Source organism: Crinia signifera, chromosome 4 (genome assembly GCF_055691185.1).
Source record: "Crinia signifera chromosome 4, ASM5569118v1, whole genome shotgun sequence".
NCBI lineage: Eukaryota > Metazoa > Chordata > Amphibia > Anura > Myobatrachidae > Crinia > Crinia signifera.
This window is the reverse complement of record NC_139220.1, coordinates 271115457-271237352: the sequence shown is the minus strand read 5'-3', so window position 1 is coordinate 271237352 and position 121896 is coordinate 271115457. Positions and strand designations below refer to the sequence as shown.

The window sequence follows — 121896 nt, the reverse complement described above, 5'->3', positions numbered from 1 at the left end:
TACACGTTGCAGACATGCCATAGCTATTTCTATTTCATGCCATCATCATACACTTACTGGCATTCATATGATATGTCATATAGGATTACGCAGCCTCTGTAGCACAATGCTTTTTTTTTTTTTTTTTTTTTTAGAAATGTTTTACAAAATGCCCACAACTTCCTCAAATGCGAGCAAAGCAGCTGTCAGACTGAATCTCATTATTCTTTGTGTTTCTTGTTTGAGCAAACCATAAACCTATTTGGATGGACTTTATGTGAGCTCAGTGCCCCACCAGCAAATACCCAACAAGCTGAAGCCCCTTGGAAGCCATGTATGCAGGCGGCTTTCAGTGCATCGTGCAGGGTTTTACCTGCTGAGTGGGGCAGGAAGAGGAAGACGTGGGTCTATTAACTTGCAGCCCCTGGCTTCACATGGAGAGAGAGACAGACAGCTTTGGTGCCATGTCATTGAAACTACCAAAAAACTGGGAATTCACCCTGAAACCTGACTTTTCAAGAATAGGTAATTTATTATGCCATCTGTTTGTATTGTATGTATATACATGTGCCATATACTGTACCAGAACATGCATGCATTTATCACTGCTCCTCACAGTACCGTAGCTATAAATGGAAATTCTCAGTGCTCCCGTCAGTGCACATTACAGAAAAGCACCAACTAGTTATTTGTATATTTTTGGTTTTTACAAACACTCTGAATTAAGGGTTCCAGAAAAGAGATCATAGACTGTTATTATAATACGTATGTATAGAATAAAAAAAAGTAGACTTCTATGTTGTAGCGCACAGATAGAAATGTATACATTTATTTTCTTCGAAGAGAATAAAATCTGTCTAGATAATGTACTGTATATTATTATATAATGCACTATTAGGCTTTTGTATCGCGTATTGTTCGTCACCACTGGAAATAGCTGAAAGTCACTTCTATTATGTTAACTATTGTATATACAGTATTGATATCAGAATCAGAATTAACTTTATTGGCCATGTATAGTTGCGCATACTAAGAATTTGACTTAGATTGCTGTGCAACAGCCAGTTAGGTACAGTTGAACAGTGACAGATATGCGAACACATACAGGTATACACTAGAAGTACCCTGGGGGACATAGATACAGGGAACACATACCCACCGAGCTCCACAGCACCCAGGCAGCTATCAGCTGCACCACTGGTCATTACAGCAGCCAGGTAGGTAACAGTATGAGCAAAGACAGCACAGGATCACACAGGAGACATGGGGGTTACATATGGCTGAGTGCACAGTTCCTAGGCAGCCATTTGTGGCGCCATCTTGAAGGGCTCAACAGGCCATCTTCCTGTTGGGAGAGCCAGCGTGGGTGGCAGGGGCGGGGGGAGAGCGAGGATGGGGGTTCAGAGGATGGGGGTCCAGAGCTGGTACGGACTGCTGGCGGGGATCCTACCGGCCTCTGGGTGTAATGTCTGGTACAGGTGTTCTCATGGCAAAGGTAAGTTGAAGCCACATGATGTTCCTGAGTTATGTGGTTTTAATGCAGTCGTTTAGAAGTATTGTTGGTGTGTTGATTGCCTTCTGGTTTCCTCCGGTTTGATGCGGGTTTAAAGCTGCTATTAATTTAAAGCTGACGCTTTATAACTAGACCTTTCAGATACTAGACCCCTAACGTCCCAAAGGTCTGACGTCCCAAGCTATAGTAAATATATCAGCCTATGTAAACATGTGTCCATCCTGAATTAAATGCCCCTTCCAAAACACCTCCATTTTGCTGATAAGCAAAAGGTGCTTATCAGACCTAGGTCAGTAACACTATCCCAGTATTTCTAAGTTCTTGACATAGCACAGATAAAACCACAATAACAGCTTTTTACAGTTTTACTGCGATATTCTGCAGTACAATTAACCAATTTTAAATCAATGCAAGCAGCTGCGATATTCTGCAGTACAATTACCTGTTGATGAAATGAGAGAGGAGTCAATTTACAATCGATATTCAATGAAGTTATAACTAATAGAACACCGTTATAACGCTAATTTAAAGCTGACCCTTTATAACTAGACCCTTCAGATACTAGACTCCTAATGTCCAGGGGTGCTGAGGGGGGGAGGAGCAGGTACAATTTACTGGGGCCCTGGTCTGGACACAAAGGTTTTTTTTTTATTTGGTGGCAAGTCTGCCGGGTCTCAGTGCGCCAGAGTCAGCTGTTCAGCGGCGGCATTGGGAGTGCGGATGTGGGCTGATGTGGGGGCAGCAGCATCACAGAGGTCATTTTGAGCGTTGTTCCGCTCTCCGACTCCAGGGCCTGCTGAAAGCTAGCCACGTGACTTCGGAGTTTACCGTGGCTCGACGAAAGGAGGATACTTAGGGTAGGTAGACCCTGGGTGCCGGGAGGAGCTGGGTCAGAGAGAAGCCATCTCCCGCGGGAGTACCACCCACTCTCCACATCCCAGCCGCCATCAGCAGCACCAGGTGCCGGTGCCGTGTCTCCAGCCTAGCAGTCCCAGACCTGGTTCCCCATCCATGTCCAGGTCACTGTGTTCCAAGGTGGGTGGCTGTGCCTGCTGCCTCCCTGCAGGCTGCTGGGGCTGAGATCCAATTCTGGAAGTCCGCATGTAACCCCTGGCAGGGCATGTAGTGTAACTCCATGGCAACGAGCGTGTTAACCCCTAGAAAAGCATGTAACCCATGGCAGAGCATGTTAACCCCTGGCAGAGAATGTAAACCCCTGGCAGAGCAGGTTAATCCCATGGCAACGAGTATGTTAACCCCCTAGTATGCAATGAGCATTACGGTGTGTGGCATAACGTGTAATGAGCATTATGGCATGTGGTATAATATGTAATGGGTGTGTAATAGGCATTACAGTGCAAAATTTTGTACGTGTTTCCACCTTGGAAGCAGTAGCGTAACAACTAAGAAATCTAGCAATCTAGTCAGATTGGTTAGAAAAGGGGTGGAAATCGGCCCATGTATGCCCCTATAGGCTTTGTGTGTGTGGAGGGGGGGGGGGATGTCAGGATCCTCAAAACGTCACTGTTTTGTGACTTTTTTGTTTGTTTTGTTTTGAATCCCAAAGATCCTGTACCCAACCTAATAAAATTGGTACTTTAGCCGGGTGCCCGGCAACGCTACGCTGACAACGTAGCTTTGGCTACGTTGTCAGTGTAGCAATTGCCGGGCACCCGGCTAATAGGTGCGGCCGGGCGGAGGGGGGAGATGGCAGCCGCCCTACTGTAACTTACGGGAAGGGCGGTCGTCCACGGCGGTGTGGGGTAAAGGGCTGCACGGCGGGTGCTGGCGTCGCTGCGGGGAAGGGCGTAATGGCGGCGGAGGGGGATAATCCCGGTAGCCGCTGGGGGAGCATCACATGGTTTCCCTGCTCCCCCAGCGGCACTACGCTAATAGCGTAGTAAGCACCAAGTGTCATGGCGGCCGCGATGTGGGGATCCGAGTCCCGGAGGCGCCGGGGACATCCGAATGGTAAGTATAATGACACACACACACAACACCCACTAACAGGATCATATGGCCACTATCCACGTCATACCCACAGTGTCCACGTGGGCATGGAGTTAACTTTAGAAAGTGTGGCGAGTGCAGCGAGCCACCGAGCCCGAAGCGTGGCGAGCGCACGCTTCGGGATCGGTGGCTCACTGCGCTCTCCACACTTTCGAAAATTAACTCCACGCCCACATGGACACTGGGGTTATGACGTGGATAGTGGCCATATGATCCTATGGGGTGAATTTATGAAGCTTGGAGAAGTGTTATCTATCCCCATAAAGAACGTTAAGTGCAAGGTGATAATGGTTCAGCCAATCAGCTCTTACCTGTCAATTTACATATTGTAGCTGATTGGCTGAACCATTATCACCTTGCTCATAACGTTCTTTATGGGGATAGATAACACTTCTCCAAGCTTCATAAATTCACCCCAGTATGTATTAGCAGGGCTCCAGTTATGTAATTTGCGTAAGTTACGTAGCCAGCAGAGTGGTGTATTGGTATTCTCAATACACCACTACGCAAACTACGTAACGGGCGCCCAAATAACATATAAGTACCATAAAATTTTTATTATTTTAATGTTTAGAAAGCAAAGAGGACATGAATATTTATTCTATTATATTCTTATTCATTTTTATTTTTGTATGACTTTGTCTTCTTCTTATATTTCTTTCTGGGGACTCGTGGGAATGTTTTTGTGACTTGCAAATAAAAATTCCCATTATGAAAGTGAAAGATTCCTCATGGTATAAAAATAGAGTCCTGAAACCGTTTTCAAGGCCCTGAAGATCTCACGCAAGGTATCTGCTGTGCGGCGTATGGTGCAGTTCCTTTTTTTCTTTACATGTATTTGTGACCTCAGACAAAACAGGATGGGGACTCATTGTGTAAAATGTACAACTTTCATGTACTTGCTGCAAGTTTGGAACCAGATGAACTGAAATGTTTTTATTTCATTACATCACTTTTCAAGTCAGAAAGTAGTTAAATGAAACTGTGGCCTGGGAGGGGGAGGAACTACGACTGTCTGCAAATCCAGAGCAAGGAAGACGGTTTGCATCATTAAAGCAACACCATTTCCTGTCACATTGGTGCTCTACTTGTCAATTCTGTATCTGATCCCTCTGGGTACTGGCTGTGTACAAACCTATGCAACCATACTGTATATAGAATATTTTTTATCTATCTATCTATCTATCTATCTATCTATCTATCTATCTATCTATCTATCTATCTATTGATACGGAGGATGTTTATCAAACATGGGGCCAGATGCACTAAGCTTCAAAAAGTGATTAAATGGAGAGTGATAATCAACCAGCCAATCAGCTCCTACCTGTCATATTTTAAACCCAGCCTGTGACATGCCAGGTAGGAGCTGATTAGCTGGCTATCACTCTCCACTTAAAGCTTAGTGCATCTGGCCCATGGCCTGTAAGGGATGGGAGCTGATTGGTTGGTACTTAAACTCTTCACTTTATCTCTCTCCAAGCTTTGGTAAATCTATGGCGTTTAACTACAATGTACTGTCTGTGTAATGACTACTGAACAATAATATTTTAATATTGTGTAGTAACTGTATGTACCTATTATTTGCAGTATAGTGACAGGTCATTTCATATTCATCTCAAATTTGAATGCAAACATACTGGGGTGTATTCAGTGCTGCCTGCTTGCTGTCACAGCTTGCAGGGTCAGTGTTCAACTGACCCCCCTGCACACGCAGTTTCCTCCGTCGCTAGGTTTTTGCAGCGACAGGGAAAGGGCATATGCGGCCGTTAAAACAGCGAAGCTCGCGGCTTAATGCAGCTGGTTCCCTGACAGTGACGATTTCCCCGGCGCGTTGAATAGGGTGAGCGGCCCCCGCGGGGGTTAAACGGCGAGGATCACTTGTTTTCGGCGATCCGCACCATTTAACCCCCTCGCCGGCCGCATTGAATACACCCCACTGTATGCTGCATAAATAAGACTAGCTGTATGTATATCCATATATCAAAAGCAAAAAAGATGAATCTGTTCAGGAGCCAGCACAACCACAATGAGATATTGAGAATCAGGTCCTATCACTAGCTCCCAAACATTTTTTGAATTACGGCACCCTGAGGTATCAGAATTATTGGTACTTGTGTATTATAACGGCGCCCATTACGCTCTAAGCTTACAGGGCTATTCTCTGCACTAAAATCGCATCACATCGGAACGCACGGCGTGTATGGTGCCGAGCAATCTGATGCGATGAGATGTCCATATTAAGTGCACGAGTGCTTATACAATGAAATATCGCATGGGATCGCACGGCACCATACAGTGGGTGCGATCCGATGCGATGCAATATTTCATTGTAGAAGCATCCATGCTATGAGATGTGATGGGTGCTTCATTTTGAAAGCACCCATGCCTTTTTTTCGCATCACCGCTACTATCCACGCCACCCCGAAGCATGGTGGTAGAATGCGCCCTCTGACCTTTTCATACCTGCACTATCCACGTCGCGTGGAGTTGATATTATAAAGTGTGCCGAGCGCAGCGAGCCCGAAGCGTGGCGAGCAGACGCGGAATGCATGTAAAGTATTCTGCGTCCCCGTGCGGGGCTCGCTGCGCTCGCCACACTATATAAGATCAACTCCACACCGCCGTGGATAGTGGGGGTATGAAAAGGTCGGAGGACGCGTTCTGCCGACGCTCGCCACGCTTCGGGGTGCCGTGGATAGTGGGGGTGTTTTAGGAACACATTCACACCTGCAATCTCATACATCTGACACGGTAATGACGACATGTGTTAACGAATAACTGTAATTTACTTAAATAATTATAATGAAAAAGCTTAATGAATTAATCACATTAATGACAATAAATAATGCTAATAATAACAATCAATCAACTTACAACATTAATTACTAAAAATCATGAAAGCAAACATATTCAAAAACAGTCAATCTGCTTTAGGGATGCGTTGAAATGGGTTATCACCACCCAAAGTCTTTCGCCACATAAACTCCTGCAAATATGACTGGAGCTGGTGGCGTGCTGTTCCTCTTTGGCGCTTATTGCACCATTTGCATGCACCCCAAAGTCTCTCCACATTCTGGGTATGAACCCCTGTGGCCGGGTCAATGAAATTAAACCTATGATTTACTTGCGAATGTTGATAACCAGCCAGTTCCAGCTGTTCAGTGCTGTATACCCCCCAGCAGTCCGTATAAATAGTGGTGCCTGGCTCAATATTGTCAGTTATAGCCGTCATCAAAGTGGTGGCATCACGTCTGGGCACCATGGTGAAGAAACACTGTCCAGTTTGGAGAGAAATTCCCCCCAAAATCCACTGCTGTGGTAACGTACGGCCGACATTGCTCTTACACGATGAGCCCTGGACCGCCGATACGCTGCTGTGGCTGCGCCATGAGGTCCATGGTGCAAGCCTCCCGCATCCATCTGTTATACAGGACCGCTGTCTTCTTTGATCTCTCCAGCTGTCGCTCACAGTAGTCGATGGATGTGAGCTTCTGGGCCCACGAATATATGAAGCGCACCAAGGTGACAAAGGGTAAGCGGCACCCTGGAAACCAGTGGGCCACTCTGAGGCTCACCTTGAGACGGCACGCTTTCACATGGCACGCCACATACACTCCTTCACTGACAGCCGCATAGCATGCCCATTAGCGCAATTCTGCGACAGCGGAAGCAGATTATGCTGCTGGAAGAGGTGGATAGCCTCCTTCGTCTGAGGAAAGCTGAACATGTTGATAGATACAGCTATTTCCGATACTTGCGATACTTCACCAGCAGTTCTGAGGGATGCTTCCATTTCTGTCAGAAAATCACCTCAGAATGATTCTGAGAGGATCTGACAGGGGGCGGGAATGACAGGGAGCGGGAGCGGTACTCAAATCGCATCGCATGCATCAGATGCCACTATAACGTGACATGCAATGCGATTTCAGTACGGTACCGTACGTAAGGAAACTGGGCGCCGTGATAATACACAAGTACCGAATTTTTTTTCACTGCACCTGAAGGTCAAAGGTTTCTCACTGAGAGAAAATCAGGAAAAAATATATTAAATGAAGTACAATGTGTTTATACCGTCCATATACTACCCACGACACACAATTCGGGAACCACTGGATATATATTCCTTACATAATTAAATTCTCAACATTACTTTTTGTCTAATTTTGTCAGAGCAAATGAAAAATGAGGACGATACCACAAAGAGACCGATTCAATGGTGTGCAGTGGCTGCAATGTGACAATACACAGTGGCACAACATAACTAGCCACAAGCAATTGCATTCTCCCAACACACATAGATGCTCAGTAAAAAGGGGAGCGCATATGGCAGCTGCCATTCCTTCCAGAGGCCATCTCAACAGTCTTCTATTAGGTTGGTATTTAGAAAATGTATGATGAATTGGCCAAACTTATTTGCCCTTCTGTTCGCCTCTGGTTTCCAGGTAGTCTATCATCAATTGTCATTTCCACACAGTTCATTTGAAGGACAGAATAAATGATTTTCTCCTTTATGACACTTCCTATAAGACAAATACATGTGTCAGGCGCCAGTGGAGGTCTCGCTGTGCCCCTGCTCTCTTGTCCGTTCCGGCGCTGCGGGAGCAGGGACAGCAGCGTCTCTGGCGATCATCAGGCTGCGCTGGGCGGAAGTGTCGGGACGTTGCTAGGCAACGACCCAAACTTCCTCTGCTCAGGGTACAGCAGCACGGGAAAGCGTCGGGGACGTTGCTAAGCAACGCCCACAAGCTTCTATTGTGATTACGGGCCGCACAGCTGCTGGCAATTTCGTCACCCACGCCTGTAGGCGGGGTGACTGCTTTTCAAGGGGCTTTCTCCACGACGATGGCGCCGGTTATAGTTCTGTTTGCAGCCCAGTCTCAGAGTGTTCCCGGTTCCTGGTTCGCATCCACGCTACCAGTGTGTCTGTAAGACTGTGTTTCCAGCATACAGCATCATCGTGCCAGTATTTCCGTGCCTGGTCAGGAGTCCTGCCTGTCAGCGCTGCTGATCTCTGACTTTCCTCTGTGGACATCATCTCACAGATAAGTCAGGGGTTCTCCTGCAGTTACCCTGTATTGCTGTTACATTTATTCATATTCCACTATTGTGTATTGTTACACCAGTATTGCTTATCACATCCTTGTGTATTGTTACACCGATATACTGTAGCTTATTACATCCCTGGGTATTGTTACATCTGTACTGCCCAAGGTACCGTCACCCCCTGGGGCCACGCTTGGCTAACCTGTCAGTTAGGGGATCAGTGGCCCGCTATTATCCTTGTTAGTTAGTCTGTCCTCTTGCTCCTGGTCTGTCTCCACGGATACGTTGTCCCACCATAAGACCTGCCTGTAACGGAGTCTGGGCGGACCTAATTCGCCCTTACAGCCGGGACAGGTACCGTACAGGTGAAGCCTAGCTCTGCACGTATCCGTGGACGCTAGGCCAGGGCAATAGAGTTAGGGAGCGGGTCCACTGATTCCTTCCTAACAACATGCAGTTGAGCAATTCAGCTCATTCTTCATTACTGTTAGTGTTTAATGGTTAGAAACTTTTATTGCTCAACCACAAATGTGTCAACAACATAAAAAGATCTATCATCAGTGGCATTCAGTGCTTTTGTTTTTAATGGGGTTGTTGCTTTACTATAGCTCTGGGAAAAGCTATTAGTGCACCAGATGATACAGTGCATCAGCCTGAGCTGCAGTCAATTGTAGCTGATACATAGATTAATGTAAGCTTAAGCAACAGATACCTGATTAATTTTTCACCTGAGCAAGTGCTCCCATAGTGAAGCAGTTCTCCTCCAGCTACTAAAGCACTTAAGCTGGGTACACACTGAGTGATATCTTGTTAATGATATGCATGATAACTATATTGTTAACATTACATCGTGAACATCAGCCAATGTGTTTACACTCAATATCCAGTGGCGTAACTAGCGTAAGGCAGCCCCCGCCACTGCTTGGGGGAGCGGGGGCTGTGTGGGCGCCGGCACACGCCCGGCGCACTGAGTTACAAAGACTCTCAAAGATGTTTCATCTTCCGCGCCTCTTCTCAGAATGATTCCATTGGCCGCTAGGCGGCCAATAGAATCATCCGGAGGAAAGGCACGGAAGATGAAAATCTCTGCGCCTCTCCAGTCCGAGAGCGGGTACCACAACAGCCGGGAGCAGCGCGTCTGCCGGAGAGGATGCCGATGTCGTCGCCGGGGACCAGGTGAGTAGGATTTCCTTCCTCAGGTACCCTTGTGGACTTCTTCGGATCCTGGACCCCGGAGACATCATTATGTGTGTATTAAACTTTTATTTTTCAGGGTGTCAGTGTGTTTTATTTAACTATTTTTTGAACTGTAAAACTACAAGTGCCAGCGGGCCCTTTAATGGCCCGCATGCTGGGACTTGTGGTTCTCCAAGTCCCAGCATGCGGGGTAGGCTTGCTGGGACTCATAGTTCTACAGTAGAAAACAATAGTTTTACTTCTATTTTTTACACTTTACATCAGCCCGATGCCCACTGCCCAGGGGCATCGGGGACAGCCCCAGACTTTCAGCATGGGCTGGTAAGTCCTGGAGGGGGGGACCCCTTCATTGGGGGAGTCCCCACTTCCCCAGGACCCCTGCCTATGCTGACCAGCCAGGGGGATAATGCTTTGGCCGCGGGACCTTATATAATAAGTGTCCCCCGGCTGTGGCATTACCCTGCTGGCTGGTTGGGTCCGGTGCTGGTTTCATTAAATCAAGGGGACCCCTATTTGTCGGGGACCCTGATTTTATGTCACCAGCACCGGCTCAATGAGCCCGGGGCTGGTTATGCTCTGGCGGGGGACCCCGTGCTGGTTTTTTTTATTTTAATTTGCGATTTCCTGCAAACGTGCGATTTTCAGACATGAAAATCGCACATTTTCAGGACTAAACACATCGCACCAACTCGCACCTATTCGCACTATTTGGCCCGTTTTTCTCATTATCTCATTAAATATGCGAAAAACGGGCCAATCTTGCGATTTTAAAAAGGGCGAAGTGGTGTGATAAAAAAAACGCGCATTTATCACAAACCATAGAATGTCACCCGAGATGTCTCCCTCTAGTGTTTGAAATTGGGATTTTTATCTTATTGCAACTTCTACAGCTACCCATTATACATACATACACGCTCAGACTAAGGGCCTGATTCAGACCTGATCACACGCCTATGAAGACACACAGTATTCAATTATCGATTGCGTCTGCATGGGGCCCATAGTACGCATGCGTGAGGCCGTGGGGCGATGAAATCCTGTAACTATTTCCATTTGCACACCGTTCGCAAGGTGATTGACGTAAGCAGGCGTCTGGGCGGTAGAAAGCGGACATTTAATGGGAGCGCTAAGAAAAACACAAGAAAGACCTGCCTTGGAATACGATAGGAGTGTCCGGGAATCGAGAGGCGTGGCCGAGCACTTTAAGTGTCTGTAATGTCAGCTTCAGGCTGGATATGCCTTTTACCATTGCACCGGTGAGTAAGTCCACGGCTACGCGCCACATGAGATAACTTGTGACCAGAGTAAAAATCATTACATGGCGAGGCTGGTACAATGGGTTTTGGACATATTCGCACGGCTGCAAATAGATGTGTAGCCATGCACATGCTTTCACACAATGAGCACATTCATTTGTAAGCTGGGATTTCACTCTAGCAAGGTGGCAAATTAACTGAATGGTGGCTGTGCGATTTGGCGCCTGTGTGATCCGGGTTGAATCGCCCCCTAAATTAGCCCAACCACCCAAATACACAGACCATACCACTTTTCTGACTAATTTACACCCACAACCTCTTCCCACATTCTTGGTGCCTGCACATTGGGTCAGTACCACCAAAATCATGACTATTGGAGGTGTAATAAAGCCCTATTTTAATGCAACGGTTTAAAATATTTTTCTGTCACACCTGCTGGTGACCAACTGCATCTACAATTTCTATAAAAGCCTACACATTCTTATTAATATTGCGTCATTGTTTAGTTCATGATAACAATGAGTTGTAATGTGTTTTTTAAACTCTGGCATCTACTGAATCAGCCACTTTTGTGGTGCTAGGGGATTTTTTGGGACTGTCCCACATCTCACCCGGGGTCGGCAGTGTCACATGCTGCTGTGCTAAGTTAGCAGAGCAATGGTAAATAGTGCATCTATTCAGCAGACAAATGGAACAGGGGGCCTTGCGATCACATCATTTCACAAAGCCACACCCCCTTTCCCTGAGATCACGCCCCTTTCAGGAATGGGTCAAGATGCCACAATGTTGGGAGGTATGCCTTTGGGAATGTATTATACTTTTGCTTCACATACATATATAGTTTAGAACTGGCACTCCTTGTAAAGGGTTAAATGACCTGTGTGCCCTTGCAGTAATAAAATACTCAACAGGTATGGAGGTCCTTTTGTAGCTCCAAAGCAGGCACTTCAGGAATTTGGAAACGTGAGAAATGTATTATACAACGTTTCGGGGGTCCACAGCCCCCATCGTCAGGTATACAGTGAGCAAACAGTGAAAAGCAAAAAGGTATTACCTTATAAAGTGTATGTAGGAGAGAGACCACCTTTGCCGGCAAGCTCCGTGCCATGCTGTGTCCCCCAGGCCGGAAGTGTTGCCGTGACGCATGTCCGGGATCCAGCGTTCGCTGGCAACTTCTGTTGCCAGGCAACTGACTCAGGGCCAGATGCACTAAGCTTCAAAAGTGATAAAATGGAGAGTGATAAACAGCCAGCCAATCAGCTCCTACCTGCCATGTCACAGACTGTGTTTGAAAAATGTAAGGCAGGAGTTGATTGGTTGGTTGTTTGTCACTCTCCATTTTATCACTTTTGAAGCTTAGTGCATCTGTCCCTCAGTGTGCAGTGTGCAGCGCAACCTCCGTCTCTAGGAGACCAGCTTGGCAACCAGCATCTGGGAGATGACTGGGGCTGTGGACCATTGAAACGTTGTATAATAAATTCCTCACGTTTCCAAATTCCTGAAGTGTTGTGTTTTGGAGCTACAAAAGGACCTCCTTACTTGCTGAGTATATGTATGTATGTATGTATGTATGTATGTATGTGTGTGTGTATATATATATTGTGGATTGGACCTGATTTAAAGACTGTGGTGGACTTAATTGCGCTGGGTATCTCTTTCTCTCTCTCTCTCTCTCTCTCTCTCTCTATATATATATATATATATATATATATATATATATATATATATATATATATATATATATATATATAGGTTGTAAACACTGCTAGTGCATGCATGATAATCTACCAGAACATGCTCCCTTGAGAAGGTGGTGGGCCCACAGGCAGTGGGGTCCCCCAGGGGTTTCCTCTGTGCCCCTGTTGGTTAGTCCAACCCTCTTACGGTGTACTTATATATCACTTAAGCTCAGCAAGGGCATGGTGACTGCTTTGCAAGCTATGTATATATGTACATAAGACCATAGCTCCCAACTTCTGTCAGTGGCTAATAGGAGCAAAAGCATGTGCCAAAGGTGTGCCCAATGAAATGAGTGGTCATGTCCGCATAACGAGGGTGTGTGGCCATACTTGATGCCTTTCTAGCAAGACCCCACCCCCATTTTCGCTCTATGAGCTGCTGGCATGCTCCCCTCTCTCCTGGTGTATAGACTCAGGCAGTGAGGGACGCTCCCCAAACTGGCCCCCACCAAGAGACAATTTGTACGATAAGAGACAACCTCTCAGACTTTAAAGGTTATCAAAAAAGTAATGGCAAATTCTATTAAAATAGTTAGTACATAATATAAAAATGCACGGAATACAGCAGTTTATTTTCAATTGGCTTTAAATATTATATTGTCCAGATACTGGCCCTCATTCATTATATACATACATCTGCCGTCTCGGCCTGAGGCGATTACGTCACCAAAGAGCGGGACAGTTGGGAGGTATGTAAGTGCTGTGCTCGGCACACTATGTTAATTCCTCTTGTGCCCACTTGGATTGTGAAGTACAGTAAGAACAAGTTGGTTTAAAACAAATAATCATGAAAAACTCATGTCAACCTTTTCCAGTGTCGGCCATTAGCATATCGACCCTTTTTTAATGTCGACATAGACCACATTGACCACTTTTATGTGTTGAACTATTGCCCGTCGACCAATAGTGGTCAACCTATTGATTGTCCACCTAATCACTGTTGACCCATTGCTTTGATTGTTTGTACATACTTACCTACCCTCCCGGAATGGCCAGGAGGGTCCTGGTAATCGGAAGGCTGGGCAAGCCTCCTGCATTTAGTGGGGCCTTCACATCAGCCCCCTTATATCATTTAGTACCACACCCTCCCGGAAGAGCCGCACATCCAGGCATTTAACAGAAATGGGTGGGGCTTAATGACTGAAAGCCCCACCCCCGGAAAAGCCGCATAGAGTCTCTTCTCCAGGCTTATCCTAGATAGGAGACACTTAAAGTAGGCAAGCGTGTGCTTGTGCAGCATTCTAACATTCAGCACTTATGTCAGGGTTGCCGACCCTCCCAGAATTTGCGGGAGTCTCCCGAAAATCGGGTCCTTCCTCCCGGCCCCCGGAAGGGTGGGCAACCCTCCCGGAATCAGGGGGACCCCCACTGAGCCCCCCGATCGCGGCATTTATATGCCGCAATCCTCGGGTCTCAGGGGAGGGGGCGGAGCTAAAACGGCACAATCGTGTCATTTTAGCCCCGCCCCCTCCATGGTTATCATGTATTTGGCTATTTGCCATAATGGGGGCGGGGCTTAACGATGTCACAGTTAAGCCCCGCCCCCAAAACTCATAATGCAAGATTCCTCTCCGGGCTTCTCCCGGAGAGGATTTTTTGAAAGTCGGCAACCCTGTCTTATGTGTGTTATTATACAGTGTGATAGTTGCAGTCTGCATCCACAATATCTGTTGTTTTGCAATAATCAGCGATTAAGACGCTTTATCAAGTGAGTAGTTCTGAGCTAATAAGGATCCAATCTCTTTTTGTCATGTGCCACTGTGGACAGATCACAGGATGATGAAACTTCATGGGTAAAACTGTTTCCTGTCACTATGGTTGATAAGGCAGAGTTGTTCGTTAAGAAAGTAACCACAATAAAATGTGTTCACAAATTTCAGATGAAAAGAGTCACTTCTATAGATCAGTGTTCACTAATCAAAAAGTTTCTTGTTTTCTTATACCCCTTTTACACCAAAATCCCGGATCTGATCCGGGATTTGGAACATGGTTCCAATCCAGGTCGGATCCGGGATTTTTCCGATTTACACTGATGTGCCGACCCCCAGCCTCTGTGCACTGCTAGCCCCCCCCCCCCCCCACGAGGCATCCATTCACCTCCTCCCTGACTCCGCTGCTGTCTACACAGTGCAGCAGACAGCAGAGGAGGCTGTGTGCGCCCCCCCACCCAACTTCAATACTGTCCGCAGGATTCTGCAATCAGGAGATTGCTGTAAACGGGGGACCGGTTCGGATGACCCAGGATAACCATTTATACTGCCCCTCACCTGGGTCCTCCCCGTGTTCCACCCTGGTCAGGCCCAGGGTAGGATTCGCAGGGAAATGGACAGTGTTTTTTTTTTTTTAAGCTACCACTGAAAACCTGTGTTTTTGCCTCGGTGTAAAAGGGGCATAAGTGACAAAACTTCTCCCAGATCAGTTGTACTAATGCAAAATGTACATTAAGTTGCTGATTCCCACCTATTCGGCCAGGTCCAAATTCAGACACTGCTGGATGATCTGGCCACTGCGCATGCCCATTGTCTGTAATGTGCAGGGCCTGGCTGTGAGCGCCTTTGGCCAATTTCTTCTTTGGCAAGGCGCTCGCAGCCTGATTGACAGGCGGGGGTGTGCTGTGGTGGACCCCTGCCCATAGAAACACTGGGAGGCCCCAGCCGAACGCAAGAGTTCCTTTGCCTGTTTGGGGTGGGAGCATGACATTAATGCCCCGGTTTTGCATCGAATCTAGCAGCCACCGCGTGACCCTTTTTCCCACTGTATTCTGTGTGCCGGGCCCATGCTGCCAGCAGACTCTGTGCACTAGGCCTATTCCTCCGGATTACTGTGGGCACCCTTCTACCATGTCATGGTCAAAACTGCAGTAGGGTGAGAACCACTATTTCTCTCAGATTTCAGGGCCCTTACATCATTTGTATGCACTCTTGTCTCTGCACTACTATGCTGACACCGACCCCTCATGCACTGTGCCCTACAGTGCTTATTATCACTGGCCACTCTGTACCCAGCACTACATCTCTTAAGATTCTAACTCTAAAGGCACTCCAAAGGGAATGGGATAATTGGATAGACAGCAACTAGGTCTACAAGCATTAGGTCGACACCACTAGGTCGACATGACATGCAGTACGGTCTACATGGGTTAGGTTGACAGGGTCATAATGTCGACAAAAGCATTAGGTTGACATGGGGACGGTCGACAGTCAAAAGGTCGACATGGGTTTTTTTGTGGGTTTTTTTGTCCCGAATGTCGACACAGTCTGTCGGCACATGTTGGTTCCAAAAAAAGGTGAAAACCCCCCATGTCGACCTTTTGACTGTCGACCTTCCCCATGTTGACCTAATGACCCTATAGACCTAACCCATGTCGACCTCCAGTCATGTCGACCTTCCTGCAGGTTGACCTTCAGTCATGTCGACCTTCATGCATGTCGACCTAGTGGTGTCGACCTAATGCTTGTAGACCTAGTGACCGTATCCCTTCCAAAGCTGGCGCCTCAGTCGTTGCACATTCAGTAGTACGACACATGGCATATACCTGTAGCAGCATTTGCTTAAAGTCACAGACATGCAACTGGGAAAAGGCACAGACATGGAGGATGCCTCTGCATCAGCCCCTACATGATTGTAACAGCTGGTGGCAGTTTGTGACAGCTTAGTAACAGGGCAGGTACAACTTAGGCAATTGCAGTGCTTAGGGCAGTGATTTTCAACCTTTTTACCTTGCGGCACACTAAATAAGATTTGAAAATTGTCATGGCACACCATGAGATCCCCACAGGAAAAAGACAAAATTATTGGCCCCCACATAAAAATAACAATCACACTGGTCCCCACAGGTAACAAAAATAAAATATATTGGCCCTTTACATGAAAAAAAAGACCAGTAAATAACAGTTGAACTGGTGGTGGCTGTAAACTGGTTTGGGCATCTCTAGAGGGCACACTTGAGAACACCTCAAGGCACACTAGTGTGCCACGGCACAGTGGTTGAAAAACACCTGGCTTAGGGGGTGATTCGGGTTGGTTTGCAAAAGCAAACTCCTACATTACATTTGGGTGAGTTATTTTGTTTCTGTGCAGTGTAAATACTGGCTGCTTTATTTATACACTGCAGCTTAGATTTCAGTAGTTTGAACATACCCCACCCAAATGTAACTCTTTCTGCATGTTACATCTGCCCCACCTGCAGTGCACATGTTTTTTTCTCTGATAAAGAAGGCGTTTGCTTTGCAAACCAACCTGAATGAGTCCCTTAGTGAGAACTGAGAACAAAGAGGTTGGAACAGTCTGACCATGGGAGCTTACAATATAAGACAGTGATGGCTAACCTTGACACTCCAGCTGTTCTAGAACTACATATCCCAGCATGCCCTGCTAAAGATTTGCTATTTGGCCTTGCTAAAACTTGCAGGGCATCCTGGGTTATGTAGTTCAACAACAGCTGGAGTGTTAAGGTTAGCCATCACTGATATAGGAGATAAATAGTCTTGCAAAGTCTATGCAAGGCATTTTCTAAAACCCATGAAATGGGGTTTAATCCATATACTGTATGTGTGCACACAGTGGAGAAGTGCAGAGATACCACGTTCTCACTGCAGGCAAATTCCCGGGTCTATCATGTCAACCCGGGAATTTGCCTTTTAACACAGGATTTTTTTGCAGTGTGAACGGGTCGCATACCCGGATCTCATACACGGGTAAAACTCTTATTTTTACCCGTGTTTGAGATCCGGGTATGCAGACACGAGTTGACCCGTTCACACTGCAGAAAAACCAGTGTTAAAAGGCAAATTACCAGGTAGAACTTCTTCACCCGGTATTTTGCCTTGCAGTGAGAACGGCGGTCCGTCCCTGCAGTCCCCGGAATTTTAATGCCGGGGAAAAGCCGTGTATTTCTCTCTGGCAGTGAGAACACAATGTAATTGCACTTGTGCAAAAGTGACTCACTGGGCGGTATTCAATGAGGCTGATTTGCCAGGTTTTTATGGCGATTTTGTGCTGTAAGGCGAATTTTTGACTAAAACGGTGAATCACCCTATTCAATGACCAGATGGCGAATACATTTCAAGGTTTTTTTCGCTATGATTTACCGAGTAGCAATCGCTATCTTTTTATGGTGAAGTGGAATGTGAACTTTTAAAATAAAGTGTTTTGTTTTTTACATTTGGTGTCAAAAAATCAGAAATTTTATTCTGAGGAGGGGCATGCTATTTTTATTCATGTGCTGTAAGCACATGAATATATATTTAATTTAAATTTTTTTTTTTTACACAGACCAGCCAGCAGGGGAGCCGAGCCGCTCATTAGATATTCATATATTCACTGCACCCGATCATTACATATGCATAATCGGGTGTAGTGAATATACCCGGTCCCCTGCTGGCACCCCCGGGGGGCAGCCTGTGCTGCCTGGCTCCCGGGGAGCCCACCTCCCCCCCCCACAAACGTTCTGGGGCAGGCAGGGAGACTTCCATCTCCCTGCCTGCCGCCGTCCTTAGGCTCCCTGCAGCATTGCCGCAGGAGTTAAAATTCGCCGGTCAGGGGCAGCAAGCCCCTGACTCGTTGAATACTGGAGCCGGCGAGGCTCCGGAACGCGGCGAGTAGTGGCGAATGTGCAGCGAATCCTAAACAGGATTCTCTGCACATCACCAAAATGCTCATTGAATACTGCCCACTGTGGGGTAGATGTGGGGTTGAACATGCAAATTCCTTAATTGTTTGTGCAATGTTTTGCCAATATGCCCAGTTGAACGCATGCCTACCCCTATCCGTATGCACAGTTCCATAGCTGTCAACTTAATGAGATATGAACACGTAAAGATATGTATGAAAACAGGTGTAATAATGAGAATGCCGAAAATTTCATCAGCACACCCTCTTTGAAATTACCACCATCATAATAACCCAGTTATGTCCCTTCAGTAGTAAGTGTAGATGTGTTTTTTTTTTTTTGCAAAATCTCCCTTAGTTGTGAAGACTTGACTGTAGAGCGTGCACATAATAAGTATTGATTCCACTTTCTAGAAAACCTTTAATAATTATTATTTCCCACCTCATTTTAAGATATTCAACAACAGAACAAAACTATTAATAAGTCCTCATGCTGCCTGATGCAAAACAGTAACTAGGCTAAATGTAGAACGGTAAATGGTTAGGAAGATATCAGGAGCAACTGAACAGTTTGTCTGTTGTCCTGCGGTTTCCTTGGGCCCCAATGATCTGGCTTTAAATCAACAATTTGCTCTATAACTTCCCAGTCATGGACTATTATAAAGTATAGTTTCCTCCCCTCCTGCATTCTGCAGGAGAATCCCTGAAATAGCAGTAATCTCCCTCTCTCCCTCATTAGTCTAGCAATCTCCCTCATTTCACCTAATCCACATTACACTGTTACATTTTTGGGAAAAAAAGGAATGAGAAACAGATACATTTACATTGAGTCATCAGCACCATTTTCCAGCACTTTAGCAAGTATAGTAGCTCTTACTAACTGCTTTAGGGCTCATCTACATTTCGATATTTCATTTTAAAAGATTACTCTCCGATGTAGCTGTACACACCCATGCTTCCATGTGCCACATTCACAATCTCCAGTGGCGGTTTTTACTTATGGGCTGCAGGGCTGCAGACCCCCCCCCCCCCCCCCCCCGCCCCCAGGTAAAATCTGCTACTGTAATGAAGCCTGCTGCATGGCAGCCCATAAAATCCAGGGTCTGCACATGCAGGGCCGGCGCTATCACTAGGCAGCTTTAGGCAGCTGCCTAGGGCGATGGCCGCTGGAGGGCGCCTTTTTTCATCCCAACATTTAAATGCTTTAGATTTACTTGTGGCAACAGGTCCCTTGTGGTTTCCAGGGGTGGGGGATTGGGGACAAGCGCCCCAGCAGTCATCCAGCAGCCGCTCAGCCCTCACCAGCGGTAGCGCTATCAGATCTATGGAGCCGCCGGCAGCAGCAGCGCTTCCCTGTAGCAGAACAATCAGAAAGTGCCCCTCCAGTCATCCTGCAGCCGCCCGGCCCTCACCAGCGGTAGCTCTGTCAGCGCTGTCAGCGCTATGGAGCCGCCGGCAGAAGCAGTAGCACTTCCCTGTAGCAGAACAATCAGGAAGTGCCCCTGCAGTCATCCAGCAGCCGCCCGGCCCTCACCAGCAGTAGCGCTGACTGCGCTTCCCTGCTAGCATCAGAATCAGGAAGCAGCGCTGCCACTTCCCCACCAGTAGAAGCAGTGGCAACCTGGCAGATGGCATCGGGAGAAGATGTCAGCAGCGGGGTGCAGTAACCCCCCTCCCTCAGTGGTAAGGCTACCTAAGTTGTAGGTATCACGATGTATCCTTGCTGTGTGTGTGTGTGTGTGTGTGGGGGGGATATATGTATAAATAGAGTGATGCAGTGTATGTATGCATGTATCACTAATACATACACTCAAACAGTATGAGAGAGGCATTAAAAGTATGTGGGCAGTGTATAAAAGTATGTGGGCAGTGTATAAAAGTATGTGGGCAGTGTATAAAAGTATGTGGCCAGTGTATGTATTGATGTATGTACTGTAAATATGTGTGTATATATGGAGGTAGTGTATGTATGAGTGAGGGAGAGTGGATGAGGCGCGGGGGAGCGTGGGGAGGTTGGCAGAAGTTTTGCCTAGGGTGCCAAGAGACCTTGCACCGGCCCTGTGCACATGCGCTGTACCTACGGCAGTACTGTCCATGTGCTGGTCCCTATATTGTACAGGCTCTGGGGCTGTGATTTCATTTCTAGGGCGGTTGCCGAAGCAGTCCATAGAAGCTGGCTACATGCACAGTAAAGAGGTTGGTACTGGGCATGCGCCAGTCCCGGTGCCTGTCATCATTGTACAAGCACTGGGAACAATGGAACGGAACCAGGAAGAGCAGCAGTGGCAGGGGGGAGCCGGAATTGCAGCCAGCAGCAGCCCCCCTCCTACCATAAGGTAGGAGCCACCACTGACAATCTCTATTCACAATATCTCCATATATGGAATTAGAGATGCCCAGCATGACACACCCCCTCAATAGGGCAGAGCCGTGCAAAATTCTACTACCAACTGTAATCTCCCTGAACTAGTTTTCAAAAGTTGGCAAGTATGTTATAAAGGGTGAGGCAAAAAAAAAAAACCTAAAAAAAAAATTAAAGATCATGTTAAAAGTTATTAAACATTTTAGCACATTATCTAAAAGTGCATGGAATACAATTTATTTTACTTTCATTTTGAATATGATATTGTCCAGATGGCGGCCTTCACCTGTGACCCAAATTTGTAGTTGATTTTGTAGAAGTTTTTCGTCAATCTCTGGGTCGTTTCCGACTTTACCGTTGCAATTTTTTGCTGAAGCTTGCTACGATAACAAGTACAATTCTCATTAAAGGGGCGAAAACAATCATCTTCATAAAAGGCCTCTACACAGGCAGCGCGGCAATCCGACAGCTGAGTTCTACTAACAATAGAATGCAGGTGGCAGCTGTGGAACCTCTAATATGCCACCTCCAAACTTTCAGTCAGGGGCTGGAAAGTGGGTATTGGTGGCAGTGTGTGGTTTTGATGTGTGTGTGGGGGGGTATTAGTAGATTGAAGTTTTGTCTTGGGTACCAAGAATCCTTACCAGGGCCGAATTAAGGTCTGTGGGGCCCCGGGACAACAAACTTGTGGGGGCCCCTATCAATAAATGATAACACTTTCTAAATAATTTAAACAGCAGTTTTCTATAAATGATAAAACTGGATTGATGTGAACTCATGGAAACTCACGTAAAGCTAGTTTGTTATTGAACTGACGTCCATGTCCTGGCTGACTCCTAGACTAGGAGCTTGGAGCCCTAGTAGTGGGAGTCCCGGGCCTGGCAGCAGTTACTCACCGCATCCGATTTATGTTTTTGCTGGTGGGTGCTCAAGCCTGTTGAAATGCTCAGCAAGCAAATACAGTGGCCCGGCATTGGGACTCTGGAGTTACGGGCACGTGGGTGCTCATTAATTCCTGTGGGTGCTCGGGCCCTTGAGCACCCACAGAATCAGCACCTATGGCGCAGCGCCGCTGAGGAAGGACAGATCTGACCCGGAGAGTCTTGCAAGATATCCCAGGACTGTCCTGGGATATCTCGCGGGGTTGCGCTGGCCACCGGCGCGTACCTGCTGCACAAAAGCTGCAGCTTCAATTGGGAGGATGAACACGGACTGGACTGGAGTGGATGGACTGGAGTGTGGGGGCCCCTGATGTGTGGCGGCCCTGATACGACCGCCCCTGTTGCCCCGTGGTGGATCAGGCCCTGAGCCTTACACCAACCCTGGATGGCAGTGCCCAGTGAATATATAACTCAATAAATCAAAACAATCTGCACCCTGGGATTGTAGTTCAGTACCCACTCAGGGACACCACCCCAACACACAATACAGCATGTGACTGGTCCAGAAATAAGCACTGTCCCTTGATATATATATGTCCTCTTTAAGCTCTGATGTCCTTATTACTGGAATCAGCGTTCCTCTCAGGAAGATAAGAGAAGAGAATGTGGTTATTCAGCATTGGATTACACTTCTAGAACACGAATGAAGACCCACTGCAAACGCCTGATATCAGTATTGGTGTTTTAGGTGGTCACAACTCTCCAATCACATCCAGCCCAGATCAGATACAGATTTGTTTCCGGTATAGACTCACCTGCGAACAGGTATAGATGTTCGTCAAAAGGTTTCTTTATTCAACTGGACCAGGCACATCAACCACCATGTCTTCTTATAGGTAGAACGGTAAAGATTCAAGCAACCAATTGGATATATTCTCACAAAAGATATTTTAGATTCCAATAAAAAAGTACCAAACAGAATTTATTCCAGAAACAAATAAAACATTTCTTTAAAACCAGACACCATGAGGAGCCATATAACTCGGAAATTACTCTCTCTGACTGTGGTCCCACGAATATACCTTTTTCACCATCTTTAAGAACATCACTTGTCCTGGTCATTCGAATTCAGAAGGTTTTAATTTTTTTATGGGTCTGCACAGTTGATGAGGGTAATTTTTGGAAACTATTTTTAAAGAAACTTTGTTTTAACTTGTTTTTTAAATAAATTACATGGAAATTTCTGGTGAATTACAACATAATTATAATTAGCAGATGTACATATGTGCCATATATAATATTCTAGAACTGAGTTCTCATATTACTTATATATTATAAAAAATATTACAGATACAGAGGCGGAACTACCATTGGTGCAGCAGGTGCATTGCACTGGGGCCCCCAGAGGACTAAGGGGCCCACTGCTGCCACCCACTGCTGTGTGGAATATTGTGTACTTGAGTTGGAATGGAGAAGGGGGGACTAAATTATATTTTTGCACCTGGGCCAACCAGTGGCGTAACTTGAAATTTTGCTCCCCCAAGCCCAAAAAAGTATCTGCCCCCCACAAACATTAACATATACATAATCTTCCCTACTTGCTCGTTGCCAGGGGTTACATGCAGTTACATGCTTGTTACCAGGGGTTACATGCAGTGCACCCAGCATCCTCCCTCATACAACGATACCCCATCCTTGCACCCAGCCTAACACACCCATACCCCAGCACTTCACCCTTTCTCATACACCCATACCCCCGCCCTGCCTCACACACCCATAGCCCAGCCCTACCCTGGTCACCTGTTTTCTCTCTGCTCTGGTACTGTAGCAGCTCTGAGTAGGAGCAGGAGGTGTGCGCTGACAGAAGGTGGGCTGCAGGCCAGGAGTGCAGAGCACTGAGCAGCAGCAGCAGCTATGATGAGATGCTCTGATAGGACAGAGGAAGTCTGGAGGCTGACCCTGCACTCGGAGGAGATGCTGTCAGCATGTCACTGGTGAGAAATGTGTGTACGCTGGTTGTAATTCGTGCAGGCTGTGCTGGGTCATCTCTGCCCTCTCAGTTTGCCATAATCCAAAGAGGCTGGTTGTAAATTGTAACTCAAGGAGGTGGACTATGTCCTATAGTCATACTTGCCTACCCTAATGGAATCTGCAAGAGGCTCCCAATGTTCGGTAGTCCCCCACAGCCCTGGAAGAGTAGGCATCTCTCCCGCATCCTACCCACTTTCTAATGAAGCGGCCAGGATTGTGTGATAACTAATGACATTTACAGGTGGAGTGGGAAGGGGGCATGGCTAAATGACCTAAATGATGTAATCTAGCCCTGCCCCTCACCACAGACCCATGAATCATGGGTGTATACCAGTGTTGGGTGTGGGTCCTAATGACAAGATAGTTCAGTCCGCCCCCTCCCCATTTCAGTCATGAAAGTCAGTCACAAATTGCTCAAAGGTCAAAAGAGCCTTGTGATTTAAAAAGATACACAAACACACACACACACACACACACACACACACACACACACACACACACTGAAAATAAACACACAACATTATGGTGGTGATTCAACTTTGATCGGACCGGGCCGTATTTGCGCATGTGCAGACCCCAGGAGTAGACAGCTTCTGGCCCAGAGTTCACCCCCCCCCCGCCAGAGGGAGTGGACTCTGGGCCAGAGCATGTGGACACCCAGCGTTTTATGGGCATCCCCATAAAAACACTTGGGGTGAAATGTAATAGGATGAGAGATTCAGAAAGTGAAAGATTTGGTAAGAAATCTCCAGCTTTTTTTAAAGCGGCAATCCTTTACACTGCAAAACCAGTTTGATTTTGAAGCGTAAATGATTGCCGCTTTAAAAAAACTGGAGGTTTCTTACCAAATCTTTCACTTTCTGAATCTCTCATCCTATTACATTTCACCCCAGGTATTCCTCTGGGCCTGCAAATGGGCTGATGCCTGCTTGGTGTATGGCGTTAGTGCCCGCCACCTATTCGGACATCTCCGAATGAAAGAAAAGATTAATGTAATGCCAGCACTAGGCATGGAATGGGTTAAACATCCCATGCTGTGTGTGTGACCCTTGGGGAGCATGTGACTCGGGGATCCAATAAGGTGCTTGGGAATGGCAGAGTTAGCTGAATATTGGGTCAGGAAAGGGAGGAGTCTTCCTCTCTTTCCTGCTGAAATTTTCCCGCCCTCCCTTCCCTGTGATAATTGGTTTTAAATGGGGGGGGGGGGGGGGGGTTTCGGGGTGTTTTAATCGCGTTGGCTGATAGGCGGGAAAGAACAGCTGGTCAATAGTTTCTTAGCCTTCATTACCCGTTTATGCAACGTATATAGATTGTTTTCGGTGCGCTCGCCTATTCATTGACTTAGGCCTTTCGCTCGATCACCCGCTCGGGGCAGCAAGACCACCTGGCTGGGTGGTAGTCAATGTAGTAGGTCGAGTGGATACCGCTTGGTAGGGTAGTTTGATGACGTATGCTGAGTTTGGGGGTGGAGTTTAGTTTAGTAGCCGTTCTTTCTTGGCCACCATTTATTTAAATTAGTTTAATCAAATCAAAAACTAGCTTAAATATTCAAATAATAAATCAGCTAACAATTTCTGCCAAACCTATGTCTCCGAGTCTTTATTTCAGGTTTTATGTTAAGATAAGTTAAGTTAAGGTTTAACATGCTAGAGGTACACACACACAGGGGCGGATTGGGAATTAAAACCAGCCCGGGAAATATCTTGAAGCAGCCCTAATGCGGGCATGTGTTGTTGCGCGCCGGAGGCGCACCCGATTTTTTTGGGGGCGTGACCTATCAATATGGGGGTGTGGTCTATTTCAACTAGGCCATGCCCAATTTTGCCACTGAGTTAAAAAAAAAAACTAAAGTTCACATTATGCAACGGAATGACAAGACACAGGGTGAGAGTGGGTAGGTGCAGGGTGAGAGGGGTTGGTAATGAAGGGTGAGAAGGGGGTGACGAGGGGTGAGAGTAGAGTGGCAGGGTGGAAGAGTATGCAGGGAGGGAGGGGGAGGGAGTGTGAGGGGGGCATGGTGGCACAGGCAGCAGGGTAGGAGGGGGAATGCAGAGTGGCAGAGGATGCAGAGAGGGAAGTCAATAAGTGGTGGAGGATGCAGGGAGGGGAGACAGTGATGCCCATTACACATATGCCACACACCGTGATGCCCATTATACATTTGCCACACACCTTGATGCCATTATACATATGCCGCATACTGTGATGCCCAATATACATCTGCCACACACCGTGATGCTCCATTATACATCTGCCACACACCGTGATGCCCATTATACATATGCCACACACCGTGATGCTCCATTATACATATGCCACACACCGTGATGCCCATTATACATATGCCGCACACCGTGATGCCCATTATACATATGCCGCACACCGTGATGCCCATTATACATATGCCGCACACCATATGCCCATTATACATATGCCGCACACCCTGATGCCATTATATATACCGCACACCATGATGCCTATTATACGTATGCCGCATACCGTGATGCCCATTATACATATGCCGCACACCGTGATGCTCCATTATACATATGCCGCACACTGTGATGCCCATTATATGCAACACACCGTGATGCCCATTATACATATGCCACACACCGTGATGCCCATTACAGATATACTGCACACTGAGATGTCCATTACATATTATGGCAAATAAGCGCCACTTTCCGACATGCTCATTGCAAGGTTTAATGCTTGTTGCCAAGGAGGTTTACATGCTCCTAGCCATGGGGAAGCAGTCTGACAGCCGGGCAGCCCACCACTTCTGCCCGCTGTCAGACTGCTTCCCCATGGCTAGGAGCATGTAAACCTCCTTGGCAACAAGCATTAAACCTTGGAATGAGCATGTCGATAAGCGGCGCTCCACTAGACAATGTGTTTACCCAGCGACATTGTGGGAGCGAGCAAGGAGTTGGCATCGGCAAAATGCATACACACTTGCTGTTGCCAGTAGCAACGAATCACATTAATCAGCATGGCTCTCACTATCGATGTTGCGAGTATGTGCCCGATGTCTTGGTCCAGATCGGATGACATATCGCCTAGTATGTACCCATTATAAGACCACTATATACTTTTCTCCTGAGATGCCCACTTGTCAGTATTCAAGTTTTAGGTTCCCCATTGCTAAGGGTTAAAGGGCAGGTAGTACAGAGTTATGTGAAGATTGCAGCTAATGCTGCTTTCCCACTGCCTGACTTGTAATGACTCGGTATTTGTAAATGGGACTTTAAACGGCTCTGAGCCATAAAGACTGCATGATCCGGCGAGCTGGCAAGTACCAGGGGAAGGGGGGGGGGGGGGGGGTGCAGGACGGACAGGTACGGGGGGTTGTAACTGGTGTGGGGGTCCTAAATACCGTTTCAGACCCGTTCCCACTGCCAAAAAAACGGGTCTGAAACGTGTAGGACTCTGCTTTTTAAACGTGTTGAAATACCGGTTATCTTTTTTTTTTTTTAAACAATTTTATTGAGCAGTTGTGACATTAACAGTAACAGTCCAGCTGTCATGTATAAACGGCAGTTTAACTTGTATCACATTCTGCTCATTTTTATATTTTTATCACAAACAATATAGTTGTAATGAATAATTCAATAAAACATACACAAAAACTGTAAAATCATTCTAGTGTGAGTCATTCAATTATTAATTTGCGTGTGTCTCTTGGTTCCAACCATTATCTTATCAGCTCATTACAACTTCTTAACTTATCTTCTAAGTAAACTCCCTCATCCCCCCCCCCTTTCCCCTCTCCTCCCCGCAGAAAGTATTCCAGTGAAATCTTCTACAATGTCCTCAGCAAGTACCATGTGGTGCCTTCAAATAGTTTGAAAACATGCGATTTTGTAGCCTGGTCCAATGAGTCTATATAGACTCCCCATTTTCTATAAAAGCGTTGCACTCCATGCTCAATGTCCGGTAACGTGGCACGTCTATCAAAATACATCAGATTCGTTAGTTCCAATCTAACAGATGATAGCATTGTTGCCCTAGGCGATGTCCATGTTCACAGCACCACCTTTTTTGCCACCGTCACCGTCATTGTCAGAAATTGATACAAGACCGTCTTTCTACCCTCTAAGTTCCAATTACCGAAATTCGCTACCAGCATAGCCATCGGATCTTTTACCAAGTTCGGACCGCACACTTTATTGATTAGCCCCATGACCTTGTCCCAAAACCTACGTATCTTGTTGCACTCCCACATACTGTGGAAGAAGGTGGACTGTGAACCCCTGCATTTCAAGCAGAGGCCCAACTCCCCCGGAACAAAATGCTTCCGCTGTGCCTGGGACATGTAAGCTCTATGCAGTGTTTTTAAATGTACCTCCTGCAGCATAGCTGATTGTAAAATTTTCATGGACTTTTCTAGGTGTTTGGTTAAAATTTCCTGTGAGGTCACCGAGGGTACATCAGTTTTCCATTTGATCGCAACCCCTTCCCATTTAGTTTCAGGGTCCGATGGCAACAATTTCGGATATAGGTACCTAATACGGTAAGGGCCGGTGGAACTCAATACAAAGATGGTATGTAAAGGATCTTGAGCACCCTCTGCCACCATAGGTGGGGGCATGGTCTGTATGTAGTGCCTAATTTGTAAATACATAAAGAAGTCTTTATTTTCAATGGAGTACTTAGTGACCAGGTCCTGGAAGGACATTTACTGTCCCCCAGGGTCAAACACATCTCGGATGGCCTTGATACCCTTATTAGCCCACCCCAAGTACGTGGAATTGATTGTCCCTGGGAGGAAACTAGGGTTGCCCCAGAAAGTAGCATATCTTGAAACCTCGCTTCTACGGCCCAATCTTTTATTGATAGCCCGCCAGACCAGGTATGTGTCTGCAAACATTATGTTCTGCATTGCCATAGGAGGCAAGGATGTCCTTGGGACATGCAGCAGTGCTGCTGTCGACAGCTGTGGGAACATCTCTGAATCTAATTTCTTGTGAGTGTATTGATCTATGCCCCTAAACCAGTCAATTATATACCTCATAAACACTGAGTGGGTGAAGGCCGCCAGATGAGGCACCCCCAATCCCCCTTCAGCTTTCCTGAAAAACAGTTTATCTCTAGAGATTTTGGGCTTCTTGTCTGCCCACAGGAACTTGAAAAAAGCTGAAGTCACCCTCCTCATATCTGATACAGAGAGTCTAATAGGGACCATCTGCATGCAGTAAGATCGCTTGGGAAATATGATAGACTGCAAAACAGCCGCCCTCCCCATTAGTGATAATGGAAGAGATTTCCATGTCTCCAGCTGTTTAAAAATCCCCGCAATTATTGGGTCAAAATTTTTCTTATATAACTGGGATAGTTTACTGGGTATATTTATCCCTAAATATTTAATTTGTTGGGTGTTCATTTTAAATTGGGAGAGGGCAGTTAGAGAGGTTACATTCGTGGTGTCCGTGGGAACTACAAGGACCTCAGATTTATGTAGATTAACCCTATACCCTGCGAACGAGCCAAACTCATGTAGCAGCGTTAATATGGTCGGGACCAACACGGACAGATCCGAGGCAAACAATAACATATCGTCTGCGAATAAGCATATTTTCTGCTCCGAAGAGCCCACCTTAATTCCTTTAAACAGTGGGTGTGTGCGGATGGCTATCGCCAGGGGCTCCAATGCCAGTGCAAATAGCAAAGGTGACATTGGACACCCCTGCCTAGTTCCCTTCTGGATATTTAAATGGGATGACATATAGCCATTGCAGGCTACTTGGGTCTTTGGTACATGGTAAAGTGTATTAAGTAGTCAAACGAATTCCTCTGGGAATCCGAATCTCGACAGGGACTCATATAGGTGGCTCCAGGTGACAAGATCGAACGCCTTTTCAGCGTCCATGGCCATCACTACATGATCCTTTGAGCCGCCCCCTCTCTGCAGGTGTTGAATTACTGCAATTACCCTCCTCACATCTTGGTGAGCAACTTATAATCGCTGTTAAGGAGCGATATTGGGCAGTATGACCCCGGATCCTCCGCGTCACGCCCCGGCTTAGGTAGCACTTTGACCACCGCTGAATTAAAGTATAAGGGCAAGGGAGAACCCTCCATGATGGCATTAAAGGCCTTAGCTAAAGGTCCACTAATCTTGTCTACCAATATTTTATAAAACTCGCCTGAAAACCCGTCCGGCCCTGGGGCTTTCAATGGCTTCAGTTTCTTAATCGTTTGGGACACCTCCTCCGCTGATATGGGGCTCATCAAACTATTCCTATTTCCTTCTGAGATTTGTGGCACTTCGATCGTATCCCAAAACTTGGACTGTAAGTTAGTATCAATAGGACCCTGGGTATATAATTTCTCATAGAACTGTCTAAAAATCTCCAGCACCTCTGCTCCCCCTGTTTTCCTATCTCCCTCCGGTGTTTTTAGGGCCGCCACCACCGCAGATGGCCTCGACCCTCTGATTAAATTGGACAGTAACCGTCCATTTTTGTTCCCATGTCTATAGAACTGGAAGGAGGTGTTGGATATATGTCTGGTGGTCTGTACTTCCATTATAGAGTCAAAGTTGGTCTTGGCCTGTAAATATGCTGTTTTAGTCATGTCATTGGAGTTTTGTTTGTATGCAGCGTAGAATACCGTCAAGGCCTCCTGAGCTGATATGATATTGGAACGGTCTTTTTTGTATTTGCTGACAAACGCCATCACCTCCCCTCTCATGACTGTCTTGGCCGTCTGCCAGTATAGTAAAGGGTCTTCTATGTGTTCTTGATTGGTATGTGAATAATCTGCCCACTTTGCTTCTAATGCCTGTCTAAACTTGTTAGAGCTGGATAAATACGAGGGAAATCTCCACTGTCTATGTGATCCGATATCAATGCCCGTCTCCATCAAACACCAGATTAACGAATGATCAGATATACACCCAGCATTGATGCCCGCGTCAAGCAGCCTAAGAAACATGCTGGACGAAGGCATCAGATAGTCAATTCGCGACAGCGTCCCATGTGCCGCTGACAAACATGTATAATCTCTGTCCGTCGGGTGAAGCACCCTCCAGTAATCCAACAATTGCAACTGATCAGTAATATACTTTATATCTATAGCATGTTTAGGCGTCCGCCGTGCAGTAGCTGTGGACCTATCCATCGATGGGAGCGTCACCATGTTAAAATCCCCCCCTACCACAAGCTGGGCATCTGCATGTGGGTACAATTTGGTTAACAATCTACTAAAGAATTTTTTTGAGTAAACATTTGGGGCATACACGTTGCAGAAAACAATAGATTCCTGAAGCACAGAGATCTCGGTAATCACAAAACGACCGGATGGGTCCGTATATATTTGTGAGCACTTAGGGGCCAGGGCTGATCTAACCAGTAAAGCTACGCCTCGTGCTTTATATGAATAGGAAGCGGACGCCGCCACCGTGAACCCCATCACCCCCAGCTTAGTATGCTCGCTCTCTGTGAGGTGAGTTTCCTGTAGCATAGCCACATCAGCTTTCTGTTGTCTTAAGTACAGTAATATTTTTTTACGCTTAATGGGGGAATTAATCCCTCCCACATTCCAAGAGCATATTTTCAATTGAGACATTTCACCATATTTCTAATCCATACCATAGAGCTTCCCGGAAATTTCTGCAAAGAGAACAAATTGCCTCCCCCTCCCCTTATCCACCACCCCCCTCCCCCCCCGTCTCCCCAACCTAGGGGAAATATCCCCAAACATCCCAACATGAAAATAAACTTTCAACAATGAATGACGGCCAGGATGCCCCACACGTGAGGCTTTCCCTGCTCCGTCGCAACTCAGTGGCAGCATCAGACTTCCTTCTAACAGTTCCCAAACTGGGATATATAGAGTAATGTAAACCCTCCCGAGCTGCATAAGTGGGTCGGCACCCCTAATAGACAAAATGTAACACATATATGATTGTCAATATTATCTAACCACCGCCATGTTTCCTGTATAGATTAGGCGGTTTGTTCACTCGGATATTTTACATACCATTTCCCTCTGCAACTAGTCAATACGTCGATTGACCCCAATCCCTCCCCTCCCGTTCCCCATCCCGAATACTTACATAAGAATAGCAATCTCCTTAGTCTCCGTCTTATCACTCAGCACTCCTAAATTAAGCAGTTAACCCCAATGTCCCATTCAGGAGTCCTCTCATGCATAAATGCACAATTTTTGTTAGGGTGTCCATCACTAATGCTGTGTGCCAACATATGCTCCCTCCTCAATGTCCCAAGCACATGCAGACAGGCAAAAAGGATATACAAGCAACAGGAGAAAGAAAAAGTTTTTTCGCATATAGAGCGTAGGGTATTTAAATCTGTGGAGGAGGTGGGGTGGGGTTCCCCATCCTTAAGTAGGCCCTGGCATCTTCTGCTGTAGCAAAATCCTTAAAGGTGTCCCCCTCAAAGATCCTCAATCTGGCCGGGTATAACAGTGCAAATTTGCGGCTGTCTGCAATGAGTTGTGAACATATCCCGGTAAATTCTTTCCTTGCCCTGGTCACCTCGGCCGAATAGTCCTGGAATAAGTGCAGTTTGTGGCCCTCCCACTGCAACGATTTCTGTTTGCGCGACGCCGACCACATGGCTTCCTTGTGGAGGTAATTCAAACATTTAAAATAGTAACTCTTGGCCTCACATTAGGGCTTTCCTTTTCAGGCCCCAATCTGTGTGCCCTTTCCACTACCATATCTGCGCACTCGGCTTCAACTCCCAAGATGGCCGGCAGGGTGTTCCTGATAAAATTATGCAGTTTTGGGCCCCTAACTGTCTCGGGGAGTCCTACATGTCTCAAATTGCATCTTCTGGATCTATTTTCAAGATCATCAACTTTGTTAGTCAGTGTGTAGACAGTTTTCTGTAGGTCGGCATTATGTGCTTTCAGATTTTGCACGTCATGGAAAACTGCCCCAATCTGTGATTTATTACGAGACACTCGTTTAGAGATCTGTGACATATGTTCCTTTAACTCACACAACTTTAACTGTGTGCTGAAAAGTCTCTGCATGCTCCTTGAACATCAGGGCAATGGTAGCTTTAATAGCTTTCAGCATATCCTGGTAAGCCCCAGTATCAGTGTCCCCTGCCCTATTGTCCTCCCCTTGTAGGAAGCATGTGGGGGTACCTGAATAAGAAGCCTGGGGGGATGCTGGGCTGTGAAGTGGCGTCTGGGTTTCCTCTGTGGCCGGGTGTAGGGCGCTGTGTGCTGTCTGGGACACCGTTTTCAGTTTGGTCACGCTGGGAGAGGAGGGCGCGGCCGCCATCTTTGATATGCGCTGTGCTGCCGGGGTGTTCTGGTGTCTGCTCTTGCAGTACGGCATAGGAGAAAAATATCTCTCCATACACCACCGCAGGCTGTCTGGGTTCTACGCCCGCCGGCTGGCTGCTTTGCTGTCGCGTAGCGGTGGTCTAGGGGTGCCGCCCGACTCACTGCTCACGGAGCTCTGCTTCCCCGCGTCCTGCTCACATCAGGCCGGAACCGGAAGAAATACCGGTTATCTTTAACCGGTAAATCAACTCTGGCGCTTTCCCACTGCAGCCTTAAACGGTAAATATTGGGGGAAAAATGACAATTTACCGTTTAAGACCTGCAGTGGGAAAGGTGTATAAGTGTCACAGCTGGGGTCAGAAAACAGGGGGGAGCCAAACTGTAGGTGCATCAGTGAGAGGAGATATATATACACACACACACACACATATTATATATGTGTGTGTGTGTATATATATATATATATACATACACACACACACACACACACACACACACACATATTATATGTGTGTGTGTATATATATATATATATATATATATATATATATATATATATATATATTATATATATACACATATATTTTTTCACTTTTGCCAGCCACACATTATTTAAAGTACCTCAGTGACCTCAGATCGTGGCACCCGCCTTGTTCTGCTGCCAGTGCCGCTCATCCTGTTGTTGATCCCCAGCACGCAAAATACTCCTGCGCTGCTGCTGGGGATCACCTCCGACGGACTCACACACTCAAGAGCCGCGGGAGGAGCTGCGTAAGGCCGCGCAAGCGCAGCAGCCCTCCTGCTGCCATTTTGACTTCTGTCAATGATACGGCCGGCCGCAGCCATGTTTACTGTGGGCAAAGTGCTGCGGCCGCGGCCGCTAACCGCTGAGATCGCGGTCAGTCGGTCCGCGGCCCTCCCAGTGGACAAGGCGGCCTCTTCATGTCATTTACGGGTCGGCCCACCGGGAAATGGCCCGGTTTCCCAGCAGGGAGAAGTCCCTCTGGGAGGCGGGCGTGACTTAACTGCTCGTTAGGCAGTGAATATACGCTGCCTATCGAATGGGTCTGAATCAGATCCTATGTACTATAAAACATATAAATTGAAATAATATCCTGTGCATGTCTAATTCTTTATATTCTGTTTGGAGTCATTTCTACATTTTCAACTATGTTTGTCATTCTTAACAAATGTATGTATCAAGATTAGTTTTTTTTTCTCCAGAAAAAATAAGTTTATATAATTTATACTGTTACAGTACATGGCTATAGTAAGTCTCAGTATATAGTTATACGTAGATTTATTTTTAATCTGCCCTTCTGCTCTATAACACACTCCTACGCACCAGAGGAAGTATATTTTGAAAGCTTTTTTTTGGCCACTTCCTTCTGCAGCCAGAAGCCAGATGTTATATAGACCCAAGTGTAACCAGTGCAAATACTTCCAGTGCGCTGCAAAATGGTGACAGGAGACTCACATCGTCTGATGTTTTTGTGTTTACCATACATTTGGAAGGATCTATAATATCTTTGGATCACCCACATTTTACTCTCCTCTTCTGCAGTCCGTTCGGTCAGCACAATGAGTGACCACTCTTTGTCATCTGGGCGGCTGCACAACTCCATGGAGAAACCAGTGAAGAGCGGGTGGTTGAAGAAACAGCAGAAGACATTTGTCAAGAACTGGCAGCAAAAATACTTTGTGTTAAAGGGACAATATCTCTGCTATTACAAAGAAGAGGATGATGGCAAGCCACAGGTAAGCAGTCTCGAGGTTACACATGATACAGTATGTTAACAAACCTCCCAAATGATCTATCTTTCTATCTATCTATCTATCTATCTATCTATCTATCTATCTATCTATCTATCTATCTATCTATCTATCTATCTATCTATCACAGGATAAATTAGACTATTTATATTATTGTGTGTTAGACGGGTGTGGTATAGTAGCCCGACATTTGGGATTCCGACAGTCATTAGTCAGACGTCGGAATCCCGACTGCACAGCGTGGGGAGCGCAATGAAGCCCCTTGCGGGCACGGTGGCGAGCACCTATTTTATTCTCCCTCTATGGGGGTCGTGGACCCCCACGAGGGAGCAGTCGGGATTCCGACGTCGGAGGAATGACTGTCGGAATCCCAAATGTCGGGGAGCCGTCCGGCACCCGTGTTGGACAGCATAAGCAATCTGACAGTATAGCTGGGTGCACACCTGAATTGCAGCATGGTACAGTTAGAGCCGCTTTCCCCCTTGCCTCCAGTGCGCCAGATTTTAGTAGCTGGCGTACGCTGGCGGAGGGCAGACGTGGACGCGTGACCATCTCACGCACATGCGCGCCCCATCTGCCGGGTGGCGGCATCGCGATGTGGCAGATGCACCTTTGATGAGAATGGCTCCACCTGTATGTCCAGGTGCCCAGTTACTCTTATTTTCTTCTTCATTGCTCCTAACTCAGGGGGTTATTCAGATCTGAATACACAAGCCGATCGATTATCGAATGCAGTGGTGGAACTTGTGAGTGGCCCAGGTGCAAGAATATACTTTGCGCCCTCTCCTCTATCCCGACCCAAGAAGTAATTACTACTCTGGGCAGCAATAGGTTCCCTTAGTCCTCAGTGGCCCTGGAGCAAGTAACACTATGGGCTTCCATCAGGGAAGAAGGTTTGAGGGCAGCTGCTGGTGTATGTTACCCAGAATCTTTCATATTACAAATCTACCAGTCTGCAGTGCAGGAAACAGCTGCACCTGGGATGTGCACAGGATGTCCTTTTCCAATTATAGTAAGTTACCATGATAATAATTACATACCTCCCAACTGTCACGATTCCGTCGGGACAGTCCCGATTTTCGGGTCCTGTCCTGACGTCCCACCCGCGGCAGGCATTGTCCCGCTGCTGGGGGTGGCAGTTGGGAGACCCCCCAATCTAGTAGAATAGACGCTGTGCGCATGCGCACAGTGTCTATTCTCGTATGAAAATGAGGTCGCGGCTAATTAGCATAAGCCACACCCTCATTTGCATACGCCCCGCCCCCTTTTCGGGCGCGAGTGTCCCTATTTCCTCCGGACGGAAGTTGGGAGGTATGATAATTATGTTTATCAGAGCACAGGAATTTGTTAAAGGGTACAGAAGGCTCAGTTGTGCAGTGAAGTGTTTGTTATGGGAATAAAAAAACATGTAATGGTGTGTGGGTGACAGGCAGTGTACTATTGGTGTAGCTGGGCAGTGTGTGGGTGACGGGCAGTGTACTATTGGTCTAGCTGAGCAGTGTGTGGATTACAATCATGGTACTACTGGTGTAGCTGGGCAGTGTGCGGGCCGCACACTGCCCAGCTACACCAGTAGTACATTGCCTGTCTAGGGTTACCAACTCATCCCTTTAATTCGGGATACATATTAATCTCACTCTGCCCAGCTACACCAGTAGTACAGTACCTGTCACCCGCACAGTGCGGGTGACAGGTAGTAGTAGCAGTTTATTTATAAGGCGCCACAAGTGTCCGCAGCATAGGTAGAGAGGCAAGAGAGGAAGATGGGCCTAGCAGCAGCATTAAGAATGGATTGGAGAGGGGTAAGGCGGGTGAGAATGGTCTGATGCGCGAGATGTTGCGGAGGTGAAAGCGGCAAGACTGTGAGAGAGCAAGAATGTGGGGGTAAAAGAAAGGGAGGAGTCAATGATGACACCGTGGCAGCGCGTTTGGTCGGTGGAGGTGATCTTGGTTTCACCACTGCTGATGGAGATAGTGGGAGAAGAGGGGATGTTCGGGGGATGGAAGATTAAAAGTTCAGTTTTAGCCATGTTTAGTTTCAGGAAGCGTTGGGTCATCCAGGCTGAGATGGCCGTGAGGCATTCGGAGACCTTGGACAGGAGTGATGGGGATAGGTTCAGGGGAGGAGAGATAGATTAAGGTATCATCAGCATAAAGGTGGTAATGGAAGCCGTAGGAGCTGATGAGGGTGCCCAGAGAGGTGGTGTAGAGGGAGAAGAGGAGAGGGCCGAGGACTGACCCTTGGGGAACACCGACTGGCTGCGGGGTAGTAGGAGAGGAGGAGTTTGGAGTGGAGACAGAGAAGGAGCAATCAGAGAGGTATGAGATGAACCAGGAGAAGACGTGCCAGTGATGCCAAAGGAGTGTTGAGCAGGAGAGGGTGGTCAACAGTGTCAAAGGCAGCCGACAGATCAAGCTGGATGAGGATAGAGAAGAGGCCTTTGGATTTAGCCGATAGTAGATCGTTAGTGACTTTAGTCAGGGCAGTTTCAGTGGAATGTAAAGGGCGGAACCCGGATTGGAGGGGGTCTAGAATGGAGTTAGCAGTAAGGTGGCTTTGGAGATGATTGTAGGAGTTTGGAGGCAAAAGGGAGGAGGGAGATGGGCCTGTAGTTGGGTGGAGAGTTGGGGTCCAGATTTGTTTTTTTGAGAATTGGGGCGACACGAGCGTGTGTGAAGGAGGAGGGGAAGATCCCAGAGGATAGGGAAAGATTAAAGAGGTGAGCCAGGTGAGAGCAGACCGACGGACTGAGACGATGGATAATATTGGAGGGGATAGGATCGAGCGGGCAGGTGGAGGGAGAAGCGGATTGAAGCAGTGGCGGAACTACCGGAGGCAATGGAGTCGCCTGCCGCCGGGTGCCTGGCCCGAAGGGGGCATTTCTCCATTGTCTCCGGAGTCTGGCTTCCGAGTGTTGCTGCTGGCAGAGCGGAGCTTCATCACCTTTCAGTGAGGCTCCGTGACCGAGACTAGACTATTGGGGCTCTAGTGACAGGTCGTGGGTGTGATGTTTCATCCATCCGTGAAATTATTAGAGGGGCGGAGTCACACTGCTTGGCATGGCGTTATAATCAGTGCTGGCGTGGCTTCTGCTTGTCTGCTATATTCCCTTCACCAACAACAGACGCCGCCAAATGGAAAAAGGGGGTTCCCTATTTAGCAGCGCCAGCAGCAAACATCATGTACTTTACTATTAGACATGTATGGCACCATCTCCCGCCACCTCAGAGCTGGCCAGCTAGAGCCTGCCATTGTCAACCGTCGGCACCTCCCAGTCCCGGAGCCTCTCGTCCCCGCTGAGTAAATCTGCCTGTGCCTCTCTCTAACAGCCTGCGGATGCGGCTGTTCAGAGGAGGAGACAGAGACAAGCTAGCGACAGGGACAGTTGTGAATCGGATACCGAGTACTAATTAATTGAGAAGCAGTCTATAACTGGTGGATCTCTCTCACCAGGTCCTATGGACACAGGGACTCGGAGCCCATGTCCCAGGTAGAAGACTTGTTATAAACTGTTAGTTTGAATAATCCCAGTTTCCCAGCCCCAGTGTTCAATGTAATGTAACATGTGCACAGATTCCCCCACTTATGAGCACCCTGGTGCTGGAAGCAGTGAGACTTGCTGCGGTGCATCCGGTGCTGGTTGAGGTGAGCCCAGGCACTGGGTGCGGCTGGCGCTGGTAAGTCCTGGCACTAGGTGCAGTGTATTCAGGAGGTGGTGCGATGGCCAGAGCAGCAGGGTGCTGGTTGCCCTGGGTGCGGTAGACCTTGGCACTAGGTATAGTGCACTCTGGCACTGGGTGCAGTGAATCCTGGCACTAGGTACATTGCACCCATGAGCTGGTTGCAGTGAATCCTGGCGCTCTGTGCAGTTTGCCCATGAGCTGGGTGCAGTGTGCCCTGGTGCGGTCCGTCCTGGTGCTACATGCTGGGTGCAATGGCCGACTGATCCCTGGCTCTGGGGTGTTTTTACGCAGGGAGGGGGGGGGGGGGGGACACCAACATTTTCTTGCCTCCGGGCACCTATGACAAACTTACGCCACTGGATTGAAGGATAGAATGGACTTCAGCGGCAGTGGTGGGGTGAAATGAGGACAGGGGTGGGTAGGAGGGGAGTGGAGATGTAGGAGGGGAGGAGGGAGAGGGTGAGGTCATAGCGGCAGTGATGGTAGTCCTGAGAGAGGAGATTTTGGTTGAAAAGTAGGTAGCAAAATCAGCGGCTACGATGGAGGACGGAAGAGCTGGAGGGGGGGGGGGGGGGAGAGCAAGGAGTTGAAGGTGGCGAAGAGCCTGCGGGGGTTGGATGATTGGGAAAGGATGAGGGACTTAAAGTAGGATTCCTTGGCCAGAGCAAGGGCAGAGCTGAAGGAGGAAAGAATGAATTTGAAATGGAGATAATCCACGAGGGAGTGTGATTTCTTCCAGAAGTGCTCAGCAGTGCGAGAGCACTTTTTAAGGAATCGGGTGATAGGCGAGTTCCACAGTTGGGGGTTGGAGCATCGAAGGGGAATAGAGGAGGGAGGGCAGGCAGAGTCCAATGCCGAACATAGGGTGTCGTTATGGAAGCGATTGGGGCGAGAAGAGGACTCAGCGTGTCCGAGAAGGCAGCAATATCAAGTGTGTTGACGGGATGGCGTGAGACAATGCGCTTGGGAGGGGGGGTGGCAGAGGGGGAAGCAGTGAGGGAGAAGGAGATGAGGTGATGGTCAGAAAGAGGAAAAGCCGTGATAGTGTAGTCAGTAAGGGAACAAGAGCGGGAGAAGACGAAATCAAGGGAGTGTCCTTGGATTTGGGTGGGAGAGGTAGTCCACTGAGATAGGCCAAGAGAGGAGCAGAGCGAGAGGAGTTTAGAGTTAGGTACTGTACTACTGGTGTAGCTGGGCAGTGTGTGGATGACAATCATGGTACTACTGGTGTAGCCAGGCAGTGTGTGAGCCGCACATTGCCCAGCTACACCAGTAGTACAGTGCCTGTCACTAGGGTTACCAACTCATCCCTTTAATTCGGGACACATATTAATCACACTCTGCCCAGCTACACCAGTAGTACAGTACCTGTCACATGCACAGTACGGGTGACAGGTACTGTGCTACTGGTGTAGCTGGGCAGTGTGTCGGTGACAGGCACTGTACTACTGGGCTGCTTTTTACATCTCTGCACATGTTACATCAGCCCCACCTGCAGTGCACATGCTTTAGTCCATTAAAGAAGAAGTTTGCTTTTGCGAGTGAACCAGAATCAGGCCCTGTGTGTTCGTGACAATCATGGTACTACTGGTATAACTGGGCAGTGTGTAGGTGACAAGCACTGTGCTCCTGGTGAAGATGGGCAGTGTGTAGATGATGACAGGTAATGTACTACTGGTGTAGCTGGGCAGTGCATAGGTGTCAGGCAGTGTACCACTGGTATACCTGGACGTGGGTAAGTGACAGACTTTCTACTGTATTACTGGTATACCTGGACTGTGTGTAGATCATGAACACTTTACTACTGGTGAAGCTGGATATTGAGTGGGCAATAGCCACTGTACTACTTGTGTAGCTGGGCAGTGTGTAGGTGACAGGCACTGTACTACTATTAATACTAGTTAGGTGGTTTGCTGCATTGTCATTGATTTATTCTGTATATATGCATTGCATGTTTAACAGAGCTACCCCTTCTCATGAGCTGTGGGCACATATTTTATATAGGTGCTCCTAGGTGCTATGGGAGCGTGCATTTAGGTACATGCCTGTGACATCAGGCGTGCATGACCATTCTCGGTGACCTGACGCAGCAGATCGGGTTAGTGTGCGTTGCACCTGAGCATGACTTTCTTTAAACATTTGCTGCATAACTGATCTAGCCCTGATTGTCTGTGCTGACCATAACATTGCCTGACCATAACGTTGTGATCTTGACTTTTATATTGCCCATGATTCCTACCTTTACTCTTTATAGTCAGCTGCTTAGTCTGTGGCACAAAACGCTTATACCACTTTTACACCAGAACTGCTGGGTCGTACCTAGGTTTTTGAACTCAGTTTCAACCCAGATGCGACCCGGCAGGTGTCACATTATGCTGGGCAGGTGACACCTCCTCCATCATCTCCAACCCAGGAACAATACCAGCCGGGACCCCCGCGATGCCGACCGACCTACTGGGGATAAACCCAGCACCCGGGAATGCTGCCCCCAGCCTCCCTGCACCCCCAGCTTTGTTCTGTGAGGTGAATGATTGCCGAACACAGGCATCAATTCACCTCCACCCAGCCTCTGCTGCTGTCTGCATAGTACCATAGACAGCAGTGGAGGCTGATCGCAGGGCGCTGCGGTTCGGAGGTATGGGCTCCCCTATTGGTGGAAATGGGTCCCATTTACACGTGCTCCGGGGATGCCCCCTGTCCGACCCTGAGCATTTGCCGGTTCAGACACCCGGGGAACAGGACCCAGGTTATTTTTCCTACCCCATTTACACCAAGCCCCAGCCCAGAGTACAGCGGCAATAACCCGGGTCGAAGCTCTGGTGTAAAAGGGGTATTAGTTACACCATGCAGCTAGTTATTCTATAGTAAGTTTATATTCAGTTGTGGCTCCAAAGGCTAGTAGGGGTAAGTAAGAGGCAGTTATCATGCAGGAAAAGAGGCGCAGATATACTGTAAGTGGGCGTGATAAAGTGTATTTCAAGATACTGACAGTTTTGTTGGTCAGAGTGAGTAATGTGTATTAGATTGCGATGGATAATGGGAGCCAGTGTAGGGGTTTGCAGCATATAGAACAGATGGACACTTGGTGGCATATGTAATAGGGTATGAATTTGCTTGAGGTGCGGGATGCCGGATAATCCCAGAGTGCTTATTACAGCTACATTCATTTAAAAGTCAAAACCAACCTAGATTTGCCTTGTAAATGATTGCCGCTTTAAAAAATAGTCAGAGATCAGCCGTCATCCTGTGCGTCTGGCAAGACCTTATTACATATGTTATCCGGTCTCCTGGGGTCACATCCATCTATATGATTCGTTCTGATTTATACATGATCTGCATAAAATAATCTTATCCTAATGGTGCCCATACATGATACAATGTGCTACAGCAGCATGCGTTTAGTACTAAATGCGATCACATACAATGTTTGCCATGCGATGTAATGTGCATGGTAGCGCGCATCACATTGCACGGGCAAAAGGCACCATGTATGGGTGTCACGGACCCACCGGTCGCCTGCTCCGATACGTCAATCTGAGCAGCCCCGGCCGTGACTGGGGTTCACTTTTGACACTCGGGTCCTTTCTTTGAGGTACACTGCCATCAGCCAAAACCTGATTCTAGCACTTGAAACTGCAGAAGGGGCGGCTTGGCTCGCTCCTGACCATACAATACAGTATAAAACTAAGGTAACGCTGACCACTCTTCATTGGCTTACAGGTTCTAAGAATCACAAAATCAGAACTGAGAATATGTATTATTTATTCCTAGAAATACTACAGAGCTTTAGTGAAAAAAATGGTTACAAGATATTACAATGATTTTAAAAGTACACACAAGATAAATGCAATTCAGAAATAAAAGGGAATAAAAAAGAGACAGAACTGTATCTCACACCTAAGTACAAATTCTGGTCTGATCGTTACAATAGGCATCTTAAGTCTGTTTTTCAAAATGTGTCATGTTCTCAACTGTCATGTTTTACTTACTTTAGGGCACCCTGTTCTTACCTAGAAGCAGAGTCAGTGAGGTCTCCTGTAGCCCTGACGATGTGGGAAAATTTATCTTCGAAGTTATTCCAGGTAAGTTATAATAAAGCTATAGTACTTAAACACCAATTTAACCTTAAACATACAGAGGAGAGGCTGCAGCACAGTTCTGCTTGTTATTGTCGCTCAGAAGCCCCACACGTCTCTGCGTGTGTGGTGGCCTTCTGAGCGTTCAAAGCAGCCATGTCACACCCCTGGGGCAGCATGGCTCAGATCCCGCCTAGTGTCACTTTGCCCCCTGCCCTTTTGAGCTCACCAGGAAGTGCAGGCACATGATAGGCGGCGACAAGGTGTGTTCTCTGCGGCTGAGTACTGCTACTGTCTGGCCGAGCGGCTTCCCCTGGCAGATGCACAGGCCCAGCGCTGGCACATATCTCTCTGTGTGTAGGGCCCTTTAGCCTGTTGTTGCCTTTGGGCTACAATTCACAGAAAGCGCAAGGAGAATGTGCAGCTTAGTTTGGGTGGTGTAATAGCATCTTAAAATGCCATTCTAAAGGACCTAACGGTGTATCTGTTATGCTGCAGGAAAAGGTGGTGAAGACCCAGGATGTGTACAGCAAGCAGTAGAGTCCCGTTGAGTGTTGCTGGGGATCAGTGGCCAGCACCAGACGGGGTCAGGGCAGCATGCCTGGGCCCTGTTATCGGCAGCGCCACCTGTCTAACAGGCGCAGCAACAATCAACAGCATCACAGGGATGCTGAGTGTGTAGCACTGGGCCTGGGCGTCTTCCAGGAGAGAGCGGCTCAGCTGGACAGCAGCAGCACTCTGCCCCGGGGACCATCACCTGGCCTCAGAAGTGCGCACTGCCTGGTGATCTTAACCCCTTCCCGACATTGCCTTTTATGCTAATTTTTTTTTTTTTTTTCCTCCTTGCGTTCAAATAAGCGTAACTTTTTTATTTTTCCGGCTATATAGACACATGAGGGCTTTTTTTTTGCGGGACAAGTTGTACTTTGTAATGGTACCATTTACTATACCGTATAATATTCTGGGGAATCAGGAAATAATTCAATGTGAGGTAAAAAAAAAAAAACCGCCATTCCACAATTTTGCGCTGGTTACGGTTTTTTTGGAGTTCATAGTTCGTTTAAAATGATGGGTTATCTTTATTCTATGGGTCGTTACGATTCTGGTGATACCAAACTTATATAGTTTTCGTTATGTTTTACCACTAAAAAAAAAAATCGCAACTTTTACGGTTTTTCTAATTTGCGTTGCGTCGCCATGTTCTGCGGCTTATAACTTTTTTATTTTTCCACCTACGGACCTGGGTGAGGGCTCATTTTTTGCGGGCTGAAGTGTACTTTTTAATTAATTTAATTATGGGATATGGGCGACTTTCTGATCTCTTTTAGTTATTTTTTTTTGGGTACGCGATGCGACCAAAAAACGTAGTTTTGGCGTTTGGAATTATTTTCCGTTTACGCCTTTAACCGTGCGGGATAACTAATGTTATATTTTAATAGATCGGACTTTTAGGAACGCGGCGATACCAAATATGTTTATTTTTTTTATTTTTTATTTATTTTTATTTGTGAAATGGGGAAAGGGGGGTGATTTGAACTTTTAATATTTTTTTATTTTTAAACTTTATTTTTTTTTTTTTTTTACTTTTACTACAAGGCCCCCTAGTGTACTTGACCACTAGGGGGCGCGATCGCCTGTACTAGGTTCAGCCATAGAGCTCTATGGCTGAACGTAGTGATTTTATGCACTTCCTATTACATCCTGCCTGAGGCAGGATGTAATAGGTATGCATACACGGCCAGCACAGGGGTCTACATTAGACCCCTGGCTACCATGGCAACCGATCGGCACCCTCCGATCTCGCTGCGGGGGGCCCCGATCGGCGCCGGAGGGGGGCGCCCCCCCTCCGATCAGCTATTTAAGCACTGCGGTCGCTTTGCCCGCGGTGCTTAAAGGGTTAAACGGCCACGATCGGCGAACTCGCCGCTCGTGGCCGTGAGAGCAGGGACCTGGCTGTAATATACAGCCATTACCTGCTCTCTTTCAAGCCAGCTCACTCCGTGAGCTGGCTTGATTCCCCCTCAACCGACATATGACGTAAATGTACGTCATATGTCGGGAAGGGGTTAAAAACACTGGGGGTAAAGTGGCACTAAGCGTGATCTGAGCCGCACTGCCCCCTGACATCATGCCCCAGCAGCAGGGGTGTGATGAGGCAGTTTCGATTGCTCAGAAGGCCACAACACACGCAGAGAAGTGTCGGCATTCTGAACGACAATAACAAGCAGGGCTGTTATACATTGTGGCCCTGCATTCCTATCGCTGTGTGGGCGATAGTCAGACACTTTCTGAGCCATTTAGTAAAAAATCACTCAGAAAATGGCTGAATATCACTCTGTGTGTAGGGCCCATAATGCCATCTTCAGATGACATTAGCTGCAGGGCCAATCTCCAGAATGATTTGTATTCCAGAGCTTGGTAAATGTGGCAGTATCGCATCCCCATAGAAACAGGAAGCGGTGAGATTGAAGATTGAGATTGAACATCAGGGTATAGTTCCCCTTCTGGAACCATCTATTATTTAAAACAGAGACATCAATCTTGGGAACGCCCATCACCCAAAGCTGACAGCCTGCATCTGCCTGACTCTGTATTGTGTACCTGCTCCAAACACTACTCAATGCCCCTGAATTCTATGCTTAGATAAGAGCGCATTCCTGTCAGGGGTGAAATTCTAGGTGGGATCACACACCCAAATCTAACTCTCTCTCTGCACATGTTACATTGGACCCTCCTGCAGTGCAACTTGATTTTATTTTGTCCATTAATGAAAAAATTTGCTTTGCAATTCAGTCCCCTAAAACAGTTGACCAATATTGCATTTGCTAATCATCATCGGAAAAGAGACCATATCTACGATATGTTCACATGTGCAGCTGCTGAGCATGCATGCAGGGGGCACCTACAGAAACGTCTCCTGGTATTTTTACAAAATCCAGCCCCAATGGTCAATGCCATCTTCTGATGGCGATAGATGGTAGCAAATGGGGTCAGACTCTCTAATGCAGGCATTCCCAACCACGGTCCTCAAGGCACACCAACAGTGCAGGTTTTAGTGATATCCAGGCTTCAGCACAGATGGTTTAATCAGAATCCCTCAGATACTAATTAAGTCCCCTGTGCTCAAGCCTGGATATCACTAAAACCTGCACTGCTGGTGTGCCTTGAGGACCGTGGTTGGGAATGCCTGCTCTAATGCTTCACATTCCAAAGCTTGGTAAATCTGAAAGCTTGGATCAAGTCCTCACTGAAATACATATAGTTCATGTACTTTTGAGGGAGCCCCTTTAAAAAGATAATTTATTGATATGTATTAAAAAGATAAGACACTTGTCATTTATGGAAGATTTGGGCAAAATTTTAATTATAATAAAATTGTACAAAAAGGGTAACAAAAATTAGAACTACAAATGTATAAACAAATGACTAAATCCATGTATAAACCTAAAGTGATATACAGCTATTAGTGATTAGATTATATGTGAATGAAATCTGTATAGGTATAGGCTCTAAACCCAAATAATCAAATAGAAAATCCTAATAATATTATGGAAGTTATTTAAATGTTGTGCACACAGGCGGCCACTAGAGGGCACATGATGGAGCAATTCAAGTGCTGCCCCATTCAGCCACCTGCACAGACATTACTGTTGTGCTGTTCTGTCATTCTAACAGGATGTTTAGTAGTTAGATTGAAGGCACTTATAATAGAGACAATGAAACCTTTACAATAATGTAACAATCTGTCAAGCAGAGGTGTGGGTGCAGTTTGTACATTTCTCTTATAAATCCGATAGAGTAAAGCTCGCTACATGCCTATTCCCGGGTGAACGGCCCACGGTTGTGTAGGTGTGTATGTTGTACCATTGCAGGGGCATCAGCCAATAGACAGCTTTAAATGTTCCCAGCAATGGCTGGGATTGGGAGGTTGCTTCGGACCGACCTCTCGCACCCCTCCAACTCCAGCTCCCATAGAAACACGTACACACTGAGCATTTTTAGCATGGTTGCAGCTAGAACATTTCATTCTTTGAGTTTTCCCATGATGCACTGGGTCCACGTATACCTGGAGAGGGAATATAAATCTGTAGTGAGTGAAGCGAGTCACCGTGCCTGGGCAAAACTCTCCATGAGCAAAGTGAGCCCGCGAGGGTACAATCGGAATCCAGCTGCAATAAAATAAACGGCACACCTATGTAATATACAAATAACATTAAAAATGCTGTGAGGGCATCTGACTACTTCCTCCCTCACCTAATGTCACATTTTACCCACAAAACAGAAGTGGATTAAGCCACAACCATTCTAGCACAGGGAGCTGGCAGCAGGTCAAGCTGGAGACACACTGCACCGCACTGCTGATTGAAATCAATCATCCAAGCAGCAGAGTGATCAATTATGTCCAGCAGCTTTAGTTAAGCTTACTGCACTCTTGTCCATTCTTCAAGGTGCCCATACACGGAGCATTTTCCCTGTGCGATGCGATGCACACTCCTGCACACATCACATCGCACAGCACAAAAAGTATGTGCAGCCCGTACTTTTTGTGCTAGATCGTATCACATCTAGTACAAAAATCTTAACCAGACTGTTAATACAATCCTACAGGTGACCTGGCCCCAGATTCTGCATGCAAACTATGCATACTGATACTGTGCACACCTGTCCAATATTGTTGCAGTTCTTTCCTTTGCATCTGCTCAAAGTAATGTAATGTTGTATATACTGTTCCAATTTTTGGCATGCCTTCTGCCACTCACTATGTACAACAGGCATGCCCAACGTTGGCCCTCCAGATGTTGTGAAACTACACATCCCAGCATGCTTTGCCACAGTTTTGCTATTAGAGAATGCTAAAACTATTGCAAAGCATGCTGGGATGTGTAGTTTCAAAACATCTGGAGGGCCAACGTTGGACATGCCTGATGAGGGTATGCCCCCTTTTTATTGCACCAACCCCCCTTTTATTGGGGCGTGTGTCTCCAGAGCACATTATAGTTCCACCCAGGTAGATCACAAAAGCTTTTCAGACTTCAAAGTACATCACCGACTCCAAAAATCTGTCCACGCCTGACATAGATGCAGCCAGGAAATATTAAAGTGATGGAGATTCTAACTTGTCTAAAGTATGCACAGATGTCTTGCAGGCACATTAATTATCAACCTGCTATTGTATTAAATAGGATGGATGCTACATTAAATGTTACCCTTCTGTTGCAGTGAATGTAAAGAATGTTACTCTGTTGCAAAACAGGACGTTGTGAAAGCTGCAACAGTAGATTGTTATGTCTGCAGATACAGATTACATGTGGCACATAGATGCAGTGCTGGAACATTAATTGTGGAATTTAATGCTCATTAGTAACCAGTGGTGCAAAGAGGATGGGTACCTATTACCTGGGCTTGTGGAGGGTGCCTGGATTGCACCCCCCCCCCTACCCCCCAACACACACACACACACACACCACATAGCACAGTGGCATTGATAGGAACTCTTAACACTAGGTGGTTGTAGTTCTCTGGGAAAATTGACACAGCAGTCATCTTTTTTTTTCCCCTTCTGCAAAATGCTGGGAAAAAGGCCACCATGCTATTTTGCCAAGAGATGCTGCCACAGAAGTCTGGAGAGGTGAGTATTGAAAAAAATAATGGGTGCAGGGTGTGTGGAGTGGACCCAGGACCCAGAGCAGGCCTCATCCAAGTTGATGCCCTAGGCAAGTTTTGTTTTGGTGCCCCTTAGCAGATGATACCACCACCAAACTTTAAAACATCGCTCCCCTGTGCGAATGTGCAGGGGAACGTGACAATCAGAATCAGGCCCATAATGTTTAGCCACCAGGGTGCGCTTCAGTAAAAGACCATAGTCAGACTGACTCTGCAAAGGACTATGGGAGGAGGGGTTGCTGCTGGGCATGCGCAGCAGCCAGGGGCGTAACTAGAACTTAGTGGGCCCCATAGCAAAATCATGGAAAGGGCCCCCCAACACACAGAGGCCAGCCAGGGTGGGCAATGTTCATTTCAGCGGCGGTGACAATTGGCTGCCCCGGCCAGCAGCCTCCACTGATCACCAATGGCACAGAAGGCTGTGGCCCCTATGCATAGGCGATGCCCTAGGCAAATTCCTAGTATGCCTATGCCTAGGGGCGGCTCTGCCAGGACCCGTGTGCACTGCCCACACTGCACCCATTATAGATATACCACTGCCACACCCCTTTCCTACCTGTCAGCCAGCCTCAGCCTCCTCTCTCTGAAGTGGGTCCATGTAGGCTACTGCCACTGAGTACAGCAGCTTCCTCTCCTCTGTGTGGTGTTAATGGTAGCAATCGTGTACATGCAAAATGATTTGATTTTTCTTATGATTTGTTTAAACACACCTTGCGTGATTAGACCACGCCAGCCCTCTTAATAATAATGAAAGATCCCAAATTCAGCAACCAGGAAGATATTCTAAGTAATAAAATAAACAAGGCAGACCTGGACTGTCTCATCAATACAACTTGAGAGACCTATTGAGATAAGCATAAAGCCTACTCCCCTTTCAGCTCGGTAACACACAGACTTTGACATATTTTCATTTCATACTGTGTATTAGCTTTCCTGGCTCTTAAACACAACACATTGCCATAATAATAGCTGAAATGACATGATGGAGGTAAAGCTTTGGAACTTAATGAGTTTTTATTCATCTCCTGATATTGTAAAGCCCAAACAGAGCCCTTCCAGCTCATTATTACTGATAATAATTGTGTTAGGTTACGCAGAGAGAGCACCTAAAGGGCACATTGTTGGCAGCCAGCGCTGTCAGACACAACATGCTTTGCCTAGGCAGGCTGCACTAGAGCAGTGAGGCTGACTATTGGGCAATATCTTCTCTCTCTCTATGCTGTAATTATAGATTTGGATAGTTCAGTGAAGGTCAAATTTTGTACTTGGATAAATGATTATTGCCGTAACTCTATGGCTGCCAGCAGCTCTTGCAGTGTAAAAATGCAAACTTGTGGGTGGTTAGCTCAGGTGCAAAAAATATAATTTGGGCCCCCCTCCTCCACTCCAGCCCAAGTTTACAATATGCAATATGTCAGTTGGTGATACGGAGAGGCAAAGGGTGACAGGGAGAGGCAGTGGGGGGCAGAGAGTGACAGGAAGAGGTTGACATGGGTAGCAGTGGGCCCCTTAGTTCTCAGGGGCCCTGGTGCACTGCACCTGCTGCACCGTTGGTAGTTCCGCCTATGAAATGGACCCTTTAGAGCTAGTCTGCTGTTCCGGATGATCTGCTTTACATTTACTCATACATATGAAATATTATTGTTCTCTAAAATCCAAAAGCAAATAATTAACTGAGCTACCAATGAAATCACCCTTTTGCTGGAGTCAAGCATACTCCTCCTGTCACCCATTCCTTAGTGCCACCAGCTTTGTCCCCTTGTCACTGATTCCCTAGGATCACCCACTGTCTCCCACTCCCTTTCATCACCCACTTCCTACTCCCTGCATCAGTATCTCCAAGGCATCGCTCTTTCCCTATCACACAGATGTGGGAATCCTGTTGAAGGCATGTCCCTTTATGTGAGGTTACACCCATTTTTTTTAGGAGCGCACACAAATAACCACCTGTAAATGTTTTCTGGATCCGCTCCTGATTGGTGCTTTATAAAAAAAATGGGTACTTGTGTATTTTGGCGGCGCCCATCGCATCGCATACCATAACGCATACGATGGTATGCGATGCGACGCGATATCGTACGATAGTGCACGATGGCATACAATTTTGAAATTATATGCCATTGTACATGGCATACAATGCCATACGATGCGATGCGATTAAACATTGTATAAGCACCCTAATGGGTGCTTACAATGTTAAATGCACCCCCACGCCACCCCCCCACTATAAACGTGAACCCGAAGCGTGGCGAGCGCAGCGAGCCCGCGAGGGGCGGCGGTACGCGTCCTACGACCTTTTCATACCCCCACTATCCACGTCGGCGTGGAGTTGAGAATAGAATAGTGTGGCGAGCGCACCGAGCCACCGAGCCCGAAGCGTGGCGAGCGGACGCGGATACCTGTGAAGCCCGCGAAGGGACGCGTTTACCTGTGAAGGTATCCGCGTCCCCTCGCGGGGCTCGCTGCGCTCGCCACGCTTTGGGCTCGGTGGCTCGCTGCGCTCGCCACACTATTCTATTCTCAAATCCACGCCGACGTGGATAGTGGGGGTATGAAAAGGTCGTAGGACGCGTACCGCCGCCCCTCGCGGGCTCGCTGCGCTCGCCACGCTTCGGGTTCACGTTTATAGTGGGGGGGTGGCGTGGGGGTGCATTTAACATTGTAAGCACCCATTTGGGTGCTCAAAAGCACCCTTTAGGGTGCTTATACGATTTTTGGTCGTATAGGGGGTCAAAATCGCGTCGCATCGCATGCCATCGGGTGCATGGCAGGCGATGCGATGCGATCTGGTCGTCGTACGACGGACATCGGGGGCGCCGCCAAAATACACAAGTACCAAAAAATGCAAACTCACCGGAATCAATCTAATGCCACTGATACATTTTTAAATCATCCAATATATTGTCTAGTGTGTACCCAGATAAAGATTTGGGTGGGATGCTACATGCAAAAGCAGACAGTAATTGCCCTGCACAGAAAAATATAAATGTATTTGCTACTCTCAAGTTGCAACATAGTTTGTCCAAGACATACAGGATGAAATTTAATAGGATGAGAGATTCAGAAAGTGAGAGATTTGGTAAGAAATCTCCAGGTTTTTTTTTTTAAAGTGGCAATCATTTACACTGCAACACCAGTTTGATTTTGCAGTGTAAATGATTGCTGCTTTAAAAAGAAAACTGGAGATTTCTCACCAAATCTCTCACTTTCTGAATCTCTAATCCTATCAAATTTCACCCAAAGTGACTTGCTTTTTTTTTTGTTTTTGCATTACTTACAATCATTAATCAGGGACAATGTGCAAAACGGATGTAAAAGGTCCTATTTGAAGATATAAGTAATACTTACACTTGTTCCAATGGCTTCTTGTTACAGATTAGTGCAGGGGTTCTCAAATTCGGTCTTCAGGACCCCAAACATCTCACCTTATCCCGATCACCCTGCGTGCGGTGTCACCAATTGTCACATTTTGAAGTTCCACAGGTGACCTAAAAAACAAGACCTAGTTGGGGTTCTGAGGAGGAGCGTGTTTGAGAAACTCTGGATTAGTGCATACTGTTAATTGTATGACACTCACATGACTAGTTGAACACCGGGGCATAAGTTCATACCAGGCACCCAGAGATGAAATAGACGGTGGCGCCCCGCGGGTGGCCCAGCAAGTTGCCAATGGTACATGTGGGCAGGGCCGCCACTAGTAATGTTGGGGCCCGGGACTGACCTTCAGCCCAGGCCCCCAGCGGCACCCCCCCTTGCGCGCGCCGGCACCCCCCCTCGAACGTCGGCACCCCACCCCCCAATTACTATTACTTACCAGTGGTGGCGGCGGCGCAGCATCTTCTCCCTCCGGGACTCGGAGCACTCACTGCACAGTGCAGCCTGCAGAGCGCCGAGCCCCTCTGTATCCTAGGCTCGGCGCTCTGCAGGCTGCACTGTGTATTGTGCGTGCCTGGCAGGTGGGGGGATTTGTGTGGAGGGGGGGGGGGGGGCGTGCAACTGTGGGCAGCTGCCCGGGCCCCTCCAGAGGCCGGTGCCCGGGACAGCTGTACCCCTGCCAACACCCTGTCGGCGGCCCTGTATGTGGGTGATTAAAGATTACTCATTGTAAAGATAAGGAATCTTTATTTTCAGGTGCTCACTACAAAATAGAGTCCTGAAGGTTTTTGTTGGAGAGAGATCAAATTGTGAGAGATAATGTACCAGCCAATCAGCTTCTGCATTATATTTTGTAGGCTGTGTTTGAAAAAGGATTGGTTGGTACATTTTCTCACATATCTCTTCTCACGCTTTAATGAAAAAGTCCCCTAAAAGTCTTATTACAATATTAGTGTTTACAACTTCTGCTCTCCTTTAGTGCAACATATGACACAACAGCAGAGCTTAAGCTTACTAATACGCACTTTTATCTGTCAACACACATTTCAAGACTCTTCAGCTCAAATGGCTGCAAAGGGGTTTGTGAACCTGGACAGTAGTCAGCAGTGACTATAGCAAATGTCTATGAAATGAGGAAAGAGAGACCTGTCCTAGTTTAGCAGCCCCAGCGGCCTTTCTTTCTTGGTGCCCCTCTGACAGTTGAAGCCCAGATGGCAGTGCCTCCAGTGTCTCTGTGAGATAGCAATATGTGAAATATTATGTGTGCTTTTGACTATGGGAGAAGCAGCTCCGGAACTGCCAATTTTATCTTTGCTTTTGCTGTTGATGCATTTTTAAGGCAGTGACCAAACATAGGTTTATTTTATCTTGGAATAAGTCAAGTACCTTTATAAGCAGTAAATCAAGTTAAAATAAGAAATACTTTCCTATAGTCTGCCACAGGGACTTATGTTGAAAACACACAATTATCTGAGGATTACTGCTTTAAAGGTCAGTTCTAATAAGGGTACATAGTAGTACATTAGGTACATAAGTTTCTGAGCTGTAAGGCATTCTGAGAATAAGGGCCAAATGTAAAAGGGTGTGAGAATCAGAGAGTGTAGGATTTTGGGAGAGTTTTCCTATTTTTTTAAAGCGGCAAAAACCTGTTGTTTTTTTTCAGTGTAAATGATTGCCGCTTTAAAAAAATGGGAAAACTAGCCCTGAAATCTCTAACTTTCTGATTCTCACATCCTATTACATTTGGCCCTATATGTGTATTTGGTGCACAAGGTGATATTAAAACCCTGATAATGATTGCACTATGAGATTTGTGAATACACAGTACCTTACAGTAATAATATAATTATATGATGCTGCTTTCAGACCAAGATCCTTTTTCTACACCGGATTGGAAAACTGTTTGATTCAGAATTTAAAGCCGTGTACAGACCCAGGTTGTTCCCGGGTCATCGCCTTTTTGCACTGGACCCATGTCTACCATTGAGTCATCTAAAGTGGATGCTTGGAGATGATGTCATCTCCAAGCGTTCCTGAGCCACCAATGAGCTCATATTAGGCATGACCCTGGTCACACAACAGGCTACACTGGTCAGAACTGGGAATATCTCAGGTCGCGACCAGGGTCGAAATCCCAGGGCAAACAACCCAGGCCAACCGTTTGACACCGATAACTTCCAGGTTGCCCAGGAAATATCCCAAGTCAGGGGTGTGGTAATATCCGAAGTCCCAGGACAGGTGGGTCTGTCCAATGTGTTACTACAACCTTATGAATTGCTAGCTGCGTGAGCTACCAATGGGGTCATTTAAAATCACCACAAAGTGGACAATATAAATCATACTTTTATTACTGTAAACAACACATTACTCTCCAGGATAAATGGTATTTATAATAAATATATGTTCTCACTAATGGAGACAATAACATTTACATTTTTTAAGTAAAAAAAATAAATATATATATATATATATAAGAATAAGAATATTAAAAAATAATACTAAAAATCAAATAATAATGCATGGCTGGGATGCGGTCATTTGGTCTACAGTATTATGGTCGACAGTCATTAGGTCTACACCGTTAGGTCGACATGGGAAAAGGCTGACATGGGTCCATTAGGTCGACAGGTCGTTAGTTCAACAGGTCATTAGTTCGACATTGTCTAGGTCGACAGTCAAAAGGTCGACATGGAGTTTTTCACTGTTTTTTTGAGCCGACATGTACTGACAGGCAGTATTTCATGTGGCGGGAGAATAAAGTAGGGTACTTGTGTATTTTGGCGGCGCCCATCGCATCGCATACCATAACGCATACGATGGTATGCGATGCGACGCAATATCGTACAATAGTGCACGATGGCATACAATTTTGAAATTGTATGGCATTGTACATGGCATACGATGCCATACGATGCGATACGATGCGATTAAACATTGTGTAAGCACTCTAATGGGTGCTTATACAATGTCAAGCACCCAAATGGGTGCTTACAATGTTAAATGCACCCCCACGCCACCCCCCCACTATAAACGTGAACCCGAAGCGTGGCGAGCGCAGCGAGCCCACGAGGGGCGGCGGTACGCGTCCTACGACCTTTTCATACCCCCACTATCCACGTCGGCGTGGAGTTGAGAAAAGAATAGTGTGGCGAGCGCAGCGAGCCACCGAGCCCGAAGCGTGGCGAGCGCAGCGGATACCTGTGAAGCCCGCGAAGGGACGCGTTTACCTGTGAAGGTATCCACGTCCCCACGCGGGGCTCGCTGCGCTCGCCACGCTTCGGGCTCGGTGGCTCGCTGCGCTCGCCACACTATTCTATTCTTAACTCCACGCCGACATGGATAGTGGGGGAATGAAAAGGTCGTAGGACGCGTACCGCCGCCCCTCGCGGGCTCGCTGCGCTCGCCACGCTTCGGGTTCACGTTTATAGTGGGGGAGTGGCGTGGGGGTGCATTTAACATTGTAAGCACCCATTAGGGTGCTCAAGGGTGCTTATATGATTTTTGATCGTATAGGGGGTCAAAATCGCGTCGCATCGCATGCCATCGGGTGCATGGCATGCGATGCGATCCGTTCATCGTACGACGGACATCGGGGGCGCCGCCAAAATACACAAGTACCTAAAGTAGTGTGCCGAGCGTAACGAGGTACCATGCCCGACGCATGTGGTGCACTTTAAACTGTGTCCATGTCGACTGTGTTGACATTCAGGTAAAAAAACCTGTGAAAACCCCATGTTGACCTACACATAGTCGAACTAATGACCTGTCGAACTAACGACCTGTCGAACTAATGATCTTTTGACCTATAACCATGTCGACCTTTACCCATGTCGACCTAGACCCATGTCGACCTAATGGTGTCAACTTAATGACTGTCGACCATCATGCTGTAGACCAAATGATCCCAACCCGCATGGCTATGGCTCATAGTGTAAGTGTAAATGAGAGTTGCAGGCAGCTGCAATAATATGGAAATGTAGCTGCTAGTTAACATAGAAATACAATCTGGTTTTGCTTTTATTGTCACTTGCTGAATTTTGCGGTTATCCGCAGCTAACAGGCTATTATGTTTTACACCTACATCTAATTTACTAATTAACTTCAAATGGTCTTTTTTCACTATATTGTTAGGATCCAGCATAGAGCCCAACAAATCCATACCGGATGGCTATATCCTTATGGCGAATTCCCAGCCTGAGATGGAGGAATGGGTGAAAGGAATAAAGAGGGCAGCAGGATTCCCATCAGGAGGTAACTGGTCTTTGGTATAGCATGCCTAACATGAGCGATTAGCATTGGGAGCAGATAAAGGGCGTGATTCTGGTTCACTCGCAAAAGCAAATTCTCTAATGGACAGATGTAACGTGCAGAGAGAATTAGATTTGGGTGGGGTTTTACTTCAAAGTGAGATCTATATTGCAGTGTCAAAGTAAAGCAGCCAGTATTTACCCTGCACAGAAACAAAATAACTCACCCAAATCTAACTCACAACAAGAATATCACTCCTTGATAAATATGTCCCTAAACTTATTTTACATTTTCTCCCTTACAATGCACAAGTTTCAATCAAATATAACACTGATACAATGCATAAACAAATACACATACGGTGCGAGATTCTGAGTCACACACACTGCTGATGCTGGATGCAGTAGAGTACATGCATCTAAGCATACCAAGCATGCATTCCCGATTGTGTCATTATGCAAAGTGGCATTTTCAATTCCAGACACACGTACAAAGAAGTATAGAAAGTAGGGGCACCAGTTCACATGGGGACCCCTAGTTTATTTGTCTTTGAGTCTATGGGCCTTATTCTGGTCGATGCGGTCCGTTCCGTTCTGAATTCTTTCGGAATGCGCTTTTTAGCTGTCTGCGCATGCGTAGGCAACGCTATGCGCATGTGCCACGCATGGTCTCCGTACTCATTCTCACTAATACCGTAGAGAAATGTCCACCGAATTGAATCGGGAAATATGGGCGTTTTTGGGCGTCAATCGGACTTACACAAGGGCGTGGTTTCAAAGTGGGAAAACTGGGCATAAATATGGGCGTACACGAGAAAGTGCACTAACTGTGGCATTCGGACAGCACACCAACTGCAAACGAACCATCACGCATGAAATATGCGGTCTTCATAAGTAAGTTTCACTTTGCGGAGACCACTTGTTCTTGTGCTAGGCATTCGGTTCGCCCAATTAGTACGCCCGCACCTGAAACACTGTCAGCTGAACACAATACAATCCACTCCTCTACTCTACACTCTTGTGAAGCCACCTGCTGTGTTCCCAATGATTCTGCTGAGGCAGAACATGGCCCAGCTGTAGATGGCCCAGCAGCCTGGTCACCTCCCAATGGCTGGTCTCTGGTGAGGTGCACATTGGTGATGGAGTCCAGCTGAGCTAGGAGGAGCTGATGCTCTTGTTCTCCCTCTGATTGTGAACCAGACATGTTTGCAGCATACATAAAACCTAGGTAAAGGGGTAACAATGAATGAATAGCACTTCACATGATGTAAGAGTTAATCTAAAGAGGTACTAATGTGTTTAAGTATCAATTAGGATTTAATTTATGACAATTACAAACAATCCATTTTTTATGAGGTTGCCTAATTGCATAAGTGTGTCTTGTGTCAGATGTATGACTTCAGATAACAGTCGTGAGTTTTGCGGACATACCCCGCATCGGTGCGTACGGCCAGCTTCCCGTCCGTTCTGACGCTGTAAGACCGTGCAGAATCTTTGTGTGGCCACCGCACACGCACGGTTTGGATGTAGTCCGAAAACACACCCTCTTCTTAGAGAGTGAGTCCGTCCGAATGCGGAGGACCTGTGGGCGTTTGTTCTTACAATGTCCGCACAGCGTGGCGTTCGGTCAGCTCTGAAAGAATTCGGAACGGACCGCACCAACCAGAATAACCTCCTATATGTGGGCAGCGGTGGTGTGTTCTCATGTAGGCTTTCAACACCTTGCTGCTTCCTGTATTCTTTCGAAATTGTTGTGTTTGCTTTGTTGGTGTCTGTTTGACGGACGGTTTATGTTTGTTCATTTCTATTTACACCTGCTGTGTCTTACATGTCATTATTTTATTCTTGTTTGCATAAACTGTTATCGGCAACGTGATTGTTCTCTTGTGTTTACTTGTTTAAAATGTAATAGATAACTCCCGTTTAATAAATAAAACGTTGTGGACATTCCTGGGCACTAAGAGGGAATGCACAGAGATGGCCTATGTTAGAAGAATGTTTCAGGCATGTGGGTGGTAGTGGTTGCCAACAAAGCTGCTCAAATAGAAGACTATGTTCCGTAGGACTAATTCAAGTTTAATGGTGCGACTAATAGTGTATCTAAAGAAGTATAACAACGTCGGGATCCCGACTGTCCGGACTCAGACAGCATGGTGAGCGCAACTAAGCCCCTTGCGGGCTCGCTGTGCTCGCCATGCTGCGAGCACAGTGGCCTTGTGGACCCCCACAAGGGAAAATAGCAGGTGGCCGCCGGGAACCCAGCTGTCGGTGTTTTGACAGTCGGGATCCCCCCTGTCGGGACCCCGTCCGGCACCCATCTGTCCCACAGTAAGCTGTAGAGGGTTAAAATGAGTTCTATCTGATAGGTATCTGGTACAATATGATACAGCCAAACATATTGATCACGTTAATTGGGACTCCTGCATTGCGAACAGTGGAAAAGGAGGCGTAGCCACAATAAAAGGGTGTGGCTTAGCGGGACACCTCCTGTTTGCTGTTACTTTGGGGGCGTGCCCAAACAGCTCCTCTATCTACCATGAATAGATGCTTTAATAAGCAGAACAGTAAGTGACAGGAAGACTCCCATCTGCCTCCAACGGGTAAGGACAGCAGCACAGACCCTCTCAGAAAATAGACTGTCCCACAAAAATTAGGACAGCTGGGAGATATGCAATATAGGGAACTGGTGCTAAAGAGATTACCGGTCTAACCATTAGCAAATTATTTTTATGATATCTTTCCATAACACTGTAATAAGAGGCTACTTTAATAACAACCACAAAAATCATTCTTTTTTTTTTTTTCCAAAAATGTTTTTATTGCAATAAATGGAGAAATTACAATGAATAATAGCATTGAACAACACTAAAACGTTTGCATCCATTTTTCACATTATTTTCTTCATGTAGCAACAATTGCATGATTGTACAACAGAGATGTTACATAACATTTTCTTCACGTAGTCATTATTTGTACAATTTCAAATACGATGTAAAAACAATATTCATTCTAACTTGTGTTACAAGTTTGCCTAATTTGTCAGGGAATCAATGGTAAAATATATATCAGATTCCTGGCCCTCTAACACTGCACAAGAGCAGCGGGATGTAATACGAACTTGAATGTTTTTTTAAAGCGGCAATCATTTACAAGGTAAAACTACTGTATGCCTTGTAAATGATCCAAGTCCAAGTTCAGGTGGCATAGTCTGGGGATCATGTACCAATTTGCAGAAAAGTGCTCTTCATCCTCAATGTAGTTTAATGCAACAACTACCTTAGCAAGGTGTCCTCATCTTTCACTGTACTATACAATGCATGGACAATTAAAATGCTGTACTTGTCCGTTCCCTCTTGTGTCGTGTGAAGTACAGTTGTTTGTGAATTTTTGAATGAAACAGTATTTTTGCACAAATATGTTCTCATGTTCCCTTATCAACTTGTGATGTATGTATGGTGAAAGCCAAAAGTGTATTTGAATATTTTAGTCAGGAGCGGTACAGTTATTTGTGTTGCCATACACCTGGACATACTGTGTGAAATGGTTCCTAATGGCTAAGGTACATGTAAGACTCTAACTGGCTTGTCTCTAGATGAAAGTAAATTGAAATCTTCTTAGAAAAGCATGTTATGGTCATATTAGTTGAAGCGAGCTGCTCAGAAACGCTGCTTTCAAATACTATGATCAGTGACTTATACAGTGCCCTAGGTCAGGCTGCATAAGTGGCCAATCACATGTGTGTCTGACAGAATAGTAAGCGGTAGTGGAGCTACCTTGTCCAAGGTATAGCGAGGCAGTGGGGATAGTCACAGGGCAGTGGCATAGTCACCTCAAAACGTGTATACATAAAAACCGTAACTGGACAGGACCCTGGAACGCTGGATCGGAAAGGCAGGGACGTAACTAGATATTTGTAGGCACCAAAGCAAACGCTTTTAAAGGCCCCTTTGTACTACACAATCGTGAAAAATATATATAACACATGTAACTTTTATAAGAAAGAAGGACCCCTCACAGTTCAGGGCCCCATAGCTGCTGCACCCCCTGCACCTAGGGTAGTTCACCCTTGCGGACAGGCACCATTAATCAATCTCTGTCATTCCCGAGCTTGTAGTGTCCGGTCCAGGGGGTGTCCCATCCTGGGTGGGGGATGCCTGTGACACCTATCACCAGGGACAGGAGGAGGGAGGGAGCCTCCCAGTATGTTCCGGGATGTAGTAAAATGGTCCATACGGGTAGGCTGTAATCTCTCCTTCCCCATGTCCCCGGAGAAAGCTGTCACAGGGATGCCTTGGTCCGGCGTTCCGGGTCCGTTCTGGTTTTAACTTAGTCCCCCTCAAAGCTGCCCCACCAAAAGGTTTCCCTAAATTATTTTATTTTAATATTTTTTTAACCAAATATATAAAGTCCTTGCTCTTTAATGTTCTAGCTGTCATTGTTCCTGAGGGGCCTTATCATTATCACTGTGTGCGTCAGCTGCATTACGTATCCTTAGGTCATTGATGAACTTGACAGTTGTTAAAAATAGCAAAGAAGAAATGAATCACGGATCCTGAAAGCGCTGCGGAGATACAGATACAAAAGGTTATCCAGCAAAACTATATTGAAAGGATTCACAGCATAAACAGTGATGAATAAGTTATGCTATTATCTTTGTAAATACAGCAAGGCCAATTAACATATTCTCAATCAAAGAGAGCATAACATATTATAAGCCACTTACTATAAAAGCATCTTAATATCTTAAATCTTACAATTGAGAATGTTTTAATTGGAATAAAGGGCTGCTTGTACCATGGATTCTTTCCAAGTACTGTATTTCATTTGTGTTGCCAATAACACAGCAGCACATCGCTTTGTCTCAATCATGTCATCCAGTAGAGTATCAGCTGACTTCCTTTGCGGCAATACTTTTTCCTTGTCGCCATGTTCTTTCAAAAAATGGTCAGGTGATGTCATCTGCACATCCGGATATATCTAGAATGTTTTAGGTCTAATGTCATAAATTGGGGCAGTTAGGTGGTATGCTCTATGGACCTCATTCTGATTGACACGCAAAGCAGCAGTTTTTCGCTCCTTTGCGAGCCAACTAATGACGCCCGCACAAATGCCCACCACCCCCGCTGCCCGTCGAATGTCCCCGCAGGCCTGTGAATGGATGTTTTGGCATTAACATCGATTCGTTGCCTTGCGTGGGGACCCAAAATCATTCGCTGGTCGGCTACCAGGAATGATTTCAGAAGCACTCGCTAATCTAAGTCACTCTCTGGTAACTTAGATTAGCGGTGCCCTACTCTGTAAAAATGGTGGGCAGTTGACATCCGGTGACAGCAGCTGCCCGCCCGCTGAAAGCAGGAAGCCTCCCGCTTGGAAATGCTACGAATGCCCCGCACATGCCTCCCCACTGTGAGCGCCTCAGAGACTATGCAAGTCTCAGAGGGCACCCACAGAGAAGACCCGCACAGGAGCATATGCACATGCGCAGGTCCTCAACATCGGTTGCTGCAATACAGTGTCCCAACCAGAATGAGGGCATATATGCAATGCCGCCTTATTGTTGTCTTTAGTAAAGGTGTCTGGGGGGGGGGGGGCATAGGATTATATCATTAATGATATCGTTAAGTGACGTTGCCCGGCCCCCCCCGCTGCATCATTAAGATATAAAGTGTACACACTAGATGATATGATGAAAATATCATTAATGATATCGTTAGTGCATATCGTTAGGAAATATCTTATAGCGTGTACCCAACCTATGTGTATTTTTGTCTCATTCTACAACTGTGCACACTTATGCTGGCCACACATCCGACCAACTTTCCTCCAACCATCCAACTAGTTGCTTGGATGGAATAAAAATATGGTACTGGAGGACAATCAGAAATGTGCTCAGAAACCCAGGAAAATGGACAAAAACATTCAGTCAAATTGTTTAAATCATCTACAGTACCGTGTCTGAGCAACAGTTTTTGTCCTTTTCCAGATTTTGGGAGCAAATTTCTGAAGTAAATATTAAATTTGCTCCCATCCAGTACCATATTTTTATTCCATCCAAGCAACTAGTTGGATGGTTGGAGGAAAGTTGGTCTGATGTGTGGCCAGCATAATCCATTATCAGCAATTGCCTGTCTGTGCAGGGTGTAGCTATCTCTCCGCATCAGGCCATAAGTCATACTTTCCTACATTAAGGGGTAGATTTATTATAGCGGCGCCTATCGCGCCGCTATAACAGTTCCTGCTTCGCCTCATTAGCGAGGCGAAGCAGGAGGGGACACCGACAAGATCTACTAAGATCTTGCCGCCGGAGTGGGGGAGCGCTAACTCCCCCCTCCGGCGATGTCCCTCCTGGAGACAGCGCATCAGTTAATACTGATGCGCCGTCTCCTTCCCCCCCGGCCGGCTCACTGCGCATGCGCGGGATCTCGCTAGTCTCGCGAGATCCCAGCGCAGCTCAGCCCCAGCAGCAGGGACAGCGCTGTCCCTGTTGTTAGGTATAGGCATCGCCGTCTGCAGCTGGCGAAGTCGACAGCTGCAGGCGGCGGAACGGTCAGCGATGCTAACCGTTCATAAATCTGGCAGGAGGCAGGGGCGCAGTGCAAAACATCGCCCCTGCGCTATGCCTCCTGCCCCACACCGCCGGCGTTAGAGTAAACGCTCGGCGGGTGTGATAGATCAGGGGAAGCGCTATCCCCTGCTATAACGCACGGGGATAGCGCATATTCCCCTGATCGACGTTTAATAAATCTACCAGTAAGTGTCTCCTCTTCGGGAGAAGCCCAGAGACGAGACTCTCTACAGATTTTCCAGGGGGTGCGGCTTGCAGTCATTAAGCCACGCCCCCATTTTTGTAATTGCTGTGATTAGTGGCTCTTTAGGGAGGGGGTGGCACTAAATGAAGTGATTTGTGTCATTTTAGTTCCGCCCCCTCCCCAAAGAGCCGTGAATGCTGGTATTTGACTCTCAGAGGGAGGGGTTGCGGGGGCTGATGTGAGGGCCCCTCTAAATGCGGGAGGCTTGCCAACACTACTGTGGGGGCCGGGAGGGGGACCCGATTTTCGGGGTAGGTAAGTTTGCCTTAACTGTAATTTCACAGTATAGTGTTCTAAAGTGTTGACTGCTTTTTAGTTTAATAAATGAATAAAAGATATAGGGCGAGGTGCATCATCGTTTGGAGAGTAGTAAAATGGAGAGAGATAAAGTAACAAGCAACCAGCTCCTAACTATTATTTTTCAACAGAACCTGCAACGTGGCAGTTAGGAGCTGATTGGTTGATATTTTATCTCTCCATTTTATAACTCTCCAAGCAATATTGTATCTCAGAGATACTTTTCCAAAAATCCCTCAGAATGCCGGTGCCTCTCAGTCTTAAAACATTAGGGCTAAACTGTTCTGTAGACTGAGCATCAGGCAACAGTATTGGTTTGAAAAGCTCTCTGTCCAGCAGCAGTGTAGAGATTCTGGGCAATAGGGTCACTAGGGCCCTTATTCTGATCGATGCGGTTTTTCCCGCTTGCGTACGGGCCGCCGATGTTTATCTTCTGCGCATGTGCAGAGGTCACTCTGCGCATGTGCAGGCGATTTCGCCGCAAGGATTCTCTATACGCCGCACAGGGGGCGTAGAGGGGCGTGAGGGGCTACTTATCCTCATTACCCTATGCATACGCCCCGCGTTTCATGGGCGTTCCCATGCAAACGCGGGGCGTATGCATGGTAATGAGGCCGTGACGCGTGGGTACGGGGCGGGCATCTGACATCGCCGGATGTCAGCTGCCCGCCCCCATACAAGATTTCACACGGACAAGTGTCCGTGTGGTCTTGTGTTGCGGGACCTGGTGGAGCGTGCGGCCCTGCATTCGATGTTCGGCGACCATCGAATGCAGGGGCTGCTCCCACCATGGAGGAGGCGTATCCCCGTCCAATTTCATGCGGATCGCCACATATCCGCGTACGGACGGCAGGTGGCGATCCGTATGGAAGGCGGGGATTCGCCTGCACGGTCGGAGCCGCATATGCGGCTCCGGCCGCACCAACCAGAATAAGGGCCTAGGAGACTCTAGCCCTGTCCCAAAGTCTGATGCTAATGTGCATGTCTCCAGATAAATGGCACTGCTGGTTATTTTCCTACAATGCATGCACAAAATGCCGGGAAAATGGCCACCGCCACAGATGCAGAGATATGTGTACAGCTCCACATATAAGCAGAAATGCAGTTTTTGTTTGTGTTTTTACAGTAATCTATGCCCATTCTGCAAATAAATTAGCCTTAGCCCCAGTACCTTACTTGTACAGCCTGTAATACCCAGCTGCCTGTCTACAACAGGTACATAATCCGCCACCACAATATAAGAGAGAGCTGTAGCTATATATTTTTAAATGACCCTTCTCTCATCTCGTTGAGTTTTTCAATAGTAATCGTAACATCGGTATGATGCTTAGTGCCTGGTATTAATGAGTTAACAATAAGCAGGTAAAAAGGTTTCAGAGGGAGGGGACAGAAATTCTGGTTTATATCCATTTCTTTAAAACAAAGGGAGTCTTTTGTAGGAGAGGCAGGTATGGGCAGGCCCCAGCCCAGGATCTGCAGTAAGGTTGGAGACAGTGCGCCCTCTCACTGACAGCTACAGCCACCTGGGAACAAGCAGCACTGGAGAGAGGTCTCCCCATTATCGCTGTTATGCCTGGATGGTACAGGAAGTTGGGGTGGGATTTTGGCTGTATTCCAGCTCTGAAGATGAGACTGATTTGCCTTGCGCTCAGGAGGAAGAGGGTTAAGCTTCCACAAAGAGGTAGATTATATAAACAGGTCAATAGCATTATGTGTACTGTTAGCAGCGATTATTTTCCCCGAATGTCTCCCAACCAATAACAAGAGACCATTGTAAAACTGTTCTTATGGTATTAATTCAACAACATGGTCTATTGAACCTACAATTGTTTATAGAAATAGAAACATGTATAGTACATTGTTACAGAACTAAGACATGGGCCAAATGTAATGATGATAATTAGAAAGTGAGAGATTTGGGGAGAGTTTTCCCATTTTTTTAATGCAGCAATCAATTACACTGCAAAGCCAGGTTGATTTTGCCATGTGATTTTCTGATTCTCACCCTATTACATTTGGCCCATGATGTTTACTTCCAGCGTAACTCCTGTTTCCTCTGCACTGCTGTTGTGTCCTGAACCAAAAAAACAAATAGCAAAGAAATGAAGCACTAGCAGGGTTCCCAGAGAAGTAGTGGCACCAAGGTGGATATAATAACATAAATGTCCCCAATGATGTCACTCCATACCTTTCTAAGCGTTTCACATCCACTTTCTGCAGCTCAAAAATATGCAATAGTTCTTGTCACTCCTCCATATCCTCACCAATGAATATAAAAGGTAAAAAGAGAGAGTACATAGGCCCTTATTCTGATTGAGTCAGACGGCTGCGTGTGCGGTCAGACGGCCGATGTTTGCGCATGTGCAGAGGTGTTTCTGCACATGTGCAAACGCCTCGCACGTCCGAACACGGCGTGAGTTCCGTGCAGAAAACAATTGGTCGGAACCATCCGAGCAGGGGGGGGGGGGGGGGGGGGGAAGAGGGGTGTGAAGGGATGTTTGGGCTCATTACCATATGCGTACACCCCACGCTTCATGGGCGTTCCCATGAAAACGCTGGGCGTACATAGGGTAATGCGGCTATGACGCACGTGTGGGGGGGGGGGGCGGACATATAACATAGCCGGATGCCAGCTGCCCGCCCATATCCCTGCTTTCATACGGAAAAATGTCTGAGCTGAGTGGTCTGGAGCACTCGGTGCTGCCTGACCGCTCGGTCCATCATTCGATGGTCGGCGACCATCGGAGAATGGGGGAGGTTCCCACAGATGGGGGGGGGGTGTGTGTGTTCGCATGAAACGGTCGCGGTCCATTCGCTCGGCGTCCTACCGCAGTCAGACGGCGTGCCTGTCCGAAATACGCATCTAGAATAAGGGCCTTATTGCATAACTTTAAAAACACAGAGAATTTAATAGGGATGTACACTTACAATAACATAGTGAATAACATCATGTAAAAGGATTCAAGGGGATCAAGCAGAGCGGCTTCGGGTCTACAGTTCCGGATCTGGTCACTCGTAATCAACAAAAGTCCATCTCCCTGCAGCACCAGCCAGTAATCCTGTATCTTGTAGTGGTATGTACTGTATATCACATGTAGTGTTGCTGTTCATCACAAAGCAGAAGACACACGTTGGCATTGTAAATAGTAGGCTGTGTAGTTGGCATCTGATGAGTCTACTGCACTAGTAACTGTGGTGATTGTGTACTGTATATAGAATTTGCAGTCCCACAATTTGGACTTATTCAGTTAAGAAACACATTCATTACACATTTATCTTTAATTTGAATATAGTGCTTCAGTATAATTAAAGATTTTATTAAATGCACTTATCTTTCCTTTGTTTTTACAATTATAATACACAGAGGATTTATTTTATTGGATAAAGATAAAAGATGCTCATATCAGCTCGGTGCTCGGTGTAATATTCTCACGAGTAGATACTGTAGGGTGGTGTGTGGGGTTTTATATATTTTTTAACCTTATTGCCTTGGACATATTCTGCTATACCTGTTACTGAATACATTGGTTTTCCTGCACTGTGCTTTTCAGCAGTGTGCTTCCACCATCTGTCAAAGCTGTTATTGCTCTAACAACATCCCAGCTCAGCTGAGCAGTGCTCTTAATGGGCCCTACACACATAGCGATGTGTGCAACAGTGCAGGGCTACCTAGCTATGCTAGGTCGGGCTGTGCTGCGCCGCTATCGCATAGCACACAGAGCTGACAGCCCACACACAGAGCGAGCTGTCAGCTCTGTGTGCTAAGCGAGCAGACAGCGCCAGTGTTCTCCGGTGGGAGAACCCTGCCGATGCTGAGATTGATGGACACTGTCCATCAATCTCGGCCAGCGATAAAGACGCGCGGGGACGCGCACTGCTGCCGATATAGCCCCCACACATACACCGATGTGAGGGCATTTGCTAAGCGACTTTGCCAAACTAAGCAAAATCGCTTAGAAAATGCCTTAATATCGGCATGTGTGTAGGCCGTATTACACTGAATACAGATTTGTCTAGACTCAGAGTATATCCCATATTATGTGGGAGGTGCAGTGTACCACAGCACATACAAATGTAAAGTATAAGATACTGTCCAATCTAGGAGAAGCCGGAAGGTTGGCCCAGGTGAATTTGCAGGTAATGGTTTAATCACAGTCCTGGTCCCCACTGTACTGTTGTATGATTCACATACTTATGCAGATGGAGATAGGGGCCACAGTGACACAAAGCACTGTGGATTACATTGATAAGCCCATGTCTGCAACAAGTGAAATCATATTGCAGACGGTATATGGTCGTTGGGTCAACCATTAAAGGTTGACACAGCTTAAGTCGACACTTGAAATAGGCCGACATTCTTAAGGTGGACATGGTTGGAAGTTTGACACAAACATTAGGTCGACAGTGTCTAGGTCAACAGTCAAAAGGTTGACATGGGTTTTTCACTTTTTTTTGGGAGCCAACATGTGCCGACAGGCGGTATTTCATGGCGATCAGCACCGATACTGTGTCCATGTCAACCATGTCGACATTCAGGTAAAAAAAAACTGAAAAATCCATGTCGACCCTTTGACTGTTGACCTAGACACCTTGGGTGAGATTTAATAGGATGAGATATTCAGAAAGTGAGAGATTTGGGAAGAAATCTCCAGTTTTATTTAAAGCGGCAATCATTTACACTGCAAAATCAAACTGGTTTTGAGGTGTAGATGATTGCCGCTTTAAAAAACCTGGAGATTTCTTCCCAAATCTCTCACTTTCTGAATATCTCATCCTATTAAATCTCACCCCATGTACCTAATGCTTGTGTCGACCTTCCAACCATGTCGACATATTTCAGGTGTCAACCTAAGCTATGTCAACCTTTTGTGATTGACCCAATGCATGTCAACCTTTGGTTGGTTGACCCTATGACTCCCACCCTTGAAGACAGTGCCAGTAGACTGTAGTATTGCCATTTTGGGTATGTGTAGTGTTGATTGTCCGGGAATTGTGTGGTAATTTCCACTGGCCGTGTCATGTCACATAGGTGCAGGTCCTATGTTTACTGCACACTGATATAGTGTACTAAGGGTGAGATGTATCACAGCTTGGAGGTAAATCAAGTGGAGAGGGAAAGTACCAACCAATCAGCTGGAGCGGGCAGCGGGTCCTGACACTTTAACTAGCTGGCGGCGGCGAGTGCTGACCTGGCCGGCCGGTGTGTGATCACAGACATCAGCAGCGAGGACGGGCAGTGCAGTCACAGTGGCGGCCTGGCGGGTGTTAAGCCCCCCATACACGGTCCGTTCATCGGATCCGTTCTGTACTTATACAGCACACATCGTATCGGATCGCATCCCTAGTGCATGCAGTGTGCATGCACTGCAATCCGATACGATGTTTACCTAGTACAAAAAGTATGTGCAGCACATACTTTTTGTACCGTACTATGTGATGCGCGGGAGCGCGCATCGCATAGTACAGAATGGATGCCGGTGAACGGCTCCGTGTATGGGCAGCTTACGATTTTTAAAATACCTGTCAAATGACTGCCCGTTCTCTGATTGGCTGAGAGCTCTCAGGGTGGCGGTGTTAGATTTTTAAAATACTGTACCTGTCAAATGACTGGCCGTTCTCTGTTTGGCTGAGAGCTCTCAGCCAATCAGAGAACGGCCAGTCATTTGACAGGTATTTTAAAAATCTAACACCCGCCACTGTGACTGCACTGCCCGTCCCCACTCCCCGCTCCTCATGTCTGTGATCACACACTGGCCGGCCAGGTCAGCACCCGCTCCGGCGTCCCCCTTATGAGAGCTGCTGATCCCACTGCTCCCCCGGTCGGACGTGATCTTATGTGCAGACCGTCCGACCTCCCTGATCCGATGCACACGGGACCGCGCATCGGATCGGATCAGGTGTCACACATCTGCGATTTTGGGACGATTTCACCCAGTTATCGGCCCAAAGTGCTGAAATCGGATGAAATCATCCCAAAATCGCATAGTGTATGGGGGCCTTAACTTCCATGTTACAGACTGTGTTGGAAAATGACAGGAGCTGATTGGATAGTACTTTATCTCTCTCCGCATTAATGCTCTCCAAGCTTTGATACATTTCCTACTGTATGTCACTATGATCAGGAGTAGGGTCTCCATTAACTGCAGCAATGTGAAATCAGTCTGTGTTTGTTAGCTACAATGGTTATGGTCACACCATGCAGTCCGTCATGTAGACTTCTATAGCTTCATACAGTTTGTATGTTGAGTTGTGTATTGTGTTATTCTCACGCCCATTGGCCATATTATGTTGAGTAGGTGTAATGTCCTATGTACCTCTATGTACAGAGTGTATTGGAACTGTATTATGGTAATTCCCTATTGGATAAGTATCGTATCCTCAGGGGAACCAAGATGGGGGTGGGGCAGGTACTAATTAAACTGGCCCGAGCTTGCCAAGGAGTGAATATATTTATTATGATCATATCAATTTGTTATGTGAGTCTTTTACAATAGAGTACATGTAATAGGACGAATAAACCCACGGCTGCGGGATGTTTACAGCGACAATCATGTGCAAGACAAAACCAACCAATCTCTTCATGGAGTATTATAATATAATTGTAGTCAGTTTGTGTTGCAGCCATTACCAATTCCCCATTACACTGCAATGTTTCTTTGCAATAGTATTTGCATTTCTTGGACGGTAGTAAAGGGGACACTTGGAATGACCTCTCGTCTTCTTTATCTTTGCAGCCGTATTTGGCCAGCGACTAGCAGACACCATCGTATATGAGAAGAAATATGGAAGGCATTTGGTTCCTATATTGATTGAGAAGTGTGCAGAGTTTATCCTGGATAAAGGGCTGGATGAAGAAGGGATATTCCGTCTCCCCGGACAGGACAATCTTGTGAAACAGTTGAAGGAAGCCTTTGATGCCGGAGAAAGACCTTCATTTAGCAAGTAACTCAGACCTGCTGTTAGATACACGTTCCTTCCACACAATAGTCTGCAGAGGGGAGATGACTTCCAATATGTCTTACCAAGCATAGGAAATTGTAATTATATCATCAAACTGCATACAATTAAATCTGGAGAGACATGTGTTAGGTCTGAGTCTAGACATATACCTCCTGTAACACAAAAAAATACACCCACTGGAACACAGGTCCGCGAACACCGGTGGCTCTAGCTTTGACACAATCTATATGCCTCCTGGAACACAGGTTGCTCTATCATTGACTTACAGTAGTCTAGAAATATACCTCCTGGAACACAGGTGGCTCTACCTTTATCTCAATCTAGAATATACCTCCTAGAACACAGGTGACTATCTTTTAACTTAATCTAGAAATATACCTCCTTGAACATGGGTGGCTCTATCTGGTTAATCTGTTCTCCTGGAACACTCTATCATTGACTCACTAAGTTTATTTCTAATGGGGAACATCTAGAACTGAGATACTATATACTTGATGTACTTCCTCCTTGACCAAGCCCCTCTTTATCTCTCCCTTCTTTTTGTCAGGGATACAGACGTCCATACCGTGGCTTCTTTGTTCAAACTGTATCTGCGGGAGCTCCCAGAACCTGTTGTCCCTTGGTCCCAGTATGAGCACTGTCTTGCATGTGAAAGTACAATAAGTGTGGATGAAGAGAAGGTAAGTGACACTGAGATGATAACATCATATACATGTCTGGGGAATACGATTAGTGATAATGATAGGTCCATGGCGATAGTGATAAAATTGGGGAAAAACATGTACAAGTATACTTTAAGTACAGAAATCTTAAGAATGTTGATGTAGCTTAATGTATAGTAAAAGTAAAAAATCCACTGTGAATGACAATCTTTCACCTCTTCATATGGCACTCTAAAAGATAATGTCCAGATAAGCATAAGTATTCCAACGTTTCAGATTTATCTAATCGTTCATCAGGGAAGTATAAATAAAAACTGTCCACTGTAAATACAATACTATTTTACCCAGCATGCAACCTGCCAATTACTGGTCTACTGTATACTGGAAGTAGATCAACACAAGGAGCTGCGTGATAACTGTAGAACCAAGAATAACTACCCCACACTGATTAGAAACCACAGTATTTGGACTAAAATAAAGAAAATTCTGAATCAGAACTAATCAGTAGATGGCATATACTGTACATTGTAAAGCATGAAATAACTATTATAGTATTACAAGTGCATTATTATTATCCTTTATATATTTGGCAACACAAGGGATTCACAACACCGAATTACAGACTACATAAACAAATAAGTAAAACAGAAAACAGTGACTTTAGGGGCATACAGATCGTGCTAAGGGGGAGGCTGTGCTGAGCGACGTACATAAGCATGGATCACTCAGCACACATCGCGGCACACCTGAGATTCACCAGCGATGCGGGTCAGTGATGACTAAATTTTAACTGCATGCAGTCTAAATCTAGTCAGGCAACAGAGACGCATGGGACCGCACATCGCCGCTGCCGGTGGGGCATACAAATGGAGCGATTTGTGCTTAATTTCTAAGTGATGTAGTCAGATCACTTAGAAATTGCTCTCACATCTCCCCGTGTGTATGCTGCATTACAGTTGAATACAAAAGAGGACAAGTACAGGATACATATACATAGCTGCATCAGCAGTCAACACTTCAATAGGTATCAGGGTGGAAGAAAACCACAGGATGGTTTAAGTAAGAGAAGGAAAAGCACCTGAGGAAAGACGGCCCTGTTAATGAGAGCTGACATTCTAAAGAATGGACATGATTATATATATATATATATATATATATATATATATATATATATATATATATGTGTGTATATATATATATATATATATATATATATATATATATATATATATATATATATAACACAGTAGGATCTAGTACTCAGACGGTATACAGGCCCCATTGCCTGCCATCAGAAAAGAGACACCATAGACATGTACGACGGCACTCGAGAATAATGACACAAAGACATGCCAAGTTAACGGCATGTGCCTGATCGGGCACCACTCACTAAGGGGCATCTTCTGTTAAATATACAGTATGTCTTGTGCAGATTTTCTGTAGAGCAATAAATAGTTACTGCCTATTTCTTGCAGGGTCACCAAGAACTAATGAAGCAAATAAAGATTCTCCCTAAAGAGAATTACAATCTCCTCAGCTTCATATGCAGGTAATTTTAGTTTTCACAGATGTAATTTGCACTTAAGTCGCAATTAAGCCGTGTTTGCATACTTGCCTACTTTTGAAAACTAGTTTCAGGCAGATTATAGTTGGTAGTAAAATTTTGCACGGCTCCCCATTGAGGGGGCGTGTCATGCTCCACCCAAAGGGCGTGTCTAGTTCCATATATGGAAAGACTGGGAAAAGAGATTGTGAACGTGGCACCTAGAAGCGTGGGTGTGCACTGCTACATCTGAGAGGAATCTTGTAAAATGACTTATATCCAAATGTAGATGAGCCCCAAAGCAGTTAGTAAGACATACTATACTTGGTATAGAGCTGGGAAATGGTGCTGATGATTTCATGTAAATGTATCTAACTCTCGTTCCTTTTTTCCCCCAAGAATGAAACAGTGTAATGTTGGCTACGTGACATGAGGGAGATTGCTAGACTAATGAGGGAGAGAGGGAGATTGCTGCTATATCAGAGAGTCTCCTGCAGAATGCAGGAGGGTAGGCAACAATGCGTGTTTAGTATAATTGCCATACCAATACTTAAACCTGTGCTATAACCCTGACAGAGTAGGATACAGTAGGTGCCCATCTTGTGTTCTAGGGTGCTGGAGATTCCCCAAATCACGAACTGGTGACAAGAGTTGGTACAAGTACTGGCTCATTAAGTCAGATCGGAACCCCCTGTAAAGGAAGAGGACATAGGCACTGCAAGGTGTCTGACCTTCCCCTGTATTATCTGGGTTCTCTTGAGATTCCAGGATCAGTCAAAGCTACAGTATGAGACCAATTCTGCTTTATATATAATACCAAGAGGCAATCTCAGTGCCCAGTAACCCCACAGTGTCTGGTCAGTAGGTGTCTGATATGAAGAAGGGGTATGTGCGATCACTGCTCCAGCAGAATACTATTCATCCCTGCAATGTCTCAGGTTTTAGGTATAGCAGATGGCTGTGAAATGTAGCTGAAGTATAGCACTGGCATTCGTGGATCTCTGAGCAGTGTGACAATCATTGTGTCCATTGTGCAGTGTGGCTGACAATGAGATCTCTGTTCCATATGAACAAAGTACACTGCTTTCACAATCATGTTTAGGGTTGCAGAAAGGGGGAGCAGTAGTGGGAACCCTCAAACAAATCCCTTTAACTACATTTGTATTACACATCTACTGAATCTTATTCCCCAAATGCCAAAGTGTTTCTACGCCCCCTTTTCTGCATATTTTTGTGACCCCCCCCCCCTTCCCTCCCACTGTACATTGCTATAAGTGATTGTGCTTCTATTTCATGGGAACACTTCTGTTCTATGCACTGTTTCAGGTTTCTTTATAAAGTACAGAAAAACTCGGGTGTAAATAAGATGAGCGTAGACAATCTGGCCATGGTGATCGGAGTCAATCTTCTGAAACCAAAGACAGAAGAGCCAGTAGCTCTCATGAGAGGTAATCACTCGTTGTTTGTGTAGGGTTATTATACGTTAATTATATGGATTATGTTATAGCGGCGCATTGTATTGTACTTGAAAAGTGGGTGTGTCACCCTGGTTTGAAGCCGTATTTAAGTTCAGGGTGACGATGATGCAGATTGACTGGACCCGGGTGTCTATATCCAATGGCCAGCATAAGCTTCAGCTTAAATAGGCTGACCAGTGCGCAAAACCATCGCAAAACATGATCTATGATTGCATCCTCAGATCTGACAAATGCAAATAAGAGGAGTGTATCAGCAACAGACTCCTCCTGCTTCATTTGTATTTTAAAGTACACAAAATTGCACAGACATTTCCTTAACGCTGTGCACTGCCATGCGTTCCGGTCTGAGCCCTAATGACCCAATTCAGTGTGGATTGTAAAGGCAAAATCTTTCCCAAATGGACAAAACCATGTGCACTGCAGGTGAAAAGTGATGCAAATAGTGGGGCGGAGCTTGGAGCAGTGAAGGAAGAGAAGAGAGGAAAGCCGTAAGGGAGAGGAAGCTTCATCAAGTATTACTGTCCAGGTTCCATCGCTGCCTGCTGTCAAGCTGAGACAGCTCTAGGCATCACAATTTGTGGCGCCAGTCACTTGTACTCAGGGCCATTTTAACATTAGCGCTGGCCGCTGGGCAAAATAATTCACTGCGCCCCCCACACCCCACACCTGTGCAGCAGCGTCCAGGCAGTAGGGATCCGGGCACCGGCGTCCAGAAGCTTGTAGCGCTATTTGCCTGGCGGCGGGGCAGAAATCACTGCTGATTCTGAAAAGACTGTCCGGACGCTGATTGGCTGAGAGAATTCAGCCAATCAGCATCTGGCCAGTCTTTACAATATTTTTCAAATTCAGCAGCGCTTCCCGCCCTGCCGCCCAGCAAATAGCGCTACAAGCTTCCAGCCGCTGCTGCCTGGATCCCCGCTGCCTGGTTGCCACTGCCCCGACCCTGCTGCCCACAACCTGCCGCAGCAGCAGCACCCCGGGAAGTGCCGTCTTCCCCATTGGGGTGGGCCCCTAGAATCCTTTGGCCCCTTGGCAACTGCTCATTAAGCCCAATGGGAAAGACGGCACTGCTTGTACTGTATACTGTTGTGTTTAAAGTTCTACAGCCGACATACTTCTGAACCTGTACATCCTATTAGTATCATGATCTGTGTGCTTTAAGACATTCTGAATGTCATGTACCTATATTATTATATTATTAGGATAATTCTCCCTTCAGCTTATATATTTTTATGAAAAATATGTCATTCTGTTCGCTGTAGTCTTGCACAAGTGGTTTGTAGAACATCTGTGCCTGTGCTTTGAGTCTTTGCACACATAAATACCACATTGAGAATGACCTTCACTATTGGATTATTAATGGAATATTGTGTCCTCTCCACCTGTAGGTGCTCCTCAGATCCAGAAGTTGATGACAGTGATGATCAGCCACCATGAGAAATTCTTTCCTAAAACTAATGACCTTCCCACAGAATCCAAGACCCAGAAGAATGATCCCAAGATGATGCAAATCCCACGAAGTTCAGTTGGTTGGGATGCAGCTGAAGAGAGTGTTCCACCTGCAGGACACTCGCCTAAAGCCCAAGGGGTAAGATAGTACTAAAGTACAGTTGGTGATGACCACTGACTGTCTCATGCACCATTAATTCACATTCATTTCTAAACCCTAATTGTTTTGTATTTGTGCCCCAGAGACATGATTCCTGTGGTTCATCCATCTCTGATGACAGTTTGTCTCTTAAAGAAGATGATTGTTCGTTGTTATTGAATAGCCCAGAATCGTGGCAGATGTACTCAAGAAAACGTACTCAGACTCTCCCCAACACAAGTTTTGTCATGTCACAAAAGTTAGGAGGCAACAATCCCAACAGCTTCAAAGAGGAAATATTCAGCGGTGAGTTTTGGGCATCTCCGAAGGTATATTTATCCACTTCTCCTGGCCACAAGAGGACACTTTCAGAAGAGATTTCCCAACATCGAAGGTCAACCTACGATAATGTCCCTTACTCCCAAGGTGACAGTCGGAAAAACACAAGGACAGGCCCAGTTCATGAAAGAACTGTGAGTGGTGATGCCAAAATGCCAGCCGGCCAGCAGAGTCCCGGCTACCTGAGGAATGGTGTCTTTACTGATAAACAGGAAAGCAACAATTGTGGCTTGTTAGCGAGTACTCTGGAGGAGATGACGATTCAACAGAAAACACTTCAGGATCGCATGAAAAGGTGACCAGACAACATAGATATTGATATACCAGCATGATTGAAAGATTAAGTGTATGATTATTAATAATAATAATAATAATAATAATAATAATAGTTATTTATGCTTGCATTAGCCTTTTACAGCACAACATACAAAACAAACTTAACAACTTAACAAGGGACATTAGTGAAATGCTTGGGTAAACAGGAAAGTCTTTAGTCTATTTTTGAATAATTCCAGAGTGGAATCTTCTCGACCTGAGCGAGAAAGTGAGTTCCATAGAGTTGGAGCCACAGCGACCCCCAGATGAATTCAGGGAAATTCTGGGTACTGTTAGTAGTCTAATCGCATTAATCGAGTGGGACAATAAGGGATCAGAAGCTGCTTCAGGTACCTTGGGCCCTGGTCATGTAGAGCTTTGAAAGTCCGTAAGCCAATCTTGAAAATTATTTGCCATCTTATAGGCAGCCAGTGAAGGGAGTACAGAATGGTTGTTATGTGGCTGGAGCGGGGCTGATTGGTTAATAGCCTGGCAGCTGTATTTTGTACCATCTGCAAGCGGTGCAATTCTTTTGCTGGGAGACCAATTGCAGTAGTTGAGGCGCAATGATACAAATGCATGTATGACTTTAGGCCGATATTCTGAGGGAATTACAGTAAGTGCTTGATTCTGGCTATATTCCTTAGATGATAGAATGATGATTTAATTGTGACTGATACCTGACGTTTCAGTGTCAAGCCAGTATCCAGGACAACACCAAGATTCCAAGACTGCGAGGACTAAAGTGAATGAATGATTAAACATTTTCTGAAATGTGTTGCATGAAGGTGTATCAAACCTTGGAGAAACATTAAGTCAGGAGAGAGAGAAGTACCAGCAAATCAGCTCCTAACTTGCATTTTTTCAATCACAGCTGTAAAATGACAGAAGTTGATTGTCTGGTATTTTTTCCTTTTCCACTTCATCTCTCTCCTTTGTTTGAAAGTGAAACATCTCCTTCTGGAGCCATATATATATATAAATAAATTACGTAATAACAATGATTTTATCTTATAACTTATAAAAGTTGAATGTTGTCAGCACACCTACTGATATTTCACATACACAAGGAAATCTGCTTGGTGGACAGTTATGTGCACACAGACTAAAGCCCTAATTCAGACCTGATCGCACTACTACAAATATACAGGCTGGTTGACTATCGATAGACTGCGCATGCATAGGGCCCGTAGTAGGCATGTGTGAGGACGTTCTGTGATACAATCCCGCTACTTTATATTTGCTGGCCATGTGTAAGTCGATTGACATAAAGCCGGTGTTTGAAGGAAGGTTGTGTGACGTAAGCTCCAGCCCCGAACAGTCAGTTTCTATCACAGCTGCCGAGTACCCTCCCATACCCATATAAAGGTGTTCATACAGCGGCCCTGCACATATAAATATACGGTCCGTCGGTCCCCAGTGAGAATACTCTGGGGACAGATCACTATTGAATCGGGCCCTATGGGTGCACTGGCACAAAAAATGTACCCAACAGAGGTCACAATGGTTATTATTAATGAGTTTGTTACACACAGCTGGTAGCAATGGTTTTTCAAAGCCCCACACATGCGCCTTCCACCAACTCTATGAAAATGCCTGATAAGATAGTACAGCACCTGACCTGTACGTACAGTTGCATACTTCCCAAGTGCACACGGAGGTGTATATTGAGGTGGGTAGGCTGACAACGGACTAGACTGTTTAACTGCTATATTTGGAAAAAACTGTCACAAAATGAAACAAAAGCCTTTCAATACAAGTAAATAGATGCAGTTAATTTGTTCTCAAGTAATGGTGGCCATACACTACTGTGAGAAGTCACAGCAGTGCATGGCCATCCGATCCCCCTTGAGCCGCCTGGGACATTCCAGGTAAGCAGGATCGCGTGTGATGTGGTGTCACATGCGGTCCTTTGACATGGGATGTATCGCATGTGGCCTTGTGCCGCGCTGCCGGGAGGAGGTCCGAGTCAGAGGTCGAATGTGCAAGCAGTTCCGATCTCCAACTCTGATCCGATGGGAATGGAACCGCGCATTGGATCAGCTGTGATTTCAAACACACGCGATTTTGCCTGATTTCTTGGCCCGATCTGTCCGAATCTGGTGAAATCAGGCCTAAATCACAGTGTACGGGGGCCTTCAGATTCAGGATCTATCTACTACTGCCCAAGGAAATATAACACCCTCAGTATTCAAAAATACACTTTTCAAAAAGAGTAGTCTGTAAGTCCAGGCTTTTACTCTACCTGGGCAGTGATTACCTGATCGCAACGCTCTGCAAAATATCAGCAGCGCGGTCAGGTCTGAATAACCCCCTTAGTAAGAATTGCTTTAAATGTCGGCTGACTTTCAAAAATGTTCTCTACGTGTTTAGTGAAATTTTCCCTGATTTTCTCTTGTCCGTGTTTGGCAGCCTGGAGAAAGAAAATTTCGATGTTTGGAAAAAAGTGGTTCAATTAAACGAGGACCTGGAAAAAGAAAGGAACCAGCGGATGGCGCTGGAAATTACGCTGCAGAACATGGAGCGGTCACGAGATGATGCAGAAAGGAGAAACAAGCAGCTGGAGAAAGAGATTCAGGGGTTTGTCAGAGCCATGAGCCAAGCTGGGAACAAGCCATGAGACTTCTAACTTGGGGTTATAGCTGTGGGCCGTGTGGATGACCAACTTTGTATGTTGTACATGAGGCCGGTTTGGGCTCCTGAAAAGAGAATGTGAAAAATATCTGGAACAAGTTTTCTTTCCCACAAGAAGATCTTGTAAGACTAAAAGAAGGAATTCCAATGCAGTGGGCTTGGCCATGAACAACAGCACTTTCTGGTGGAATGATTGGACTTACATTGTATAAAGTCTGACACCGACCATGACTGAAGTAACTTACTTTTGTGTTTGGATTTTTATTTTAAATAATAAGTCCTTTTACATATAAGGTATGAAGTTAAGACCAGAGACATTTCTTGGCTAATTGCTGTATCCTACCACTCAAGTGTGAGTCTGTTTATCATCTGTATGATTTAGATTTGTTGTACAGCTAGCTTGTGCTTCTTTTGGAGTGACTCTAGTGTATAGGATAAGCTGGGTCTTCCTGGGCTGACCTGCAAATGAACTCTATTGCGTGTGTTTTATATATATATATATATATATATATATATATATATATATTATATATATAATCAGGCAAGCAGGCGGCACTGAAGGTCTTTTCAAAAGCATAAATGGCCTTATTTTGGTTCATTTTTTCTGACAAAATCCTTCTTAGATGGGCAAAACCATGTGCACTGCAGGTGGGGCAGGTTTTACTTGTGCAGAGAGAATTAGATTTGGGTGGGGTTTTACTTCAAAGTGAGATCTATATTGCAGTGTAAAAATAGAGCAGTCAGTATTTTCCCTGCACAGAAACAAAATTACTCATCCAAATCTAATTCTCTCTGCACATGTTACATCTGCCCCCCCTGCAGTGCACATGGTTTTGTCCATCTAAGAAGGATTTTGTCAGAAAGAATGAACCAAAATAAGGCCCAAAGTGAGGCAAGCTCAAGTTGATTTCAACATTTCGGTTTTATTTAAAAATCTTCATCAGGAGACTTTGAAATCAACTTGAGCTTGCCTCACATTATGCTTTTGAAAAGACCTTGAGTGCCGCCCGCTCCAGAAATTAATCAGAAACTCCTGAAGGTCAACATAAACCGTTTAGGATTTATTTCTGACATGAGTGCCCCAATCTGTGCCCAGGTAGAGTAAAAGCAGCAGCATCACTGAAAGGTCTCCTGTTAGGCGAGACCCAGTTTTTTAGAGATGAAAAAAAGGCAAAAGAATCAGAGTGCGCTTCCAGACATGAATTACCACATGTAAAAAGTAACAATCTTATTTAATAATAAAAGATGCTCAATGAGCAATAATAATGTTCACAATAAAAATGTATTTCAGCACAACTTTCATGATCAAATGAACTGTTGATTGGACTTCCAATCATAGAAGAAATCCCAACGCGTTTCGTCAGAAAGACTTCCTCAGGGGCAGTGGAAGCAGCATATTATATGAACAGTTCACACGTATTCTGTAACAGGAAAGAACAGAATATTTTTCCTTTAGATCAAGGAATCCTAAAATGGTTCCTCCAGAGTGGAATTTTGCCACCATTCAGATATAACATCCAATATGCATATATAGAAAACACAAGTGGTAAAGATGGCCCAGCGATGGTATAAGGGTCCCGCAGACAGACTATAGGACAATCAAAACTTTGCCAGAGTGTAATGGACCACAGTAACAGGATGGGCAGTGCCAGAGTTAGACCCTTTATGGAAAGGTGGCCTCACTGCCCTTTAAAGGGATCAGAGCTAATCAGCAGCACTCAGAGAGAGAGAGAGAGATACCATTGGTGGTCAAGTGGCACCGGAAGCAAGCCCTTTCAACCGGCAGTCCTGTCTTAGTAGCCGTTTATAATTTTCTCCATGAATAATCACAAAACATCACTATCAGTGGGGACTATAGAGGTGGGGCTGCAGTACAGTCAAAAGTGTAGTGGAGCCACACCAAATGCCACCCAAAACACTGCCCATCACCAGCTGGTACTCACTGTCAATGTGAAGGGAACTGGCACGGCGGGAGCCACAATAGACAAGATGTCAGATAAGTCCCAAACATACTAGGTCATATAATGGGACTGATTCAGACCAGGTCCGAATTCAGATGCTGACCTATGCATGCACTACTGTGCAGGCGCATTGGCTGCAATGCGTACGCGCCAGGCCCTGCTGCGAGCGGCTTAGGCAAATATTTCAATGTGCACTCGCAGCGTGATTGACATGGAGTGGGAGTGTGGAGATGTATCCTAGCCGTTTCATGGACATGCCCGCGAAAACGGTGGGCACACCCAACGAAATGCTGGAAGTGTCCAGGAAAATGCAGGCATGTTTATGCCTGCTAGGGGTGGGCGAATGACATTGGTGCCTGGCCGAAAGCATCTGTTTTACTCATAGCTGTGACGTGAGTCCTGGGCTACACGGCGGCTGCAGGGACCAGAGGAAAAGTCATTTGATGTGAATGTGTAAATCAAATGATTTTTCCTCTGGGCGACCGCATGCAAACGGATGTGCACCCATACACATCGCAGCCCATGCAAACACATGTGTAAGGCAGGATTTCACAGGGCAGGAGGTGATGGTTACCTACACGCTGGGTTCTGAACATTTGCAGCCCAGCGAGCAGGTCTGAATTAGGCCTAATGAGCGATAATGCTCATTTTGACACTTCTGAGCGATATCTTCTATTATATTGCTCACCATGTGTGCTTTATTGTGAGGTGACATTCAGATTTGTATTGCTAAATGCAGTTCTAGATGGAGGATTTGGAGAAAACATCAGCATTGTCTGTCCAGGAGATGGCGCTGCAGGCTCATATGCAATGCATTGTAAACTGATTCATTTTTGTTGTGTCTACTGTGTATAGTAAGTTGTGATGCAATAAAAAATATATATTTTTCATTTTCAGTAGATGCAAAAGTAACAACTAAGATCATAGTTTACTGAATGTGGGAAACATAGCGTTTCACTTGAATGATGGCATTTGGCAGTAGCATGTGAGACATAGTTGCCGACCTTCAATGTCCATATACACTGTTTTTGCCCAGCGTGTATAGATAACGATGGTGGGGAAAATCGCTGTGATGAAAATGTACATACACAGAGCATTTTTCTCACTTTTTAGCAATTTTCTCCAGGGTGGACGGCTTTCCATATCGGGACACTTTGGAAAGTCGTCCACTCACTCACTCATCTGCTGGTAATACCCAACATTTTTAATTAGAACATCATGACACTCCCAAAAAGGGGCATGGCCGATGGCAAAGGAAGAATGGCCCCGCGGGGAAGCCACAGCTGCAAGCAATGTCCCCTTTTTTATAACTGTGTGGGCATGGCCAGCACTGTGTAAGCTGCCGGCCATGGCCCCAGCCCCTCTGCTACACTGAATAGACGCTGTGCGCATGCGCACAGTGTCTATTCCCCGCTGCTCCACTGAGCACTATGGGGTATGGCCAGCACTGTGTAAGCCCCTCTGCTACACTGAATAGACGCTGTGTGACCCCCCTTCAACCGGGATACACTTCTGGGCAGGATGCAGGAAAGTCCCAAAAAGCCGGGACTGTCCCGCAAAAATCGGGACAGCTGGGAGATATGTAATTGGAACAGTCCGCTGGGCACACATTGTGCAAAAATCAGACTGGGCTGCCAAGAAAGCCCATTTACTGCACAATGTGTACCCAGCTTTAGGGATAGATTTACAACAAAAAAGTGGAGGTGCTGAATTCCATCCAATACATTTTACAAATGATAGCTAAAATGTGTTGCTACTTTTTCCTTTTATGAACTTAACCATATAGAAATAAAATTTGTGTCCATAGTAAATATTTCATCACATATCTTACAAATGTAATGATGCAAACACAGGAACTAGGGATACAGTTTTTCCTGTTTTTTAGGGTCATTAGGACGACAATAAAAAGGATGACATGGGGTTTTTCCTGGTTTTTTTTTGGACGGTCCAGCGAAAACCAGTTGGGGGTATGCCTAAACTGATTCATTAACAGCTACTTTTACAGTGCATACTGGATTCAATTATTTTAATGAAATAAAACTATCTAGATATCAGTATTAATGAGACTTCCTAAAATAAAAAAAATGTAGAATACACTAAAAGTTTATTCATAGTTACCTCTCTTCCTGCATTCTGAAATAACAGCAATCTCCCTCTCTCCCTCATTAGTCTAGCAATCTCCCTCATTTCACCTGGCCCACATTACACTGTTACATTTTTTGGGGGAAAAAGGAATGAGAGACAGATACATTTACATTGAATCATCAGCACCATTTCCCAGCACTTTAGCAAGTATAGTAGCTCTTACTAACTGCTTTGGGGTCATCTACATTTGGATATAAGTCATTATAAAAGGTTCCTCTCAGATGTAGCGGTACACACCTATGCTTCTAGGTGCCACGTTCACAATCTTTTTTCACAATCTCTCCATATATGGAACTAGACAAGCCCTTTAGGTGGAGAATGACATGCCCCCTCAATGGGGCGCTGTGCAAAATTCTACTACCAACTATAATCTGGTAGACCGCGGCATGCAGTGGAGAAGCTGACACAGTGGTGCAGCAACAACCTCGATCTAAACCCCACCAAAACAGTTGAGATGGTGCTCAACTACAGGAAAAACCAAATGCACTGGTCCCGCTAACAATAGCCAACGCAGTGGTGTCACGGGTTGAATCCTTCAAATTCCTAGGGACAACCATGTCCAGCGATTTAAGATGGGGATTAAACATAACCACAAACATCAAAAAGGCCCAACAGCGCCTGTTCTTCCTGAGGCAACTCAGGAAATTCAACATCCCACTGGAGCTGCTGTGCGTATTCTACATCGCCATCGTGGAGTCTGTCTTATGTTCCTCGATCACAATCTGGTACGGTGGCGCAAGCGAGAACGACAAACAAAAACTGCAGAGGGTAGTGAAGACTGCGGAAAGGATCATAGGGACCGACCTCCCCCGATAAGGGATCTGTTCTCATCCAGGGTAAAGAAACGCTCTTAGAAGATTGCGAAAGACAAGCTGCATCCCGGTCACAACCTGTTCGACATCCTAAAATCCGGAAGACGGTTCAGGTCCATCCCCGTCAAAACGTCCAGATCCGCAAGAAGCTTCTTTCTGTTAGCCGTCCATCACCTGAACAATCCAATCAAAGCGAATGCAATCCTAATATTAACAGTCAAACAATGTGTCCCTACTTGGTGACCTGACCACATAGTCGTAGCTAGAAATGAAATGCATGTAATGTCTTTATGTAATATATGTAATGTTTCCCCCCTTTTCATTCCTGCTTGATGCTGCACTGTAATCCACAAAAAAATCCTAGTGTGCGCAAGCATACATGGCCAATAAAGTTGATTCTATTCTATAATCTCCCTGAAACCATACCTCCCAACTTCTGTGCTGATGAAATAGGGACACTCGCGCGAGCGTCCGAAAAGGGGGCAGGGCGTATGCAAATGAGGACGCGGCTTGTGCTAATTAGCCACATGTGCACAGCGTCTATTCTATTAGATTGGGGGGTCTCCCAACTGCCACCCCCCGCAGCGGGACAATGCCTGCCGCGGGTGGGACAGCGGGACGAAAATCGGGACTGTCCCGCTGTAATCGTGACAGTTGGGAGGTATGCTGAAACTAGTTTTCAAAAGTAGGCAAGTATGGGTTTATTCTATCAACAAAACACAGTGCAGGGGTCAGTTACAGTAATGCTGATAATAGTTTGCTCAAAGACACCACCCGTGAATTCCAGGCCTGCGCTGAGCGTGGCTAATTTTTACCAGCGCAGAGGTGATCATTTGTAGAGGTAATGGGGGTCATTCTCTCAGCAATTGATTACCTTTGAATAATTTTGAGATTTGTAGTTTTGTAAGATCACACAATGAGTATAAAAACTAATCATAGCCAGTTATGTAAACTTACAGTGAAACGCAATTGGAGAAGCTGATTATTTACAAAAAAAAAAAAAATCTGTAAGTGTTTCCGCTGTCAGCGCTATTAATAACACTGTCCTGTGACCTGGATGTCACAGAAAGAAGGGGTCGTTTGCATAGACATATCCTGTGATAAATAACACGGTACAATAACATTGCTTTGTATAATATCTGGGTTTACATGAACTGGGATGGCCACATTCTACAGTATGCGTTGAAGATTTGCTTTTTTGAACCTCTGACCACTGTGAATAATGAAAGCTGCTGCCAGGAACAAGCTACTGCTATGGCTCATAGTTGCCTCCCCTCCTGCATTCTGCAGGAGACTCCCTGAAACAAGAGCAATCTCCCTCTCTCCCTCATTAGCCTAACAATCTTCCTCATTTCACCTAATCCACATTACACTATTACATTTTGGGATAAAAAAAGGGAAAAAAAGGGAAAAAAAGGAACGAAAGATAGATACATTTACATTACAGTATAGTAGCTCCTACTAACTGCTTTGGGGCTAATCTACATTTGGATATAAGACATTTAAAAAGATTCCTCTCATATGTAGCAGTGCACACCCACGCTTCTAGGTGCCACGTTCACAATCTCTTTTCTCTCTCTCATGACACACACCCTCAATGGGGCCCTGTGCAAAACTCTACTACCAACTATAATCTCCCTGAAACTAGTTTTTCAAAAGTAGGCAAGTATGCTATGGCTGTCATGATTGACATCAGCTTATGTTTCCTAATGTGGATGACCCATCTCTGATATATAGTGCTGTCCCCGTCCCGTCCCCCCTGATTCGATGACCTGTTCCTTCTTGAGTGACCTCATCTTACATGGACCATAATCTTTGTGTCTATAAAAGCTTTTCTAGAAGGTCTGACAGTAAGGCCCCATACACACTGGGCGACTTTGTGCTGAAAGCACCTCAGTTTACTTGTCTTAGAGGCTTTCTGCTTGAATGAGCGGTGAGCACTGATGTACGCTCCCGCATCATCGCTGGCCCGGTCGCGCATCTGCTGGTATAACCTTTATTCAAATCTGATCACAGTACAAATTTGTTCTCAAAATGGGCAAAACCATGTGCACTGCAGGTGGTGCAGATGTAACATGCATGGAGAGAGTTAGATTTGTGTGCGTTATTTTGTTTCTGTGCATATAGATTTTAATTTCAACACACCCCACCCAAATGTAACTCTCTCTACGTATTACATCTGCCCCACCTGCAGTGCACATGGTTTTGCCCATTTTGAGAACAAATTTGTACTGCGATCAGATCTGAATAAGGGCAAATAGTTTTACTAAAATAAGGTGAAGGGTGTTTTCACATCCTTTAAATTTGTAATCATCCTTTAAAGTAATCCGCGTGCGCTCGCCACGCTTCGGGCTCGGTGGCTCGCCACACTATATAAAATCAACTCCATGCGTAGTTGGATAGTGGGGGTATGAAATCACCCATGGTGACTATACAATTAGAAATCGGGTCTTTACAATGAAAAATCGCATCGCATGCCTTAAGTAGTGGCATGCAATGAAAAAATCGGGCGCCCAGATAATACACAAGTACCATTCACATTGTTTTAGTTAGTAAATTGCATTTTCCATACTTATAATGGGAAATGTGATCTTGGTAAATTTACTAAAATTATTTTTTTTTTTTCAAAATTGCATTTGGCCCTGTGATAATAATGCCAGGGCTCAGATGTGAATTTAGGGCTTCTGCACAGCTTTCTCTGCACCTAGGCAGCGAGAGTTGTGCGGGGACAGGGCCAGGGTGATCAGCTGTGTATGTCCAATGGGCACAGTGACTGATCACAGTGTAAAAAAATATATATATATATATATAGAGATCGGTGTCTGAAACAAAAGTCTATATATATATATATATATATATATATAAATCATAACCACCTACCTAGGGTCCAAGGATCACTGGTCTGGTGAGGGTTGCCAGTCTCTGGGGCCTTCTGCTGCGATGTGACCCCCGGTGCAGTAAAGTGATGCTGCAAAGCTCACTTTACAGCACCAGGGTCACAAGTGCTGCCGGAGCCAATCTCCAGGGGTTGGTGAGTATACCAGCGATGAAGAAGGGGTCGCAGCATTGGTAATGGCGATGCACAGTACAGCATACAGCGCTGCGGAGACTTATTGCAGGGACAGATCTTCATCTGCATCTTCCGATGCGGATGATGATAAATGGGCCCCTTAATATTTGGATAGGGGAATTACGATTGTGTAGTACCACTACCATCTGGCAGATGGCGCTTTTAGACTCCAGTGTAGAATTTCCAATTCTTCAATAATATACAGTAGTTCATTTATTGAGATTTCCCTTGCAAGTACAGTAGTTAATTTTTTTGTGTTGATTTGATACTATTGTTAGATAAAGATCGCATAGTGATGGAGCCGGGCGGCGCCGCACGCCAGAATGGGTCATCTGCGTGCAGGAGACAATTGCGCGCCCCATATTTTATAATGCAGAATAAAAGAATATCAATAAATTACCTTTTGCTTGAAATAAAAACTTGAATTTTTTTTTTTTTATATATATTTTGCTGTATTTTGTTGTCTTTATTTTTTTTAATGAATGCTCTCAAGGCTGAAGAGACAGCAGTGATGCCTGGTGAGGTGAATGACTATTGTAAAGCGCAACGGAATCTGCTGCGCTATATAAGAAACTGTAAATAAATAAATAAATAAATGAGAGAAGAGTTGGTTATGTAGAGTAGTACTGTGGTCGGGAGAGGGTGAACGGTCATCTTAGATAAAGGTCCTAATTCAGACCTGATTGCTCAGCTGCAAATTTGTAGATTACTGTGAGTGGTTAGCCGCCACCTAAAGATAGTGAAAAACTGCCCTGTGCAAGTCTTCGAGTGAATTGGGAAAATGACACTATTCACTGCAAATCCATAGCAGTTAAAACTATGGGCAAATGTAAGTAAGTCTGACCCTTCTTCAACTTTACGACAAGAACAGACTGATCGAGGTCGCCACTGATATCACACACCCTCACTGAAATCGCCGGGGCATGTCTGCATTTTTCCTAAAATATTATCAGAAAACGGTTGTTTCCCACCCTCTTCCTTTAATACCCCTTTCACACCAGTAAATGCAGGGACTTACCCGGGAAAATGGTCCCTGGATCATGCAGGGACATTCCCAGGTTGGCCCCTTTCACACCACCCATGTTCCTGCATTTTTTGGTTTGAGGGGGGCAGCGGCATCCAGGCAGTGGGGTTCAGGCAGCGGGATCCAGACTGTGGGAATCCGGGCAGCGGCAGCTGGGCGCTTGTAGCGCTATTTGCCGGGCAGCGGGGCGGGAAGCGTTGCTGAATTTGAAAACATTTTGAAAAGACTGGTCGGACTCTGATTGGCTGAGAACGCTACAAGTGCCCAGCCGCCGCTGCTCAGATCCCGGCAGTCTGGGCCCTGGTCCCCGCTGTCCGCCGCCCAGACCCTGCTGACCACTGCTGACCACCACCACCTGCTGACCGGGTAAGTTCCTTTCACAAAAGCCAGTAACCCAGGCTAGTCGCGGGAGCAACCCTGCTGGCTAGCAGGGTTGAAATCCCGGCAAATTTTCCTGGGAATTTGGCCCTGGAACCTTGCACACTAGTGCTAGTTGCGGGATGTTCCCGGGGCCAACCGGGAGTTTGGGCTGGTGTGAAAGGGGTAGTAGTCATTGAGTGGGTAGATAATTCAATATTTATGTCGCTATTTTGGGTTGTGAATGTGCTATGATCCATCTGCAGAGGTCTGTGCTGCTGTAGAGAGGAGAAAAAGATCCTACTGCAGCCTGCACAGTGTCCTCAATGTCACCCCCTCTGGACCCCCTTCTTTGCTCTCCTCCCCTGCCCTGTCGCCAAAGGATTAAATGCCGCCACCAGCACCAATGGTTTGTATATGATAGGGGTGCAGTAGAAGGCCCTCCAAGCCCAACCTGCTCCAAATAAACAGTATAAAATAGTCTGTTTCTATGCTGCTCCGTGAATGCGTCTCATTGTCTGATGATCCTCCTGACTGCAGTGACTGATGTAAGGCGTCAGACCCATACCTTCTGGCTGCCTTGGTGCTGCTGCTCTAGTCTTTAATACTGCTTTCACATTGCAAAGCCAGGTCGGACCCAAAATCCCAATCCCGGGTATGACCCAAGTCTGGCACTTTCACACTAAACACGGGTCGCACATTATACAAGGTATTATATAAGGTTGATCCGGGTTAAAAGTTGTTGTGCACCTCGACTCGTGTCCATACGTCACCAACCTGGCAATAACCCTGGCCCAAGGTGCGATGTAAATGGGGTATAAGTAATGTGATATGATGGGCAGCAGGGAGACTGATGTTTTGTTTATTAAAGATACGGTATACATATATATTTTCTAGTCCAAATATTATATTCATATAAGCTATAGGTACAGTGTGTATTTCATAGTAAGTACAATACAGATAGATAGATAGATAGATAGATAGATAGATAGATAGATAGATAGATATATTCCACACTGCTACTTCGATATGGGACTTGAAAACAAATATGCAGGGACACACTCTGACTAATCAGCAGCCCTGTCCTATCAGTCATTCTTCAGCGAGAGGAAGGGGAGGAGACCAGGAGAGTGCTTCCCAGGCTACCACCCTCACCTCGTCCACTGTTTCCCACAGTATATCCTACTCCATGGAGTGTGCTGTGCAGCTTGTGTCTATCACAATCGGGCAAGGACTTGAGGCCGGTGATATACTGGGGGAATGCTGCGGTGCTCTGTTTGTGAGTGCAGAATACACAGCAGTGCAGCGGAGGACTGACGGCCAATATTTGTCCAGTCACAGCACCAGCCAGGGAAGCGGGGCCTGGGCGAATAGGAGGAGGGGGAGGTCCAGGAGTTGAGCAAGGAATGGAGTAATTCATATATTGGGGATTACACACAAAAAACTTTGATATATATAGAGCATAGCCATTTAACTTTTTTTTATTTTATAAAAGTTGCTGTAATGCAGTAGAATATTCAAGTTCCACTTTCACTTCACTATTCGGTATAATGTCATTTCACACTGTATTTATTATTATTTATGAACAGATCTGGAACAGCCGCTGTCAGGTTATCTGTTTTGTGGTGTTATAGACTATTTAGAAAATAACAAATCTCACATCGCAAAACTTACTTCACTTATGCTGCTTTCAGACCGCATAACTGGCTTTGACCCTGTATTTGGAAACGTTTCCAAAAACGGGTCTGCCAGATAAAACCCCTTTCACACCGCAGCACTTAAACGGTATATTACCGTTTAAGTGCCGATTTTTTGACACTGGCAGACCCGTTTTTGGAAACTTTCCAAATACAGGGTCAAAGCCAGTGCAGCCTTCAGCCCTCCGTGCAGCTCCCCCCCCCCCCTCGCGTGTCGACCGAGAGCATGTCGACGCCCCCCCGCGCATGTCGACGCCCCCCGCGCATGTCGACGCCCCCCGCGCGTGTCGACGCCCCCCCACCCCACCCCGCGTGTCGGCGCCCCCCCCCCCCCCGTGTCGACTTACCCCGTGCCGGTACCTCCGTTGTGGACTGCAGCTCAGTATGCTCGGAAAGCACTTATGAAAAAAGTGTCTTCCAGAAAATGGCTGCCCCATAGGAAACCCTGTTTAAAAAAACTGTCTTCCGTATGGGGGGCAGCCATTTTCTGAAAGACACTTTTTTCATAAGTGCTTTCCGAGCATACTGAGCTGCAGTGCCGGGAACCACAACGGAGATACCGGCACGGGGTAAGTCGACACGGGGGGGCGCCGACACGCGCGGGGGGGGGGTCGACACGCGGGGGGGCCGTCGACACGTGCGGGGGGGCGTCGACACGCGCGAGGGGGGTGTCGACACGCGCGGGGGGGGGGCTCCAGTGCTGTGAATACTTAATGAGCGCTCATTAAGTATTCACGGTGCTGAATTTAGGACCCAGCTCATTGGCTGGGTCCTAAATACCGTTTCTGAGCCGATTTTTGCGCTAAAATACCGGTTCAGAAACGGGTAGGACCCTGCATTTTAACCGGTTAGAAAAAACGGCATTTTCTAACCGGTTAAGTGGGACTGGACCTTTCAGACCGCACACATTACCGTTTTAAAACGGTAAAAAAACGGCAATTTACCGTTTTAAAAGTGCGGTCTGAAAGGGGCATTATACAGTGATATAATAATATATTATACCCAGTAAGACTATGCCAGTGGTACTCATAATGGTACCACATTCTTCCTTTCGGGAATAATATGTGAAGACCCAAATCCAAAACCTGTCTCTGTGCCTATAACTATAAACCTCCCATACACTTACAACCACCTCTCCCGTTACAGTCCACTGCTGGCACAGGGCATTGGATGGAGCCAGGTGGAATCAGCAGGCTGAGTGCCCTGAGCAAACAGATAGATATTCCCGGTGCTGAGCGCAGACCACTTGCACAGCAAACTGTGTGTTGTGTAACACTGGGAGAAAGTGTTTATGTTCCTGCTCTGTCCGCTGCATGACATGGATCTCATTAGTGCACATTTTAATACAATAAAGAATCTGTTCTCTTAGGACAACACTGGATACTGCGCATAAGAGCAATCAGCAAGCATCTGGGGTCAGTTCCGAGTAACACCAATTCTTTCTTGTAACCCACATACTATTACAATCTCTGAGGAAGTCACCGTACTAACAGAAGATTTGATGCTTACAGCAGTTACATACAGGCCAGAATTGCTTGGCATGTATATATAATCATTTAAGGAAAAATGTACTTTACAGTTGCAATACTACAAGAAATCCTTTCCTCTCCCAACTAGGAAAACTTTAAGAGGCAGAACTATAGTCATTGGGGGTGGGGCTATGGGCCCAAAGGTGACCAGACCTTACAGCTACACTGGACCTGCTCTGCCATTCATGATGGCTGAAGGAATTAATGTAAATGTAATTGTTCTGGTACAGCCAATCATTTGACATATCTAGAGTGACAAAGCGGGCAAATGCTCCCCTGCCATTCTTGCCAGCTGTCCCATGCCTTCACTGCTAGCCCTCTGATAGTACATAGGACCCAGGTCCCCTTAATACTGTATGGGGGGCTGGCTCACCAATGCTTGGGGATGATATAACCTCTATGAGTCAGCAGAAGAGAAGCCCCATGAATAACCTTGGTCCAGCCTGCAGTGTGAACTGGCTTAAACTTAAAGCCACTGTGGCATGGATTTTGGTCTGAAATGGTTTGAATAAAGTAATCTTTATTAAAAATGAAAATGACAAAACGGGAAGAAAAAGTAACAGACTAAGCAGAGGGCATAGGTAAGGAAAATTCAATAGATAGATAAAAACAATAAGAACAGTGTCACGTGTGCAATGGATAAGTCCAGCACAATATAGATAATCTTCACAATCTTCTCAATTTGGTCAATGGAGATGTTTCTCTTGGTTTCCAATGGAATTCACTCAACAAAATGGAGAGTAATAAACCACCAACCAATCAGATCCTACCTGTCATTTTTCAAACACAGCCTGTGACATGTCAGGATCTGATTGGCTGGTGGTTTATCACTCTTCATTTTATCACTTTTCAAGCTTAGTACATCCTGCCCATAGAGGAAACAAAAGTTTATCGTAGTGTGTTAACACTAGGAGATATCACACACCTTAAAGACAAAGAATTAAATAGTCCCAAGGCACAGAGTCTGATTCCTGCTGCCTCACAATAAAAATGAGGATCACCAAAAAGTCCTCATACTGTATGGTCGGTAGGTCGGGAAGAACCAAAGTTGTATAGGCGCTGGATTCTCGTTTGTCCTAATGTGACTTATCAGATGCGGGTAACTCGCATGAGGATTTTCATAAAAAGGAGAAAAGGGAAAGGCAATGACGATTACAATGGCAGTGGGTAATGTGAAAAATGATGAGGGAGGGAGGGGAGGTATTATCCCAATATAAGATATCATACCCTCACTCACACGAAGTGATGCGTGTACAGACACATCAAGGTATCTTTTCCAGGTGCAAGGAAATGAAATTGGTGTAACTGTCACATCCAGATTTTCCATTTGCCAGATTTTCTGAAGTGGGGAAATAAAATGCTTACATGTGTACTTACATCCTAGCAGGTATCAAGCACGTAAAGCTTTATTTTTCCTCTCTGCTCATTTCAAAGCAGAACATCCATATGTATAGTGTTTAATAAAGTGTTAATTCAGGTAATGAAGGATTTGTAGCCACTCTGGAACAAAAAGGCTAATATATGTGATATAAGGAATGGATTATGCAGGCACATGATGCACGCTGGAAGTAAAGTACCGGGAAGGTAGCGGCTTGTGTGGTAATGTCTATTGTACAATCTCATTCAAAGACAGCAGTGCAAGTAATGATGGAATAAGAGCAAACGTTACAACATTGTTGGGGAGGATGTGGGAGACGAGCAGAAGCCATGTAAATAGGATAAACCTCTCCAGCTCTATCTGTGGTGCCAATATCTTTGTACTTCTTACTTCTCTTTTTCCTATAGGAGGAGATTCCATTTAGATTTTCCATGTTCTTCAGTTCATCACTACTTTCATATTGTTGTTTATTCATATATATAGTGGTAGATGCTCAATTAGTTCAGTAATACTACTCAGGTGCATGAGGGAGGGGTTAATACTGAGGGCAGGATGTATTAACATACATCGCCGCCCTTCGCACTGCATCCGTCGCGATGCTGCCGCATATGTACTAACATATGCGGCCAGCATCGGGTTGAGGTGACAGAGACCCCCGTGATACCTGTGATGTGGGCTGCGGGGGTCTCCGTCACCTCCCGGCGGCTGGCAGCGTCCCCCTGCGTCTCCTCCTCCCCCCTGAAGCCGGATGTCCTCCCGGCTGTCACACCAGGAGGGGGAGGAGATTTTGGAGGACGGGAGGGGGGGGGGGTGCGCGGACGTCGTACGGCGGGAGGCGAAAGAAGCCCATAGGCTTCTATAGGGTATCGCCACCCAGGGGGTGGCGATACCCAGCCTTGCGAAAACGGGGCGGACGGGGATTGATACATAGGAAAATGCCGTAAAACGGGGGTTTTACAGCATTTTCCCTTTAGTAAATCTCGCCCTGAGTATGTAAAAAAGACATAGTTCCCCCAGCTCACTGACTGGTATTAGTAACCAATCTTGAACACTACATGATAATAGAATTCAGAGATAATGGTTATTTTACCTGCGCAGGTGTATGATATGCCCCCAAGCCACGTCAAGGCTTCTCTGTATATTGGGGGTCCCTAGCGCTATATCTAGGTGCAGGGTGTGGCTCCCCAAAAACTATCATAAGCTAGAAAGCCCGGTGCGGCATGCCAGTGAGATACTAAGTGTTAATAATATTAGTGATAGGAAGCCGAAGCTATATATAAAGAGAAAATAAATGTAATTAAAATAGTAAAGAAATAGTCTTAGTGAGTAAAAGAAAAAAATGTGCTAAGTGTTAATAGAATGTAAGGGCGTGCCGCACTAAAGCCACCCAGCCCAACCAGTCCAGGGGCACCGCACCCCACACCACCGTTACCCTAAATTGGGTCTACGATTATCCACCAAGGAGCCACATGATAATGGCTCCTTACTTGATACTTGATACTCTAAGAGCTACCTACCTTGGAGCAACCCCAGACTACTCCATGTGGCATATCGGGACCTGCATCTCCTCCTAATGCAAGCTCCTTTCTGCCTCTAATAACAGACATACATTTGCCAGATTTTCTGAAGAGGGGAAATAATATGACATGCTCACTCATGTACTCACATCATATTTATTTATTTTTTATTTATTAACAGTTTCTTATATAGCGCAGCATATTCTGTTGCGCTTTACAATAGCAGACAGTGATACAACAAAACAGGGTATTTACAGACAGTCAAAATGTAGGAGGGCCCTGCTCGCATGCTTACAATCTATAGGGAAATAGGCATTGATACATAAGGATAGATACTGTATTCTTTATTGCATCGATTCCACCAGAATGCAAGGTTTTATGACTGGTTCTGGAATTTGATAAGCTTGCCTGAAGAGATGAGTTTTTAGGGAACGCTTATAGGTTTGGAGACTGGAGGAGAGTCTTATTGTGCTTGGGAGGGCATTCCACAGAGTGGGTGCAGCCCGAAGAAAGTCCTGCAGTCGGGAATGGGAGCGAGTAATGAGTGTGGATGAGAGACGCAGATCTTGGGAGGAGCGTCCTTAAGGAATCCTTCATAATCTGCATCACAATATTAGGCCACTCAGTGATAGATAATGGGGCAGATGTATTAAGCGTTAACAAGAGATTAATACAAGGGTGATAAGGAGAGATAAACGTCCAGCCAATCACCTGCTAACTGACATGTTACAGCCCGTGTTTGAAAAAAGTCAGCAAGGAGCTGATTGGCTGGACGTTTATCTCTCCTTATCACCCTTGCATTTATCTCTTGTTGAGGCTTAATACATCTGCCCCATTGTGCTGTAAAAGCACCATTCTATGGAATTTACACCCTAACGGCTATACATTACATATAATACAAAGTCATCTACCTCACAGTCACATTAAGGTCAATATGACACATGCGAGTCCCATCTAGCAGCCATACTGTACACAATGTATGGCACGTACCGCATGCCTACATTCTCATTCTGTTATTTGGTACAGTGCGTGCTGGCAGAGAAGCCTGTTCATAAACTAATCCATGATCACTGACTCTTATCTCCCTCTCTGCCAACTAACAGTGCTGATTGCTGGTTGCTACAGCAAGTGACACAAACTGCTGGTGTGTACTTCGGAGTTACTGTATAGGCTGCGCAAGGCCCACCTTACATTCACATCACACGTCTCTTTTCAGCACCTCTGGGCTGCAAGGTGTCAGCCGCACGCATGTGGAATCTACAGGCGTCGGAAGTTGGGAATATGCACGCTATATTCTGTTTCGTTGTGTAGTGATGGGTACTGGATCTAAACGAGATTATGGGTCTATGGCAGTTGGATAATATACAGTACATGACACTACATTGAAGAATTTAACTTATCCTGTGACAGAAATGTTTAAGTTGGGATCACACCTAAATAAACAAATTAGATTGTAAGCTTTGTGCAGTAGGGAACTCAGTCAAATAATTGTACTTTATACAGTACTCCCAATATATATATATATATATATATATATATATATATATATATATATATATATATATATATATATATATATATATTTTCTATATATTAAAGGGTGTTGTTACTATAAACCTGGTTTCAGGCTTGATGAATCTTGCTTTATAAATGCACAGTAAGCGGCTGGGGGAAGGTGAGGGGTGGAAGGGGGTGCGTGGTCGGACAGAACTCAATCATTGGAGGAAAGCACCAGCCCACCGCTGCCCCTCCCCCCTTTCATCTCTCCCACTGCTTGGTGACTCTGATGAAGAGAGGGGGGAGGCTACAAGTTCTTACTGCAGGGATGGGGCAGTAAAGCTTTCAGCCCCAGAGGTGGGCTGCAGGCATTAAGGCAGGGATGGAGAACCTTTGGCCCTCCAGTTGTTGTTGAACTAAACATCCCACCATGCCCTGCTACAGTTTTGCTATTTGGCCATGCTAAAACTGTTGCAGGGCATGCTGGGATGTGTAGTTCAGCAACAGCTGGAGGGCCAAAGGTTCTCCATCTGTGCCTTAATGCCTGCAGCCCACCTCTAGTGTAGAGTGGGGCTGAAGGCTTTATACGCCTCCTCTTCAGTGTGTTTGCTCTCTTGTTCACTATCTTGTTCTCAGGAACTCCAACTGCGCAAACACTAGATGATATGTCTGTGACATTGTTCCCATACATCATCCGTGACATGCTGCATTATCCTCCATATAGGGCCATGCTAGTGAGGGCCATGATGGGTACACACATCGCCTAGTGCGTACCCAACTTTAATTTATTTTTGTCTCTTTCTGGAAGATTAAGTCTATTTATTCCTATATCTCAGAACTCAGGCATCATACATCCAAACTTTACACAGGTCACAGACTATAACCACTTGCGGAGCTTGGGACGCGTCTCCCTTGATCCATTTGCCAACAGAGTGTCCATTATACATCACTTCCTCCAAGGGCCAGCTGTACCATAAGGCAGCTTTAGGCAGCTGACAAGGGTGCCATGATCTGTGGGTGGCACCGAGTCTGCCTATCACAAAGATAAGACCATCTATAAAGAAAACATCCTTGTTGCACGTAATACAGGTGCCGGCTGTGAATCTAAGTTGACACCTTCACACTATCACTTGAGGGGCTGGAAAGTGGGTATTGGTGTGTGTGTGTGTGTGTGGGGGTAGTAGGTTGAATTTTTCCTGGGGTGCTAAGAAGCCTTACACCAGCCCTGATTCCTCCTATGTGAACATTTGAACTCCCAAGTCAAATGTAACATAACCTTACTTGACACAGTAGGCACTATTATTATTATTATTATTACTATTATTATTATTATGCCTTGTTTGCAACATGTAAGTTTTGAACTTCCTGCACAAGGTCCGATCCCTAAACATGTCAAGATGTAATTTCTACTCATTTGTAATTACCTGATTACCTGAGTAGCCATGACCAGATTGGGCATGGTAAAAATGAAATGGATACATGACCTATCAGTGTGGGCTTGAGATATGGGTGAGTCTGGATATAGAGTGAGTCTAGAAGATAATAGAATTTGATTGGTTGCTCATAGCAACATCCCATCTGAAATAGAACTCTCATCTTAGTAAATAAACCCATCTGAACCTTTTCACATCTTGGGCCTTATTTTGGTTCACTCTTTCTGACAAAATACTTCTTAGATGGACAAAACCATGTGCACTGCAGGGGGGCAGATGTAACATGTGCAGAGAGAATTAGATTTGGGTGAGTAATTTTGTTTCTGTGCAGGGAAAATACTGGCTGCTTTATTTTTACACTTCAATATAGATCTCACTTTGAAGTAAAACCCCACCCAAATCTAACTCTCTCTGCACATTTTGCATATGCTCCCCTGCAGTGCACATGGTTTTGTCCATCTAAGAAGGATTTTGTCAGAAAGAGTGAACCAAAATAAGGCCCCTTGTTTTATGGATCCTTATTTTTGTTCACATTTTTGTGCTCTAGATCTCATGTTAAATGGCTTATCATGGAGGAAAGAGCCAGTATTGTCCTAAATAGAATGTACAGGACTGCAGGATTGGAAGTGAGTCTTCCTGAGTTCTTTCCCCATCAGGGCCTGCCAGTGGTGGTAATAAGTAGGTCACTTAACCAAGAAGGTTCCCCGGTGCTGTTGGAATTGTGTAAAGCTGCACCTCCTGCTATTCTGTGTGTCAATGTAAGAGTTATAAATTGCTGAGAATTTCTTGGCTAAAATAACAAACTGATTGACAACTTAATAAGTTACTGAAGACTGTCCAACTGGCTGTCAGTGGGCTGTATATGACCCCTAACTTCCTTGAAAGCTGCATACCCTTTTTTGGATGAACGCTATTCATTCCATGACCGCATAAATGGAATGTGGCCCTCTTTCTGGAAACACTTGGACAGCACCAAGTCTCAATCTCAGGTCAGCAATGAGACCTGCCTTAGAGTGCGTCTCCCTACCAAAAGCTTTTATTGTTCATGTATGCAGCCCTACCACACCCATAGAGACAAGGACCTGGTGTCAGTGGAGACCAGAAGGTATAGTTTTCTGGAAAAAAGGATGTACAGGACAGCAATATTTATCATATTTTATACCCATGCTCTCCTCCACTTGCGCTCCTGAATACCTCAACAGTTCAACCCCAAGAACCAGTGACCCTGCTACTACCACACTCCAAGCCACCCTCCTCTTTTGTGCCCTTGGGAATGCCAGGTCTGTATGTAATAAACTAACATTTGTGACCACTTCATTGTCAACTTAACTCAATATCCTTGCTGTCCCTAAATGTCTGGTTCTCCGCATCTGCTATCACTTCTCCTGCTAACTTCTGTTTTTTTAGAAACCTTTCATTCTCTCACACCTCTTGACTAGTGACTTGGCAAGGTGGATTCATGTGTCCTTCTCTGCAACATTCAGGTTATTCCTCCTCAACCCTCCATCTCTTTCTCCTCCTTTAAAGTCCACTCTATCCACTACCACCCAGTTCTTCATGTGGCAGTCAACTACCTGCACCCTGTCTTCACCTTCTTTGTATTGTTCACATTATTATGTAGATTATACAATTTAATGGTTCTATAGAACACCAGTAAAGCTTACTCTGTAGTCAGCTGCATAGCTAGACCTATGAAGGCCACAAAAACAAACTTCAATCTTCCTCTCCCTGGCAATCTTTCTCTCTCCCTGACTATGCAACTCTCTCTCTGACACTCACTCTCCTGCACTCTCTTCATGAAATTCTCTCCCACTTTCACCCTACTTCCTCTCCCTGACAATCTTTCTTCCTGACTACGTAACTCTCTCTGACACTCTATCATGATTTATTTTGCTGATACTCTCTCCTGCTCTCTCCTCCCCACTTTATCTACATGACAATCTCTCTCTCCCTGACTACGTTGCTCTTTCTGACACTCTCTCTCCCTGATCTCTCTCCCTGACACTTTCCCACTCTTTCCCTACTTCCTCTCCCTGACAATCTCGCTCGCTGACTACATCACTCACTCTCTAACACTCTATCTCCCTCTCTCTCTTCCGGACACCCTCTCTCGCTCTCTCTCTCTACTTCCTCTCTCTCTCTGACAATCTCTCCCTGACTATGTCACTCTCTCTGACACTCCCTCTCCTTCTCTGACACTCTCCCCCATTCTTCTACAATCTCTTTCTCCCTATGTTGCTCTCTCTCCGCTTTCAAGATTTTGCTATGGGCCCACCAAGTTTTAGTTACTCCCCTGTTTGGGCACCACTGGTTCAGGCAGCACCAGAGATACATAGCGCCTCAGTCTTCAGACAGCATCTGTATTGAAACCCAGACCAATACCCCCCTACTAGGGCACCATATACATATATATATATATATATATATATATATATATATATATATATATATATATATATATATATCCACAGTGTACATTGTCATCTACACCTGTTCTTAGCTAGGGAGTAATATCTCAGGGAATGCGTAAATTCCTGCACTGTACTTTACAACACATTTCCTTCTGCCATGTATTTACAGTAACTTGCATCTGTCTAATGATGTATGCTGGAAATGGCGTTGCTTACTAAATGCAGACAGACAGATTTGTTTTCCTTACATAGCAATTTCATAAATCTAATTTGCAGTGATTGTTAGATACTTATTTTACACACTCTCCATATCATCAACATTGAAGAAAAAAACATACAGTATATTCAGAACTGTGGAGTCACGTTACAAAGTTGTAATAGAAAAATCTGTGGAAATGGCAAGAAAGTGAGACAGACAAACGCACATTTATGGTAACTTCAGACCACAAAATAAGTAAAAAATACAACTGAAAAAGTAAACTCAAATGAATTCTTTAGTAGTAAGAAATAAACCGGGGGGGGGGGGGGGGGGGGGGGGAATGAAAACACATTAAAGAGACATACACACAATTAAATCTGCAGAGAAGCCTTCTAAAGTTAACCGCTTCTCCCAACACAGAGCCCTGAATTGCATATACAGTATATCCTAGTAAGCACACTCATGAGAACCTGCATTCCCACATTGACTCCTATATGGGCGGGTCATATCACAGATCCTGACTGCTGGTGGAGAAGAACTGACTCGCAGTTACCTGTCCAACACACATTACATATGGGGGCCTCCTGCCTCCGGCAGACTTTGTCCCACCCACATTCCCATGGAAATGCCCAGTGTTTTCATGGGCACGCCTATGAAATGCTGGGTGTTCCCATGGCCCAATGTAAATCGCCGAGGCCATTCACAGCTATTCGCAGAAATGCACAAACCCTGACCATCTGGGCATGGGTCGAATTCGGTTCACTAAGAGTAAGGTTGATGAAGGACTACTAACAGTACCCGGAATTTCCCATCTGGGGGTTGTGCTTTCAGTGCTGTGGCTCCGACTCTATGGAACTCACTTCCCCGCTCAATTCGAGAAGCTTCCACTCTGGAAACATTCAAAAATATACTCAAGACTTTCCTGTTCACCCAGGCATTTCACTAATGTCCCTTGTTAAGTTGTTAAGTTTGGTTTGTATTTTGTGCTGTAAAAGGCTAATGCAAGCACTTTGAGTCCTATTAGGAGAAAAGTGCTATATAAATAACATTATTATTATTATTATTATTATTATTATTATTATTATTATTATTATTATAATAGGCCCCATAATTTGAACAGCATTGCATTCTGAATCCAGCAACCAGCAATACAGATGACAGTAATATTCATGGGTCAAGCTATTTGGCCATCTGAGCCACATAGGGCTTGCCACAAAAGACCGCAGCCACATTTTAGGACTCATGTGGGGTTTCTCTCAGTCATTGCAGTACACAGATCTGGCACTGCAGTGTATGAAAGACAGGAAGTGGTGCTGACCTTACAAGTCCTGAATGCTGTGGCTGGTATTTTTTTTTCTTGTTTAAAAGCAAAATATCATTATTTTTCAGATTAATTTTTAGATTTGGAGGCCTATGAGAATCATTCTGGGGAGGAAGCAGCACTATCAGGGTAACAAGGCTGAATCACAGTGTCTCCTATCAGAGACTGCTTCATTATTAGAGGCAGCGTGAGGTTATCATCATCGGCATCTGCAACACCTCAGATCTTCTAGCCAAAGGATTTAGGGATATTGCAGTTAGGATGCAGGTCAAGGCCCACAGGCGGCAACAAGACTTGTCACACAGCCAAAAAGGAGGACATACAGTATGTGGGAGGGAAGGAACATATGAAGTAGTAAGGGATGGGTGCAGGGCTGGTCCCAGCATAGGGGCCGGCCCACAGTAACTAGCCATACACGGTAGGAGCTGGAGCTGTGTGCAGGGGCGTGGAGGGCTCGGAAGGCAGGCAGGGAAGGGCATTGGTGATGGAAGAGGTGAAGCATCCAGAAAGGGTATTATCACTGCCTGCCTATTTACTGTAGTTGGCATCTGCACTGCACCCCTCAACCCTTTGACTGGTGCTGCTCAATTTTTTTTTGGGGGGGGGGGGTGAGTCGTCCCTTTGCCCCACCTGCTCCAGCATCTATGATGGTAGTGCGCACCTATGGCTGAATGTAAAAGTTGTATGCAGATAAACCATTATATTAGGGCATACCTCCCAACTTCCAAAATCCTGCAGGAAAGTCCTGCTATTTTGGACACAGCCCCACTGTCCCATCCACGCATTCAGCCGCGCATAAACACATATACGCGTATGCGCAAAACCCGAACATCAGGCAAGGGGGCGATTTCGGTCCGCTACAAATAGGACCCTTAATCTTACCCACATCTTGCCACTTTGTTCTATAATTAATGTTGCTACCCATTTTATTTAACTCTCTACTTGTTCTGTGTTGGCCTTACCCCTCTACCTTTCTTATAACCACTTCACTGATTCTCTACCCAATTCATACTTCTCACACTCCTATAAATAGCCATGAATTATGTCACTTAACCCTACATCCCTAAACTCAATTCTGTCAACACTCCCACTTGCCCTCCCTGCTCTTCCATGGACCATGTTCTTACCTCGATTCATCTCACCTTCACTTTCTAGACTTCTCCTCTGCTGCCCTACTGCTCTGGAACTCACTTCATATTCATTTCAAACTCTCCTCCAGTATTTACACATTCAACAAGGCCTTTAAAAGCCCTCTGGACAACCCTATACTTTACTTCTCTGACCTCTCCTCTGCCCTCTTTCCCATTTCCAATTTATGGAGTTATGCCCCTCCATTTAAACTGTAAGCCCTTATGGGAAGGTACATTGGGGCAGACGTATTTAGCCTTAACAAGAGATACATGCAAGGGTGATAAAGATAGATAAATGTCCAGCCAATCAGCTCCTTACTGACTTTTTTCAAACACAGACTGTAACATGGCAGTTAGCAGGTGATTGGCTGGATGATTATCTCTCTTTATCACCCTTGCATTTATCTCTTGTTAAGGCTTAATACATTTGCCCCAGTGTCCCCTTGTTCCCCTGGCCTCATCCCCAATAACAACTCTGATTCAGTGTGTTTGATATTTGGGTACTTGTTTCCTAGCACGGCCACAATCTTAAGTGATCGTGTCCCTTAATTAAGGGACACGATTACCCCGATGGACCCGATTTCTTTTGAAATCAGGTCCATTTTGCCGGCTAGGAAACAAAAATCGGGGGCATCGCGTCGGTCGGGACCATTAACATTGGTCCCGACGCGACCGACGCGATGCCCCCGATATTTGCATTGACTTCAATGTTAAAAATTTTTTTAACATTGAAATCTTGTCGGGAACGGTAAAATATCGGGGGCATCGCGTCGGTCGGGACCATTAACATTGGTCCCGACGCGATGCGACGCGATGCACCCGATTTTTACATAGGATTCAATGTTAAAAAATTTTTTAACATTGAAATGGTGTAAAAATGTAAAAAAATGTGAAATGGGTCAATATGACCCATTTCACATTATAAATGTCCCCGTCGTCGCCCCACGATAGACGGCAACCCGAAGCGTGGCGAGCGCAGCGAGCCCGCGAGGGGCGGCGGTACGCGTCCTCCGACCTTTTCATGCCCTACTATCCACTAGGGCAGCGGTTCCCAACCCGTGGTACGCGTACCACGGGGGGTACGCGCTGATCTCCCAGGGGGTACGCGACGCCGATGGTGGTAATGGCGGCGGCGTGACCCGTCACATACGCCGGGTCACGCCGCCGCGGCTGGAAGAACCCCATGGTCATGCGCAGACGCGCTGTGAGGAGACCGCCGCGCCTGTATTCCATTCGCCGCAGCGGGAAGGACCCCCGGAGCATGCGCACTCGCGCTGGAAGGAGACCGCCGCGCCTGGACTAAAGACGCCGCGCCTGGAAGGACCCCCGGAGCAGCGCAGACTTGGAGAAGGACACCGCCCTGCCGCCGCGCCTGGAAGGAAGGACGCCATCGCCATCGCTGGATGTGAGGATTTATGCCAGGTGAGTATTCATCTTTAATCATGGCAGGGGGGGTGTCGGGTAGGGGTGCCTTCTCCCTCCCTTATTGACTATGCTGGACGTGAATTAAAAATAACCAGATATAAACTGTGGGGGCATACTTGTTACTGGCACTGTGGGGCATTGTTGGCACTGTGAGGCATTGTTGGCACTGTGGGGCATACTTGTTACTGGCACTGTGGGGCATTGCTGGCACTGTGGGGCATTGCTGGCACTGTGGGGCATACTTGTTAGTGGCACTGTGGGGCGTTACTGGCACTGTGGGGCATTGCTGGCACTGTGGGGCATTGCTGGCACTGTGAGGCATTGTTGGCACTGTGGGGCATACTTGTTACTGGCACTGTGGGGCATTGCTGGCACTGTGGGGCATTGCTGGCACTGTGGGGCATACTTGTTACTGGCACTGTGGGGCATTGCTGGCACTGTGGGGCATTGCTGGCACTGTGGGGCATACTTGTTAGTGGCACTGTGGGGCGTTACTGGCACTGTGGGGCATTGCTGGCACTGTGGGGCATTGCTGGCACTGTGAGGCATTGTTTGCACTGTGGGGCATACTTGTTACTGGCACTGTGGGGCAATGCTGGCACTGTGGGGCATACTTGTTGCTGGCACTGTGGGGCATACTTGTTACTGGCACTGTGGGGCATTGCTGGCACTGTGGGGCATTGCTGGCACTGTGGGGCATACTTGTTAGTGGCACTGTGGGGCGTTACTGGCACTGTGGGGCATTGCTGGCACTGTGGGGCATTGCTGGCACTGTGAGGCATTGTTGGCACTGTGGGGCATACTTGTTACTGGCACTGTGGGGCATTGCTGGCACTGTGAGGCATTGTTGGCACTGTGGGGCATACTTGTTACTGGCACTGTGGGGCATTGCTGGCACTGTGGGGCATTGCTGGCACTGTGGGGCATACTTGTTAGTGGCACTGTGGGGCGTTACTGGCACTGTGGGGCATTGCTGGCACTGTGGGGCATTGCTGGCACTGTGAGGCATTGTTGGCACTGTGGGGCATACTTGTTACTGGCACTGTGGGGCATTGCTGGCACTGTGGGGCATTGCTGGCACTGTGGGGCATACTTGTTGCTGACACTGTGGGGCGTTGCTGGCACTGTGGGGCGTTGCTGGCACTGTGGGGCATTGCTGGCACTGTGGGGCATACTTGTTGCTGGCACTGTGGGGCATTGCTGGCACTGTGGGGCATACTTGTTACTGGCACTGTGGGGCAATGCTGGCACTGTGGGGCATACTTGTTGCTGGCACTATGGGGGTATACTTGTTGCTGGCACTGTAGGGGCATTGTTGGCACTGTGGGCACATACCCAGTACCATGGGGTCATACCTGGCACCGTGGTGGCATTCCCGTTTCTGGCACTGTGCGGGCATACCTGGCACCATTGGAGCATATGTGTATCTGGCACTTTTGGAGGCATATGTGTATCTGGCACTATTGGAAGGCTAACGTGATCCGTTGGAATGTCTGTTGCTTCAGTAATAGAGATTTGACAAGGTTCTGTTATTTTATATGCCCTCCGCAGAATGGGCTGAGCTTATATTGTGGCCAAGTGGTTGCACTTTTTTTTTCCCGTCATTGCCAGTATGACTTGCCCCTGTTAAGCCACACCCCTTTTTAGGCCACGCCCCCTGAAAATTTCACGAGGGGGTACTCCTAAATGAAAAGCCTAATCAAGGGGTACGGGAGACAAAAAAGGTTGGGAACCACTGCACTAGGGCGTGGAGTGAGAATAGAATAGTGTGGCGAGCGCAGCGAGCCACCGAGCCCGAAGCGTGGCGAGCGCAGCGAGCCCCGCGAGGGGACGCGGATACCTTCACAGGTAAACGCGTCCCTTCGCGGGCTTCACAGGTGTCCGTGGCGACGCGGACACCTGTGAAGCCCGCGAAGGGACGCGATTACCTGTGAAGGTATCCGCGTCCCCTCGCGGGGCTCGCTGCGCTCGCCACGCTTCAGGCTCGGTGGCTCGCTGCGCTCGCCACACTATTCTATTCTCACTCCACGCCCTAGTGGATAGTAGGGCATGAAAATGTCGGAGGACGCGTACCGCCGCCCCTCGCGGGCTCGCTGCGCTCGCCACGCTTCGGGTTGCCGTCTATCGTGGGGCGCTGTGTACGCGCTTCAATTTGGGGGGGTTTGGAATTTTTTTCATTCAATCCAATGTAAAATTGGGTCCCAGGGACCCAATTTACATTGGATTTAATGAAAAAATCGGGTCAAAAATCGGTCGGTCGCGTCGATCGCATCGCATGCGACCAAATCGCATGCGATGCGATCGATCCGATTTTTTTCAGCACGACCACCCCGATCTTAATCGGTGTGGCCGTGCTAGGAAACAAGTACCGATATTTGTCTAATCTTTAAGAGCGTTAAATCAGAATCAGAATCAGCTTTATTGGCCAGGTATACTTGCTTATACTAGGAATTATTTATTATTTATTTATTTATTTATTTATTTACAGTTTCTTATATAGCGCAGCAGATTCCATTGCGCTTTACAATAGTAGATAGTGATAAAACAAACTGGGTAACAACAGACAGACTTGGAGGTAGGAGAGCCCTGCTGCAAGCTTACAATCTATAGGGATATAGGGGGGAAACACAAGGACAGGCACCAGTAATAGCATAGCAGTCCCTCAAAGTTACAAGTCCAGAAGGGAAGCTATATAATACATAAGTGCCTCAGAGGGTTATGCATGTAGAACTTAAATATGATAGGCTTTCCTGAAGAGGTGTGTTTTCAGGGAACGCTTGAAAGTTTGGAGGCTAGTGGAGAGTCTTATTGTTCGTGGAAGGGCATTCCATAGGATGGGAGCAGCCCGATGAAAGTCCTGCAATAGTGAATGGGAGCTAGTGATCCGCACAGAAGAGAGACGCAAATCTTGTGCAGAGCGGAGTGGTCGAGATGGGAGAATTATTAGATAGGAATTAGTTTTGGATTGCTGTGCAACAGCCAGGATAGAAACAAGTAAATCAGTGACAGTACAGATACACATCACATGTACAGATATGCATTAGATGTCCTCTAATGAGGGACACGGGGAACATATATTTACGGAGCTGAGCAGCACCCAGGCAGCCATTCAGCAGCGCCTCTTGGCGGTTGCACCAGCCATATAGGTAGCAAGTAAAACAGTACAGATATAGCACACTACAGGGGTGACATAGGGTACATTGGCACAGATCCTAGACAGCCATCCGCTGCACCCTCTTAATGTTGCTGCTCCCAGGGATGGATCCAGGGCGTGCATGGGCTAAGGTCCACGCCGCTGCCCCCAATAGTGTAATCATACCTCCTCCTCCTAAAGTGGAGGATTCCCAATGCATGGACACTTTATGAAATTACAGAAGATGATTCTTTGTCATGGGCAACTCTCTCTGCACGTTACATCTGCCCCACCTGCAGTGCACATGGTTTTGCCCATTATGAGAACAAATTTGTACTGCAATCAGATCTGAATAAGGGCCAAGGAGACACTCTACCCTTCCCCCTTCCCTCTCCTCCCCTTATTACATTACCCTACATTTGGTTTTGTCCTATTATAGTTGTAGTGTTGTTTACTTGTATTGTTTAGCTATGTACATTTCTGCCTATTATGGATCCCTTTATGTATGAGGAGCAGGTCATGCTCCTCATACATACTGTAGATGTTTTACATTAGTTTTACATTAGTGTCTACTATGAACTGTAACATGAGGAACGTCAGAACATATGCATCTACTTGAGATGATGAATAATCATGAAAGAGAAGTTGATGTCTTGTTCTCTTAAAGAAAAAATCCATAAGGGTTTACAGCCGCATTGGGGCCGCAAATGGTCCTCTAAGCCTTCACTTGCCGCACCCAGCTCCTTTGCTGTCATATTAGTTTGTTTTATATTATAGCACTGTTTTAAAAGACCTGCTGATGTTAGCTCCAACAGCCTCATGATCGTCCAGGGCCCTCAGCTTGCCTTTCACATGTATGCTTGGGAAAATATGAGGCAGTGAGGCACTATGATGTGTAATACAATGAAACCATGTTTTCCATCACAGGTACAGCTGCAAAGTTTCAAAACTTTATAGTTCTTTATTCCGTTTTCCCTTGTTTTTAGGGTCATAAGTGAATGTCGAAGTTGCTGGTCTGTTTGGATTCTGGATGTAAACTGCTGCAGATGGAGTCTGTCGAAGAGGTCTCTCCACTCAGTTGTCTTAGAAACCAATCGCTAGAGCACTACTTAGTTAGGGAGGGGAGGCAGGGGGTTAATTACGAAAATATTGTTTTTTCATGAAGTTCTGTTTAAAAATAACATTAAAGGAAACCTGAGGTCAGTCACCCTTACCCTAACACATTTGCTGAGAAGCGATTCTTAAAATTCACCACCCTTTCTGCCAAATGGCACCTACGACAACATTCTCTGCACACTTATAGGTGCAAGACTGTTATAATCCCTTGTCTAACAATAGAGTGAGATTAAAACTAAGCAGCTTTCTGTTCTTTTACAAACTCCTATCCTGTCCCAGGAACATACATGCCAACTCTAATATTGGGTGGTGTTAGTGGCAAATATTTGCATTAATGAATGGAGTGTGCCTTGACTACAAAGACAAGACAATGAAGAATAATCTCCCAACACACTCGGACATCAACAGTCAAAGTGTAAGAGATTGGACAATAATATGTGTTATCTCCGCTAAGTACCCAAAAATCGTATGAAAAAATGATGAAATCCTTGGGATCGGGAACCCCTTGTATGATGTGTGTCAGAGCTGTCTGCCGCTGTCAACTTTTAAGTGGTTTAATTGCCAAATAATCTTCTCTTGTATGGGAGCGGACCCTTATCCTTTCTCCTCTCTTCTCTCTACTCGCTAGGGACGGAGATGCACTTGGGGAGTTATCTGGAGTCTCTGGCTGGTGTACATGTGCTGAGAAATCACTCAGGCGCTCTCCTCTATTGGCTACATCTGTCACTAGGTCCCCTCTCCGAGCTGTCATGGGCTCCTCTAACTCACAGCCTCTTCAGTCAGCAGATTTAACCCTCTCTAACCTTACTGTATTGTCCACTTAGAGGGGAACGTTTTAAAGACATTGGACATCAATAGCTGTTTTCTTGCATTGAAAGATGATGCGCATCATGGGCTGCCAACAAAGGTGGCGCTCTTTGAAGGTCTGTCCAGATTTGACACTTTACTAGTGTGCAGCTTTAGACTTGTGACAAAAATGTAGCAGGACCATTATGCTATACTACATGAATATTTTTTTAACTTATATTATATTTTTTTATTATATATTTAATTACGTGAGTGCCAGTGTTTGTGAGTACATTAAGATAAATGGTGTTTCACATTAACTTATGTATTTTTTTTATTTCATTTTTTATTTAAACTTTGCATACATGATGGGCTCTAGGATCCAGGGAGGTCTGTCCTCCAATCTGATGTACCGCTGCACCATGTGACTACAGCCATCTTGTAGATCCTAACTCTAGTGCAGTAAAGACGGAAATGTGAAAAGAGACATGATGTTCTCACAACCCTTTTCTTGCATTTAAAATACAGCCCTCTTACTCAGAGATCATCTATACCCACATCTCATCTCTCCTGGTAACATGTGCACAACTTCTTTACTAACCTACTGTACATCTCAGCTGTATTGTTCGGGTGGGTGGCATGGGTGGGTGTATTAGTCCAACGGGTGAGGGGGTGGCAGGTGTGGGGTTGCCACAGGTGGGGGAGGGTGTGCGGTGATGCTGTGGGAAGGGCGGGTACGGTTATTTCGAGGTGGAGTTTCAGTCATACATGTGATCTGTTCGTGATAAAAGTCATCACGACTGAAATGTTGGACACCACCACAGCCTGGTTTTGATTCATTCTTGTACCGAGTCCTATGAGTGCCGCCATCCCACCCTGGTATATGTTTTATATATATATATATATATATAGACAGAACAGAGGAAAGGAAGAAGGCGCTTCCTGGTGCATTAAACGAGATTTTATTTTAAACAATTAGGAGTGACAAACTCCAGGGTACTTCAAGGTAATGCTCGTACCAATATTAAAAGCTCTGTGGGCTGGTTACCACAAGATTTAAAACATATTCAAACAGGCAATAACAGCTCACGCGAATCCTTGCTGGTGTCTATCGGGGCGTTTGTAGGTGCGCACGCTGGATTGCGTCGCATAGACAGGGAGTCCCGAAGAACCAAGCAGCCGTCCGGTGAGTGACAAGGGGTACGTAGCAGGCCACGCCCTGACGCGTTTCGTCACTGCGGACTTCGTCAGAGGGCGTGGCTACTGCTTACGGACAACATCTTTAAGTAGTGAGCTGCTGTCAATCAGGTACACGGAGGCTCGACTGATATTAGCCAATCATTAGACCTGGCCGGCCAACAGGATTCCTATTGGATGTTTCTAGTCAGTCTGATATAAAGATCAAGGCTGCAGGATTAGCACCAAGTTGTTACCTTATAGTAAGCGCTAAAAAGAAGCAGCGTATATGGTAACTACACATGACGGCATATAAGAATATCATGCCGACCGACAGAAGCTCACTTTACAATGGAACACTCATAAAAATATTACACAAACCTTTGCATAATAAAGACATGAATAGTCATAAAAGATTCCTAAAAAATTAATCATATTCAAAAAAATTCAGAGAAATGGACATAGGTTAACACTATACATATGTATAAAAATCGGTAATTCAAGACCAGAAAAATATTATGTCAACAGATCTCTTGCTGCAAGAAAACTATTAATTTAAAAACGGAGTGATCTCGTACCCTTCGTTGAGACCAACGGGGGTGAGAGTGTTAAGGGTCAAGATCCATGATGTTTCCCTTTTCAAGAGGAATTTGTCTATGTCCCCTCCTCTCTTAGCTGGATATATTTTTTCAATGCCTTTCACTTGAAGGCTGGAAGGATCACAACCGTGTGTTTCTTTAAAATGTCGTGAGACGCTATGGTTCGTCACTCCATGTTTTATATTTCTTATGTGTTCTAAAATTCTAGTTTTAAAACACCTTTTAGTTTTACCCACATACTTAAAACCACACCCACATTTTAGAAGATATACAATGTGGGTGGAGTTACAGTTAATAAAATCTTTTATCTTGTAATCAGAGTCCCATATATTACAACCTTTATTGATGAATGGACATACTTTGCAACTGTTACAAGGGAAGCAACCTTTCAAAGAGAGAAAGGTGTTAGTGGGTGCACGGGAGGGCAGTGTTTCCAGCTGACTTTTGGAAACCAAAGATTTTATAGTTTTAGCCCGTCTATACACTATCTTTGGGGCAGGTGGTAGGTGCTCAGCAAGGATAGGGTCCAGCTTGAGCACATTCCAGTGTTTCTTAAACATCCGACTAATTTCTTTCTCTGCACTACTGTATTGAGTGATAAACATCAGATCACTCAGAGGCGCAGTAACAGGAGTCTGATGTGTAGCAGTTCTCTCATTCTTAGTGACAAGGAGGGTACTCCTGTCTAAATTTCTGGCTCTAACAAGGGCCCCATTAATAATATTCTCTGGGTAACCCTTCTCCCTGAATCTTTCAACATAAGTTGACGCTTGATTCTCAAAGGTGTTAACATTGGAACAATTTCTCCGCAGCCTTAAAAACTGGGAGAATGGGATGTTATCCTTCCAGGGACCGTAATGACAACTTCGATAATCGAGATAATTGTTAGAGTCTACTGACTTAAAAAATGTTGATGTTTCTATGTTATCGATAGCTGGAAAATTTTCAACACTCATGAGCACATCAAGAAATTCAATACTTTTTTTCTGAAAGTTTGAAGTGAACCGCAAGTTATAATCATTCACATTTAAATGCAGCATGAACTCATCAAATGTATTTTTGTCACCTCTCCAAATTATGACCACGTCATCGATGTAACGTTTAATGAGGACGATGTTATCTTTCCACAGACCTGTGAGACAGCTGGATTCCCAGTCGGCCATGTATATATTTGCCAGGCTGGGGGCACAAATCGTGCCCATCGCTGTCCCACAGGTCTGTAGGAACCACTCATTTAGAAACTCAAAATAATTGTGCTTAAGCACAAAACGGAGACAATTGCAAATGAACAACACTCTTTCAGCGGACATTTTAGGGTCAAGTCTAAGCCGTGAATCAACTGACTGGATACCTTTCTCGTGCGGTATGCTGGTATACAGCGCCTGCACGTCAATTGTGGCAAAGTTATATTCAGATTGCCATTTAATAGGTTCCAAGATTTGCAAGAGATGTGTAGAGTCTCGTATATACGTTTCGATCAAAGGAACATATACTTTGATATATGAGTCTACGTATTCAGATACCCTCGAGGTTAATGAACCAACTCCTGCCACAATTGGCCTGCCAGGAGGCTTAATAGGGTTCTTATGAACCTTAGGCAGGTGATAAAAAGTGGCAAGGTTGGGGGTACAATTATGCAAATACTTGTATTCATCAAGACAGATAACTTTTTGTCTGAGACCATCCTTCAATAGCACTTCAAGTTCGCCGAGGTATTCTGATGTAGGGTCACTTTTTAATTTAGTGTAGGAATTGGTATCGGATAATAGATTGTAAGCTTCCGATACATAGTGGTCCCTATCCATAACCACTATCCCTCCGCCTTTATCGGCGTTCTTTATTACAATAGAACTATCACAAGATAAATTAACAAGTGCGTCCCACTCTTTTTTGGTGAGATTATGTTCTATATTGCTTCTACTGGAACTAGTAGCACACAATTTTTCAATGTCCTTTTTTATAAGTTGTGAGAACAAGTCAATATAGGGCCCTTTCGACTCCAAGGGGTAGAATGTCGATTTAAGTTTTAACCCAGAAGTAGGAGTGGCTTGGTCTAGTTGTGAGGCATTTTCACTATTAGGATTTTTACGCAAAAAGTGTCGTTTTAGTGTCAGTTTACGTGCAAAAAGGTTTACATCTATAAGCAAGTCAACCTTATTGGGAGCTTTATTAGGAGCATATGAAAGCCCCTTCTTCAAAACTGCTAATTCAAAGTCAGTGAGAGTTTTTTTGGAGATATTAAAAATACCTACATTATCGTTTTTAGTATTACCCTCCCGGGACTCAGTGTTATTAATGTGAGCAGCGTTTATTGGATGTACCGTAGTTTGGATTCTCTGTTTGGTACTTCCTTGTCCCCTCCTTCCCCTAACCGTCTTTTTAGGCTTAATGGTGTTCTTTGGGGGGCAGGGTGTCGACTCAATGTGTCGCTTGTCCCCCCTGATTCTAAAAAATGCTGGTTTTCTATATTGGGATTATTAAGAGCCTCAAATCTATTTCTATGTTCCCACACTCTGGGTTTGGGTTGATCAAAGACCGGTTTGTTCCATGATTTTTTAGGATCATGTATACCGTATTTATTTTTTTGAGGTACTCTGACCCAATTCTGTGAGTGGGATCTTTTTTCATTATTATTTAAATGGCGCTCCCTATTTCTAGGGGATTGGAATCGTCTTTGGTTGTTTCCAGGGGATGAGTAGTCTCTATTATCCTGAAACCTTTCCCTATATTGGGGGTTTTGGTATTGTCGCTGTTTATTTTTATTAATATTATTAGTCATGTTTCTGGCAGTATCCTGTCTGTGATTTAAATTCCATGATCTAATTTGATTGGTCTCATAATCCTTTTTGTCTCGTAGGAATTTTTTATGTTTATTTTCCATGATTTTATCTTCAATGGTCGAGACTTTGCGATCAATATCAAGTTTAGCGCTAATAAGGGACTCTTTATCAATTTTTTCCTCTAAGGAGGGTATAATGGCGGCTATGTTACTCTCAATATCTTTTAATGTTTTTTTCTTTTCGAATATGAGAAGACGCATCAACTCCATTGAGCATTCGTCAAGTATTCTGTGCCATTCTTTCATAAATTTATCGTTGTCTGCACCTGTAGTGGGGGGTTTATTAATCCGTAGACCCCGAGGCACACGGCCACTGGATACATAATTATATATATGGCCGACTGGGAATCCAGCTGTCTCACAGGTCTGTGGAAAGATAACATCGTCCTCATTAAACGTTACATCGATGACGTGGTCATAATTTGGAGAGGTGACAAAAATACATTTGATGAGTTCATGCTGCATTTAAATGTGAATGATTATAACTTGCGGTTCACTTCAAACTTTCAGAAAAAAAGTATTGAATTTCTTGATGTGCTCATGAGTGTTGAAAATTTTCCAGCTATCGATAACATAGAAACATCAACATTTTTTAAGTCAGTAGACTCTAACAATTATCTCGATTATCGAAGTTGTCATTACGGTCCCTGGAAGGATAACATCCCATTCTCCCAGTTTTTAAGGCTGCGGAGAAATTGTTCCAATGTTAACACCTTTGAGAATCAAGCGTCAACTTATGTTGAAAGATTCAGGGAGAAGGGTTACCCAGAGAATATTATTAATGGGGCCCTTGTTAGAGCCAGAAATTTAGACAGGAGTACCCTCCTTGTCACTAAGAATGAGAGAACTGCTACACATCAGACTCCTGTTACTGCGCCTCTGAGTGATCTGATGTTTATCACTCAATACAGTAGTGCAGAGAAAGAAATTAGTCGGATGTTTAAGAAACACTGGAATGTGCTCAAGCTGGACCCTATCCTTGCTGAGCACCTACCACCTGCCCCAAAGATAGTGTATAGACGGGCTAAAACTATAAAATCTTTGGTTTCCAAAAGTCAGCTGGAAACACTGCCCTCCCGTGCACCCACTAACACCTTTCTCTCTTTGAAAGGTTGCTTCCCTTGTAACAGTTGCAAAGTATGTCCATTCATCAATAAAGGTTGTAATATATGGGACTCTGATTACAAGATAAAAGATTTTATTAACTGTAACTCCACCCACATTGTATATCTTCTAAAATGTGGGTGTGGTTTTAAGTATGTGGGTAAAACTAAAAGGTGTTTTAAAACTAGAATTTTAGAACACATAAGAAATATAAAACATGGAGTGACGAACCATAGCGTCTCACGACATTTTAAAGAAACACACGGTTGTGATCCTTCCAGCCTTCAAGTGAAAGGCATTGAAAAAATATATCCAGCTAAGAGAGAAGGGGACATAGACAAATTCCTCTTGAAAAGGGAAACATCATGGATCTTGACCCTTAACACTCTCACCCCCGTTGGTCTCAACGAAGGGTACGAGATCACTCCGTTTTTAAATTAATAGTTTTCTTGCAGCAAGAGATCTGTTGACATAATATTTTTCTGGTCTTGAATTACCGATTTTTATACATATGTATAGTGTTAACCTATGTCCATTTCTCTGAATTTTTTTGAATATGATTAATTTTTTAGGAATCTTTTATGACTATTCATGTCTTTATTATGCAAAGGTTTGTGTAATATTTTTATGAGTGTTCCATTGTAAAGTGAGCTTCTGTCGGTCGGCATGATATTCTTATATGCCGTCATGTGTAGTTACCATATACGCTGCTTCTTTTTAGCGCTTACTATAAGGTAACAACTTGGTGCTAATCCTGCAGCCTTGATCTTTATATCAGACTGACTAGAAACATCCAATAGGAATCCTGTTGGCCGACCAGGTCTAATGATTGGCTAATATCAGTCGAGCCTCCGTGCCCCTGATTGACAGCAGCTCACTTCTTAAAGATGTTGTACGTAAGCAGTAGCCACGCCCTCTGACGAAGTCCGCAGTGACGAAACGCGTCAGAGCGTGGCCTGCTACGTACCCCTTGTCACTCACCGGACGGCTGCTTGGTTCTTCGGGACTCCCTGTCTATGCGACGCAATCCAGCGTGCGCACCTACAAACGCCCCGATAGACACCAGCAAGGATTCGCGTGAGCTGTTATTGCCTGTTTGAATATGTTTTAAATCTTGTGGTAACCAGCCCACAGAGCTTTTAATATTGGTACGAGCATTACCTTGAAGTACCCTGGAGTTTGTCACTCCTAATTGTTTAAAATAAAATCTCGTTTAATGCACCAGGAAGCGCCTTCTTCCTTTCCTCTGTTCTGTCTAGATTTCCAACTCCTGTGAGCCCGGGAGCTACACCCGTGGAAGTTTGAGCTGCAGTCTTATAAACGGACTTTTGGTGCGAATTAGTCACATTGTGTGTCGACACAGTGACTTCCCCTATTATTGGACATACACTAAACACCAGCGCAACAGCATCCAAGTACTGTACATATATATATATATATATATATATATATATATATATCATATACACACTAAACATCGTCACTCACCTTTCTTAGTTTTGGGGTGCCCTATGGCTTGTGACCACATTGTTTAAACAGACATTGTAGGGGCTCTGCACACACTAAATTAACTGAAAATAAATAGTGGAGATTTGGTTCATGAATTGATCAATGCATTTAAGCCTGCAGCCCCCTTTATATATATATATATATATATATATATATATATATATGGGACTGGATTACGGCGGCACTCGTCACACTCCAAAAAAGGACCTATCCAGTCTCCTGGCTTCCTTTTTTTGATAATCCAGTCCCGAAATACCCTGGGAGTCTCCCAGGTCTCATACACGGGGGGGTGGGGGCACCACATCCTTGCCTCATACCATAGTGCAAGCTTGTCAGAGTGCTGCTTCACCATGTTACTATATATATATATATATATATATACATATATACAACCTCACTCCCGGCACTCTGTTGCCCCTCACTCGGGGTGTCCTGCCCTGGTGCCCTCCGTGGTGGTTTCTCCACTGATATAACCTTGTCGGCGGCGGCGGCACTCAGGGACTTCAAACGCTTATACTTGGTGAAAAGCTTTAATCTACGTTTCGGAGGTCTAGCCCCCTTCGTATCCTGACGAAGGGGGCTAGACCTCCGAAACGTAGATGAAAGCTTTTCACCAAGTATAAGTGTTTGAAGTCCCTGAGTGCCGCCGCCGACGAGGAGGTTATATACATATATATATATATATATATATATATATATATATATATATACTCACTTTACTGCAAATATGCGAATATCTTAAAGACATTTTTTTAACTCCCTTTACAAAACAGAAACAAAATCTATTTCAGTATAGATACAGTATATTATGCAGTATTTTATTATAGGAGATAATAAACCTAAGAAATTAAAAGGATCGAAACTATAAAACAGAAAGCTACACTAATTTACTAAACTTTTAGGGTACTGAATATTTAAACAAAATGCCTTCAAATTCACACTTGCGACACCGGCTTAACCTGCACAATCTTTAAATATTACTGAAGCGCCTTTAAAGTAACCCCCACCACATGTTATTCATTGTATATATATAATGACAATGTGATTTATTACATATTATTACCTTATTAATGTTTGATACATTACACTCTCAGGAGATTTCCTTTAACCCTCAGTATTTTTGCTAAACACTGCTTTCCTATCAGGATTAAATTACAATATTTGGTACTTATGTATTATCTGGGCTCCAATGTTAAATGCACCCCATTTTTTCATACCCCTACTATCCAACTACGCATGGAGTTGATTTTATATAGTGTGGCGAGCGCAGCAAGCCACCATGCCCGAAGCGTGGCGAGCACAGCGAGCCCCGCGAGGGGACGCGGTCTCATAAGAAAAACGGGAGCCCAGATATTACATAAGTACCCAATATTTTAAAGTTTGAGCTATAAATTTGGACATATTTATAATCCACCGAGATCTCAAGATATGCACATTATTAAAAGGAGGATAACACCCAGGGCCGGATTAACAATGGGCCTGATGGAGCTGCAGCTGCAGCTCTAGACCCACTCTCCAAATAGATGAGGACTGGGGCTTTCCAACGAGCCCAGCCCCGCGACGCTAGCCCCCCCGGGAACCGGAGATACCGCCAGGCAAAGCAGGAACATTTCCCCCATAGGATAACATGGGACCCCTACCCAGTTCCAAAAGCTGGCAGTTCCCACCCTGACATCACAGAAGCTCGCGGTCAGGGCATAAAGTGGTCATGCAGAGGTGGGGGAACTCATTTCTCTATGCAACCTAATTACATCCCCTTCCCTCCCCCCAATAGGCAGAGACAGGGCTATGTGGTAGGGTTTTTGTTGTCCCCCTGTAAACTAGAATGTTTTTCTGTGAGAATTACTCTGCACTGCCAATGTGGAGGTTAAAATGTTCTACCTCACAATGGCCCTTATTCTGAATCGGACGGTACGGCCCGCGTGCGGCCGTACCGCCGATGTTTTTAGTCTGCACATGCGCAGAGGTCAATCTGCGCATGTGCAGCCCCATTCGCCGCAGACGTATTTCGTACGCCGCAAAGGGGGCGTATAGGGGCGTGAGGGGCTTCATACCCTCATTTCCCTATGTATACGCCCCGCGTTTCATGGGCGTTCCCATGCAAACGCGGGGCGTATGCATGCTAATCAGGGTATGACGCCACTGATGGGGGCGGAAAGCTGACGTCGCCGGATGTCAGCTCTCAGCCCCCATACAAGCTATCACACGGACGATTGTCCGTGTGGTCTCAGCTTGCGGGAGCTGCTGTGGCGTGCGGCCCTGCCTTCGATGGTCGACGACCATCGAATGCAGGGGGCAGCTCCCACCATGGTGGAGGCGTACGCCCCACCATTTTTATGCGGATCGCCAGCCGTCCGTGTACGGACGGCCGTGGCGATCCGTCTCGTGGGCGGGGATTGGTTTGTGCGGCCGGAGCACCGTGTGCGGCTCCGGCCGCACCAACCAGAATAAGGGCCAATTAGAGGTGGTGGAACTCAGTTCCACCCCGTTCCCCCTCACTTTAACCCCTGCTCGCGGTTGATCTCATTCAAGCCCAAATTGCTGGGCCTTCAATCTGATATCAGGATATTGGTTCATATGAGTTAATTGGTTCCAGAGATATTGCGGATAAACCAATTTTATTATTTCTGAAATGTGATTTCATGGCTGTTCATGTTGTTTGAGTGCCGATTTCTCTGGAACCAAATGGCCCAGTTTCATGGGACCAAAATCATTTAAATGCCATTAAAAGGTTCTTCAATATGATACTGGTCTCAATACTGATACTTTTCAATTGTTGATAATTTGTTTACTTTTATAATGAGCACAATTATTAAGTTTGTTTCCCTTTTCTTTGTACATTGATCTATTTGTGTGGTAGGTTACATACAGTGAACCGAGTCCATATAGACTGCAAATGCTGGGTAGCTCCTGGGACGGACCCGTGTCCTGGCATTTGCGGTCTGAAAGGGGTACATATTAGAGGGACAGTTACAGATGTATCAAGCTTCAAAAAGTGAAAAGATGGAGAGTGATAAATAACTAGCCACTCAGCTCCTAACTACCATGTTACAGGCTGAGTTTGAAAAATGACAGGTAGAAGCTGATTGGTTGCTTATTACTCTCCATGTTATCACTATTCAAGGCTTAGTACAACTTGCCTCAAGTCTCTGCAGAGTCACCTAAAATACCCATTAAAAAACAAAGGTCTATCTGCACGTCTGCTAATGACATCGCTGAAGGTGTCAAAGTCCCATTTTCTCCGTACCATGAAACGTGAATCAGACCCTCAGCCGCAATCCTTTTTTTCTTTATTTTACACTTTCCTAAAAAAAAAAATCTGTCTCCTTTAGACATTTCTTTCTACATTACTATTCAGCCTTCCTCTTTTTAGTCTCACTCTCTTTTGCGCTGTGTACACTTAGAAGGATCTGTATATCAACCATAGACCCTAATTACTCTCAGACCAATCATAGAAATCATCTAGTCATCTATGCATGCTCATTGTAAGCACTTTACTACACCGTCTTCCATCTGTTGGTGATTCCATGCAATCAATGTGGTATTTAACATGACTTCTGGCAGTTAATCATGGCAAGATTATTACATTTCCTTACATTGCTCCAGAACTACACTTAATCCTGCTCCATTGGTTACAGCTTGTTGTATGCCTATTTCTGATCAGTTCTCTCCATAAGCTCCAGTGCCTACCCATCACTTGCCATTACTCTATGGCAGAAACAACTTTCTTTATCAGTGGTAAAGGAGAACATATCACAGCACCATAGCACAAAACTGTAGAGCAGCCAAAATCACGCCCACAGAAGTGAGGTTGTTAAGCAGGTTACAGCGTAAGTGTGTGAGGACATCAATAACTAGTTCTTGGCTGGCAAATCCCGGGAACGGTGTGATTGAAGCTTCCAATCCCGGGATATGGGGATTCGTCAGCACATGCACTGTAAATGTCAGGCAGTGCTGACCACCTGCAATAGATGGCTCAGATGCTGCCCAGCATTCTCTGCCCCCATCTGTGCGCAGCATGGCATCAGAGGCCAGCCTCCGCAACACCTGCTCTAGTGTCCATTTGTGTATCTCCGAAACATGGCAGTGAGTGAAACTACATGTCTTTCTCTCTCACACATGCACAAACACAGGGGCAATCACAAGGTATCATACTAGCTTTCGAAGAATTTGCTTAGAGCGGGCTTTCTAGTAAAGAGCAATAGCCGTCTGGCAGGGGAGTAAATTCAGAAGACAATGGAAATCAGTTGCCTACTTGCACCAACACCTGCTGATATGTAACCATGCACACTGCTAATACACTCTTGGCACAGCAAGACCACAAATGGTACTATGAGGCTGCTAATAAGACCTGTTCAGCTGGTTATCTACATGTGTGCACTGCTGGTATAAGCCGGGAACTTGTGCTGTATTGTCATATGGGCACTGCTGTGATAATATGGGGTTTGAAGTTCTAGTTTTAACTTCAGAGGGAGGTGACGCCATAAAGGTAATTATTGTATATGGGATTAAAGTGAAGCTTCAGAAGATATGGTCGACTCTGCTGCGACCCGTGCATGCTAATGACCAGTGTTTTTGGGCCGAGTCTCTGAATGCCTCTCTGTCATCTCATCTTGGATGTCTTCTTGCCACCTCAAACTCAATATTTCTAAAACGGAATTACTTATTTTCTCACCAGCCAAGAACAGTTATCATCCGGATATCTCCATCACTGTTGACAACTGAACAATCTAGCCTACCCCACAAGCTTGTGGCCTAGGGGTCATCCTCGACTCTGAACTGTCCTTTGTTCCCCACATTCAATCTGTCACCAAATCATGTTACATGCATCTAAAAAACATATCCAAAATACGACCCTATCGCACTCAAGACACTACTAAATCTCTTATCCATGCACTCATTATATCCCACATTGATTATTGCAATAGTCTCCTAACTGGTCTTCCCAAAAACAGACTCTCACCACTACAATCCATTCAAAATGCTGCTGCTAGGCTGATCTTTCTATCAAGACGCTCATCGTCTGCTGATCCGCTCTGCCAGTCCCTCCATTGGTTGCCTGTGTTTTACCGTATTTAATAGAAAACCCTTCTGCTAGCATAAAGCTATTAACCATTCTGCACCAGCATATATCCCTTTACTTATCTCAAAATATCTCCCATCTCTACCACTTCGCTCTGCACAAGATCTGCGTCTCTCTTCTGCACGGATCACTAGCTCCCATTCACTATTACAGGACTTTCATCGGGCTGCTCCCATCCTGTGGAATGCCCTTCCACGCACAATAAGACTCTCCACTAGCCTCCAAACTTTTAAGTGTTCCCTGAGAACTCACCTCTTCAGGCAAGCCTATAATATTTAAGTTCCATATGCATAACCCTCTGAGGCACTTATGTATCATATAGCTTCCCTACTGGACCTACAAGTTATGCTACAGTATTACTGATACCTGTCCTTGTGTTTCCCTCCTATATCCCTATAGTTTGTAGGCTTGCATCAGGGCTCTCTAACCTCCAAGTCTGTCTGTTGTTACCCAGTTTGTTTTATCGCTGTCTACATAGGCGAATCTAGGGGGTGGTCCGGGGATTCACCGGACCACCCATTAGCCTATTTTGTAGCTGAGGGATGGGGCTTTCCAACGAGCCCAGTCCTGTGTCTCTAGCCCCCTGAGAACCGGAGATATTGCCAGGCAAAGCTGGAACGTTTTCCCTATAGGATAACATGAGACCCGCTAATTCCGACCTCCACCCAGTTCAATGGCTGCCAGTTCCCCCTTCAGCATCACTGAAGCTCGAGGTTGATCTCAGCCGAACCCAAATCGCTGGGCCTTCAATCTGATACCAGGCTGGATCCATATGGGTTAATTGGTTCCAGGGATATTGAGGTTAAACTGTTTTTTTTTTTTTTCATTTCTTAAATGTAATTTCATGACTGTATGTTCTTTGAGGGCAGATTTCTCTGGAACCAAACAGCCTAGTTTCACGGGACCAAAATCATTCAAAGCCAACTCAAAAGTTCTTCAATATGATACTGGTCCCATGTAAATGGGTCAGTTGGCTCCAAAGATATAGCTGGTTGGTTAAAGGGGGGTAGAGAGAGGGGAGTGGTTGTCTCTCCCCCTCACACCAGAAAATGCAGGGACTAGGCAGGTGTATAAGGGGTCAGCCTGGGAATGTCTCTGCATGATCCTGGGACCATATTCCCGGGTAAATCCCTGCATTTTCTGTTGTGAAAGGGGTATTATTTCAAACAGCCGTGACCAGCAGTGCTCTGTATACAGCCGGGCAGCCCCCTGCTCTCTGCCCCGCTTTCATCGCAGCCCGCCCCCCTTTCAATCATGTGGTGCCGGCGCCCGGCGTGCTCCCCCGACGTCACGCACAACAACAGCGCGCACAA

The 121896-nt window shown here is 45.7% G+C and overlaps 1 protein-coding gene across 2 annotated transcripts; it reads left to right on the top strand.

Annotated features, from left to right (window-relative positions):
• The first annotated feature begins 202 nt into the window (after nucleotides 1–202).
• ARHGAP25 (Rho GTPase activating protein 25) lies at nucleotides 203–78884 on the top strand. 2 transcript variants are annotated; one of them, XM_083179802.1, is made up of 11 exons: nucleotides 203–504; nucleotides 34453–34646; nucleotides 42340–42427; nucleotides 55592–55711; nucleotides 69548–69755; nucleotides 70321–70453; nucleotides 71911–71984; nucleotides 73305–73426; nucleotides 74929–75044; nucleotides 75149–75678; nucleotides 78111–78884. In XM_083179802.1, exons 1-11 carry the CDS (start codon nucleotides 414–416, stop codon nucleotides 78316–78318), a joined length of 1884 nt encoding a protein of 627 aa, XP_083035928.1. In that variant the 5' UTR covers nucleotides 203–413; the 3' UTR covers nucleotides 78319–78884. The 2 variants fall into 2 exon arrangements, with proteins under 2 accessions (XP_083035928.1, XP_083035927.1); XM_083179801.1 differs by having other exon boundaries at nucleotides 204–504; nucleotides 74845–75044.
• The last annotated feature ends 43012 nt before the right edge of the window (nucleotides 78885–121896 follow it).

Coding starts and splice junctions, on each gene's coding strand:
- ARHGAP25 (XM_083179801.1), top strand. CDS start 414: ATGGAGAGAGAGACAGACAGCTTTGGTGCCATGTCATTGAAACTACCA. Junction 71,985..73,304: donor CTCCTCAGCTTCATATGCAG/GTAATTTTAGTT, acceptor GCACTGTTTCAG/GTTTCTTTATAAAGTACAGA. Junction 73,427..74,844: donor GCCAGTAGCTCTCATGAGAG/GTAATCACTCGT, acceptor CTCCACCTGTAG/GTGCTCCTCAGATCCAGAAG.